A 110,410-nucleotide genomic window follows, 5' to 3' on the forward strand; every position below is an offset into this window, starting at 1 on the left:
GCGTGCGTACAACTAAGAGGGAGATCAACCAGGGAACATGTTGCGTAGAATGAAGACATATGTGGAGAAGGGACTAGTGCGTCCTATTGTAGAACATATTCTGTTCATGTTGCACCTCATTTATAAGCAATCATGCTGTGTCTATTCAGTGGTGTTCGTACCTAATATGCACCAGATAAAAAAACAGAGAGTACTAATTGGCTTAGCGGGAACCTCGGCTTTCTACTGCCCTACTTCACATTGCCCTTTATATTATAAACTAACGAAGCAATCAGTTAAACCCACACGCATGGGTTCGCCGTTTCGTTATGTCGTATTTCCCCAAAAGAGGGAGAGAGAGAAGTCATAAGGGAAAGGCCGGGAGGTTAACCAGGCTGAGCCCGGTAGGCTACGCTGCACTGGGGAAAGGGAAAGGAGATTGAAAGAGGAGAAGTAAGAGAGTAGTTCACACTTTGCACTATTAAGCACACAATTAGCACGTACCGTTGAGTTAGTCACAGGCCGTCATACAGGGTGGTGCATTTCAAGAAACGCCGCAGCGCCTTTGTGGCCTTGCACATAGCGGACGAACGAGGCCACGGTCCCAAGATCTTCTCCTCTGTGAAAGGCCTGTCGTCTAAATGCCCCAAAGCTATCCGAAGGGCACTCCTTTCATCTTGGTATGTGGGACAGTCACACGGGTAACGTTTGGTCGTTTATTCGACATGACATGTGCTGCAATTGGCCCTGTCCGCTATTCCAATTAGGAATGAGTAGGCGTTGGTGAAAGGAAATTCCTACTCGCAAACGACACAGTAACGTTTCTTCCCGTCGTTTAAAACTGGGTATAAGTTGTGATCTCATATGTAGGTCCATGAGAGAGAGAGAGAGAGAGAATCAACTTTTATACTGAGCCCTTAGTAAAGGTTGGTGCGCGCTGGCACCAGATGGGGTGGAACCTTCTTCTCAGGTCCCATATGCGTCCAGCAGTTCCTAGCCCCTAGCCAACAGCGCAAGCTGGGTCGGTAGGTCGGTCCTGACATATAAGGGCAGTTTGGTTAACTCCGATGTATTCCGTTTTCTTAGATAAATAATGTGGGAAAGACCACTCAGGTGCCACGCTGCATCTGTCCTCGACAATGGTATCGAGGTGTTTTCACATTCACCATGTGCCTCACGGGTCGCTTTGTCGACGCTTTCATTGCCAGTAATAGTGCAGTGCCCAGGTAGCCACTAAAATACAATGTCGTGGCCTCTGTCCACCGCTTGATTGCAGGGCTGCCTTAGAGTCACAGAATATATCCCAGTGATTTAGAAATTGTCGCGGTACATAAATCACTGCACTACGGAGAGCGGCAAGTTCAGAACCTGTCGATGTTGTGAAGTAGCTGATCTTGAACTCCTTGCAGATTGACATCGATGGAATGACTACCGAAGTAGAGCTGGCCATAGTCGAAGAGCCATCTTCATAAATGTGAACTCGATTGGAGTAGGGATCATGCAGTAGATGTTAAGCGGCTTTATTCAGGGCACAAGTTCGCAAGTCCAATTTATTTCCAACTCCTAGAATGGAAAGCTCAATTTATGATTGCCGGAGACACCACAAAGGACAAGGTGAACTGTTTGCAGGCGTGAAGTCTGCTGGAAGAGAGGATGGTAGGAGGCTACGGTGCCCAAAAATGTTTCAATGCCGGAAAAAGACTGGAGTCAGGAAAGATGTCGAAGATAATTTCTAAGGGTGTCTATGGCGGCATACGCAATGATGGGATGTTGCCTGGCGATGGCAATTGATGCGGCTGTTGAAGTGTGTCGCGATAGACCAAGACAGATTCTAAGCGCTTGAGCTTGCATACTCTCAAGCACTCTGAGACTTGTCGTCAGGGTGCTTGACAGCACCGGAGTGCTATAACGCAAGAAACGCATAAAGAACGCTTTGTACAGTTGAAGCATAGAACACACCGATGGACCCTATGTTTTTCCAACGACGGCTTTGAAAAGGTGACGGATCGAGGGGAGTATCTTCCTACATAGTGGCTCCAGGAGAGGTCGCGGTCGACAATTATCACTTAAAATCAATGGGTTCTTTTGTACAGGATATGCTGGCCATTAACAGACACCGGGCATCCAGTCATTGATTTTCGCGCGAAGGCGACTAATGCGCATTTTGCTGTTGAGGCGCTGAGGCCTTGTCTCTGAAGATAAGCAGACGTCAGCGTTGCAGCCTCTTATAACCTTGCGCGAATCTGCAGATGAGTTACTCCTTGTTGAGGCGCTGAGGCCTTGTCTCTGAAGATAAGCAGACGTCAGCGTTGCAGCCTCTTATAACCTTGCGCGAATCTGCAGATGAGTTACTCCTAAAGCCCAGATGCAAATGTTATGTGCGTAATTTGACAGACTGACAGACTGTGGCAGGAACTCCCGCAGCCCAATAAGAGCTATGTTGAACAAAACTGGGCCCTAAACGCCACCTTGCGGAACTCCACGGCTGGTGCAGTTGTTGGTTGTTTGACCATCGTCGTCGAATACACACACAAAAAAGTCGCAGTTTCGACCGAAAGGTGAAGCATCGATTGTCAAAGCAAATTAGTGGACAGCTAGCTATGCGAAGTCAGGATAGTATTTCTATCAGCTGTATAAACTTGTAAACAGGCATGGGGCTGAGAGCAACTGTTGAGGGGAAAGCTAGTCAAGCCACCTCGGGCTTTTTCTCTCTCGCGCCATCACTGTCTGGATAGACATAAATTATTATTATTATTATTATCATTATCATTATTATTATTATTATTATTATTATTATTATTATTATTATTATTATTATTATTATTATACTAACTAAATTAACAAGCATGGTATCACGAACGCACAAGTAAACACGAACATATATCACTCGATGGTCCCAGAAACTCGCTCTCAAGAGAGAGAGAGAAAGCTGCAGTGAGGAAACGCGACAGCAGCAGCGAGCGAACTGACCTTCGTGCAGCCGCTCGCATCAACGCGAACTAAGTTGCGAAAATACAGCGCAGCGCGGACTCTGTACCCGTCGCAGATGGCTTTCAATATACAGCGGCCCGACCGGACGCGCGCGGCCGCGTGGGCCATCTGGAGTGTAACGCGCCGCCCTCCCTGCCCTCCCCCAAGCCTTGGGTGCGACGGAAGGCGGCACGCTTCCTCACCGTGTTCCGCCGTTGCGTGCGTGAGATTGAGTCGCGATCGCCGGCTCACCCTCGCACGATTTCAGTCGTACGTACAGCATACGGCACGCGGCGACGATTTCATCGCCTTTGGACTTTATACGATACCTCACGGCGACGGCGACGGCGACGCCGACGGCAGAAATACGCCTGGAGTGCCCATATCAATAAAAAGCTCCTTCGGGTCAGGTAGCTCCGAATCCACTGAAAAGTGCGGCCTCCGATTTCATCAGCCACGCGCGCATCAACGATGGCTTCATGGGAAACATTATCGTAAGCGCACCTCACATCTAAACATAGCGCAACGGAGAGGCGTTTGAATGACTTCTCTTTTTGGATCGAAGACACGAGATCAGTGACGTGAGAGATTAACCCCTGCAAATGGATAGATAAGCCTGCAGTTTTTTCATGGAGAAAAGTTGGTCCATTGCCACATCTTGCACGAAGGAAACATCCTACAATTCCAGATCCCTTAGTAGCACACTGTTACCTCCAACTGTCTCACAAAAGTCTTCTCCAACATCCACTTCTCGACAGCCTTGGTGGAGAGCCAGTGCCTTAAGGGGCTGCGGTTGCTGAGGAGGAGAGCGAAGGTCCTCACGAGTTAGCCATGCGCGAAAGAGTGCTTTACGGGTGTCCAAAGAGTTAAAGAATGATTTCCATCCTTAGTGGTCTAATTTGTCCATGCGACGACGTATTTCCTTCTGCGTGCGCCTGGCCTCCCTAAGGTCAAGAATCGACTTTGTGTGTCGGTATATCTTCTCGGCGCGCCGATGTACTGCACCAAGTCTTTCCACTTCAATCTCTCAGTCCAAGCAAGTAATTGACCATGAGAAGCAGCACGTTGCACTATGCATTGCGTCCGCAATCACAAGCTGCATGCTCCGTGCAAGACCGCATTTGCGTGCGGCGTGCATGGATGCTTGAAATGCGAACCAATCCATTGCAGGGGAGGACGTACTGCTTAGACTTTTGATGGCAACGTAAGTAGGAATATGGACACTCCCATGGGTTTCCAAATCAATAAACCCGTAGATGTTCAAAATATTACCTCAATATAGCACTGTCAGCAAAGTCTTCAGTGATATCCAGTGAGCCTTCGCATTTCACTGTTTAGAAATCAAAGAAAGGAAGCGAGGACTACGATATGGCTTAAGGTCACCTACCCCGAACAATGCAATTACCAGCCTCTCTCAAGGCGGGCACGCTCGCCGTTCCATGGCATCAGAACTATTAGCGCTTTGCATAACCAAGGAATTATCATCAGAACATCCTACGGAATTCAACGGATCTCTGCCGTAGCGATCTCGCAAGAACCAGTATGGCAGGAACGCTCCAGAAAGGCAAAGTAAAATGAAGTAAACGGGCGCCGATGCAAATGCGAACGTCACCTTAGGCTAAGCTGCTACCTTCATTGCGATGCAACCTTCCTTTTGTTAGCCTTCAGAAGCGGCGTCTATTTATGCAATGCACGGATCACAACGCGCATGATAACAGCGTCCACTGCGATGTGTAGACATGAGAAAATGCCACGAGAGACGTATCGCTGGAACTTGAATCGACGGAGGCTAAAAAAAAAAGTAAAGTGGACAAGAACTGGTGACGCAACGAAATTTGCGTCTTTGGGAAAGAAGCTCGAAAATAATAAAATCATAATGAAGGAAAGAGATTAGCAAGCGACGCTCGTACTCGCATGTGTTCTCTGCACGTGCTCAATTGACTGTTTCACACAGTCTTAAGGAAATAAACGAATAAAAGCCCAGTGACCCACTCGATATTGAAGACTATAGAGTGGCAGAGCATGCGGTGCTTGCATAATATCGTTTTTTATTCTTTGTGTGTGTTTTCTTGAAGACTGCATGCTCGTTGCTGCCATGCATAACGGTAATTGCGTATAAAAGCACGCAGCCCGCGTAGTATCCTTGGGAGCTAAAGTAAGCGGCCTCGTCTTGCTTGATTGTGACGTGATTATGCGTGCTGTGCACTCACGCCTTTTTCTTTTGTCTATCTATTTTTGCTTGAAATGCGTGTTGCACTGCGCAGCTATCTTTAGCGTCTGATCGGTTGATCCGAGTGATTGAACGCGATAAGGCAAGGCATGAGCTACTGAGAAGACGCAGTGGAGGCCTCCAGAATAATTTTCACCTACATGGCCTTCAGTTGTTTAACATGCTACAGAATTTACAAATGCACGAACATTTTGTTATTCTGTCCTTACCAGCCGCAGCCGGCTATCAAACCTGCAGCCTCTTATTCTTCAGCGGAATGACATAGCCACGGTCGATTTGTAAATACTACTCGAAAATAGCACAAAAGAAACAGAAAAAAAATCAAGAACATTGGTTATGGTTTTCTTAAAAGAATGACGCCCTACAGTATCTAATTCAAAGCGAAGCGAGTGCTCGGCCTTCTCGCATAACCAAATATGAGATGTATTAAAATAAAAATTTCTTTTTTGAGGTCAGTACTGATGACCACTTCTTAAATCATTTTTGATAGCAGTTTTTAAGAAAACCTATTTAGAAAACGTTGCTGTTTTTAGGCAATGAAAAAACACGGCATATAAGCTGCTCTATATAGGGTGTTTAAAATGCGAATGACATTCTTTGCCTACTTCAACGAGAAGGCAGGGTATTAATCGAGGGGCCCGATTTTTTTATTAGTCATATCATAATAAGCTAACAAACACTGACACCAAGGGCAACATAGGGGAAATTACTTGTGCTTAATAAATGAAATAAAGAAACGATGATAAAATGGAAATCAAAATGAATGAAAAAACAGCTTGCACAAGGTGGGGACTGAACCCACAACCTTCGCGAAATGCGACGGACAAGGTACGGATAAGTGTTAAGTGTTAAGTGTTATTCTAAGGCAGCAGCTCATTTGATAACGTCCTGTACAAAGTATGGATGTTCCTGACTGAGAGTACAGTGCATTTAGACATGTGTCGTATATTCTCATCTGAGGCCGCAGTCTCGCTTTGGTTATAAATATTTCAGATAAAGTTATTCATATATGGGCTGTATCCCATTGTTTCTAAGCGTGTTCTGCGTGGTTCTGCAGCCATATTCTTCCCCGTCTGAAAGCGTTACAGAGGCGTATCATATTTCCTATTCGGTTGGCGCCTTTACGAGAGTAGTTTCCTGGTGCTGTTGGGATTGACCCGTTGCACTTTCTCGCAAATAAATAAAATTAAATTTGCAGTATTATCTAGTGTGTAGCAAATGAGAATAAAATTGCAAGGAGCCCTGGCATTAAAATCTCGCGCATCAGATTTCTTGTCATATATGGTAGCTTTTGATTCCACATTATGGTATAAACGCTACACTTCTGAGGAGCAGCTTGCATAATTACATGATCAATTATTGTGACTAGTTGAAAATGCTATCTAACTTGACGATAGCATGGCTTCAGATGTGAATCAAAAATCAGATGTGATGAATATGACACATCAAAGGCGACATAAGCATAAGTACAGGCAGGGAAGTGCACGAGAAAGACAAAGAAAATACTCATAAATTGGAAAAGGCACCATCCTGTTTTACATGTCCCTTCCATGCCCGTGGATTTTGCATGTGGCTATGCATATACTTGCGCAATGAACCAACTACTTGGAACTAAAGCTTTTTTCCCACTGAAGTGGTTAAGGTACACTAAAGTATGAATAACTATAGCGCTTCACAGAATCTTGTCTTCGTCTCAAAACAAGTATATATGTGTCTCGGAAGACTAATACGGTGCCTCACTGTGCACTCTATCTTAAGTACAGAAATTTACTATGCGCAAAAATGCTTTAATTTTATTTTGCCTCATAAAAGTTATGCCTTCAGAAGCCATCAATCTAAGGGGCTTTGGCTTGATTAACACTATCTGTTCACATCCGCCAATTGGTGAACAAGTGTTCTAAGCAGATGCTCTCAGTTCTTTGCATTGAAGACATCCCTGCCTCCGCCAGCATACTTGGCTGGCTAGTAGATTGAGTCACTCTAATCAAAATCTCAAATACCTACCAGAAGCACACACATGACAATTTCACAGGAGAAGCCACAATTTTACACGTGCCAAATTAATTGTTCAATTGCAAGCGACTCTGTGGCTTCTAATTAACACGTAAGGTGCGCACCACGGTGCACACAGTTAAAGGACTTGCTCCTCGCACCCGCTCCGGGAGCTTGGAGCACCGAGGAACCCCGAGGTGACGGAGCAAGTGGCCATAGCCCTGGCAATGCTGGACGACAATGCTCGACAATATTCAGAGACTCGGGACCGGCCATCAAAGCGTTCGAGAGAGGAGTCATTTCCGACCAGACGTTACGCGTCCTCAGCAGCGCTGATCCGGGCACCCTCAAGCACCACGCCGTCATCTGGTTTCCCGCCCACCTAGGTCGGATCCCATGCGCCCCGCCCTACCTCAACGAGACCCCGGTAACATGCAACGAAATCACCACACACTTTTACCTGGGACGACGTCTCTTTCCACCCCCGCACCCCAAGCTAAGCAGGCCGCACCCCAAGCTAACGCCTCGTTTGTTACAGACACATGCGTATCCCAACCCCACCAGGTTACACATCATCTATCCGGATGTCTATTTCGACGACGCGTGCCCCTCGTGCGGCGGCACGGCGACAATCGCGCATGCGCTCTAGAAGTGTAGGAACACTCCGCCCGACTTTATCAAGGACAAGTGGGAGAAGACCTTACGAAGGCCGCTACTCCAAGACCAGCGATGGGCAGCCAAGCAGGCCCGCGCAGCGGCCTCCAGGTACTCCCTGTCGGATCCTGCGTGGGAGGCGCCCGCTGCGCGCTGACGCGCGCCCTGTCGGACCTTTATTAAAGTTTATTCAATCAAACTTTCCCCCAATGCTCCCTCTTTCTGGAACCTAGGAGGAAGCCATGCTTCTGAAATTAAGCGTAAAAAATATATAAAATTGATGACAGGAAAATTTGTCTGCTTCACGGCAGCTTTTAAAATACAGAAGGACAGTGGTTCATTTGTATTAGCACCCTTGCATTTATGTGCTGTTAAATGATGTCAGCAGCTAACCAAGCATAAGCTGTTGCTTTCTATAGTCAGCAGAGGCGCCGTGTTGATTACAAGTATGTATTATGTCGCTAAGCAAACGTGCAATGTATTGTACCACATTTCTTTTTCTGACATTTCTGTGAGGGGGAGGAGGCAGTAGCTCTCAGACTTATTCAGACCAACACATTCCCAAACCTACATAGATACAGCAAAATGTACCCACATACATATCGCGGCATCTGCCCGTGTTGCGGCGACACACGCCCTACACTCTTTCACATCTCGTGGGAGTGCGGGGGCAAACCTCAACACTTAAAGACGCCTAGCACGTCATTTGAGCGGTGGGAGGTGCAGCTGACCGGCGTTGCCCTGGCGGGACAACAAGCTCTCGTCCAGCAAGTACGTCGAGCAGCCATGGCCAGTGGAGTCCTGGAATGACGGCACTACCCACTCTAACTCAAGCGCAATGACCTCGATGGTCCAAATAAATGTTTTCTCTCTCTTTTGTGGGACCTGGATATATCTGTTGAAAGGCAAGACAAATAGCGATCACTTCTTACAAAGCCCAAATCAGCTTTTCTTAAAGACACATTTACAGCTTTACAATGACAGTTCCTCCTATGCGTGTGTCTCCACAGAGCATACTTAATCTTGACTTTCCCATCAGAGACATTACAAAAAATAATAACCCAAGGTGAAGGCCTAGAGCACGTGAAAATTTTCCTCTTGGTGTGACATACTGCCTTTTGAAAGTTTTGGTCACATTTAGTCAAATGGTACACCTAATATTCCCACATTCTAGTTTTCTCGTCCATTATTGCATGGTAATGTATTTTGATTCTTCGGAGCGCGCGCCTCTGCACCATGTGGAGTCGTGCTGGGTGGCTCTTTGGCATCCTTGTGCCTTTTCAGCTGCTTTGTTGCGTTATATAAAGTGGGTGCTTGAAAAATATTGTGTGCAGAAGTCAACACGAGGACATAGTGCAAAGCAACAAGACAGTGAAGAAATAAGGTCACTGCAGTAAAAGAAAGTCTTAGCTCTTAGTCTTCCTACCGGAATGCATGCGAAACATCCAAACGACTGCAATAGTCAGCTGCTAAACTAACTTCAACTTTTAGATTTAAAGAAAATAAGAAATAACCGACAGTTCATTCTCGTTCAGCACCAATGTTACAATACTCCTACTAATAAATAGAATATTGGTCATTGTCAAGTGTCATAAGTCTGTCATTAGTCTGGCGTGTCACAAACACCACTTGTGACACATCCTAAGCATGTGCCCAGTGTGCCTCCCGCACCATCTCTGCACTCTTAGACGAAGGTATACCCTTTGGGGTGTATGTCTCCCACACAATAATGATCGTCATCTGCCTTGCTTGCGTTTCCTTTCTTGAAAATGGCGCGCCCACTAGTTTCCTGTCGGGAATGCTATGTCACGCTGATAACGCGCACGCCGTTCGTTACTGGGAAGAACCGAGATCGCAACGTTAAAGAAAGGAAATACGGACAAGACAGATGACGATTATCGTTGTATGGCCAGATACGACCCAAAGGGTGTAATTTTGTTTTAGAGCGTGGTTGTGCCATTGTTCAAGCCATAATTTGAGGATCGTATCTTCAAGCATGATGCTCGCTAGGGATGAAAATATGGTCCTCCAGTTCAACGGATATTACTGGGTGTGCCTACAAGAATGAGCAGCATTCTTCTTATGGCAAGCTTACCCAAATGTCAAGGCTAACAAGAAACATTTTACTGCGGCCCGCATCTAGGCTTACTTAAAGGCATCAACTTATTTTCATTTATGAAGTACGCAATGGAGTTCCTTTTTCACAAACTCGACTATTGCTGCAGTTTGAAATCTAGCATTTTACATTCTTTGTGGCATGTAAAAGTTGCTGTCAGACCAGAGTTATTAGTTTATTAGACCAACTCTTTGTTTTGTATATGACAGACGACTGGTAACACAGCATTAAGGCAATGTTTTATTTTGATACTTTATTTCTCCACTGAATATATTAAAGCAATAAACACATTTTGATCTGGCATAGAATAGCAAGATGCACAGATTACCCTTGTAACCCCACCAGGAAGGGTGATTTAACTGTTCATTGAGAAAACACTGCAGCGCCAACTCATATTAGCAAATGCACAGGCATGTCCAAAATCGCCCCTGCAACTGTAATTCCACACAGTAGCCGTTATATTTGATTCCGATGCATAACTCGCCGCTTGACAATTCACCGATTTCGTACACATAAACACCCTTGCACATTCGCACTCAGCTCGAAAACCGCAACACGAGACGTAAAATCACACTTATATTCACACCATTTCAATGCATGAGCAAAAACATCTCAGTCTTATTCAGCCTAAAATATGAATTTCTCATGCGTTATCAGTGAGTTCAAGATAACGCGCCCAACTGACCTCTCGCAGCATGCAGCAGAATGCCTGCGGCAAAGTTTCTAACTAGCACTGGCGCTGCACGTAACTTCAGTGGTCGCAGATTACCTATTGGCGAAAGACACCGTCAAGCGCACGGCTTACTATAACGAAAGCATGCCGCGAGCAAAATGACGCCTTCTGTTATGTAACTCCTTACTTCAACAGCATTCCATACGCAATAGACTGCTCAACTGAATAAATTCAAACACACAAAACGCATGCTAAGCACGTTCCGCATAGGCTCGGAATCATGGGCTGGCAAACAAACCATTCTATGCGTCCCCTGGCCTCAGGTGTAATTGAACGTACCATGGTTCTGGTGGCGTTTGCGATTTTCCAAGCCCTTACGGATAGCGGCAAGCGATAAAACCACATGCAATTATCGCAACGACTGACTTTTTCGATTGACATCGAGAGAGGCAGCGCGCTTGCGTCTCCGATGTCAATCGCGTCGGCTAAACGTCACGACGACTTCCTGGCGACAGCATGTCATATACGCAGAATGTGCACTTAAGTTAGAATTCACTTAGCGTGGAGTATTTGTTGTTATATCCAACGAATGATGAATGACTGCCCTGTATTCGAGGCGGCGCAATATGGCTGACACGCAATCTCCTTTGGATGGCATTCGTTCCTGCCCGTTGGACGGTTCACCTGTCGCTGGTGCTGTGCTGTTCCACGATGTGTGTGTGCGCGGCGGGGCAACTCCGCGTGAAAAAACAGAGCGCTGACTCCGCTTCCCATTGCAATGTGACTCTCTGTCATCTTAGAAGCAAAATGGTGTGCTATTCGCGCAGCGTGCGTAAATGATGCAATGCCATGTTCGGGGCCAGCCTCCTACAGTTGAAGCAGGAGCTTACACTACGTTTTGTTCTCTATTGCCGCAACAGTTGAACGGGCGTACTACTTTCTCTCGAAAGTGCAGAGTGAAAAGAACACTTCCCTCTCTCCTTGCTGACGGAATGAGCAATGCATTTCACTCCACTCGACATTTTGCGAGAGTAAAACAATGCTTTGAAGAGTAAATGGGCTCTGATTTTTTCTCTCCGCTATTCTTTGCCTCTTTCATTTCCACTTACCCTTCCACCAGTGTAGGGTAGCAAACCAGAATTTTTTCTGGTTAAAAGGGACCTTTAACTTTGGCCTAACTCCGATGCCGCCTATTAAAAAAACATACAAAACGCAGAAACGCCTTTCTGAGATAACCTCTAGGCCGATTTTAATGAAATCTGTTGCAATTCAGAAAGAAAGTTAAATTGTAGTGACTGTTATAGGCGAAATTTTGATTTATGGCTTGAATTTTTGTAATTGAAATTTCAGAAATTGGTAGGCTTAGAAAAAGTAGGACGAAGTTTACAAATTCCTAGCTCTGCACCTAGAAGAGCTATCGCAGTTCTATGAACTGCATTCATTGGAGCATCCAAGGCGGACAAATTTGAAATGTCAATTTATATTTTACGTGAATGTGTTACATTTTTACGAGTAATTTGCATATGTTCTACTCACAACATGGTGGTCGTCTTGAAAGCCAGGTATAATACATCAATTTTGTCCGCTTTAAATCTAGTATCAGGTGTCATTTGCGGAATTGCGATATGCTTTCTCATTCCTATGTTACAAAGTTGTAAACTGCATAGTATCGTTGTCTGAAAATTTGCGATTTTTACCAATATCTATTAAAAATTTACGACTAAATAAAAATTTAGCAGCGAACAGACACTAGATTTGAACTTTTTCTTTTAAGTGCAACAAACCTCATCAAAGAAAAACGATTTCTCATTTCCCATGTATTTAGATCAGAAGCCCGGAGCTAAAGCTTCCTCTTGACTTCCCTGCCTTTCCCATCCCTTTTATTTTTTCTCCCTTGAACACATATGCATCTCGTCAGAGACATTGAAAATTAATGTCTAGAAACTGTTGCAGTCCGGAGAATTCGTTCCATGTGGATACACCTTGCGAAGTCACTATCTACAATTCGTAGATTAGGATACGTGCCATAAAATAATCAATTATAATGTTAATTGGAGTAATCATGTTAATTATTTATTTTAGCGTTTTGATGTCTCGTAGAATTAATGGCCGCTCCATCGACTAATTTAGATCAAGGGTTAGAATTGTGCTATCTGCTACAGGCAATCTTTAAAAATTGGTGTAGCTAAAAACACCGTGTATAGGTGTTGTATATCAATAAAATGACCCTAAGCAATGAATAATGGCCTATAACAAAAACAATTTTAAATTAAACATGCTGTATATCACATGATAAATGCGAGTGCAGGGAGAAAACATGCAAATAACGAGAATCTGTATTGTTTGTAAGGTTGGAGTTCCGACCTGCAGGACTGATCTGACTGCTCTGATCACAAAGTAATTTATTGGTTTGTTTTTATTTAGAGCAGATGATGTGAATATCTGAGCTATGCGCTCATCTGACGCAACCTGCAGCGCCAAATTGTACATCTTACGTTTTTATGCTCGACAGATGCACAACAAACAGCGCAAAACTCAGAACTCAGGTTTCCGGTATACGCAATCGAAAGATGCGTACTCTTGAACTGTCGAGTGGTTACAACTTACGAACGCACATTTACCTCAGCGGTCATACAGTGACCTACGCGTGTCCAAGCATTCACAACGTTCGGCTGTGCTAAAGCAGCCACGTCCTATAAATCATTGATAGTCAACCGGTAGCCCTGTCACGACCGACAATTTCAGCCGCACGGAAGCTATTTCCTTGCTATACGAGACGAACAGACTCCGCGCGCACCAGTGACCAACCCTGAAGATAGTTTCCACGTGTTCTGGTCTGCTGTGTCGTTTTACGTGGGAATAAGGCTGACAGAACAGTTTCCCTTGTTTCTGTAATAACAGTATTCGCAACTCTTTCGTCCGATCGCATCTAAAGGCCTTCAAGGGGTGACCGTGGCCGTGATTAAGCCATCTAGGCAATGCAAGCGCTGCCCAAACGCGTTTGCTATTCACTGTAGCGGGTGCGAGGGAAGTATGAGTGTTCATGAAGCTAATGCTCGTGGAGGAAAATGCACGTTGGCGATGACGGTGTAGTACTTGAAGGACGCACTGCAGCAAAATATTGGGATCGCTATTAGGCTAGCGCTGTGTAGAAGGATATGTTTTTGGGCTAGTTGCGGCTTACTCAATGATATAATGTGCACAAAGGCACGAGCCTAAAGAAAACCACACAGATGCACGTCACAGGCACTACTAACTCCCGCTGTGTACAGTTCGCCAGGAATGTCTCAACGGCGGAAAACCTATCGGGTGGCACGTCGTTCACGATAATTGCGAGGTCCATCAAAGCGAATGAACTTTTGGACGGAAGTGTGCCGCCTGGTATAACAATAGCGCAAGATTTATTAATTGAGTTACAGGTATGCCAAAAATCGTGTAACCTTCCACTGGACTCACGGTTGACGGCAGCGCAAGAAACGGAGACGAAGAACGCAAAACTGCCAGCTCGCGCATTTTTAGCGCACGCTTCGTGAGCAGCCCTTAACTGGTGAAGCTAAGTTGACTTGCCGAGCTTTCTCCTTGCGCACTGAGACATAATGCAACCAGCGTTAAGCGCAAAGAGGCTTCTTAGAGCACCATGAGTACTTTTCGAAGCTCGAAGACTGCGTAACACGCAAGCCTTCATTGTACGACAATCACAACCGGCTAAAACAATCTGACCGATTGTTATGAAACCGTGCAAAAAGCGGCTTGCTTTAGTACAAGTTCTGGGCGTATAACTTCACGCTTCCATATTCAGAAATTGGAGGTGTGGACACACGCCCGGCCGTAACACAGTCGCACGGGCGTCTAGCTTCGGCGCCACGCAACTGCATGTGATAGCAGCCCAGAGCACTGCTGCAACGACAAACGTGAATTGGCACCGCTAAATGACATCTACGAAGTAGGAAATACGGCAACGTTGACACCTTCACGGAAAAAGAATTGGCCGTTCTATGGTCACCTTGTGAATATGAAGAAGCTTTAGGTGCGCAACTATGATGATAGGGGAACGCAACACACAAGTTGTGAATACTGCAAATGGGTAGTGCCAAAAAGGTTGTAATACTAGAATTGTGCGTACGCTTTTGAGGAAGGTGATCTTGTGCGGGGGTTCTGGTGCTGCCACTGCCTGATTGCGCAATTTCAGCCATGATTTTCTTTGTGATCCTAGACTTGTGCCAACAGTCGTCTGTAATTTCTTTACGGGCTTGTTGAAACAAGTCTTTTATTCTTTTGCTACCTTTTCGTTGCTTCTTTTTTCTTTCCTGGCTGCTTTTCTTTTTTGGCATATTATGGCATAATCGGCCCCATTGGAGCACACGTTTCCTGCATTTCACAGCTAATAAATAAAGAGATGATGAAGTCCATGTGCGAAAACACGCTCAGAAACTTCCGCCTGCTATTCAATGGTTCATTGTGCAAACGAAACCATGGCACATGCGACATGCTTGGACTGCAAGAATTTGCCTTGTTTCTTCTTTTGAACAGACCATGTAATCAATGGCTCGACCGCCTTTTATTACATGAAAGACCGATCAAACGTAAAGCAGCGGTTAATATATAATCTAAGACTAACTGCGGATTAAATAACACGTGCTCTAATGAAACGGTCTTCGGGTAGTCGACTGGCGGAAGAAAGGAAGAAATACACGATGTTGAGAAGCGAAACAAGAGAAAGTGGTCAAACTTCCATCTCACGTTCACTGCTTAATTCGTTTTCTTCCACGGCTGTAGTAAAATCTTTATCAATGACCTTCGTAGGGCAGGACACATAAGTATGTTTAGTAATTTATAGTCATTTATGTAACACTCCAGGTTCAACGTGCGTTTGACTTTGTCGACCTAAAAATACACAGAAACAGAACCTGTGTACGCGCAACTTGCTGCATCCTTAGGGGCAAAGATCTCCGCACTAAGGTCTCTGAATTATTCAGCGGAGAGCATATCGCATCTGATAAAGAAGGATGTGAGCTCTAGTGGCCATACAAAAACAACTCTGCGAGTTTCTGAGTTTCTGGGCTCCGCGACGTCGCTGTCGATACACATCTCCCGGAAAAGAAGGTGCTCCAAACATTCCCTGTGTTCACCGGTGCCAGGTGTTCTGGCGCACTTCCGATAAGCTAGAGATGTATCAAAGTATACGGGCGTTGCACACTTGGCCTTGCGCTGAGCGTTCCTTCCTCTTTGCAGGGTACCAACAAATGTTAACTATGGATGATTTTCGTGGAACCGTTTGCTCTAGGGGTACGAAATGGCACTTTCGCCGGTTGGCCGCACGTTGCAATGCCTCAGCAAAAGCGCGCGAAACCACTGCCAATTCTGCACTGCTAACTGTACGATCAGCTGTCGGAAATGCAAAGGGGGTTCACTAAGGCACTGTGCTCTATTCACGTTGCGAAATGTGGAACACACCTACATAGAGAGGGAAGACGCGTGCAGTATAGTTGACTGAAAAAAAAATATATATTGACTGACATATTAAGTAATGGAATGAATCTGTGCGGCGAAGTTCACGGAACGCTGCCACATAAGGACTGCCTATGTTACCAGGCCTTCGCGATGCACGGCTTCTTTCGAAGTTAAAAAAATTCACTGATCCACCATTGCTGCATCGCTAACCTCCAAAGAAAAGACGTCAACCTCGGAACTTCGGCAAGAGGGAGTATAGCACTCGTTACACAGTGACAAAGAAAGTAGCGCCGTTTTTTGGCACAGTAAGTTTCTCGCACCTTATCTACACGCACCGGCCCCAACTCAAACGCAAACTACGCCCACTCTATCACCAACGTATAGAGAATAAGTGAATGGACGCACTCTTGAATCAATGCGGCGAAGGATGGGTTACGTGGCGACTACACGGAGCTCATGAATGTTTGACTCTGGACGTTTGAATATTTGAAGCCTTGCGCGCAGAACAAATAAATATGTCGCAACTGAGCACGCCCGCGAGTTATTAGCCAGAAAATAAACAATCAACTAGATGTTGACCGCACCGAGGAGCGTTACTGGTCAGAAACACAGCGAGCTGCTTTTTCATTGTTTGTCAAATAAAGAACGAAGAGTTAAGTATACTCATCTTGATTTAGTTGATAAGCGGAAAGGTCGTACAGCATGGAATAGATTTATATCCCTGCTTCTGTAGCATAAGAATCGTATACGCTACTCGTGCAGTTTACACAAAGCGTAATAAGCTCCGCAAACGCCTACATGTCTTATGAAGCTGTGGCCAAAGCTTCGTGTCGTCACCGTCTATGATATCCGCTGAAACAGCGGTTTTTTGAGCCGCACCGGGTGCCATGCACGTCCATTGTAAACACGGAGGCAATGGAGGCAGCTGAGGCAATGGAGGCAACTGAGGCAAGCAATGGATGCGTCACCACGTAATCAAACATGGTGGCGCCCACGGTATTGCTGAGAAAAGTGTCTATACTCCTAGAATCTTCATAAGCATTGCTGTTTTGCTTTCTTTTCTTTTGGAAGTAGTGAGCTCGAAGTCCATTGAGGTTAGTTTGAACTCGATTCCTCTGCTTTTTCTGCAGTCCTCTGTTTGTCAGCTATGCAGATGATACAAGCTTGTTAATTTAGCTTGGGCGGATTGCTTACGGGAAGGAACACTGCAAGGGTTCCTGCAGCATTAATAGAAAGGCCACCACCAGCTGCTGTGTGTTCACACAGAACATGTGGTTCTCACCTGCCTAAAGTCGGTGCCCCAAACAAATGTCCCGAGCGTATCGAACTTGCTCGTCCTGCAGGGCGCTTCACATACGGATTCAACAGAGATGATTGTCGCACTCGACTCCGTAACGAACGGTCACACAATTAAATTGAATCGTTTCTATCACGTATGTTTGCACCGCGCTGTCAACATCTTCATAGGTATAACATTTCTTGTACGACACGCATGATAGAATGCCCAACTGGGATTATGTATTGACGCACTCGCTCATCCGAACAGCAGCATCGCTTTGCCACTCTCAGAACTTAGAGCGGCGTTTTGGCCCTTCTCTGAGATATCTTTCTCGAGTTTGTCCAATGGTCTGTTGCATAAGTAGGATTGTTTCGAAGTGACGGAGCAGTACGTGTCCTTTGTCGTTAAGTATAAGTACGTCAACTTGTTGAATATGAGGGCTAGGCAAGATGAAAGAGCATAGCGCGGTTCCGATGCCACCTTTGTCTATGCAACAAATCAGGAACGGAAGGTTTCCTCCTATGTTTCCTAGCACCTTTGGCAGAGTAACATGTTAGCTTATGGTCAGCGGGTCCACCGAATGGGGGTGCTACTTAACCTGCCTTTCCTGAAAAGAAATATTCTTCCTCTGTTTCGAATGGTACAAGGTACACTCGAAGCGGTGTTCGAGTTTATGTACGCACGTTCACGCCAAGCTTCCAGGCATAGCGCTGTAAAATTATACAGACAGCCGTGCAACGGCTGTGTAAAGCCGTGCAAGTCAGTGCAACGGCACGTGCGGACGAATGCTCCAAACTATTTAAACATTTTACCAAGAGTCACACGCCCTAGCATTTTTTTTATATCAGAGGACCCCAAGTATATGTGGGAATCGGTTATAAGCGACGCTTACGTTTTTCTTTCTTTACTGATATTTATTCACTTCTCGTCTATGCGGATCAATGGTCATCCCTGAATGCATGGTCTGGTCCCATAATATTCCTTTAACTTCTTTCTCCATAAAGTGCTGCTTCTGTTGCCGACGCCTTCGTTTCTGTGTAACCGTGTTTTCCAATTGTCAATTGCCGACTTCTTGGCTTCCTGCCTCTTTTGCTTCTTGTCTGTTCAGGCTTATACCCAGTGGCGCACACTCATTCCAGGGGATTTTTTTTTCTTTTGCCGATAATGCTCACATACACAGTGCGGCATGCTCAGTTGTACACACCCTGCCCCAAGTTGTTGTATAGTCAACAAAACAGCAGCAGCCAGCACACGCAAAGAGGTGGGGGAGGGGGAAAGAGGGAAAGGAAGCTTTCCTAAAACAAATAGGGTTCGTGCATACATGTCGCTATAACTGTTTTGGTCGGCGTTCTTGTTTTATTGGATAACATGAGTTTACAGGAGAAAATGTATTCTGTTTATCACGTGTTTGTTTGTAGTCACTGCAATTTTTTTTTTTTTTTTTGTAATTTGGAGGAGGCTTTTGGTGCATAGTTCTTTATGTCAGTTTGCCCCAACATGGCCACAGGTCCATGCAAATGAAAACGCAGCCCTAAGTGCTGCGTTTCAAATCAGGCGTATTCTGTGAGGTCACTCTCACCTGCATTGATGGGGAACAGAGGGACAAAGTAGAGTTCTACTTCTCGGCAGGCAGCACAGAATGACGAAGTATGAAAAGTAGATGGATATATAGAGAAAAAAATTAGGAGAAAGGCAGGGAAGAATTGACCAGGCTGAACTTGATTGGCTACTGTGCTTTGTGGAAAGCAGACTAAAAGAAGGAAAGAAAACTGAAGAAAGGGTTTGGGGATTATAAGATGAACCCCAGAAATGGAGGGCAATTTGCTGGAGCCTTTCAAACTCCTGTTGTAAGCATGGAAACATAAAGCCATGCTATTCTTTCTTTTTCAAAATGTCATCTGCATTTCTTTTTTAACTCTGTCAGGTAGGTTTTCTAAAATTATAGCTGCCAGATTGCAGTCAAGCTTTTAAGGCTTGTAGTACAATATACAGTGCGTTCAAAATTAAGCTTTATGGTTTTCTTAAAATTAGGCCCTGCGAGGCGCGCGAAGACCCCCTGTGCAATTAGGTTATGTGGCCAGGGAGATGCAAAGTGAGCTGATAATTATCGCTGTCAGAAGCCCAATTACTAAAGTTGAATAATTAACTTTTTTTGTTGACTGCTGTGAGTGGGTATGTTTGCATTGAAAAGTTAGAGGCATTCGTGTTTCTACACAGTATCAGTTAGAAGAATTCTTCTAGCGTGTCAGTGCTCCAAGATAACCGACTGCAGATTTTAATTGTCGTTCGCATGATTACTCACACGAGAGAGTTAGGATCGGCGCAAATTTCCGCCCTGATGTGGCACGGCTGTTGCGTGCGGCGTTTAGTCTGACAACGGGAATGAACAATTTGAACGTTGGAACTTAGAAAGTGAAATTTTTGCGAGAAGAAAAATGGGCAATCAAAGGAAAACCATGAATTTAAAAAACCTAAAAGAAACTAATAATAGGTAAATAAATAAATAAAAAAAATGTAGTGGGGAGGGGGGACGATCAATATAGCATGGTAATTTATTATTCCACCAGCTGCGTGGTCTTCTTTTTCTTTCCAGTCGTATATTTTGCACCTTTAATTTAGTTTTTGTCTTTGTGATGATCTCAGGTTCATCGCAATCTCAATCCTTTGATGCACTTTTGATTACATCCTGAATGCTTGCTTCATTCTTTTTATTTGCCTATGACTTTAGTGTGGGGTGGTATACACCTGCTTATGTCTCTTCGTTGGTCTGATGGACCAAATGCAACGTAATGCCTTTACAATCACCTTCCTAAGCTTCCGGTTCCTTCTTCATCTATCGTCATTTTAGCCAATTTTCTCGGATATCAGAGCGTAATTTATCGACGATTGCCTGTTTGCGAATTCCTACTTATGTTATTTAACCGTCACATTTAAGTCCGCTATTTACAATCACCAGACTGTGCCTGTCACTTAGATTAAGCAGGGATTTCCCGCTATAGTATTTCTATCCGTCCAGGTCCTCAACGTAGGCATTTATATATACTAGAAGTGTATTGCTGCGTTAGCTCCGAGCTCTTCAATATCTTTTTGGCAATATCTCTAGCATCTTCATGTGGATGCATGAATGGAATTTATGATGAGCATGACCATTGAGATGGAATGGTGGCTTGCGCAAGCAAGCTTTCTTTCGTATTTTGTCGAAAGTCTTACCTATCTAATTTCCTTCCTTCCTTTCTTTTTTTTTTTTTTTTTTGAACATCCGGAAATTTTCAGCATCAAACTTTCTAAACCATAATTAGGAACTTCGTTGTTTGAGGCCTTCCTACTCTTCTGACACTAAACTTCTCGTCGTTTACTAATCTCTATTGCACACATGTTTACTTTCCACCTGCTATGCCTGAGCCAAAGGGCTTCAAGGAAGCTAGCGGAGCGAATCTTCACATTCTAATAAAACATGTTATTATTCTCGTTCTTTGGTGAAATGGCGCAACCCACCATTGGCAGATCGGCAATGAATCTCCTTCGTTTCCCGAGCTTTGCCGCAACAAGAAAATGCTTCTTCTACATTGGTGCACCTTGCTTTGTAACTACGCTTTCAAAGGCATCCTGATCGCGCTTCGAGAAGTAAGAAGCTTCCCTTATAGCTGTCATGCAATGTTCCTCACCTTACTTCGTTTTTGCATCTTAGGTAGTGACTCCTAGCCGGTCTCTTTTCCATTGCTGCCACCGAGGAAATTGTCTCCGCCTCTCGCACTTTGCGTTTAAAATCCTTTGTTGCAATGCTGCTTAATCTACCGATGGTATACTAGCTGGTACGCTACCCAATTTCTTTTCCACCACTTTGAGCCAATATTCTCCTTCTACAAATACTTAGACACTGTCGCAACCCTTTTATGGATGGATGGATGGATGGATGGATGGATGAATGGGTGTTATGAGCGCCCCCTTTGGAACAGGGTGGTGGTTTGCGCCACCAAGCTCTTGCTATGAGATTGCCTAATGTCCTACCTACGTTAAATATGAAAAGAAAATAATAAAAAACGCACGATGAATTTCCATCAGCAAATTTTTTGACACCCTGTTGTGAACTTTGTCTTGTATGTCTCCGTTCTTTGTCGTTTTCGTCCACCAATCTTCCAATCGCCTCTTACTAGTCTCCATTGCGGACATATTTACTTTCCCCCTGCTCTCGCTGAACCCAAGGGTTTCAAGGAGGCCGGTGGTGTCTAAATCGACCGCTGGGCAACGGTCGATTTACTTCTAGCAGCGAAACGCCACCTGGACGTAACAAGCAAAGCTCCTGGGAAAACCATTTTCATTTCCTTACGCAAGATGGCGGCACAAACGCGGTAGTGTTGGCCGTGTCCATGCTGCTGGTGTTTGCTACGGAGCCTACGATAACAGTCGACTCAGCGTTTCCTCTTTTGTTTGTTAGCTGTGTAAGCACTTTTCTTTGATAACATCTTCCACTCTGGCATGTTCTGTGGAATTTTCCTCAGGGAGCCCTGTAATAAGCTACGGCATGGCGTAATTGCAAATGTAGTACTATGCCGCCAAATATAGGATGATCTGGTCATAAGAGTCAAACAACCGTTGAAAACAAAGAATCTCTGCATATTAATTATCTTGTTTATTATAGTTAATTAATTACAGACCTTATAAGACAAAACCCTGTGAGGCATGAAATATTTATTCCTAACACAAACGGATAATCACACAGGCGCAGTAAGAGCTAGGACGTTGATCGCAAATGGCAATAAAACTATTTCCGCGTGGTTTCACCCATTCTCTTCTGTAAAGTTAATTATAATACGGGCCCGTTCCCGTATTGCTTCTTTTAGATTCATTTCACTTTTATTTATTCCGGACACCCACTATAGAAGCTAGGACATATTATTATTATTAGTCAATTACTTTACAAAGTCAAGTAATTTCTTTTTTTCAAAAGCTCATTTTGTTGGAACGCATACCTACGGCCTTCGAACATGGTAAACTGAATTTTAACACGATAGCGTTAGGGCACCGTGTGTCGGCGTCCGGCGCTGGGGATCCCCTGCGCGAATATTCCCGTCAATATTTAGGTATATGTATATGCCATGCCTTGCTATAATAAATCCGGTATAGGTGGGTTATATAGCCCCACCATACTATGTATGACTAAAGTTGCTCATATGTTGTCTTAGATTTGTGACAAAGTAATTCCTCGGAATTTCGAGAATGACAACGCTCAATCAAAGGTAACGAAACAAAATACCTCCAGCCTATGCCTTTTATGTTAGATCTTCTCAGACTGAAATATTAAAAGTGTGAAACAATAACAGAAACGTGAAAACCTTCTCTTTTTTTTTTTGCGTGGCTGTGCAGCACCTCCGGGATCGACATATAGGTCGATCCTCTTGCGTATACGCGTATACGTGGCGGCAGACAGCGTATAAGTGGCCTCTTGCGTATACGCAAGAGGCCACGTTGCTACCAGAAAGCTCGCTTTCGTGCATAGCATTCGCCGCCAGCGTTTCCCGGTAAAAATTAATGTTACATAAGCTGAAATTGCCGGGAAGCGTGAGAAGCAGTCAGGGATCTTCGAACTCTATCCTGTTCCACTCTTAAAGGCGAAACTTAAGCGCCCTCGAAATTTTTGTACCTTGCCTTCAATCAAAAGACGAGGAGGAGATTCCAACTTTCTGTCTTTTCTTGCTCCAAATATTCGGTAAACAGGAAATCGCATGGACATCGCGGGCGAAAGGGAGCAATATGAAATACCAAAAGTTCATTACCATGGTTTATTACCAAAGTACCAAAATGTAGTACTACGAAAGCAGGTCTACTGGCCGATACTGTTAGGAATAAGCAGGTGATGCTGTCGCTTCTGGTGTTATTTAAGTATAGTATAAACAAGTGTAAAGCTTTAGAACAGGAAGTTGAAGTAACATAGAGGTAATAAATGAAACTGTCGATAGACTGACTTAAGAAGCAGCAAATGAAGTGGGAGGTAAGGCCCCAAGCAACCAGTAGGCAAGCTCTTCCAAGTAACAAAGTATCTAATAAAGAAGCGACAAAGCATGAAAGAGATTAGATAAAATTCACTGAACTGTCAAAGCTGGGGAAACAGCAAGAAAATGGCCGTAGCATGAAATAAGTGACAAGGAAAGTTAGCACAGGACAGGGCATGATTAATGCAGTGAAGGATAAGCCGGGTAATATCATCAGTAATTTAGATGATATAGTAAAATAAAAGCAGTAGAAGAAATCTATACTGACCTGTGAAGTACCATGAGCAGCCACGCAAACTTCATTAGAAGTAATGACGAACAGGATACTGAGACTCCTTCTTTAACTAGCTCTGAAGTTAGAGGAGCATCGCAGGACATGTCCCTGGGAAAAACGGCAGGATAAGACAGAACAACAGTCGATTTAATCAAAGATAGATGCATGTGAGCATAATCGCCAGACTTTTCTTGCATCTATTCTAATACAATCAATGCACATAAATACAGCTGTAGTCTATGCATTACTGCGTCACCCCTGCAGTCACCTCGTTAAGAATCTATAAGCACAAAGCCCGTCGCCTTGTCCTAGTTTACCCAACAATCATGAGAGTTCTTTGTATTTCGCGGAGTTCTTTGCTTGCCCGGTGTGTGATCAATATCTTCTATCAGTACGACCAAGCCGTGATTTGCTCAGCAATGCGCGGCCACGTGTTAGCTTGGGAACGAGTTACCACGTGAAGCAACACCAGTACGAGTAGAGCGTCTTGTGGGGCATATCTTAAACATGTGTATGCAAATGCAAATGGCTGCACCAGTTTTTTTCATTTTGACTGTTCTAGGAAACAGCTCTAATAGAAAAACCTTGTGATGTTCTTATTAATATCTTTCTGTACTATGATAAATGTTACCAGGAGTGCAGGGCACTTACTCTTTCAGAGGCCAAATTTATTGCATACTTGCAACGCACACTGCACAGAGCAGGCACTGCATGCGTTCAACATTCTTAGCAAGGTCGGATTGCAATCCATACCGAAAAAAGAGGAAGGGAGAAAAGGGCGCAGGAGCAAAAAAAAAAAAAAATCAGGAAAATTTATGAGAGCCACAGTAAGGTTGTTATTATGCAGAAGTTTACTTTATGTAAGAACTAGTAGTGCATTCACTATATATTTGAAATATACCTTTTTCTTAAATTGCGGTATACACTTTCTCATTTTTTTTTAGCTTTAAAAGAACATGTCCCGCTAAAGTTCCCAACCGTCGAGAACATGACGTATATTGGAGATGGATAGATTAGGCGCCAGCAAGTTGCCTTAAACAGCACTTTTCCGCAACTAAATGAAGCGTACAGGAAAAGTCCATTAAGGTTGTATACGAGGAACCTCGGCAGCGAAACATTTTGAGCCGGTTGAAGCATCCGTTCACCAAAGCAGCAGGCTATCCTAAGCCTGTACATTAAAAGAAGATAACTGTCGGCGACCAGTGGGAGAGAGAGAGAGAGAGAAATGAAGAGGGAAAAGAAGGGATGGTAACGAAGGAGGTGACTGTATGGCTTGAGGACCACTTGGTCACCCTACAAGTGGGGAGGGGTTAAGAGGGAGAGTAAAAAAGAAGGAAATATACGAAAAACAATAAAGAGGTGATCATTTTTGACAAAGTCGCCGAGGAATGTTCGCTAATAGTAACAAGCGTTTGTACAGTCCAGTCGGCGCTTGGATGACAGACCCCTTGCATTCCTTTATGCACGAGGCCACGAGAGACCAGATAAACTACAATAGTGTTTTCCATTCGCACTGCCCAACTGAATCTATCACGAATTATTTATTTTAATTCTGGTACATGTGTGCACCACTATGTATAAGCTAACCGCTCTCGGTGGATCCTCTGACACGTACGTCACTGACAAAAATATTGTTACGCCATTCGTAGAAAGTGTGCAGATGCCATTCCATGCAGTCGATAGTTTGCCTCTGTATAGCTAGTGGTCTTATAGTCATAACATTTCCGTTTGTTTTAATTTAGAAACTTTATAAAAGTAACCAATTTATAACCAGTCCTATCGTAGGAAATAAATGGGCAGGTTAACTTTTGTCTATGGTAAGTGCAGAACATTTTTGTGGAAGAAGAGGATACATTTAGGGTACGCAAAACAGTCAATGCAGTCTAAGCAGTCTATGGAAGGTCTAGATTCATTTTAAATAGTTTACGTGCGTTTACCCGAGTCAAGAAGCAGATGTGCGCGCTTCAATTTGCTCCTGCAGCTTTTCAGTCTTATAGCTAAAAGTGCAGTTGCTTTCGTTAAAGAACCATCGCAAACTTATCAATCTAAAGGCTATAAGAGTCTGATTTAGGCAACATGGTGAATATACTATTTGATGCATTTCACTTAATATGCGAGGTATTTGAGTGAAAATATTAAGCAACACATAACAGCGCAGTAGGCACAGAGGGATTATATATTCTGCGACACTTTATTCACCAGCAGACTTCACGAAAAATGCGTTAATTGCTTCATCATATATTTATTATGTGGCTATCGACATTTTATAAGTAGTTACACATTTCGTTTGCGGAATTCAAGTCAGTCATTTTTCAAGCCACGCCCACTCTACAAGTGAGCACGTAATCGGACAACGGTGTCACCTTTGAAACATCATTCCATAAAATTTTCTACGAAATGCGTGACGCTTCCCTTGCTATTTTTCCAGAAAGGCTCCCTTACACACTACTGGGAGAAGCCACCTGGATAACGTATGTATTTTGCGACAGATAAGGATGATAATTATGCCAGAGACGGTAGTGTCGGAAATCCTTCTAAATGTACATGCGTGCTCAGCGATTAAAACGCGATATTCGGAGGACGTGGTGCCACTAGAGAGAGGTAACTGCTGTAGGACCAAACGCGGTATCAATGCGTCAAAAGGCTCTCGCTTTCATCGTACATACGCTCCGTGAATCGCGTTTCAATTCATAAGTAACATGTATATCTCAAATTAAATCACTTAAAAGTTCGCTAGTTAGCCATAGTTAATAAACCTTCTATTAGTGGCTATCACATCATTTTTTCACTTCTGCTAGCGGGAATAATATGCACCCAAAATGCTGGTGTGACACTATGTATGTTGTCGACGGAATAATTGATGCAAGACGACAAGAAATGTCAGTTTTACAAATCACATTGCTTACTATAGTTAACAAAAGACTCACAGTTTAGACCGAAGGGCTAAGCACTGAAAGCGATATCGGCGTCGGTGCGAAAGCAAGTTTTATTCCCGTGTTCATAAATTCGCCTTAATTTGGATCCCATGCTTGACCTGGGTTTGGGTGCATTCTGTAAGTGTCCACTAAGTGGACTGTCCATTTCAGCGCGGTGCACGAATAGAGCTTGAGAGCCGGCGGTGATGATTGGTGCATGCCTTACCAGCTCCAAACTCTATCCAATCAGTGCGCGTTGAAATGGACAGTCCGCTCGATGGACCCTCTCAGAATACCCGCTCTCGTTTATATGATTTCTGGCGTGAACGTGTCAAAGACGCCTCATTGCGTTTCCTTCGTCGCCTTTACGTGAGGCGTCATCCAGATCAAGTCAAGCATGAGCTTCACATTAAGGCGCGTTTATGAGTACGGGGGCTAATGTTGTCCTGATGTGCATCGGGCGTTGTTCCAACAAAAGATGGGGCTGACACGTTTACGCGACGAAGCACGCCAGGCAGCTCCTTCTGATGATCAATATTATTACTTATTGACACCCTCTTTGAAAAGGGGTGGTGACAAATGGTCACCTAGCCGGCTTGAGTTGCTCAGATATGCTATACATCTTTTTCATTCTAGCATTTTTGTAACATCTGGTTCATTTTTGCCTTGCTCAAAACTTCTCCATTTACCTTGTACCGCTACCTATGCTTGTAACGGATCCAGTCGTATCAATCTCTTTCCTGCTCTTTTCCCACCAGTACTCTAAACGTTTTCTGCTTATCTCGACTGCTGGCCGGTTGATGCTTCCGTCCACTTTAAATCCAAGCCCTTCTGGAAGGTGTACGCTACCTACGGGTCTCACTGGGTGAATCCCTTCTCATTCCATTAGGATGGGGTGAGTGGTCTCCGGATTTTCGCTGCAGCATACACATGCCTCAACTTGTTGCGAGTATTTTCTCCGGTAAGTTTTTGTCCTTAGGCAACCAGCTCGAGTCTCAAATAGCAAGGCCCTTCCCTTCGTGTTATCGGGGAGATTCTCCCTTATAATTTCTTTTTTCTCCTTCTTGTAAATCGCCATGGTCTTTTTTGTTTCAATTATTTGCATCCAAGTGACTGCCTCTGTTTCTCGCATTTTCTTTTATGATGCAGAAACAGCGCCCTCCTGCAGCTACCAGGCATCTCAGAACGCTGGTGCGATAAGGAGTGCCGCCAGCGGTGTTGCAGACACAGCTACTCGGTGGTGTACAAGATGAGACCGAAGGAATAACCATCAACGTTTGTAGCTTGAAGTTTACTGACAGTTCTGCTCGGATCGCCTCTTCTTCCCTTTCTCCTTCTTTTTCTCTTATCCGCATGTCTTTGGAATGACGTCAATGCCTCTTGCCAGCTTTCGACGTCAAACTTTGCACTCGCTTCATCGCACTCCTACTTTTATCGGTGCGAGACGTGAGGCGACGAAATTACGCGTAGGAGGTACCCAAAGAAATGTTATCGCATTTCATAAACATTGCAGCAGAGACGGAGCTCATAACATCGTAACATAAATTGCTGCGTCGGTGTACTTATAGAGTGGAGCAAGCGCATGCTTTGTGGCTGCAGTCTTAGTCGACAGCGCCAAGCATAAGTGTATAGCGTATTACGACAGACAGCAGCGACCACTTCGAATCAAAAGCTCATAAATGGCATCACCCTAAAAGCTCCCATACGCTGTTTCCGTAATCGCTTTTGCAAGTCCCTTGCGCAATCTCAGTCTTATGCGATCTAGCGATTGCTGTGCTTTTGTTCTTGTTTTTCAACGCGGAGAATAGCAAAATTTGGAGCATACGCAACACGTGATAAGGCATGGCATGACTATGATACGTCGCAACGATAAGCTGATGCGCGCAAAGCGAACAGAACGGACAATCTCGTAAACCGGCCACAAACATTTGTAACAGCAAATACGGAATCATGCACGTCGTTTTCCCACTGAGGACTTCGGCTTCGTAGATGGTTTACGATATAAGTTATGTCTGATTTCATATTAAAATGTATGCAATTTGTTCTTGCATTATAGTTCTCTTTCCCCAGCACAGGGTAGCCAACCGCCAGTTACACTGGCTAACCTCCCTGTCTTTCCTCCCCTTTTGTCTCTCTCTCTCTCTCTACAGTGCTATGACATTTACCCTTAACGACAGTCCTTTTCGTTCTCGCAAAAGGCGAAAGCTTTTCATTGAATGTCGTAAACTTGAATAAATTATTGTATAACTTCCGAAATCAGGATGTTCTAAATAAGTTCGTTGTATGAATAATGCCCGGGGATCCTATACATTGCGTTTATTGTGTTCTTCATTTTTCTGCATTATTTTAACTTTTACGGCTTCAAACTTACAGGTACGGATGCCAATTTATTTCTTTTTTGTGAAGAGTGAGACGCGTGGGGGTCAGAGTTTTTTCAGGCTCCACATGATGATTCCGCCCTGTAGCGAGAGTAGGGATGAACTAGATGCGTAAATAGAAAGGTTTGAGAGGGTGGCCACTAGGCAAGGACAGGACAAGCGTACCTTGTCACTAGGTTCATGTCTCACGGTAGAAACATTAAATCTTCGTGGTGCAGTGCTCCAGTATCACAAGGATGACACTCTGGGCACAAAGCTGCTTTCTACGGCCTGAAAACTGCCCTGCGTCCGTGTGTCAGTCATATAATTCGGCATTGTGCACACCTATGACAGAACAACACCGACGTTTGTTTGAAGACAATGATTCAGGTTCCATAAACCCGGCTTGCTTTCATCCGTCTAAAACAAGCATTATACTAACAGAAATAATGCACTAATGTTACAAACACACTCATAAGGTAACCCATTGGTTTGAGTACATCAGTAATACAGAAATTCACATAAATGAAAAGGGAACATATATAACATTGATTAGTAAAGCTCGTCACAATAGTAATTACCAAACTTTTTCAAATAGGTAACGTTGCATAACCAATATCCCCTTTGAGATCTGTTCAACAGAAGTATTATTGTAATTATGAAGCTTACGTGAGATTCCGGAACCACGATGTTAGAACCATTGAGATAATGCTATATTGTGCCATCCCTCTATCGCGTATAAATCGAGAGAGATTTTAGACATGCATAGATCTCCTGGGCCAGAGTTCTCCGAGATAAGGTGGCCTCACTGCTTACAGTATTATCTGACTGAGCTATCTCGGTTGCTCGGTTACTAAAGTTAGAAGTTCGAATCCTTGGTCCTTCTTTCTTTTAAATCTGAAGGTGGTAAGCTCGAATTCACCTGCTCCAGTACACTACATCTCCAGGCTTGGAGTGGCGTCTGACACCGGCAAAAGATACCGGGAGCCAGTGGGGCTATACTAATCCAGGTACAACCAAATTAGGAAGACGCAATAAGCTTCAGCAAAAGACACTCCCTCATCAGAACAGGAATTGGCCTCCCTGAGTCAGTATTCGGCCATTTTCTCACAGATCACTAATTCAATCAACCAGTGGCCTTCAGACCCCAGCAGCAGACACGGCGTTCAGACCTGTAACGCAGCAAAGGGTGTTGAGAATCTCTGGACCCGGACAGGCCACCAATGGAAACTAACCCTCACAACGTATAACACCCGAGCCCTCTCGCGTGAAGCTAGCTTAGCAGGATTCCTTGAGGCATTGTTTGGGATATCATTGGCCTTAGTGAGATTAGAAGAACTTGTGAGGGTGCTAACGACCACGTTCTCTTCTATAGAGGACTCCCGGATAACTCTAGGACTCCCAGCTGCTGCTGCTGCTGATGATGATTACGAATATTATACCTGGCAATACGTACGATGGCGGTTGTTTGAGACATGAGGTGCGAAAAAAGGTTGACACAATCGAACAGCACCGGACATTAGCAGGTATGGTACGGTTTAGATGTGAACAGATGTGTGAACACATGTGAACAGATGTGTAGATAGGTCTTCACTACCTAGAACTGCGCTACAACGCCTAAATAAGAAAAAAAGAACACACTTCTACACCTAAAAACACCTTCTACGCCTTTGTGTATTCCATGGTTCCTTTGTCATCGTAACACGCCAATGATTTGTTACAAATCTAATCTATACTGCACTGTAACCACTCCGGCATGGCGGCAAAACGGTTGCCGGCAGTATTGAATAAATGAAAATCAAATAAAAAAGAAAAAGAAATACTGCATTTGTACATCTAAAGAAAGGTCGCTTGTAGGGATATAGCGCTGTGACTTTGAGGATATGAAAAATACTGAAATCTTGAGTGTGTTTGTACCATGGTACATCCATGAATATACTCGCTCGTTTTTGAGCAACAAGCACTTTTAGTTCATTTTTATTGCTTGTGTTGTCCCGTATAGTAAAACAGTACAAAATATTTGTTTGTGTACAAGCGTTGCATAACAGGATCTTGAGGAAGCAGGTATTTATGGCGATTTACTATATAGACTAGATATTCTATTTGTTGTGAATCATATATTATCGGCATGCGCATTCCAACTGAGTCATTCAGTAAGAACAGCGGCTTGAATTTTTAAAGCTGGCACAATCTCAACTTTACTGTCGTCTAAAATGAGAGATCAGTGTTAGAGCGAGCGGTTTTGTTTCCGGCCTAAATAAAATGACGTTAGTTTTATTTAAATCGATACTTGATATTTTATTGTCTATGCATACATTGCTCGGTCATTATGTTGTCTTAATATTTTATTTCCCGTCAAGCAGGAAAGAGAGAGGGAGAGAGAACCCTTTAATGAAAGGCAGATATTTTAACCGGCGTATGGACATCGCTGACGAGCAGTTGCATGTCTTGTTAATGACTGCCGTAACATCCCTTACAAATTTTTTTTATAGAAAGCCTATAGACAATCTATCGACGTCTATAGACTGTCTATAGACTTTATATAAAAAATTTGTAAGGGATGGCTTGCTGCTTATTTTAAAGATCGTGTTGATTAGCGAAAAACTTTTTTCTAATTAAGTCCTAGTACCTTAGGTTTGCCGTGCTAGCTGCCGTTTCTCTTTGAATAATTCAGAATTGTGCAATAAGGGACGGAGAGCACAGAACAAGCGCTTTGTTACAAATCCATTTCCTAGGATGCGCACTAGCGTAACGCTAGAAGAATGTTCTGTCTTTACTGCGTGTTTTTCAAGAATGCTCTTTCAGAAAGTCAAATACCAATTAGGGGAAAGTGTCTCCACGCAATTTTCCCGTGAGAAAGACTGCCAGAAACTGCGCTGTTTCAACGTGTCTTGCAAAAGACTGCTCGTACAGCCGTATCGGTGACCGTATCCGGATCTTTTACTCGCTAGATTTTCTTAAATATCTTTTTTTTGTCGGGCGCAACTTCGTAACCTTTTACCGAATAACAGCTATCGTCCTAGATTTTCAAGTGCCACTACACGGTTAGCACACGATACTTACAATCGGTTTGGTAAGAGCAAGTCGCCTGGACGCGTTTGGCGCTGTGTTATTCCACTGAAATGGTGTCACCGCATGTAATAATGCGTTAAGGTTACTTTAAAAGGCCATTAGGACAAAGTGTGCGGTTATTCGTTAGATGACGCCTCCTACCCATCCCTTACGATCAATACCTATATCGTTCTAACAAAAACAGAGGTTCGGCATGCCGAAAAAGAAAGCATAAATGCGAGAGAAGCGTGGCGCCACTGTCGTCATATTTTTGAAATAGCTCCAAGCGACGTCAAAGGTTATGAAATCGCCTGACTAATTTGACTGAAGGCTCTGTTACGTACAAAAGTAATTGTCAAAAGTTTGAAAGCCATTGCTGCCGCATGCTACTGCAGGGCTTCTTAAGCCCACCTATAGCACAGCGAAAGTCGTGAGGGTGCGAGACGCTGTACCTGCCACTCTTAGGGGCTTTAGAGCTACGAAACATATATAGGGCCCCAGTAAACTACAGGACTACATGTTTGGTTAGGCACGCAGTTGCTCATATTTTTTTAGAAAGCCCGTACTATCTGACGCTCTTAGGTTCCGCTATATTAACATACTCACTCCATACGCATCTACAGTGGTCAATGCGTTTGTTCTCAACGTTTTTAAAAGACATGCGCCCTAGCAGTAAGCCCCGGTCGTATGGGCATCCTGCAAGTCTAGCAGAAGGTAAACGGTATACGCCGACCACACCTTTAACGTGGCCTTTAACCCTCCCTGACTGCCTATAAGAAAAGCAATGTGGTGGGATTTGTCAATAGCGACGTTTGCCAAATGCCCCCCACATGCTGACCGCTAAGCATTCATCATTCAGTAAACCAATAACAGCGCTGCATCCGAAAATAAAAAAAAAAAAACTGATCGTGACAAGTTACGCAGCCTCTTTCTATGCACCAAAATAGCCCAGTTCCACGAAAGTTCCGCGAGACTTGCGAAGTCACAGGAGAGAGAGAGAGAGAGAGAGAATAATGCAGAGAAAGGCAGGGAGGTTAACCAGAGGTAGTTCCGGTTGGCTACCCTGCGCAGGGGGAAGGGTTAAGATGGATAAAAAGAGGAACAGAGTGGAAGGGGGAGATAGAAAGAAAGGGAGACAAGCACGAACAAAGCGCGTACACTACAGAGCGGTATAGGGGGCGTCATTCTTAGAGTCTGTCGTGAAGCCCCGTAGACCGCAAGAACCTTAATAGCGCGAGTAAGGCCTTCAGCGCGGATGTTCTTAAGTAAGGCATTCAGCGCGGAAGTCACAAGACGTGGTCATTCCATAGGCATGAATTTGGGTGCGACATTCGAGCAGGTTCCGCCGTCATTTATACTGGTGGTAAGTTGTATTTTAGAGTCAAATAAACACCGACGAAGAAGGAAAGGTAAATTTAGAAGTTCAACTTAAGTGTTTTGCAGGGAGATATGGCTCAGATCCGGGGCTTCGTGGCATATGTGAGCAGAAATTACGATCTTCAGCAATGGCTCGAGCGTCGTCGTCTTCATCGTTGGCGCCCGTCGGCGCAACCGTGTGTCACTGCTCTCGCGTTCGTCGTTGTCATCTTCTTCCACAGCTGCCTACGTTGTGCAAAAAACTATCATCATCACCAATAGCTCTTCCAAGTGCGGCTGACCTAATGGCTGTATAGAAGTGAACGACGTAACTGATCTCAGTTTTGTTCTACCGGTGCAATGGTTCGGCCGCGCGTCGTCAGGACTGCAGAACAGCGCGCGTATGAAGAGCGGCGGAGGGAACAGCGAAGCGAGTTTGATCGTCGGCGGCGTGCGGACACTAATGCGGCGGCCGACGAGCGTGCCCGCGAGACGGCACGTAAGCGACTAGCGAGAACCGACGAAGCATACCGTTAGTCAGAGAATGGCGCGAAGCGCCTTCGGCGTCGAGGGGTCAACGTGGATGAATTCAAGGGTGCGAACGCGAGGTTCCAAAGAGACTTCCTTGACCGTCACCTGCAACGTCTGCGACAGACTATAGTTCGTTAACGACCGTCGTCGTAATGGGGAAGCCGCGTTTACGGAGGTATGAGCCATTGCTTAAGGGGCCATGAGCCATTGATTGTCTTACGCGACGGACACATTTAATAACAGAGGGGTACGCAAATGTGTGCGCATACCTATATCATCACGATGGCCACAGATGAGGACAATAAATATGTTCATACCTTTGTTCCGAATTCTATGTCTCCTCTGTGTCGTGCGCTAAACAGCTACGCAGTTGATCCCTTCACAGAGTGGAATGGCTCATGAAATGTTTCCCTAGCCGTTCTTAAAATAAGCTGACGTTTTCAGCACAGCATAGTGTCCGTTAACAGAAAGCACAATAAACTATAGGTTTATACCCAGTCGTGGGATTCAAAGGGTCAGTCAAGTGCATACCGTGCGGATTAACAAGAAAGACAGTCGTAGCATAAGGCACTGTTAGCGCAAAAATGTTGTCTGTCGACTGCTCTCTCTGAGTTTACCGAAAGACAAGAAAGTGAAAATTAAGTTGAGCTGTAGTAGTAAATTACCTTTCTAGAATAGAAAAACGAACCACAGAAGACACAAAATGACATAGGGATGGCGACGCCGCCTTGAAATTTGCGCACCAGCCAGCTGTTGTGACGTCATTGATTTTGATTACGTCCGCGCGCCACTAATTAAGTTTCTCTCGGTAAATGACATCCATGTATTCTAAACGAGCCAAATTACTGAAAGTTAGCAAGTTTGTACAACTCTTGCATGGTCACAGTTTTCCAAATACGAAAAGATACTTTTAGCAAGAGAGAGAGACAGAGGAAAGGGGAAAGGCAGGGAGGTTAACCAGAAGGGAAGATCCGGTTTGCTACCCTACGCTGGGGAAATAGGGGAGGGGGAGGTAAAGTGATAACAAAGTAGAGATAAACAAAGAAAGGAGCATAGACACACAATCACAGTCGGTCACTGTCACGGCATACTGTCACCGCACATCACAGTAACACTTGCAGCACTATAAACATGTGTTCAGGCTAAAGCCACTTGTCCAATTCTGTTGCCCTTAAGAACTGCAACAGTGCCCTCGTCGCCCTCTGCTGCGATGGCTTGTGATGACGTGACACTCAGATACAGAGGCGCTGAGGTTACGGTGCGAAATTCACTAAGGTGAAGTTTGTACTTCATTCTCTGTTCTTATATACACCCTCATATCGCAAAATTAACGTAAACAGAATTATTTTATAACAATAATGAACCAGTTTGAATGGATTTAGTGTCTCATTTAAGTGCCCCTCAAACAAAGTCTACCGAAACAAAACTTCAGCCCGCGCCTGACAACCCCAAAACAGCCGCCCTTTTTAAGTAATGGCAAAACTAGTCGGTAAATTTAAAAAAAAAAATATGAATTTCCGGGCACAAGTCGACAATTACGTGCGCATCGTCCGCGGGCTGAAGTGGTCCGAGATGGCCGCAGGCGCACGTGGCTGCACTAGCCCCATGGTACACTTTTGTTATGTGCTTCCTCACGCACTTATCGGGCAAATGCGCTGATATTGGCACGTAACGCTTAATCAGGCCCGGGCGGTACTTGGCTTACCTTTATCTATGAGAGGTCGGCGAATGCGATGTTGTTGAAAGTCGTTGAAGGGCGCAAACCACGCTGCGCTTTCTTGCTCCACTCGCAGTTCTCTTACGTGTTTTGTAGTGCCAGCACCGTCCGTCGGGCAACCCTTGGGCCATCCGCCATGCAGCAAGCACAGCAAAGTATGATTTTCGTCCGCGTTTCTTGTCCTAATCTGACGAAACGAGTTTGAGCACCATGCCTTATTGTATTCTGCATCGCTATTCTTAGGGTTTTACGTGCCAAAGCTGCGATCTAATTATGAGCCACCACAGGAGGGTGCTGCTGCAGCTTAATTTAGATTGACAACGTTTGCACACCTTCTATAAAAGTTATCCGTTGAAGTAAATACCACTTTTATAATGTTGTTGTTGTTTCCGGACATAAATTACTTTGTGGTTTCAAGCAGCGCATTTTATTTTTCGAAGGTCATAGTCTTGTCGACAGTTCAGCAGGATGCCACCAGGTCATGTTGAGGGGGGATAAATAAGCTTTGAGCAGTCAAATACCGAACATGTTTAATTAATGGTAGGGTTTTAGGCGCCAAAAAGCAATGTGGCTATGAGCCACTCTTTAGTTGGGGGTGAGGCGGCGGGGGGTTCCGGATTAATTATGACCAACTGTGGTTCTATAACGTGCACCAATTCACAGTACATGACCATTCATGTATTCTGCGCCCGTCGGAATGCTGCCGCCGCGGCTGGGATCGAACACGCGACCTGACGCTTAGCAGCGCAACGCCATGGCCACCGACATATCATGGAGGCTAAACGAAAGTGTTCAATTGAAAGGATCACAGTAAACCTGTTGTTACTCATTCTTATTATTTCTGTTTCTGGTTGATTTAGCATAAACGTAGGGAATCGTGCAATGAGCAGTTACCCTCGGATATGATATCTGTACACGTCACGATATGTAATTGGGTTTGCATCTCATATTCACTAAAGACGCGTTTCAGGACAAGAAACGCCGCACCTGTTACATCCTGTAAGCTCTGTAGACGAGACTGCATATACTACAAAAAATGAAAGTGCAAATGTAGGTTGCTTTAACAGTAAGGCTGTAACTTCTTGAAATGCACGCTCAAGAGTACTGGCGCATGTTTGAAGTGGTGCGCTTTTTTCTTTTGAAACTACTTTACCCCGTTACCTCTCTAATACTTGCGAATAGTTGAGGGGTACAAATCTATCCGTCTGAGCTCTTCAGTACTGGCCGGATATTGGCGCCGTACGTTCTGTTCTGTGATACTTGCTGGAGCTGCATTTCTTTGGAAGTGTGTATAATATTTTGCACAAATATAGGGTGACCGAGCGATACGTATCTGTTACGCCTACGGCTGCTGTCCCGATTTTAGTGAATTCGAATGTATACGCTACACAATCACGATTTTCGACATAACGTTCGGATGCCGCCGTGTAAAGTACTTGATGAAACGTTCAGGCGCAGCCATGTAATGCACACGTGATACGGCAGCGTCTAAACGTGTCGTGTAATGTATTTGACTTAACGTTCCGGCGCTACCATGTACAGTGTACTTTACACGGCAGCGTTCGAACATCACGTCAAAAATGGTGATGGATACATTTCAGTGCAGTAAAATGGGAACAGCATACCGAAGCTACAACAAACACGTATATCGTTCGATCACGCTGTATTTTGTGGCAGGCGCCCGAAAGTGTGCCTGCCACGTAGAATCTGGAGAACTTAGTAAAAATTTCACAGAACACTTTCTCAAATGATAAATCCGCGTAGTAGATAAGAAGCTCAAATAGTACCTTTCTTGAAGTTTCGCCTCATTGTCATTCAGTGGAGCTCTACTACGGACAGCTCTATAAATGCGTAAAATTAATTACAAGGATGGAATAGCAGCCGCGATGACGGACACATGAAAACAGCTGCTTTCCCTCAAGCTAGGTTAAACCAAGTGTTATGGTCGCACCTCAATCAACGCGAGTCGTGTGATGTTGCTACAAGGGCGGATGAGAAAGTCGTTGCCCCTAATTTCTTTAGCCAAGTTACTGCTGTAAATGCAAAGTCAACATATATATTCGCAGCGGTGGACCTCTCATGGACCATCCCGAACTTATTTGCCGGTAGCTCCGCGGCACGGCGCTGCAGTCAGTTGTTGAAGATGGCGGTTGTACTTCACGCGTCTACAGCGTACGAGCCACAAAGTGCGATTCGTTTTCTATGGAGAAAGGGACGAGCACCCGTCGAAATCCACAGGGGAATGCAGCCACGCGTATGGAGAAAGGTGTCTCGCTTTGAGAAGTGTGAGGTGGTGGTGTTGTCAGTTCGTAAAAGGCCGCGAATACTTGCATGACAATGAGCGTTCGGGGAGGCCGCGTGTGTCGCAATCAGAACCGCCGACAAGCTCCCGTCACTACGCTGGGAATTTATGCACCATCCAACACGCAGTCCGGATATTACCCCTAGTGATTTCCACATTTCGGGTCCGCCGAAGAAGGTCCTGGCAGGACAGTGGTTCACGTGCAACTATGAAGCCAAGACAGCAGTCTGACGGTGCTTCCACAGTCAGCCGGACGAATTCTATCACAGGGGCATCTCAAATTTAGTGCTGCGATGGGACAAATGTCTGAACCGATGTGGGGACTACGTGGCAAAATAGTGGAAGGTACGTATATTTGTAATTACCTGCATGTAAAAAAAGATAGGGGCAACGACTTATTGATTCGCCCTCGTATTTTTTTTTCTTGTGCCTTTATTAACTGAGGTTCTAGATGTGACTTCCAGTAATTGAGTTAGAGAGGCGATTTTCTCAGTGTTATACTGTACATCGTGACTTCCCTTTAGAACTATGAAGCTTTCTATGTACAATTCGTGCGAGCTTCTCGTATAACGAGAGTCACATACTTACGTGTGGATATAGGAAAAGTCAGAAAAGCCACTTTCTCGTAACTAGGCAAGCTTTCCTGGCGAGTATTAGCTTCTAAATGTTATTTTTAAATAGAAAAAGTTAATCAGTATTTGGATATTACACTTTTGAGCAACAAATGGACCAGTTTCATTGCCAATAGAGCAATGGCAACAAACAGGGCAAGGACAAAAACATATACGACCGGCGACGCTATCTTAATATCCCCGCGGTAGTTCCCAATGAGTCATACATTTCGGCAGCGTCTTCTCCGAGTAGTTCACTGCCTTTGAATAAATAAATATCTAAATAATTTGAATACTGTATTTTTAAACACGCCATTACTCAAAGTGGCATCCTTCGAGGACTTCTCCCACTCCAAAATAGCCAAAGATGAGTAAAACTGCAGTTCAACTATCCATTTCGCGTTGACGTCACCTGCGCCGCTGTATGGACGTTACCTTCAAGACAAATTTGACCTTCATCTTCTGCTACTAATAACTAACCTTTCACCGCCACGAAAACACAAGCACCACTTGAGAACATGTTCAACTAGTTTCAGGCTACTACTTGCGTGCTCTTTAAAGAGAGCTGTGCCAATGGTGTTAGAAGTGTGTCCGTGCTCAACCACTAACGCGGAGTTTATCACAGAACCAGGCAATCCTCAGCAACCATAGCGTTTAGGTGGCAGAAAGAGCGACGAGGCGTCTTTCGAAATCTGTCTGCGCTTGAGTGTGCGTGTTTGCTGACTGCTCCACCGATATCTGTAGGAGAGGCGCTGAAGCAACGTCCGAGTTTGTATTGAGGCCGGGACCTCTCGTTTGAAGGCGCCGTGCTTTGTCAACGTGGCTCCTTGCACTGAACATATTGTGAGAGCGCCTTCCCGTGTTTACGTGCAAGACTGGAGCACACTGTCCCCCTCCGACGTTTGAAAATATACTGTGAACCCATGTCAGCGATGCTACAGCGCCTGGCTCCTGCTATGTATATTTGTTGATTCAACACCGTTCCTCGTAACAACGCTTCAGAAATGAAGCAATGCGCCATTTACATTGTGCGTAATAGTCAAGCTTACCAGATACATTATAGTACAACTTTGGGTACCCATGAACCATGAAGGAACGTTAAATAAATAACAACACACATACAGAACAGATTACCAACTAAGTTACTATACACGATATGCACATCATTAACGATTATTGGAATATTTATAGCTTTAGCTTCGGGGATTACATCTAGTATCGGTGAGCATCTATGTATTCGGATAAATAATCAAAGTTATGTACTTAAACTTCTATAGCGATTTCTCTGCACATTAAAATGGCAAACTGGGCGAGTTGGTGAGCGTTTGTATGTCTGCACACATGTGCGCGGCGACGTACGTAGCATATAAATGTTGATCGAACATAGTGACAGAAACTATACCTTATCTACATTTTGCATAAAACCGTCACATTGCGTAATAAATGAGGTAGTAGACTTTACTAACTTATCCGCCATTCACCTACATGAAGCACTTATGCTACTAAATAGGTAGTAAAAAGTTATTCAAAGTCCGTCGGAAGTAGTAACTGCCGTGGTTACCAACCTTTCACTACCTTTTTTCTTCAAAGAGTGTACGTGCGATAAGATTTCCCTTAAAGCCAACAGGGTTTTTTGACTTACTGATTTCTTTAAGACATGCGTGGCCACAGTTTCGCGACAATATTGGCACTGATTCCTCGGACACACCCAGTGGCGAACTATAGGTACTGAGACCCACCACAGGTGGGGCTTACCTGATTACCCACAAGCAACAAATTTTCGTCTGCAACACGTCAGACACAAGTTAACCCAAAAAATTACAATGGAATAGACCTAAATGGTCCCGCAGATTACCTTTTCTTACATGACCTTGTGTGTAGGAAAATATAGATGCTGATTGTATACCGATGGCTTTATCTGCTGGAAAAAGAAAAAGACGTTCTGAAATAGTACGCCTGTACTCTCCCTGCGTGAGCTAGGAACAGCGCCATTTGTTGTTTCCCTGGGGTTGTAAGGCTAAACAAAACTTCAAACCTACTTACGCCTACAAAAAGATAAACGAACAGTGCGCAAAGGTGCTGGATCACTGAAAACAATTTCGCATTTGAACACTTCTGTGAACAAAATAGTTCGGATGGATAACGCAGAGTCCGTAGCCAACAATAGGTACTTCAACACGTCAACTGAGCGAAGCGAAATTTCATGTCGATCGATTTTCGCTATGGACCTACGACCTTTTTCTGCGATGGCTGTGAATTACTCGATTTTGGAAATGGTTTAACACATACATATCCGTACGTCGGCACTGCGTTCAATTGGTCATTCTGTCTCGTGCATTGTGGTTGGAGAGTCATTTCATACAGTGCAATAAATAGTTTTAAAAAATGGGCAGCATGTTACACTCCTGTAACACGTGAAGGCGAAATCCTGCTGCACACGTGGTAATGTATTAGGTTATCCGAACGGCGGGGTTCAGACTTCTTGCAAGAAATAACGACCTGCACGGTGAAGTAAACGTATTGTGCTGTAGGTCGATCTCCTCAACGACACATTCAAGTACCTAATGCACTACCTAAAGGTTCTTTCCTTCTTCGCTTGTTCTTTCGTTCGTTTTTTCTTTCCTTCCTTCATTCTTTTTTTTTCTTTCGTGTCTTCATTCATATTCAGCCATTGCATCTTTGGTTGCTTACAGGGGTGTGAGCCATACCAGATTATGCAATTTTTTTGTGGGAGCCATCGCCGGTGATCATACCATGAGCCATTGCTGATGATGATATTTTTTGGACCGCTCGACTAGGCACCGCTTCTTTCGGGTATGAGCCATTGCAACGAGCCACTTAAGGCTTTGGCCTTAATAAACTCCTGCTTAAGCTTTAATTGACACACCGTTTAGCAGTTACGGTGCGTAGCATTTATGTGGCCACATTCTCACTCAGGGCTTAAAGTCTCCCTTCAGTGGAGAGTGGGGCATCATAGGGCGGCGTCCAGTGTAGCGCACGCACACTTACAGACGCTCATATACATAAAATAAGGGACGTTTATAAGACTAAGGGACGATGACGGATAGAGCGGTTCGCCGAGAACAGTCTGGAAGCTCGAGCGTCACTTTTGTTAGCAATGCTGCTGCCTACGTCCAGGCGTTTTTCTTCATTACAATGACCTAATCGGAATAAAGAGCCATCCTGTGACTTAGCCTGAATATGCTTTGAATATGCGACCGCAGAATCATGATGCGGCTTAAGCCGCTGCACATGGATGACTTCGCGGTTACGACGCAGTGTTCGACGGCTGTGTAACTGATCCTATAAAGTAGTTGACGGAAGAAGTTCGCTCCAGAACGTGGTGTGGTCTATCGTATTTAAATGAAGTTTTGAAGCGAGCCCTTGTGTGCGGTTCGGAACGGACAGCTGAACGAGAGTTCCCAGGAGAAAAGTTGGATTCGAGTTGCCGGTACTGTGTTTTGATTTTTGGCGGTTCTGGTCGTCCGAAGTGAAGCGGTGGATCAACTGACGACATTCTTCTGCTTGTGTGGCAGTATTCAAGACTGGCAGGCATTTTGGTGGGTCTGGGTAGTAGGGCTCAATGACATCAATTGTATGAGATGGATCACGGCCGTACAGAAAATAGAAAGCGAAGGAACCGGTAGTCGCCTGCGTTGCGGTATTGTAGGCGTAGGTGAAGAATGGAAGAACAAGTCCCAAAGTGGTCGGATGCGATGTAAATAGCGACCATGTAACCAAAGGCGCGATTAAAGCATTCCGCGGTGCCAGTGGTATGCGGCGATAGACGGTGCATGTGCGATGAACAATATCGGATTTAGCAAGCCCTTTTTAAACGACTCTAGGCACGAAAGCACAGCCTCGGTCGCTTAGGAGGTCTTGAAATTCTACATGACGAAGTACAATATGTTGCAGTACTATAAAGGTAGTGATTTCCTGCGCTGTAGCAGCTGGGAGGGCAGCAGTCTCTGCATAGCGTGTTAAGTGGTCGACGGCAACTATACTGCACCGGTTGCCGGATATATTCAAGGGAAGTGGCCAATATAGATCGACACTGACATAAAAAAAGGGATTCAGATGGCCATGGCAGGGTTTGGAGTTCACCGGCTGAGAGGTGCGGCGAAGATTTGGTACGCTGACATTCACGGTAAGAGCGGACGAAGTTCCGAACGAAGGTGTACGTCCCATGCCAGTAGTAGCGGTGCCGATGTTACTCGTACGTCCTGAAACGCCGGCGTGGTCGCACAGGAGGGTCCGAGTGGAAACAGAAGCAGATTTCGTGTGACCTCGAAGAATATTTACTGAAATGACAGCTCGAGTCCTCTCGCATCACCATGGATCTGGCGTCTCTCGGTGGTGTAATCTTCCTTTGTGTAACTATCTTATACTTCTCTATCACTAATATTACCTCTTTTTCTGGCGAAACTGCAACCTCTCTTTTTTTTTCTATGAGTCCGAGGATAAGCGCTGCTGCGCATGACAGCTTTTGATTCTGATTTCGAGTGAACCCGACTTGGCCTCATTTCCGTTACTGAGTGAATTATATATATTTATGACATATATATTATGACAAGAGTTTTCTTTTTTATGAGTCGTCAGCATTGCTTACTGGAATGAGAAGCATTACTGACACACATATCATTCACGTGCATTTGACACACCCTTGACAAAAGACTCTGCCGAAGGGGTCACGGAAGTCCGCAGGCTTTTTAAGAGCGCAGCCCTTAGGCATCCGTCTCTGCGTTGAGCGTCGGCAACCCTCGGCGTCCTCGGCGTAACCGAGCGAGCGAGCACAGTGAACCATGAAAGAGTGAACGTGGATTGCAGCGGGGAATGAAAGACGGTGATAGCGAAAAGAGCGCGAGGAGGATAGCGGAGGAGGAGGGTATAGCAAGAGCGTGAGAAGACAAGTGTAGTGCCGCGCAAGATGGCCTCTGCGACGACGACCGCTGCGGGATGGCGCCAGAATAGTACGCCGTGATCGGTTCACCGATGACGCCACGGATAAGGCATGTGGCAAACGCGTCCACCGATACCATGTATGGAAACAAATCGCTGCATGCGTGGATGTCCGTCTGCGGCGGTTGTGAATCGCTCCCACACGTCACCAACGCACGGCTTCTCGCGATCTCCCGACTAGCGAGGCAGTCGCTGCACACTTCGCTGCGTTTTCAATGAGCCGCACGAGAAAGTTTGTCCGCGCCAGCCTCGCTACTCGCAGCGTTCTGTTCCTAATATTAACCGTGTACCTATATAATCATAATACAAAATGTTCACACGCGAAATGAAAACGTGTATAGAGCTGCGGTGAAATTTCGCGTTATATAGTATCGCAATCATCGGGGAATTTTCGCAGCGTCAAAAAAAAAAAAAAAAATACAACACGCAAAGCAATTTGAAACGAGTTGCAGATACAGCAACGCATTTATTCTCTAGGCATAGGCTATCCATACCATTAGAAATAATTCTTAGCTGGCTACCTCCTCCTCTTTAGAAAATATAATAAACTTTATCCTGTATATATATTTTAACAAACTTAACCGAACAGATTCGCCCACAGGACTGCTTAAGGAAGCTGTATCACTAACCATTAGAAATCGGGCGAAATTGGCGCGCTTAAAGGTAATGTACCAACTATTACACAACCACATACATATGGACATGTCCCGTTATATTAAGCAATCCACACCAAGAACTACCCGCCAGAAACATTGCCATACCCCTGCGTCTTACAAATTCCATACAAATGCCCTCAAATTCTCGTTTTCCCCCCTGGCGATCAGAGAATGAATTAACCTGACCACCTCCATTGCCACGAGCACATCTTTAGCTGGTTTCTCAAAACTAATTGAAAGCGATTTGCTAGCCTCGCAATTTTGAAACAGTGTTATGTTTTCGCCTTTTTTCTCATATAGGCCAAGTGCCAATGCCATTTTGGCTGGACAATTTACTTTTGTAGATTTTGTTCTATGCCTTACAGCCATCAATTGCGCGATATTTTGCTGTATAATACTTTCTTTTGCTTTGCACTAAAATCCCTCTCTTTTTTGCCCTCCTGTTATAATCCCTATTGGGATTGACAGTGTGTATAAATAAATAAATAAATAAATAAATAAATAAATAAATAAATAAATAAATAAGCAAATAAATAAATAAATAAATAAATATGTTGTGTCTGCGCACGGTGTGTACAGTGGAAATTTTAAAAAAAATATATGTTGAAGTGAGAAAATACGGAGGTAGCCGCCGTTGATGCTTCTAATGCGCTTGTCCTTGTACTGTCAGGAATTGCAGAAATAAAGCGAAAGTATCAATAGCCGTGCACGTCTACGCCAAAAATTATGCAGTAAGCATAGGTGAAACGGTAGAGGCAACTCAAAAGACACCTCAAATGATGTGGGTGTCAGAACTTAAGCAATGACACTATGAGGGGTGGAGGCTCTGCAACCCCCCTCATTGGCCGCCTCATTGAGAAATTTAGACCAACGGTTAGTATAGTGCTATCTGCCACAGTAAATTAAAAAAAAAATAAATTTGATGCAGCTAAAAAATAGACCTTGTCTTATAGTATAAGAAAGTGTATAAATAGTATATATAAGTATACATTACTGTAATATATAAAAGTAAAAAAAGAAGGAAGCGCATACGCGCTGTGAAGGCTGTGGAATGACGCTCCTTGTGATATTGGGTTTGATGTGTGTCGCACTAGGGCCTTCCTACATGACCAAATATGGTTCTACATTACACTCGGTTTCGCCACAGATCTCAGAGGCCGCAGAAGGTTTGTCTGGGGCTTTCACTTTTTGTTTGCGTTATTCGCGCTGAAAAGGCGAATTTCAAGCAGTGTAGTGAAGCGAGCTTTTTGTAGAATGGAGCAAATGTTTATGTGTGTTCTGCAAATAAATATATTATTATGCGCGTATTTCGGGTACTTATTTCATGGACCAATTTGATCCAGCACTTATATAATATCAGCAATTTGGAAACGTCTTTTTTTTAATACCTCGGCAGGTAAAGGCTTAAAGATATGTGAACTCAGAGCAAGTAAGTCTAACTGCAACACAGATCTTTAGTTGGCTTACTGCATTGAAAGCCTGAGGCAGTGCAACAATATATTTTTATGGTTTCTCATCTACTTACCCATAAAAGTGGACAAAATTCATACGTCTTTGGTATAACAGAGCACTCATTACGCCCAACTAAATGTATGAAGATAGCTCGTATCCTAAGGAAACTAAGGGGAACCTTCACTAATTCACGAGCAGTTATCTTCACGTTCAGGTGGCTCAGGAAACACTGTGCTCTTACAACAATCTAGTCACCCGCCGTGGTTGCTCAGTGGCTATGGTGTTGGGCTGCTGAGCACGAGGTCGCGGGATCGAATCCCGGCCACGGCGGCCGCATTTCGATGGGGGTGAAATGCGAAAACACCCGTGTGTTTAGATTTAGGTGCACGTTAAGGAACCCCAGGTGGTCGAAATTTCCGGAGTCCCCCACTACGGCGTGCCTCATAATCAGAAAGTGGTTTTGGCACGTAAAAACCCATAATTAAAAAAAAAACAATCTAGTCGAACAAAACTGGTGACAGTCATGTGCAGTGCCTCGAGAACATGCACAGAGCAGCACAACAATACCTGCTTTCCTGTGTTTGCTCATGCCACATCAACCTAGTAATCACGGTTGAAACAATATTTGAAAAATTAGGAAGTTAGAATTGCCTCGCACAAGGCAAGGTTATAAGGTCACCTCCAGCACTTGTCGAATAGGTGCCTCAGTGCTACAATTGACCTGTGGGGAGGGGGGAGGGGGAAGGAGAGCCCCTCCTTAAAAATTGGAGGGGGTCCGCCCCTGACTTTAAGCACTGCTGGCACTAATAGGTGGAGCAGCTAGAATATTTGTTTATAAGATAAACAAAGAAAGCTAAATGCAGGAGTTGCAGGAAAGCTAAATGCAGAAGTACGCTTGCCTTCTAACAACGAAACGATACAACATTTACAGCGGGCCTTGCTGGCGTACAACCACCGGCACAGCCTTTGTAGATGCTGTGCAAGTTACTTCTTTAGTGTGCCACTTATCGACGGTTATCGACACCAGTCAGCCAAATGGAAGAGATATGTTATTGACGAAAAGGCACAGAGGTCGGCCTCAGCTAGTGCACCTAGCCTGCTGCTCTGCACGTGGGGAAGGCAAATGGGGTCACTGAACATGCACCCGCACCTACAATAGAGCAGAAGATGATAGAATTATTCCAGAACTACAGATGTCAGCAATATAGATAAAACAAATGCGAATAGGTGGTACTCTAGTTCAGATTGAGATGGAAAAGATAGGGGGCCACTTAAGCTGCGCCTTTGAGGGTATGACGCAATAGCTTAATTGTTCGCTTCAGTGGTTTTTATTCTTACACAGTCACTGTTGTTTGTTCTCATTCATTCGTTTATAACGTTTTTCACAGCCAGGTTCTGTTTTGTTGCATTGTTGCGAGCGAACTGTTGCACTGTGCAGTTTACGCACATAGCGCTGTTTGTATATGCACACACATTTATTAGTACGCAGTGCACTGCACACAATGGAATGTGTTTGAGGCCCGCCTTGTCGTGAGGAATGTATTGGCTTGGCTTAACCTCCGCCTCTCGCTCTCGCAGTGCAGGATCTTCTTGACGCCTCGGTCGCCTCCGCTTGACGCGCCAGACGCGCCTGGCGTGCGCTACCGAGCTCCTGTCGGTCGCGATTCAAATACGTGATTTGCGATACGACGCTTCGCTTCTGGCGTTTCGCCGCAGCTTCCCGCGCACGCAATTCGGCGTCTGCGCGTCGCCTACAACGCTGGCGTTCTGTGCGATCAGCATTGGTATGGGCTTTCTCCGCACCTGTCTTCCGCGGTCTCCCTGGACGCCGAAGCGGTGGTACAGGTGGGCCAGCGCACGGTTCAGAAGACGGCCCAACATGAGGTACAGACGACGGCCCAGCACACGACGCCAAAGACGAACCGGGTACATTATCCATTGCAGAACTGACTGCAGTACGCTGGACGCTGAAGACAGAAATGAGGAACCAAGCTTGCATGAGCTCGCGCACCATCTGTTGGACACCGGTGTAATTAGTGCGCGTGGGGGGAGGGGGGGCGGCAGCAGCTGCATGGTGGCATTCAACAGCCGTCGAATAGAGCTTTACGTTGGGGAACAGCAGATCGCTGTTGTTGTTTTTGTTTTTTATATGGCGACAACATGCCGAGACCATGCCGACACTCCAAGCTAACAATCGTCAAATACTGCTTCATTTGAAATACCGCACGGCATACATATAAACCCGCTTATATTCGCACCTTGCGAGCTTGCCTGTGTGGCGGAGCGGTAGCGTGTCCGACTAGCGAGTCCGACACCCAACCCGGCGGACCCAGTTAGAATCCTGGAGTGTGTACATTTTTTCTTTGAAGCTAAACTTGTTTACTTTAGAAACGTAGATAATTGTGAGCCATCACGTGACTGTGACATGGGTTTCTGGACACGCCGTGGACGCCGCCGCCTTTTCCACTGAACGGGAGCCTTAATACTATCGCGTTAAAGTGGAGTTCTTTAGGCGATGTGATTCATTCAACAAACAAGCCGCGGTTTATTGCAGCGTAGACAATATTTGGAGGATGCTTAGGCTTTGCCTTTAAGAGTGGAGCGCGATAGCATTCAAATACCCTGACTATGCTTCCCGGCAACTGCAGCTTATGTAACCGTAACGTTTACCGGGAAGCGCTGGCGGCGAACGCTATGCACGAAGGCAAGCTTTTTGGTAGAAACGCGGCTCTTGCGTGGGTTGATCTTCTGTTACTGTTTCGCGCTTTTAATATTTCAGTCTGAGAAGTGCTAACATAAAAGATATGCGCTGTCGGTGTTCTTTCTTTTTTCATTACATTTGGCTGTGGGCTGCCGTTCTCAAAATTCCGAGACATAACTTTGTAAAGAATGAAAGACAAGGTATGAGTAACTTAAGTGGTAGAAGAGTGGTTGGCTATGCGTGGTTCAGAATTTGGTTGGAAATTACTTTTGCCGACGCGACGTCCAGCGCTGGATTTTCTTCGACGCGGGGCCCTTAACACTGTCGCGTTACAATAGTTGCCAAAGGAAGCGCAACGTATTTAAGGGTAGCAGAAAATAAACCGATCAGTTTATGAAAATTACAGACATAGAGTATTCGAGAGATGCAAGCCGTGCTTTATTGGATACCCCTGACAGTGAATTCTTGCTGTAGTACGGTGCCGCTGAAGGGAAGTGGGGCTTGTCCTATCCACAGCAGCTGCGTTATAAAAGCTGATTTATAAAAATTGAACATTTCACGATAGCCCAATGACTATAGAGCGATTCTATCATTCCCTTAAACGTTTCGCAGCTTCCCCTGATCATGCGTAGATCTTCTTTGGCTCAAATTGCAGTAGAATTCATACCCTTCAAAAAAGTCGAAGGGCAGAAATTTTGTGCATGGAACAATACTGCACTCAGCCACGGGTGGGAGATTTTAAACGAAGGGGAGTTCTGGATAGTTTGACGTGACATTGCTTCACAGATGCTTGGAAGTAAGCCGTAAGTAGTAGCCGACGAAGTGTAAAAATGGGGCTGAATATTATTATGCAGAAAATAAACTTAATGTCCAATAGCCGGCCAAGGAAATGATAATTCACGAGTGGCAGTCGGCCACTACAATCTGTGAAAGAGCACGTTGTCTTAGCAAATTACTTACAAGGGTCCCTGGTCTTAATAAGTAAACTTAAGGAAGAATAAAAATGGGTTGGAGCATATACGACAGGCATTGCCAACACTACCGGCAGCTAACCGCTATCTCCGAAAATAAAAAGTATACAATCATTGCATTCTACATTTGGTGCAGAAACTTAGACGTTAACAAAGAAGCTCTAGAAGAAGTTCAAGACTGCACAACGAGTGAGGGAAGAAACAAATGTTAGGCGTAACGTTAGGAGATATGAAAGCAGCGGTGTGGATAAGGGAAAAAATGGGGGTAGCCGTTATTCTAGTTGACAATATAAGAGAAAAAATTGAGCTCTACAACACATGTAAAGCGCAGGGCAGACAACATAAATAGGCTGATGATTACGAAACTGAGAGGAAGCGTTAAAGACGAGTTTTCGAAGCCTTTTTCCCAAGCTTACGGTGCGGCAATCAGTCACTGGCTTGCTCTCCCAGGCACCCAGCGCGGACGCCTGTAATTATAGGGTTCACGGCTTGCGCTAGCGTCACGCCCTGACAGCGCCAGCAGATATTCAGAAGGAAACCCTAGAAGGTGTAACTGAGTAAGAAAATCATGAAGTATTACAGTATATATTAACCTACATGTTTGAAGCTGTAGTTTAAAAGAGAGAGAGCAAATGATAAATGAAAGGTAGGGAGGTTAACCAGGACTGAGCCCGGTTGGCTACCCTACACTGGGGAAAGGGCTGTAGTTTAAACTGTCGCTAAAACTGTAGCTGTAGAGTTATAATGGGCTATGAGGCGAAGTTTAAATAAATAATTTGTTATTGAAAGATTTGCAGCCAAAAAAAGAAAAAGGAGAAACAGAATAGAGTACGCCAGCCAAAATGTTCCCACTTCAGACCTACGAGCTCTCGCATCGACAACCAAAATCGGAAACAGCGCTGGTATATCGTACAATATTTGCCATTTGCGTTAGATGCGATAAAGTTATAGCCTATGCATCATCGTTTGTTCCTTATGAACTACAATGAAATTCAAACTGTCACACATGACGAAATCAACGGCGGCACAGCTGGCTGCCCTGCGTGCTGCTGTCAAATGGCTCCTGCAAGAGGCACCTCAGAAATGGGTCACCTTTTGCGACTCTATGGGAGCAAGCTCTTCAAAGTCTGCATTTTGCCCTATATCATAGAACTTATGAGCAGCTTACATATGATATAAGAGAAGACCACCATCAAGCTATCGTTAAAGTGCACGAAATTATATTCCAGTGGCTACCTGGACATACCGGCATTGCTGATAATGACCTCACTGACGAACCCGCCCGGTCTGCCCATCTGGAAGCCCGAGCAGTTACAATCTACGACCGGCGCTGCGAGAAAGCTTCATATCGTGGCTAACACTATGACACACAAATACTCGTCTTCTCCCAACCTCCCGAAGTGTCATCTTCATAGACTTGATCCATCCCTAAAGCTACAAGTGCCATTAAATGTCTCCCGCTTTGAGGCGACAGTATTGTGCCACCTCTGGCTCGGGGTGGAATTTACGAAGGCCTAGTCGTCCCGCATTGAAATGGAGAATACGCCCATGTGCGACTCTTGTGGAATTAAAGATACGATTGAACACATCCTATAGGTCTCTGTCCTCAGTATGGTGCCGAGCATGAAGCTCTCCGGACAGCATTAAACCGACTGCACTCTAGACCATATTCGGAAATGAAGATCTTTGTAACATGGCCGTACGCGCTAATGGCGCAGAAAGCCACGAAAGCGTTGTTGCAGTACCTCAAGTCGCAGATCTTGACGACCGTGTGTAGACTGAGTGCGAACCTTCAAATGTGCGTGAAACTATGCTCTCTCTCCTCTCTTTCTCGCTTTTCCCCCATATTCACCTTCCCCGAGTGCAGGGTAGCAAACCGGACGTGCGTCTGAATAACTTCCCTGCATTTCCTCTTCTCTCTCTCTCTCTCTCTTTCTCTTTTTCTCTCTCTCTCTCTCTATGAACATTACGAGTTGCTCGGTGTCACATTTGGTACCACGTCGATTCAATAGGTGCCGCCATGTTTGCTGTAGCAATGTTTGAAAGGACCACGAGACGGTCGTTTGACTATTATCAGTTTATCATTGTAGAGAGCTCAATATGGTTATCTACACAAAGAAACTGCGCTTTCATTGCTCATTTTAAGTGAAAATTTGAATGCTAAATCACTGCCTCCCATCGACAGCGATCGCCATTTTCTCACTGTGTGACGTGAGGAAATGGAGGGCTACTCGTTCTGGCACTCAATGGTGCAGCAGAGGCGTCGCCATTGAATTGTGTCCGCGGTTCCTTCACTCGCACGACAAAAAGTAGCAGCAGACCACCGAGACGCATATGTCAAAACAAAACGACGCATGGAGGCCATGACATATTTCTAGCTCCTGCAATCGCTTCCGGTGCTTGCAGTACTCAAACGCATTGTCTTTGAACTCGACTTCCGTTACTCCGAGGGAGCCGTTTCCGGGGATGCGATTTCATTTCGTCGCATGTTATTGTTGCCAGGCGGTTCAACTGTGATGTAAAAAAAGAAAAAAATCAAATGCACATTTTCTAGCGCACCGAATGAGTGCAAGTTTTTCCAGCTTGCTATCGGACGCGTACGATTTAACATGCAATACATAATTCAAGCTCGAATGGCTCGTCATGGCCGCTTTAAGGGCACCCATGCTATATTTGGAATTGTTTTTTAAGGGCTAGCGCAAACCCAAACCCCAGGTAGTGGTTTCCGTTCAGCGTACGCACAGTGGAGAGGCGCTATTCGCCAGGCGCATAGTAGGCTTGGGTACCCCTATATTCTAAAGCTACGTATTGAGGGAACCGGTCTTTAGCTATAGGGTTCGTCGTGAGAGCCGGGAAAGTGAGGCTTCCACCGGGGACGTATTCGCAGACTGCGGTGGACAACTGCCATTCTTTCATTCTTTTTCACACACCATTTCGAGCAGAACGTCATATCTTTCTGCAAACGTTCGCATTCTCGATGAGCGCAGCCAACCTACTCACACAACGAGGCCATAGCGGCTGGGAAATGTAAGCGAAAATGCCGAAAGTGCATTGAGTATATCCACCCAACTGTCCGAATGGTCAACAGTCATGACATGCTGGAAATTAAGTCGAATGGGGGGTTGATACGGTCATGTGTGGATCATGCTACAAGTTTCAATAATCTGTGTTCTCGGAAATTATATAAGTATCGCTTCTTGATAGTGTCAGTCACATGAAGGTTCTAAAAAGCTAACTCTGGCCGAGATAGTGTACTAAAGTGAAATTTCGTTCGAAATGAGGATGTACTTTGAAGAATAGGGTGGGCGAAAACTTTCGAAGCTTTAGGAAAAGGTAAACGAGCACGGCACGAAAGATAATGACACAGAAAGAGAGAGGCAGACCACGCTGAAATTTCGTGACTCCCTCTGGCGCTTTCAGTGTCAGTCGATCCCGCGCTGTGCTGGTTTATTCGTGAATTACCAACTTGCCCGAGCTTCTACCCTTACCAATAGGAAGTACGTCGAAGGCGAAACGTGCCATGAAATAACTGTCCAGTTGAAAACAAGTAGCAACGGAGAGCGCACGGGGAAGAAGAATCTGACTCGATAATATCGAGGACGGGCTGCGATTAGGAGAGTCGTGATAAAGGACCAAAATGACGCTGAAGTTGGATAAGGATGTGAAGCTTAAACTTGGCACATATATAGTTTATACCATCACTCATTCAAGTGCACGTTGAATATTTCTTTATGTATTTGGAAACATTAACTTCCGAGCGTTATGTACAAATAGGCACATTCTTTAGGCCCCGAAAAAAGGTCATGTGACTCGCCAAAGTCGGAAAATCTGAGGTAGCGCGCGGCAGCGATATCGTTGCAGAATGTGACGCCAACGGACGGAAAAGTACGCAAACGAACATAGAGTTTCCTACGAAAATGACAACCGGAAATTTGGGAGCTGGTGACTGCGGGAACTGAAAGTATATAGCAGTTGATCCATCATGGTAATAATGGACATTGCAGGGATCTGCCTAAACGTCCTACTAGTCGCATGACACGGCTTTGTGACTTTGCAAATCTATCTTTGCACTGAATGAGGCTAGCCACACTAACATCTTCCCTAAAAATATGATTGTGATTCCACAAAGCCGCAAGAATGTACCATGGTCTTGTTGAGTATTGTTACGATGCCAGCCAGCGTAGTGAAGGGCATATAAATCCCGCAAATTTGGGAACTCGTGAGGGCTTCTAAAGAAATCTCATCCTTTTAACCGGCACCTCAGAAATATCTTATAAACTATACAATTATCCGGAAGGCTCCGATCCGCAGAGGTAAAGAGGTATGTTTGTATACATTTAGCGAGCAAGCATTTAACGAGATTAACTTTCTGATGTCATATATGTGCTTTAGGCTTCTCAGATGAAATACTTATGAAAAAAAAAACTACCCAAAGTAAGCATTTATGAATATACTGGGTGTTAGTGCTGTGAAATAAAGATTCGGCACTGAATTAATCTGTGGGTGTCGGGGCACACGTGCAGTCCTAGCCAGCAGGCCTTAATCCTGACCAGCAGCGTACAGCCCACGGCTCGCACCACTGCTCGCGCGGTTCTCGTCCTCCTCTGCTTTCGCCAGTAGCGGCGATGTCGCTGAACACGGAGGAAGTTCCCACAAATCATAAAGAAAGAAATGCCTACTTATCAACTTCAGTAAACGAATGCAATATTATAATTGAGTCTCTTGTTATGTCCCTGCGTCTGAGAACAGCCGGCGAAGCATTTTTGATGCTAGTGTTACTCCGGACGGGTGTGTTAGCGATACGCGAGTCCAATTTAAGCCTGCAGGAATTTGTAGAATTTGTAGTACTCATCACGAATGCGGCAGTGAGGCGTTTAGAAAATGCGTAATTTCAAAGGTATTCAATCAATTCCGCACGGATGTTCTACATGAAAGAAATGAGGAAGGAAAAAAAAAAGAAATCTTCAGAGGTGCTGATAAGTTACACCATCTAAGTACTTGCGTGCGATTTCTTCATACCTTCCAATCTAAAAAGAGGGGCCATATTTCCACAGCTGCCACGCGAAGAAAAGACATATTGTACCGTCGAAGCCTTATCAGCGACTACCTGCTCCCCATAAAGTTCTCTTGAACACAATGCCGTCATGGGGATGAGACACCCCACACGCGCATGTAATCGCATAAGTCAACTTCTTGTGGGCGCCTAGTGTTGTATGCTGACACTTATCACAGGAAACGCCGCCACCTCGGCCTCATTTTTGAGTGCGGAGGCAGGCGCTTACAGGAGGTCGCCCCCTTACCTTCTTTCTTTTTATTTACGTTTAGCCCCTTTCGTAACGAAGACTCTGTAGTTCAGGAAAAGATACACGGCCAAGTTTCAAGTTGCAAGAATTACGAGCACTCATGTCACCGCGCGCACCTGACACTTTCTTCTCGTTCTGCTGAAAAAATGAATGACACCTCCGTGCGACGTTCTGTTACGGTGTCTCGCAAGATCACTGGTTCAACTGGGCTCGCGTTACTGAATGACGTCAGTGTACCCCCTATCCAATAAGAAGAGCCAATTTTGTGTCTCGTTTCACACAGCTGGTGTCACCTACATACAGTACGGCCTGCACGTTAGGCGAGATCCCACGCTGTGTACTTACGGCTGGAGCTCAGGGGAAGTACCCAATTACGTAGAAAGAAAAAACGAAGGAAAAAAAAAGGAAACGCTTCATCGTAAACATTTTCGCTTCCCTCCGCCTGTTCCCGAGTCTCGGTCTCTCGGTAAATGTAGCGCAAATCTATAGGAAAATGTTCGCGGTGCTATATCGTTATGGCGAGTCTCAGCGGCGGCATGCCTCGCCATTCATCAAGTCTGGCGGTGACGGCGGGCGGCGCCGTTGTTTTGGTTCCGACGTCAGCGCTTCCAGCGCAAGCGCGACTCCGGCTGCCGAAAGGCTTGTCACGCGAGTCGGAACAATCTCTGCCGGACCGCAACACACTCCTCCGGCAACCACTGTCATCTCAGATTGACCAAAGGGTAAGGAACGAGCCGCTTCGTTTTCATTCTTGTGCCGCCGGGGGATCGTTTTTGTTGTGGCCATCGGCCGGAGGCGATGCCGAGCACCACTCTATTTGTCTAATCCGCGTGGGAGATGCGGGATGCGAGCTCGCACGCGCGCGCTCGCACGCTTTCGCCTCGCGTCGCGAGCTGCGCTCGGCCGCCCTCCTTTCTCGCTTCGCTTGGCGCGCGAAGAGATGAGCGCGTGGTTCCGCGCGCCCCACGGGGAAAGCGCGTCGTCAGTTGCGATCGGCGACGCGTCGAACGAAGCCAGCGCGCGCACTCGGGCACGCCTTCGGCAGTGGGACGCCTCGGCGGTCAAGGCAGCTGACGCGCGTCTTCTCATCGGCGCACTGCCCTTCACACCCTCTCCGCCTCGGGGTGTCTCGGGAGGCAACTCTTCCCCACGCCGACAGGGAGCTTCGACGCCGGGCTTGCTTGTTCCGCTCGTTCGGCCGAGCCCATTGCCGAGTCAGTCGCGGAGGGCAGCGGCGTTCGGTCAGTCGGAGGTGCTTCGACGCGGGTCCCCACTCCCCCAGCTAGCGCTTCCAAGTCATCATCCGCTAACACCTGCGACATAGCACTACCACAGCGGTGAGTGGTCTGGCAGATTGCATTCCCGTGATGACAAAAACTGCAGGTAGCTCAGTGTGTAGTATAACAGTACGTCCGTTGTAATTTGAAACGAATCACGTACGACATTGACTTCGGATATGCAGTAGCGTTCTGTTCGCTATCGAACTACACATGTATATCGCTCTGCATTTCGAGTCTCTTGCTCTTCTGCGCTCTCTCACCGCTCTCTACGTTGATGCTATGTTTATACGTTTTATGCACATCCTGTCCTCGTGTCGGCCCTGAAAACTATACCGCTTCTGCTGAAACACCCGTTCGTGGTGAACCACTTTGTCGATTTCCTTCTCGGCAAAGCGTGCCACAAGCGCGTTACTGTGCGACCTCGATGTACTGCTAGGCGCTCCTGGATACGGTTCTTGGAACAAATCCGCTGGTTTGCAGATCCACGGATGAAGGATGAACGAAAAGAGCAAAAGGCTATGGCAAGTGAATACGAATATCCGAGCATACATTTTCACGGGCGTCTTAACTGGCCCTGTATTTGCGAACGTGAAGCTCCCTTCGCGTGACACTAGAAGAAAAGTCGGCGTCGCCTTTCCACATGTTTGCCGCTTCAGTCACGCCCACTTTTCGCTTCTCTTTTGAGGCCGCTTGGCGCAGCTGGCCCTTTTGTGCGAAGTTGGTCGTCGCCCGCTCTCTCCACTTAGAAGAGCGCAAACTTTTTTTGTTCCTTCGCTCGTTGATCGCGTATATTATGTGGTCATACGATTGCTTGTACACGATTATGCATTGAACACTGCGCCTCTAGAATGCTCGTTCTATAGAATAATGCATGGGACTTACAAATGAAGGGTCGCTTGCAGCTAATTTACGGGAGCTCGTTCGTAGCGTTCTTGTTTTGTTTTTTCTTGCTCCATCAAAGCGACAATTTTTAATTAGCTAGCGACGAATGGTATGTAATTGTCGCTAGGAGCGTTAATGATGACACAGGTAGAGGCTGCATTTTCCTAAAGGAAGGCGTCATCGCTCGCTAACACTCTTTAAGAGTTGCAGCTGTAACTGGTGCAGGTTCATTGTGAAGGTGATGTTTAATAAAATTGGCAAAATATTGTCTCAACTCTGTCTATCCTCCGCAAAAAAAAAAAAAATATTTTTGTTGTGTATGCGACTGAAAGACCTATGCTCTTCGTTACATTACTGACGGCATGTTTTCTTTAATATATGGAACATCTTGCACAAACACATGAACAACGTCATATATATTAGTTATCAGTTTTTACGTGCCAGAACCCCGACCTGTTTATGAGACACGCTGTAGTGGGGAACTGCGGAAATTTGGACCATTTGGGGTTCTTTAACGTTAGCCTAAACCTTTTTAGCATTTTGCATAGATAGCATTTTGCCCCAATCGAAATGCGGCCATTGTGGCCGGGATTCTATCCCGCGACCTCGCGCTCAGCAGCCCAACACTATAGCCACTGAGCAACCACGGCGAGTACATAAACAACAGTTCGCGAGGAGATAAGATAGCCATGCAGCTACTTAGAACTGTGAGGCTCGCTGTTGTTCAAGTCAGCTGCTTAACTGCGAAATACCGACCGACACATACTCAGAAATGAGCAAACATCAGCCAGACGACATGCTGGAAATATGCCATTACTTAAGACGGCGTTCCAATTGCACGGCAAACAACACTTATACTAACGAAAAGCTTCCCAAATTCGGCTCTGCTGATCTTTCCAACAGTAATGGTGGAACCACGCATCAGGTGAACAAGTGTGATAGCTAAATTTTTAAGTATTTGGAGTGAAATGTCCACACTCGGAAGGCGTTGACTCCGGACGACGACGTGAAGGGGGCCAAAAGTGTAAGACTGAGCTAGAGCATGCAAGCATCACGAACCTAAGATTAAAAGAGAAATGAGAGCAAAGTCTTTTGCATGATTGAACTCTCTTAATGGTCAATATTGGGACTTAGAAAAACAGCTTTTTACGACATGCTTATTACGTCGGAAGAATGCTACAGACTTTCCGACAACAATGCTTTTTCCTGCTCACATTGGAAAAACAGAAATAAACCACTTAGGTTCTTCGGTGGTTGAACTTTCTTTCGCGTAATTTATTTGATCCTTTCAAGAAATAATTTACATAGCGGACTCGTCGATACACAGGCAACTTTTCTCGAAGTTGGTTTGTGCTCGTTCATAGATACTGACTCAAAGTGTGAAAAGTTGCATTATACCATTTTCTGAGCAATAAAATTTACAGCTTTGTGTCCTCTCTGATAGCCAATTTTCAAGCTAATTTCTAAATTGAAAAGTTTCCCAAAGATCCCTACAATCTTCTGTCATGGTTCCGTCGAGTGGGGCTCTCTACACGCATCGAAATATAGCAGATCACTCGCCAATACGAGCTAAAACGGCCAGATAAAAAAAAAAAAATGAATGCACGAAATAATAGCAGCGCAGGAGAACTTATCCACGACAATATGTTGCCCCAGCTGAAATTCTCTTACTGCAAGGGTATGAGCGCGCAGAAAATTCGGCATATAATCACATCTGCGTGTTCACATTCTTTTTTTGTGTGTGTGTCATTGTTAGTGGACATTGAAACCTGCGCTATGCATGTCCACTTAATTACTCCATGTTTCCAAGTTGATTCAATGCCGCCATATGAACACGCAGACCTACCGACCTTAAAACAAGTAAAATTTGGGGGAAAGTACTAGAAATTGTTTTTTTTACGCGAGACGTACACTGCATATTAAAAATACATTAGCAGACTTTATTCTCTTGAAACGCTGTAAAACCGAACGCTGCTCTATATTCACAGCAAAAAAAAAAAGTATCTGCATCACAGAAAAACATAAATGTTCATTGTAGTTATTAGTCAAATGTTCGTGTAATGGTAGGCAAGATTTCCCCGGCCGCTTAACTGGCGGCACTACGGCCAGTAGGTCCGAATAATGGAGCAGGTGCCAAAAGTCAGGCTTTAAAAAATTACTTGAAGGCTCTATTTGCATTCAGTTGAAATCAGTGTAGCACTAAATAGACCACAAATAAAAAGAAAGCTTAAAATTAATGGCGTTAGTAGGACAATCGTGAGCGACCTCTAGAAATCAGGCATTTTTACGATGAAATCGTAAAAGTTGGCCGGTGCGAATATGGTACACGATAAGAAGTTTCTTGCCCACAAGAAAGCCTTTGAACGCGGCCGTCTACCTCTAAGTACGCCTACCCCCACCGGAAATTGATCGGCGCAACACGGCGTCGGCAGGAGCGTCCCTGTGTCGCAAGCGACGCTCTTCGTCAGCAGAGAAGCTCAGAGAAAGATGACTCGAGGTGAATAGGTGCAGGCGTACCGCGTGCCACTTCAGATAATGCTAACCTGGTTGCGATATCGTCCTCAGAACGAGATGAAGTCTCCATTTGAATAAAAAAGAACAGACAGAAATAAAACGAATAGAGTGAGTAAGCTCGAGTGCAAAGCCCGAAGCTACGGCATGCTCGTATTTACAATCAATCCATCAGTAGTTGTTATTAAAAAATAATGCAATAGTGCATCGTGAATGACATCTGTGTAAAATAAAAATTACCTATACGCCGTGCAGCTGAGCGCAGAAGCAGCATATTCAGATGCTCTGATAGATTTGGCAATTATTGAATATTCGTTTGACACTGAATGTTAAATGACTTCCAAATGCAACATCATGCAAAGTTGATTTGTTATCAATCAATCAATCAATCAATCAATCAATCAATCAATCAATCAATCAATCAATCAATCAATCAATCAATGTTTATTTCACCAGAAAATTTTGGATGGTCTTCAGGGGTAAAAGCTGCTCCAGGCAGCTTGACTGAGTCCCTGAAGACCCTTACATCGGCAGCATACGTCCTTCACAGCATATATGCATATCGAAACATAACTATGACATATGTGAGTAATACTGCAATACTGTAATACTGTAATACTGTTTACATAAGGATCACTTGAAATTACCATACAGAGTTACAGTAGGATTACTATTATTTAAGGCTATATCATCAGAATATGCAGGCTGTCCCAGCTAACTTTAGCCAGAGGTTAAAAATACGCAAATACCATGTAGATTGACAGAACCAAGGTAATGTTGTTTGCCGTCGCTTGGAGATACTCAGATCAATTTTCTGACTCTACCTAATTAGATAATTAGTCTCAATTAATTAGCAAGCATCTCAAATAGTTTATTTACATGAAAATCGTCAGTGGAAAAATTGTAGAGCGACATGAAAAACTCGCGGTACGGCTTTCTGTTGCTCAATACGTGCTACATAAAAGTCTTTTTCCGAGCGTGAAAGAAGCCCGCGAATACACGCAAAATGCCTCGAGTAGCCCGTCGCGCGGCAATTTTGCGCGCATTTGCGGGCTTCTTTCACACTTGAAAAAACACATTTATTTAGCATGTATTGAGCAACAGCAAGCCATACCGGGAGTTTTTCATGTCGCTCTACAATTTTCCCATTGACGATTTTCATCTATGTAAAATATTTGAGATGTTGGTTAATTAATTGAGACTAATCGTCTAATTAGGTGGAGTGAAAAAAGGGATCTGACTATCTCCAAGAGACGGCAAGCAACGTCCAGCTATGTGGCACCTGCATGTTTTTAAACTCTGGCTAAAGTTAGCTGGGACACCCTGTATATCTGGCTGTGCCATAGGACGCATTAAAATATAATTTTCTTGTTAGCTGTTTTCGAAAACCATAATCTGATTATATCATAAGAAGCCAACAAAGACACCAAGGACAACAGACTGGAAATTACTTGTACTTACTCATTGAATTAAAGAAATGATAAATTAATGGAATTGAAAGTGGATGAATAAACAACTTGCCGCAGGTGGGGAACGATCACGCGTCTTCACATTACGCTTGCGATGCTCTACGAATTGAGCTACCGCGGCGCCGTTTTCCCGTCCACTTTCTGGGGTAATTATGTGTTACCACTAGAACTAACCCTGAGAGTGCATGTTAGCCAGCGCCGCCACTCACAAACCTTGGCGGTGGATGTGGAATATCCTTTCTGTCACAGGCTTCACGAGTGCGTGATCTTTTTGGGTGCAGGCTACTGTTGAACAAACCCACGCGTGCTACTTAAATGCATCAAATGTTGTCGGATTCGAGACCCTCGTTTTGCAATGAACGAGAAGAAAGGGGGTTAACCGAGGGACCCCTCGATTAACCCCCTTTCTTCACGTTCAACGTGATTATGAGCCACATGACGACGAGACAGTGGGAGACTCCGCATTATTATTGACCCCCTGGGTTTAATTACCATGTACATAAATCCAAGTATGCGAGTGCTTTTGCCTTCCAGCCCCATCAGAATGCGGCCGCCACGACAGAACCCACGGCCTTGAGCTAAGCAGCAAAACGCCATAGTCACCAAGATGGCACGGCGGGTCTAGCAGGAGCAACCACGGTTGCATTGTCTGAACATGAGATTCGAAATACAGCCTGGAAGCCTGATTTATTTGTATCGAGGATTTCACCACGGATAACACTGCCATTGAACCAGCAGCGAATTGCGGACGATGGTCGCAATCCCATTGGCGGTAAACGCGAGGCAAGCTAGCTAAGCAATCAAGTCACATTCAAAAGAAGGTTTCGTTGGCGTTGCTGTAAGGGGGATACGGCATATACTGTTGGCGGTGGCGTTCATAAAGTTGAGACTGCCGCTACAGATTGGAAGATTAAGAATTACTGAATATATACCACCGCGTCACACGCACTAAAAGCATTCTATTACGCGAATGCACACATCAAAGTTCAGTGTTTTATTTTTCACTGCGTAAAATACTGACAGCGTGTTCTAAAAAGCTCCAAAAGTCATATATAAAATCTGGCTTTCTGAAGTTGGGACATTCCTTAAGTTATCCAAATGTTCAAAAATGTATCTAAGGCACATACATATAACTGGTATCTGTACAGTATGGTGCAACAGAATTCTTTGTTCAAGACGCTGGCTGCATGAAGTGCGCGTACCACTTCCTGTAAGCACAGGTCTGTGACCTCCATATCGAAGTCGATCACACAAAGCTGCGAACTACCACTTTGCATTTACAAGCACCCACAGCGTCGAAGCAGTGCGATACGATGCTGACCCATTTGTGTATCTTCTTCGAGCACTCAAGCGAGACCATCAAGCGAGATCGGTAAAGTCCATAAGCGCGACAGCATTGTTGTGGAATAATTCTGAGCAAGTCGGGCTCGTGTGCGTGCCTGGCTGATAAAGGTGATAAAATATCCCGCGTGTCTGGAGAGGCGACGTTCGCGATTGTACGTCGGCCATCATTTTTTATCGCCAGGAGTTTACTAGGCCTCGGATCTTTCCAGTAGGCGCGAATGACTTTGTTATGGCCGACTGGGGCAGAAAACCAAATAGTTACGCCCCTATTATCCAAGAAGCCCATAGCGATGTTTACAGACTAACCCCTGTTACGAGGTGCTACTTCGCGATTATATATATATCGATGCTTAAGCGGGAGTAACAAAAATGCTAGTCTAACACCCTTAGGGGTGTTAAAATGCTTACTGCGTTGTGCCTATAGCGCAGCGACTTCCGTCGTCCTTGGGAGGATGTGTGAGGATGCCTGAGTGAATGAGGCGGTTTGCGGGCGCGCGCCTGCGCCCGTTGCGTGACCGTTGCCGTCACCCTACGTGACTGAAGGCCACGCAGTGGTGCTGTAACTTTTCGTTCATGTTCAGCTACGATATACAGCGTTATATGGGATCCCATCTCAGCCCTCGCTTCACGCAATTGTTTCGGAAGCCTTCTAAACACATTTCTGCTTCCTGAAACCGCCTCCTTGCGCCAATGTCGGGTATAGTCTTGGTGCTCCAATAGCACACAGTGTTAAATCATCTCATATGAATAGGTGTTCAAGTTGTAGATCAAAAAATTGACTTTCTTTCATTTCGTTCTTCTTCCTTCTTTTTTATTTGAGTACACTTTTGCACGACTTAACGCGTCCCCGCTGCGTTGTTCCACACTAGAACCTTGGCAACGCAAAAGCTTCGCGTAAGCTTATTGCATGCAAGGTACGCGTTCTTTTTTTTTCTTTTCTTTTTTTTTTCTGTGTACATAGTGAGCACATTATATTTTTCGTCCCAAAGAGAGCACCCTTTGACTTTCTTGACCGCACTTTGAACAGGCATTAATCGCGAGTCTCATTCGGCCTGTTTATAAAGGATTAACTTTACAACTTACGACATTGCAAACGTGGGAAAATATGCCAAAATTCTCGTGACTTATTTTGTCCCTGAAATGTCTTTTAGTGAACCAAGCTAAACGATAATAATAATAAGCTGCAAGAGAGAGAGAGAGACAGCTTCATGTAGTCGCCTGCAGAACGACACCATGACTAAATGACGCCGTGACGCGGGCCCTGACGTCTTCTCAGCGGGTGGTCTCTACTCAACTCCAGCGCGTGTTACTCCCAACTTTATTTGAATTCATGAGAAGAAAGTTGTGTTTACGGAACTGAAAATTAGGGAAGGTAACAAAGCGAAATAACAGAGGCCTGATACTTAGCCTTGCAAATCAAGTTTCCTTTTTTTATCCTTTGATAATTTCAGTAGAAACTTCAGTTAAATGGGTAGATAGGACTTCAATCGTATACGCGACAAAGAAAATCTTCAACGGAGTCTGGTGCGCACTCTTGGATTACACGTGCACGTACACTCTTCCTGGATAGGAAGGTCGACTGCATGCATAATTAAGAGTGATATGCAGCGAGTCAAATGAGCATAAGAGAAAAAAACAAGTAAACAACTTTCGCGCTCGTAAAACCGGTGTTCTGGCGACGCTCGCGGAAGCGGAGGCATTCCGCCTCTCAAGCTACCCGCGGTGCGAGTCACTGCGTCCCGACAAACTGTAGCATATTCCCTACGGCGACACTTCAGCCATCAATCACGCCATTTAAGTCGAGAGAATACGGCCCGAAAGTGTTCCGTGAATCGGCGCCGAAATTACGTCAGTGGTACGGCTTCTCGTTCAGGTGTTCATTTTTTTCTGCCTTGTGTACACGGTCGTTGTTCCACTTCGCTTGGAGCTGTGCATGTTCTCCAAGCACTCACTTTCGGGGCAGCCGAGTGCACGAGTTACCTCGCCCTCAGCCTCGTTCCTTTCTATGTGGTTCGTTCTCTTCTTTTTTTTTTTTCGCTTATTCTTTCGTTGTCTTTTTGGCGACACTCTGGCATCGCTCCCTCCGCATCGAAAGACCGGTCGCCCAGCCGCTCTCGTTACCTGAGCTCACTCGCCGAAGAAAGCAAAGAAGGGAGCAGGAAAAGAAAAGAAAAAGGAGGAGAAAGGCTAAGGAATAAAAAAAAAGATAGAACCAATCCGCTCAGAGCCTTTGCCTCTGGGGTGGGTCGCAGCGCGCAAAGCTAACCTTTCGGCTTCAGCCAGTCGCGCGAAACAAGGTCACTAGACTTGGCGTGTGGCGAAGGCAGGCAGGCAGGCAGGCCGGCAGGCAGGTAGGTAGGAACGACGATGCCGCCGCAACGTTACATGCGCCGAGAAACGTGTTCGGCGCTACGCCGACGCTTCGCAGCTGCTCCTGCGTAACTGCCAACGACGCTGACGCCAAGAGTGGAATTTGAAGAGCCTTGCCCCGCGCGCGGGCCTGTCACCTGCTACCATCTCAGTGCTGCGTTCCTTCAACGTTTTTCTGCTTTAAATTGTTTGGTTTGTTTTATTCGAGCTCCCCTTCTGGGTGTTGTCGCTGTCGTCTTCCGGAAGTGGGAAGACCCGTGTGTGTGTGTGTGTGTGTTTCGCGGTCATGCGCTTGCGTGTGCGCCGTCGTTCGCCTGTTAGATTGCTTTGAAGTCCTCAGCAAAAAAAAAGGCAACGCCGAGTGTCGAGTGTTTGAAAGTTCCAAGCTTGCCGATTGGTTGACGTAAGTACACCAAGGAATTTTTACGTGTTGACGTGCCGCTGCGCTTTGTTTCCAATTGGGTGGCTAGTTTCTGTGATTTGTTGTCACTAGCTGTCGGACTTCAATGAAACGTGATCAACGCAGTAGCATACTTAGCTTACTCCTTGCTAAATCAAGTAATTCAGTACAAATTTCCTGACATGCTGGACTAGAAGGCCGCGGTTGACGAAGTCCTTTTTTGTTTTTGTCCAGCTTCTGGTGCTGGGCTTACACCCAACCATTCTACGTCGCTCGTCACTTAAATTGCTTTTGGCAATAATCGGCTCAATTTGATAAAGTGTGCCCTATTTTATATTTCATCGGCCCAGTGCAGAAACTTCTGCGGTGATGACCGTTTGTATTGCTGCAGTAAACATTTCATTCCGCATATGGAGAAAATGAATTTTCGTACAGACTCAACTTCTGTGCCGAGTGATTGTTGGTGTTGTGTAGTCGCATGTATGTCTTTACCCGTGGGAAAACTTTCAGTCGAATGTAGGTAGTCTCGACAAAAGCTCTTTGTTGGAGGAAAGGGTCCTGGGACACTGGCCGGGACCGTCCTCAGCACAGAAGGCTTTGAAAGCGTTGTTGTGCTTCTTGCGGAGAACTGGCCTTAGAGACAAGCTTTAAGCAGTGCCGTATTCTCCTTTCCTTTTTGCTTTTCTTTCCTTTTGTTTATGCCATCTCTTTTCTATTATATTTTATTCCCCTAACCCGCTTCCACAGCACATGGTAGCCAGCCTGTCTAAGAACTGGCCAACCTCCCTGTTTTTACGTCTTTTCCTGCTTCTTCCTTCCTGTTCAGTTGGATGCACATTTACGCATGCGTTTGTGTATGTCTCACTGCTTTCTCATCGCTGTCGTAAATCATCCTTCCGACTTACAGCCTGTTCAATTGTAGTACAGCATGGTTATTTTTATAAGCTTAAGGCAACATTTTATGACTTTCCTTATTCGTTTTCATAATTGAAGATTTATTTCTAAAGTTTCAAATGTGAAAGTAATACGTAATGTAAAAGAAGTATGCAGATCCCATGCACTGGGGGAATCGATGTAAGTGCAGCTTTGTCTGCTGTTTGCGTTCATTGACTTTATTTGACGGTGATATATTGACGGCATACGACAGCCATGAGGTGATGGCAAATGTTACCTTGCCTGCACCATTCGTGTTCGTTGTTCTTGCTCCGCTCGACGCTTTTGCGAGTCTGCGTCTCCTCGGCACTAAGTGCGCGCTTCGGCGCCATTCTAAGTTGTAGCTCACAGAACTGCCCTCTCGCTCTCTCTCTTTCTCTCTCTGACATCCTTCCCACCTCCTCCCTTTACTGTCGTTGCTGTTGCGGATGAGCACAGGGACAAGAGCGGCAGCTCCTGCACTGCATTTGTGGGTGGTCACGCTTAATGACGGCACTCCAGAGGGCATTGTGCGCATGCGATGCGGCGTAAATGTTGACACGAGCTTCTCGCGTCGTCTTTTCTTTGTGCCACACTCCTGTCATGCATTACCGCGATAGCATTAAGGTCCCCGTGTCGCGGAAATTCCGCGGAAATCATTCTGAACCACATTCAGGCAGGCCCTACACCTGACTCACACCTTGCCTTACATTCTTTACAAAGGTATGCCTCAGAATTTTGAGATTGACACCTCATAAACAAATATCATGAAACAAAACACCGACAGCGCATGCCTTTTATGTATATGTGATATGGCCACGTCTCAACCAAGTCCCGACGCGGCCGGCATTAGGGGCGTGCGGGGCAGCATCAGCGGGAAAGTCGAAGAAAGAGGCAAAGAAAGCTTCGCTTTAATACAGCTGGAAGAGGCGCCAGGAATTCCACATTGCGAAGCTGTACTCACGGGACTAATTAAAATATACGAGTTTGATGTTTAGGCAGGTGGGTGGGCATATCCAGCCGAAGAGAAATGAGAAAGGAACGAACATGGAAAGGCTGTGGCGTGCGAGTCTAAGGTAGATAGCGAACTATACATGCTGCTACTTATAGTGCACTTATTGAGCATTGCTTACCATTTTTCGCGCTTTCCCTCTCAGCAAAGTGACAACCAAGCAAACTATGGCGTTTTTTGTTTACATCACCACATTTATTTATTTATTTATTTATTTATTTATTTATTTATTTATTTATTTATTTATTTATTTATTTATTTATTTATTTATTTATTTATTTTTACTGAAGCTCATTGTCCATTATGCAAATAATTTTCTATCATCTTTCCCTGTCTCTTCCTTCACCCATCAACCCGACCCCTACTGCTGTCCGCTGTTCAGGTTTCAGCAGATGTAGCTATAGACAGCTATAGTGTAGTCAGCATTTTTTTTTTTTACTCACTTTCATCCTTCGCATTATGTTTAAAATCAAGAACCAATTTCTACGACTACTCTCGATGTAGGACCGTCCCTTCACCCTCTGAACTAGTTTATCTTTCTCTCTCTCTCTCTCTCTATATATATATATATATATATATATATATATATATATATATTAGCTTTTCTGTCAGCTTCCCGACTGACGTAGGCCATGTGACAGCTGCGGACTGCGTTTCGAAGCGCCGTTCGTTCCGAACGCCCGCGTGATGACTGCCATCCCAGCCGGTCGGTGTTCTCGCTAAGCGCAAACGAACTCGCAGAAGTAGAACGGTTGGCGCGATGCAGTGCGCTACAGGACGCCCCTGTATCAAGCTGTGTTTAAAGCGGTCTGCGGCGGAATCACGTCGATCTTCCGTGTGATGCGCTATGAGAATTCACTACGTATCGAAAGAAGCAGGCGCCAGGCTCAAGGTACGATGCTGTTGCGTGCATTTCTTACCCTGTGTCAACGTGACTGCTCATTTGCGCAGGCATTGTTTGCAAAACTCAAAGCTGCTCGTTCAAATATAACTAAATTATGCGTTTAACATTCCGAAACGGCACAACGGGGTTATGGGGGACGTCGTAAAGTATCCGGATTCATTCTGGCCACCTATTAACCCCACAAAGCAAGAGCACCATTCAACAAGAAGAAAAATTAGAGAAAGTTGTTCACCTTTATTATAGAGGTTCCTTAAGTAAACGGTTAGTTAATACTGTAATTTATAAGCAATTGCTTTTCTGAGCTACCCATAGCTAAACACTTGTTCCAGAATGTTGAAAAACACTACTACACGCTTTCCGTAAAGTTTCCCACGCTTAAATGAGTTGGTAGAAGTTGGGCGATGCGAGCGTATCAAAAATATTACATTGAGCGATGATATATGGTTAACGTGCTCCCAAGGCACGGCAGGCGAGCATTATATTTTTATTTTTTACAGCGAAAGCTGTATATGACTAACCTTCCGTAATTTCTTTCTGCGTCCGGCAACAAAAACAGACTTAGCGATTTCTAACAAACCCATACTGGTGCAGTGAGGCGGCGCAGATGTCAAAATGCAGAACCTGCAGGTTAGAACGCTCGCTGTGAACAATAGCGTGACGCCAAGGTTATCGCAGTATATAAGCAGGAGAGGTATTGGCGCTAAAAACAGCTGCGTTATCGATGGGGCGGACATGTATAGTTCGTATACCCGAAGAACAACATGCGTACGAGGAGCGCCGGAGGGAACAGCAACGAGAATGTAAAAGGCGCCGGCGCGAAACGACCACTGACGAAGAACATTTCCCGCGATGCTAAATAAAAACGACAATTCCGAGCCCGGGCACCTCCGAAGGAGCAACGACGCCAGACTCGCAACGCAAAAAGTGACAACCATTCCACTCTGTGAAGATGGAATGGCAGCGAAAGTACTTTGCTTTTCGTTTGAGAGTTTTGACTTTCGTAAGCTTTCGCTGCCATTCCATCTTCACAGAGTGGAATGGTTGTCAATTTCTTTTGCATTCCGCCACCATCGAATTGCAGCATCTGCGGCCAAGAATCGAATTCACGACATGCCACTTCACGTATACTCCTCAGCACATTACCCGAATCATCAGAGAAAAATGACGCAACTATTTTCATCGTCGTTCGCGTGAAACTTCGCAGTCGGCGCTTTCCTAAAAGAATGCGCGGAAACCTCCGCGAAGGCAATGATTACAAAACATGGCACTAGGGGGAGAAATAAAATGAAGAAGGATATAGTAAGGTTGGAAACTGGAGGCACGCGCCTAATTAACGAAAACATGTCTCTCTCTTTTCTTGCAGACGGCCAAAATCCGGGCGAAGAGAGTGCGCCGTTGATGATGAAGCCCGTCCACAAAGATGGTGCCGCACTGCCCGTGGCATCTCCTCCAAAAATCAAGAAACATCGGAAAGGAGAAAAATTCTTCGGTGAGTATTCTCCTTCCTCTTCACAGCCTTTGTCTTCAATGATTTCACGCAATATAATGAAAAAAAGTTGAGGATGATAGTAAAAATGTACTAAAAAACGCTAATGCGCCTTCGCCAGTTTGGCAATCTCTTTCTATAATGATTTAATTTTCTGTCATTCCGGTTAGGAAACCTGTAAACTTGATTTTGAGTTCTCTTGCCGCATTTATTTGTGTATCGAAGTCACAAATGCTGAATTTCATACAAAAGCTGCGGCACACTTTTTGTGGATACGTAACTTCAGTACTGGAAGATTGCGCGGTAACTAATTCATATAGTTGTCGACGTTTCATAACTGCCAACAAAGGATACTTTTATTACATTTTCTTGTTTTTTATTATTCTATTCCTAATGAACATCTTTATGAGTTAAAAGAATTATATTAAACGAAATTATATTAAAAAAAGGAAATATTATTAAATTGCCGCTCTCACTGTTCACCCTAAACAAAACACACACACACATATAGACATATATATATATATATATATATATATATATATATATATATATATATATATATATATATATATATATAATTATGACTACATAAGGTCAACAGACGATGACGCCAAGCCTGTTCGTTTTTTTTATGGTCATGATAAACAAATTTCTAGTACCTCTGTTTCCCTGCTTCCCTTCTACATACACACAAAGGAATGGCCTACTCGCTTTTCACCACAAATACAGCGAAAACCGCACATTGCTAATGTCGAACATTTGTTTGCGACCATTGTGAAACACTTGCCTTCAGCGCATGAGCAGTGGCGCACATTTACACGCACTTTCTACGAAGCTGCGCACTATGTGACCGTTCGCGATCATAATCTTGCCAGCTTCTTTCGTTGGCCGCTCCAGCAAGCGGAAAAGCAAAATAGAACACTTCAAGCTGCGGCAGCTATATGCAGCTGCCCTGAACAGCACTTATGCGCAGTGTGAAAAGGGTTCTTAATGGGATGCGCATAAAGATTAACAAATAATGCTCAACCATTTAAAAGTGGCCTGCATACTATACAGACTACTGGTAAATAAGAAATAGCTTATCGCAGCTCTCCAGCTCCAGATCATAAATTCCACGCCTTCGAGGGAAATTCAAAGCAGGATAGGTCTCCAAGTTCGGTTCGCGTAAGCGCAACATGTGTCAAATATAGCGAATTGTCCTATAACTAGCAGTTTCTGCGGATAAAAGGGTGGTTAACAGCTCAGAACACGACCTAAAAACTACTACATTTCATTCAAGGCAAATGACATAAATACATATGCAGAATAAGAATTGATGGAAAGGCACAATAGAGAGTATACATGGCTGCCTATACGTACATATATATATATATATTCGCGAGCACTACTTCAAGTCGTCAACGCGTGGCGTCCTCAAAAGAGAGCTACATTGCGTGTAGTCTCCCATCAGTCACCCGGATGGTGGAAATGTGGCAGGGATATTAAGAGAACCCTACTACGAAAGCTAGGGTTTAATTTTTGGCAGTGATTAATGTATGTAACAAAATTCCTTCCGGTTTGGCCAACAGACGGCCAATAGCCTTCATTTTACCCGGGAGACAGAGACTGCGCGAGAATAGGTGTAGGCCTCTAAATAACTAAAATGCTGGTAGGTCGGTAATTGCGTTCATTGATGACTTTATTAACATCTGAGACAGTGAAAGCCGTGAGGTGAATTTGACTTTCTATTGAATATGGAAATAAAAAATGAGAGATTTAGACACCTATGATGGTGATGGCGAGTTCTTTTCACGCAATAGTAACAAGAGGAAGAAAAGTATTGTAGCATAATAGGTATGATCGCATGTCGGGAAAATCTAGAGGGAAGTTAGATAAGATGGTAAATAAAGTCCACATATATTTGTCTTGTCGAGTTTTCTCATTAAGGTTTAGAAGTACGGCTCCTGACCACATACATCATGGGGTGTGAAGGACGTTTCAAAAACTGCGTGTGGGCCAACTTGTCAGAAGACCGAATCAGACTTTAGAGGAGTACGTATATACGAAACTTTCGAATAACAAATTAAAAAAGATGAATTTTTGGATTTTTGCGCGTGAGAACCATGATATGATTATGAGGCACGCTGCAGTGGTTGACTCCGTAGTAATCTTGACCACCTGAGGTTCTCTAAAGTGCCCCAATGCACGGTATACATACAGGCGTTTTAGCATGGTGATATAAGCATGGTGATGGTGATATAAGAAGACTAATGCATTTCTTTCCTCAAGCAGAATACTTGTATTTTGTCGTCTTGATTAAAAAATATCTGGCCAGTGTTTTTCCATTAGCCAACGAAAGCACGTGTTGCATCATCACACGAGGCTGGTGAGCCCGATATAGGATAGCGAACACATAGTGGCCACATGTAGAGTTACGATGTCTTCCATTCTGTCCTATTGGTGGCGTTATCTTTCATTTGTGTACGCGCTCGATTCCAGACCACCGCGGCCGTCTTCGTGCTAGGGCGGAACTAAAAAAAAGAAAAGCAAGAAAGAAAAATGCTCGTGTGCATAGATTGAGGTGCAGGTGATAGTCCGGGGTGATCGAAATTACTCGAAAGCACCCCCTGTATAAGGTGTCCCTTATATATAGCCCCGTGTGTCGTTTCGGGACGTTGAACACTGCGATTTGATTTCGATTTAATTTGCGTTTGTGTTACCACCGATCTGGAAAAAATAAATTTCGTTGATCAAGTATTAGACAGGTATCCTTCGTACTCAAGAAGGCACGCGTTAGGACACGTATATAATATAATTCGCCGGTGTAATTCTTGTCACCTGAATGCCATTTCTATGCTATTACTATTGGACACCTCCAAATAAGCTTTTGGCAAACACAGCTGGAGTAAATAGCATGGATAGTTCATTTCAATAACATTGAGATTTCGTATTTGTGACATTACATTACGCTCTATAAACAGTGAATAAATATACTTGTATTTTATCATGAGAGCTAACACGTTATTCGGCCGTCCATCAGGGTAACTTTGATACACCTTTTCATATGCTTTACAAGGCTTTTGAATAAATTTAGAAATGTGCGTCTTGAAATGTACCAAACAGGATTTTTTTTTTTGCGTAACTTTCATAATTACAACATTAAGAGGAAGCTTTAGCTCGAGGGCTCCTATCTAAATACATGTAAAAGGAGAATTCGTTTTTTCTCGGCAACCACTGCACCAAATTTGACGAGGTTTGTTGCATTTAAAAGACAAACTTAATATCTAGTGACTGTTGGTTTCGAATTTTTGAGTTAGTTCGTCAATTTTTTATTAAAAATTGGCAAAAATCAAAAATTTTCAAAAAACGAAACTATCAGGTTTACAACTCTGTAACTCAACCACGAAAAATTATAATACAATTCTGTGAATTGCATCTAATAGTACATCTAAAGCGGACAAAATTGATATCTTACACATGAATATAAAAAAATTTAATCATAGGGAAATACAACTTTTGCAAAACCGTTGTAAGCAACCTAACAAATTCACGTAAGATGTAGAATGACATATTGAATTTGTCCGCTTTGAATGATCTAATGGATGCCGTTTACAGAACCGCGATATCAGTTCTTTAAGCAGAGCTATGAATTTGTAAACTTCGTGCTTCTATTTTTTTCAAACGGTCAAATATTTGAAAATCGTTTTAAGAAAATTCAAGCCCTAAATCGAAATTCCGCTTCCAACCGTCACTAGAATTTAACTTTCTCTTTCAAATGCAACAAATTTCATCAAAATCGGTCCAGGGGTTATCTCATAAAAACGTTTTTGCGTTTTACATCTATTTGAATAGGCCGCGTCGGAGTTGGGCCCGAGCTAAAGCTTCCTCTTAAGGCGGTTTGTATGAAATAAGAAACATCAGATTTATATGTTTAGGTAGTCACATTACAAAGTAGGTGCATCTCTTCGTGTATTGAAAGCAGCACTATACCACAGGGGGCGGGAATGTACAGAAGAGCAAACCCACTGTTCAGAGGGCATTCGGCACATGCCCTAACGTCAGGCAGCTAGACCGACGTCATAATCCGCCCGAAAGCAACTCATCAAGGAGCATTTGCCAGCAGCATTTTAACGCCAGGTCCGCCTGCAGCAAGCAACACTCCTTTTCCTCCTTCTCCTCCTCTGAGTTCAAGGTGTCATGTGCGCCTGTGCCCAAGTATTCGTGGGTATGTATGGAAATGTAATAAGAAAAAAATGTGACATGCGCACATTTAAAGAGCCTTCGACTGAGTCAGTGTAACGCACGCGAAATATCTGTAAGCTGTAAACGCGTAGATCGGTGAAAAAAAAATCAATAAGAAGTATTTAAAAGAGCCTCCACCCCCAACCCCTCCGTCTCTCCATTTTGTTTAGGTGATATATTTTTTTTTAGAGCTTGTGGATTTCCTTTCGAGCTAAACCTGCTATTGTTTAAAAAATGTTCATCGTGTTCAAAAATGGCTATGCTCCGTCTCGCGGGGACACGCTCTCGGTTACCTTATAGATACCGCGTCAACGCTCTTTAGTTTAAGCTGTTTACTTGCATGAAAACTAATAAATACTAAAATAGCTAAACGATACGTCGTTGTCTCGCAATAGCGAGCAAGGACAGAGCACGCTTTTCGCTTTTAGAATGCATATTCTATCGAAGGTGCTCACACTCTCGGTAAAAGCAATTAGGCTGGTCTTGCTCTTCCCGAAGTGTTTGCACTCTCGCTGGAAACTGGTGAATTGCGGAAGGATGTAGTCATGCATGTAGAGATCTAACCTTCTTTTGTTTTGCACTGATATATGCCTGTTTCCGAACATGGTCATTGTATAGTCAGTATAATTCGTTAAACCTACCGCGTGCTATTGCAGCCATGTTGATGCTGAGGCGTTAGTGTTGTACTTGAAAAAAAAAAGCAGGTGTGAACAAAAAGAAATTATGATAAGGCAGATATTTTATCTGTGCCTACATATACAGCGATACTAGCGGGAAATCTGGCGCCGGTCCGTTCACCTCTGTATAAGCGTGAACGTGAAACGGGAACACACGTTTTGAATACGTATACACGCACTTCATTTTATTCTTTTTCCCTGGATAAAAAGAAAAACCGCGCGGATTCTTACCGAGTTTACTTCGCGTACTTGTGAGGAAGAGGCGGTAGCTGCAGGGCAGATCTCGAGTATTTTCCTGGAGTAGTCTGGCAATTTTCCTTGTTCGAGTTACAAAGGCGGGTTAATACAAAAACCGCGGGTAGCGGTTTGCCATGCCAATAGCCTTACCCGATAAGAAAAAAAAAACTTCTCTTCGTGCTACGCCGCGTATCTATAGATTGAAACTCGGTGATCGCAGAGAGTCCCTTATGCTTCGTCAAGTTCAGGGATGAACACTAGAGAGAAAAAAAATTTCCTTTGCCATCAAACAGGCGTGCATTGGAAACGAGGTCGCCGCAAGTGGAGCGGCGCCGTCGGCCGGTTAACGAGTTTGCGCTGAGAACATCTCGAAAATGGAAAGCCTGATTTCTCATCTTGTGCCACGCCTTCTTCGGTGGCTGCCACGAAGTTAACCTCCTTTCCGAGTTACTGCGACGATTGTCAGACAGAATTCTTTTTTTTTTTCAGGTAAAAAAAAATAATATTCGAGCTATAAATAATATGGCTTCCAGAGACGTATACGCACGCAGTCGTCATTCCCGCACCTTAATTGCCTTTCTTGAGCATTACGCTGTTCAATCTGCTGCCGTGCACATAAGCGCTGCCTGCTCTTCGGAATGCCTGCAAAGAACCCTCTTGCCGGTGTCGGCTTATCAGTGTTTGCGCAGCTTTCTTTCGTGGCGGATATTTATAAATTCCAGAATATGGAACGTGTTTCATGTTATCCAAAGGAACTTTCCACAATCTGATAGTCTTGTCCAAGCTTCTTTTGTTATTGCTGTGAGCGAAGACAAGTGATCATCTTAAAGAAATAAATTCTGTACTTTTATATTCCAAAAACACGATCCAGTTATGAAGCAAGCCTTAGTTAAGAATTAATTTTAACCACCGTGAATTTTTAAACGTGCATCCAAACCTAATTACACGAGCGTTTATTTATTTATTTATTTATTTATTTATTTATTTGCATTACGCGCCCATCTGAATGTGTCGTCACGGACGGAATCGAACCCGCCACCTCGAGCTCAGCTTCGGCGGACGCGGCGCGATCCACTCTTCCGAAGCGCAGTCCTAGGCCACGTGGCGTCGGCGCGCGACCCCCAAACCGTGGCATTCACACCGAAAGGCGCGCCGTAAACGAGAGACACTGTGAAGGAACTGCGCCTTTCAATCTCTGCGCGGCAAGTCGACAGAGTGATCTACCGAATAATCTTATCGCCACAGTGCTATGACCTTTTTTTCAAGGGCGCTGCTGTATTGCGCAGGCAGTGGCGCCATCTATGAACGGGCTTATTTCACTGCAGTGCTGGCTTGGGCGAATGTGTTGCTGTTCTGTGCCAGACGTGCGCTCGGCAGCATTTTTTCTTCCCCTTTAATTATTGAAATGATTAATGGGCGAGGGGGGCGCCTTCGTGGCGCCACCGGTTACTCCTTGTCACTTAGCAAAAAAAAAAAAAAAACATACGCAAAGAGAGTGAATAATGTCAGGAAATATGGCACTCAGTAGAATACCGGATCTATAAACACAATGTAGTCCAACAGTATATGAATCTCATAGTTCTGTGCGTAAGACCAGTGCTCGTGTGCACATATAAAGTCAAATATTTTGCATGGCCAAAACAAAGAACAGGAGTACTTACACTGCAAAACACAGTAATTACTGGTGATTGTTTTCGTGCTGGCAGGGTCTACTTAGGGCGACATGATGCATTCTACATTGGAAACGATTCTGCGAGACGTACTTAAGTGATTTAACTCGACGTGGCCCGAGTTTCTGCTGCCGGTCAGGTGGACGCGTAGAACCCATCGTGATGCGTGCGTGCGCGCTTGAACCTTCGTGGACCCTTGGAGATCAGTACTGTATTTATAAACATCAGTTTCACGGATGTACCCTTACTGCAACAATCGCCATGAAATTCGCCTTGGCTGGGGTTTATAACCAATGAGCAGTTAAGAAACATACGTGACGATCGTAACAGCGTGGCTGCCGTTCTGCTACGGACTAAGTTCTGCTGTTTACTTTGAAGAACCTTTAAACTTCTTTTTACATGCACTGGGCTACTTCCTCATTAGTTAGCGCGGTTCGTGCCTACGAATGAAATAGTTTTGGTAAGTAATAACAGTATACCGTACAAACCGCAAGAAAGTGAAGACTTTTTTACCGTCGTGCTTGGCCCGTTCTCGGACGCACACACCCGTTATCCGGTAATTGCGTCCTCTCAAATAGCTGCTACATGATGTTTATGCGATTTCTGCTGGATATCACCCCCTTGCAGGACAAAGAAGTTGTGCTGAAGCGCAAAGCTTATGTATGACGTTGGTTTACCAACCGCAGTGATCTCTGTGTTGATCGGCGTCATCAGTCTCACACAGGAGGCCCAACGTAGACATAGCATAGTAGATTCGAAATCAGTCAGAACGTTACTGGTGTCTGACGCAAATATTCCAACGTTTGGGGCTTATATGTTTTGGGGTTGCACTGGGTTGAGCGTGCACGAGCACTCTTATGTCTTGGTCCCCGCGCCAAGTGATGAGATAGTGAGAAGACTTTTAAATGAGGTTGGCAATCCCCAGACACCGCTGCTCTTCATCGAGTGTGAACCGGTGTAGGCAAAATAGTTCACAACACATTCACCGCGACTGGTGACGCACGTCGCGTGCTTGCGCAGCCAAGGACTTTCGCTTGCTGTAGTTATTGCTGCTCCCAAGGAAGGAAGGAAGGAAGGAGAAAGTGGACAAGGAGAGGCAGGGAGGTTGACTAGTTTAGCTCAACCGGTTTGCTACCCTACACACGGGAGCGGGATGGGGGGATGAAAGATGGGGAGGAAAGAGAGCACATAGCACGGCACACACATCGTCGGTTACAGTCCGTCACTCTTGCGTGGTAGGTGAATCACTGTCACAGCAGCTTGTCCAAGCAGGTCTCTAAAAATTACACAATGCTTTCTGGACTACTTTGTATGCGCTGACACTACGCAACTATATTTAGCAGCACAAGCTAAAGCATCTCCAAATGGTTTTGTACCACGTGATAACGACACATATTTAGCAGCACTGCGCAATGGCTCGCACAAGCCAGAAAGGAGGAAATTCTCGCCGCGCGCCGCATGGTTGCTACACCTTTCCCCCTCACCCGATGAAAAACGTCTACACACGTGGGATGAACGTGAACGAGGCTAAGGTAACGAAGGAAGCGAGAAAACCTCGACTACCGTGCCGCAGGAACGGCACGTGGACTCTGAAGACCGGGGAATTATAGTGGAAGACGCAGGGCCAATCTGGATCGACTGGGGTTTTTCGACGTTCAATTCAGCTCCCATCCAAACGAAGCCGCCGAGGGCCGAAATCTAACCGACAACCCTCTGGCGGACTCAATGGCCTCTGCGCCATTGCAGTGGATTTACATATGGTAATCTTGAACAAATAAGATGCCATTCTTCGCTATTGTATAAGTGTAAGCGCTTGCGCAAGTAAGTAAGGTGACGACGTTTCACTCGAGTCTTTCAACTCCGGCAAACTCACTGCGAAAGTCGACGTCTCAATCGAAACGAAAGCTGCGACAGAAAAAAAAAACAACTAAATGATCATACTTCCTTGCAGTCACTGATAAACAACTTAATTGAAAGTATGGCTACCGTTTGCCTTGAACCAGTATCTTCCCTGCCATTTTCTTTTTTAGTCGTTTATGAGAGACAAAGAAAAAGAACCAAGAAGAGTCAAGAAGTGTAACCGGGACTGCTGTTAGTTTGCTACGCCTAAATAAAGGAAGAGGGCACATAACAGACGAGATGAGGGCAACACAGCCCTGTGAATGTGCTGACACAAGCATCAGTGGTTATTGCTTCGTGTTTAGAGAATGTGACCGAGTACAATGTGTAGCGAGATAGGTGTCGTATTTCTTAGCGCACACGTCTGTCGTCACAAGAATCGACAAGCATAATCTACGTAGAACATCTTGAAGGGGCAGCGCAATATGAAGAAGACAGAAGGCAGGAACACACAGGACAGCGCTGATCCCGTGTATTCAGCGTTGTCCTGTGTGTTCCTGCCTTCTGTCTTCGTCCTATTGCGCTGCCCCTTCAAGATGTTCAACCAGTGCCAACTCGCCCAATTGTCGATCCTTCTACATAATCTACGTCACCTATGTCATCACGACATTGCTGCGTAGACGCCTTACACTGTGTGTTACGCCTGATTTGGTGTTTTCATTTCGACATAGCTTGTGGGCAATGCAGTGCCTGAACATAAAAGTTTGCACGAGATTCAAGTTGTTACCTTTTGCTGTCGTTAAGGGCAAACATTGCATGAGGTTGCACACTGCATAGGATGAAAGTAAGCACAAGTGTATGCATCGCCGCTAGTTTTATTGAAATTAATAAGCCTCGCTTGACAAAACTTCGCTTCACCTAGATTCTGTCACGTATGTTCAATCTGTCAATGGTTAACCCGGTGCCTTTCCTCCTTCGTCTCCATCTCTCTATCTCGCTCCTTTTCTTTTTCTTTTTATGGTATGACCGGTCGGCAACCTTTACAAGCGCTATTGTGATTAAAAGAATGTGGTGTGATTGAGCAGTTTTCCACTTTACACAGGGACGCAATCACGAAGCCAGCCTGACACATGCATCTTATTCTTTTTTTACATACTTTGAAGTAATATAAGCGCGACTCACTTTACGAGTGCCTGCAGGTGAATTATAACTTATGCAGCGTGCATTTTTTCGTTTTTTCTTCCCAGTTCTCTGGAGAAGCCCACCAAGTTTTAAACACCAGGCAAATTAGTTCTCCGGATGCACGCAAGAGTTAGGAATTCGACGCATAAGTTTCCACATTGTCTCGGTGGCTTTATTAATAGATATCAGTAAGCTTACTTAAACGAAGCCTACTTCCTGCGTGCATTACTTGTTTAGTTCCTTCGTTTTAATTATATGTGTCTCAGGACTTTTCATTGCGTGTTGTGAACGATATGCCCTGTTTTCCCCTGCAGTTCTCCCTTCTTGTTATTTATTTTCATTGTTTATGTAATTTTCTTGTCAAACACTTAAGTGTTCAAAATTTCAATCCAGTTTCTTTAATTTTTTTTCAAAGGTTCATATTTGATACGATCAGAAGACTGCACTATTCTAACTATGCCACTTTATTTTTTCTACGACTTTCCAGATTTCATTCCATGCCGACATGTTTTCGTTCTTATGGGATTTCTCGGTCTGCTGAACGTGTATTCCTTACGTGTCAACCTCAGCGTCGCTCTCGTGGCCATGGTGAAAAGTGTCGACTCGGGAGACAAGTATCACAACCACTCGGAATGCCACTACAGTTACGCTAACGCGACTGACGTGTACTCGAACGAGACGGAAGACCAGAAGCCGGTAAGTTTGGGGGACCTTTGGAAAGGACATCAATTTCTGTGAATATATATATATATATATATATATATATATATATATATATATATATATATATATATATATATATATATATTGCATACGAGCTGAGGACTCGTGCTACAAAATACATTCAACTCCACTAGGCCTGTGAAATCGTGGGCATTACTGCATTTTATCTGCATTATTGCACTTTTTCGGTCACGGTCAACTTTCCTTTTACTATCATACATTCAGAAACTCGTATATAAATAATACATGTAGATGGGTGCTGCGAGCAATTCATAGTATTCAGAACAGGTATTCTGTTTCATAGACTGGTATAATATACAATAGAAGCCGTACCTGTACCGTAGTGACTGAATTAGCATACAATGTGCACAGAAATATTAGCCGAGTACACAAGAGCTAGGAAATCTGTAAATTTTCTCCCCCGGTGAATTTCGAAGCCGACACTTGATGCAGCTTCTGTCTCCGACCGAGAGCATCGTTTGTCTCGCAGGAGACGGGCGAGTTCGAGTGGGACAGCTACACGCAGGGCATCATCCTCGGTTCCTTCTTCTACGGCTACGTGATCACGCAACTGCCCGGAGGCCGCATCGCCGAGGTTCTGGGCGCCAGGTGGATGTTCGGGCTGGGCGTGTTCTTCACCGCGGTGCTCACGCTCGCCATCCCCGTCGCGTCGAGGGCCCACTACGGCGCCCTCATTGCCATCCGCGTTCTCCAGGGACTCGGAGAAGTGAGTGGCCGTCCGTTCACGCAGCGTCATCGATTTTTGTTCCCCTGTTCGGCCGAGATTCGGAGGTAGTATAGAGAAGGCTGCGGCCGCGTGCCGTTACCATTGGCGGCACTGATGACGGGCTCGTCTCGAGACTTGCCCGCGGAGAGATAGAGCTGGCGCCCGGCGACGCTGACTTTTGCAGCATTGCTTGGAGTGCCGTGATGGTGTCTTTGGGACAAGAAGGAACGACTCTGAGAAGGCGCGGGAACAGCGCAGGGAACGAGAAAGCGGACAAGGGAAACCCTGTATGACGAAAGCTCGAGGAGTGTCTTTCTTGCCCCCTGTCCTCGCTTTTCTTTAGCAACTTTTACGCGCCTTTTAATATGAACCAACTAGCCCAACGTCACACGCTTTTGCAAAACAAAGTCCCATAAATGACGAAAGGCGCGGAGGCTCGGAACAGCGGCGTCGTGCCAGTGGTCTCAGGCTTCCATTTCGGAACGAGCGGTGAAGGCAGCGCGAACGTCATCAGCGTGGCGCTGCTCACATGACTTTGAGTGAATGGGCTGTCAGACCATTAGTGCTGTGTCGCCGATTTATTTTACCTAGGAGGCGTTGCGCGAAGCAGCGTAAGCGATGACCATAAATAGTACACGTGGAACTTACTCCCCGCCCCAGCCTTCACTTCGCCTGCTGAGTTTGTACGGATATCCGTCATTTAAAGCAGCACTTTCCTCTTCCGTAGCATGCTATATGGGAAACAGAGATGTTGATTTTAAAGGGACCAGGAAAGTGAAAAACATTATTTGAGCTTAGCAAATTACCCTTCCGCAATACCAAAAACGCCACTCTTACCGGGAGAAGACGCCCGGCAAACCAGAAAAGACGCAAGAACGAAAGACGAGTGATGACGGAGTCTTGAAGTTCCCGCAGCAGTGCGCCATGACGCCACGGATTCTGACGCCGTCTGCTCGAGCCTTGTTAAATATTTATTGGTAAAAATGGACAACATTGTATTTTAAAACAACCATGGAATGAACTTAGGAAGTTTCAAGAACATTTACTGAACCATAACGGCCGAAGTGCGAAAAAAGAAAACGAATAGGTTGCAATCCGTCACGTCACGCTGATGTACCGGCCATGGGGTTGTAGCGCGAAATTCAAAACCGTCACTGTGACCGTAATTTTTTTGTTCCAATATTCTACCTAATACCGCGATATCTGCAGAATTAGAGTTCGTCAAGAATACTTTATCATTCTTAAATGACCCAGTGTTTACATTTAGTGTCTCTTAAATGAAAAGCTGGCGATATTCGCCTGGCTAATCGCGTGTCGTAAAACTATTGGGTGAAAATGACGGTATGTACTGCAATCACACAGACAGTACGTACACTCGCAGACACGCATGGCACATCTTGGTGCTCAGCACAAGGCTGGAACACAACATCTAGTGGCGTTACTGGCGACGAAGCCAACCGCAGCATATTGTCGCTAATTCCTTGAACAGTCGCCGATTTTCACGTTGGCGTGGCCGCTAAATTCGTGCTATAGCACCTAGACTGTCATAAGCAAACGGCGAAAGCCAAGTGATGAAGAACCACTGCGCAAGCTATCAATTTTCCGCATCAAGCGAACGCAAACAGAGCAATGAATGTTGTAGTCACCACAAATAAAGCCGGCGTGTACTCAATCTTTAAAGGCGACAACGGCCCAATAAATTGGCAGAACACGTCCGCGTCCCGTTCGACAGCACATTGCTGCAGCGCAAGGGGGAGGCCGTGTAGGCCCATTAAGATGTCGCGCTATATTGTTACGTAGGAAGACGCAGACGAAAAGCTATGTACAAATATATTTACAAGGAAAATACGCTGCGCTTGGCCAAGAGGCAACAGCCCGCGCTAGCTTCTAATCGTCGTCGTCGTCTTCACACTGCTGGCCTTTCGTGATCGCGCATATTGTGCCGTAGCACTACCCCCGGCTGCAAAAGCGCCGTCCCGGAGCGACTAAAGATCGGACTCGGAAGCAGTGTAGTAGGCCTTGAGCCTACTGACGTGTACGACATCACTAGATGCCACAGGAGAGGACGAGGTTGAGGCCACAGGAGCAATTTCGTAAGTCACAGGCGTCACCTGGCGCAGCACGCGGTAGGGCCCTGTGTATCGCGAAAGGAGCTTCTCTGAAAGTCCGACGTGACGAGAGGGCGACCACAGGAGCACGAGCGCACCAGGTGAAAACTGTACGTCACGATGGCGGGCGTTGTACTGACACTGCTGAGTGGTCTGTGAGGCCGTCAGTCGAGCACGGGCAAGCTGGCGTGCATGGTCAGCGAGGGCGATGGCGTCGCGCGCATACTCGCTTGTTGAGACCGCAGCAGGAGGAAGTGCCGTGTCTAGGGGCAAGGTAGGTTCGCGACCGTACAGTAGATAAAAGGGAGAAAATCCGGCGGTGTCGTGCCGGGAAGAATTGTACGCAAATGTTACGTAAGGAAGGGCAATGTCCCAGTCGTGGTGGTCCTTGGAAACGTACTTGGCCAGCATATCGGTAAGAGTACGGTTTAACCGCTCTGTCAGGCCATTGGTTTGAGGATGGTATGAAGTAGTCAGTTTGTGTTGAATGGAGCAGGAACGCACAATGTCAGCGATAACTTTCGAGAGGAAGTTTCGACCACGGTCAGTAAGCAGCTGTCGCGGGGCGCCATGAAGCAAGATAATGTCACGCAAGAGAAAGTCCGCGACGTCAGTGGCGCAGCACACGGCCGGAAAGCGCCTTCTGCGCGGCAAGTTGTTGACCGTAGGGGTTGCCGAACAAGTCTCGAAGCTGTGTCTTAAGTGAATCCCAACTGGTGAGCTCATCTTCGTGCGTGCGATACCAAACTCGAGGTGTGCCACCGAGGTAAAAGACTACGTTGGCGAGCATAATAGTAGGGTCCCACCGGTTATTGCGGCTGACGTGTTCATACAGGCTGATCCAGTCATCGACGTCTTCCCCATCTTGGCCCGAGAATACGCCAGGATCACGGGGAGCGGGGAGAGTGATGTAGGTCGTCGAAGTGGCAGCAGGTGTCGGAGCCGGCGGAGTCGGGTTGTCGTCGCCGGGAGCCATGAAGGAAGGCTCGACGTACCGTCCACTGCGAAGCTCCGTGACGAGGTACAAGGAACGTCCACCTCCACCAGATATGTTACGTAGGAAGACGCAGACGAAAAGCTATGTACAAATATATTTACAAGGAAAATACGCTGCGCTTGGCCAAGAGGCAACAGCCCGCGCTAGCTTCTAATCGTCGTCGTCGTCTTCACACTGCTGGCCTTTCGTGATCGCGCATATTGTGCCGTAGCAATATTAACGAGAAAGCGTTAAGGAGCTCGTGTCGCAGAAAAGCTGGTGTCGTCGGCGTCGGTGGCGTTGGCAGTGAGCGAAAAATCCCAGAAGGCAATTTCATAAATAAAGCAACTTGTAAGGTGGGAATCGTACCAGGGTCTCCGGAGTGCGAGACGGAGATGCTACCACTCAATCATAAGTTCGATGGTTCTAATCTGGACACTAGCACCTCTAGTGAATGCTGTGTTGCCTTAGAAACGTGCCGTAGAAAGTTATAGTGTGGTGTATATCGGCAATTATGAGCACGTAAATTACAGAAGTCGCAGTTAAACGAGTAGCGAAGTAAGTTTCCGCTACATTTCTTCTGCGCTTGGCACACACGCATAGCCATCTTGCGGCAAACACAGAAGACCCCCTCCTCGCACTGTACGGCGCTGCCCCGACAGGTGGCGCGCCACTCGCCCACTTCTCCCCTTCGTCTCGTTTGAGCGCATTGGGGCCGTGCGGCGAACGGTGCGAGGATTAAAATTAAATTATGGGGTTTAACGTGCCAAAACCACTTTCTGATTATGAGGCACGCCGTAGTGGAGGACTCCGGAAATTTCGACCACCTGGGGATCTTTAACGTGCACCTAAATCTAAGCACACGGGTGTTTTCGCCCCCATCGAAATGCGGCCGCCGTGGCCGGGATTCGATCCCGCGACCTCGTGCTCAGCAGCCCAACACCATACCCACTGAGCAACCACCTCAATACCCTTGCGTTTAATAAGTTTTCTCGCTCTCTCCCCTTCCAACTTCCAGCATGCGTCACTTGAACCCTCGTGTTTAGGCGACGTGGCTACTCTTTCCGCTCACAGCCCGAATCCTAGATGCAGCGTCCGATGCGGGACGCCTCTGACGTGATCGCTGCGCAGTAGCGCGTCGGGTAAGAAAGCGTCCCCTGCGATGTGTGCCGTGCTGTTGGCGAGTAGTCATGCGTCTGCGTGGTGCTCCCAAGTGAGATAGAGGACGGTCCCATCGAGGCGTCAGCCCCATGATCGCGTCCGCCTTCATGGCGCGTCGCGGCCCGACTGTCCGTGCCGATCACGACGTTTGGCTCGCGTAGATCGTTATGTCTTTGCGTGACTCAAGAGCAAGCCGAGCGAATGAGGGGGGCGGTGTGAACGGGGTGCGATAACGCTATCGCGTTCCACTCTTGAAGGCGAAGCTTATAAGCGTCCTGCAATTTTATTTTAAACGAGCAAAAAAGACATACGCAAAAGATACGTCGGTGCCGTCAAGTGGAACTCGTATTTCCAAGCATAAAAACAAATAAAGCTCGTATTAACGCATTGGCCGTAAGCAGAATCGCTAAAATCGAATTAATCATTATCATTTCATTAACTCAGGAGAACGCAAAAAATGCTCGTCATCTTTTTCTTTAAGTGGCGGCTTACAGTATCTGGTTTCAACCTTTTAATTTTATCCGCTTAGATGGCAACTCTTTATTCATTTAATTTGGTCATGTTAGCCAGAATACTTCGTATGTAGATATATACAGGGTGTCCCACATAACTTGAGCCAATATTTAAATATGAAAGGCGCGTCGAAAGCGCATTGAACCAACCGCATACTATTCGCAATAGCCCACAGTAACTGAGGCAATTCTTGTTTTCCTCATAACTAATTAATTAAGTGTAGTTACCCAACTATAATTATTGGCTGAGGACCCCAAGTATGATACTCAGATTTGTAGAACACCTTCAGAAACCACCGATCGAGTTGTGTCCTTTACAATACGGCTCACGCAGTCCTTTTTTCCGCGTTGCAAAGAAAGCCCTCGAAATATGAAAAAAGCCACGTGACGGAGCGCTTGTGAAGTGGTATCGTGCTGCTCTCAAGCGTGCGTTCGGTAACAAAGTTGGCTCCCGTCGGATGACGGAGAAAATGCATGCTGCTTGCCGAGCGCTGCCGATGAGATAAAGAACGCCGTGCGGCTTCCTCGTCGCCAGTCACGATGCAGCCGACCTTGATCACCGAACGCGCGCTTTAAAGCAGCACTATACCACTGCGCAAACGCTCCGTCACGTGGCTTTTTTCATATTTCGCGGGCTTTCTTTGCAACGCGGAAAAAAGGACTACGTGAGACGTAGCGTAAAGGAAGCAACTCGACCGGTGGTTTCTGAAGGTGCTCTTCAAATCTGCAATCATACTTGCGGTCCTCAGCCAATAATTAAAAAGTTGGGTTATGGGGAAAACAAAGAAGTTGTCTGAGTTACTATACGCTATTGCGAATAGTATGCGTTCGGTTCTATTCGCTTCCAACGCACCTTTCATTTTTTAAATTCTTGGCTCAAGTTATATGGGACACCCTGTAGTTGGTCTGAGACAGAAGCATGTAAGTCGCAGCCCGGCCCAGCCTCGCACGCGTGGGGTGAAATTATTCTTTGCGGAACGGTTTCCCACCTCACAACGGCTATGATATCATAGTGCACTCGAGGGTGCGTGCCGACGTTATCGTGTTACTTTTTGTTGCCGTCTGTACATGACATGACGCTTCATACGGGTACTCTCTGTTTGCGTTATTCTTGCTCTGCAGGAAACTTTCCTCATTGCATGCATGACTTTGGCACGACAGGTGCACACGCACGCACAACCACGCATGCGCGAACACGCGGATAGGTAGGAATGTTCACGAGCAGATGTTCACAGGTCAAGAGCAGTACATCCAAGGTTTTACCTGGCTTGTCACTTTTTGTTTCGATAGCAATTATTTGGGCACACGAGGTGCATTTATGCCGTCGTCATGATGTTCCCTGTAAAGTCCAAGGGCGATAAAGTCATTGCCGCGCGCCGTATGCTTCATGTGCGAGTGAAAGCGTGCGAGGGTGAGCCTGCTATCACGGCTCCGTATGGTGCACGCAAGTCAGGAAAGCGGGGAGAGAGCGCACCGTCTTCCGTCGCGCGCAACGCTCCGGGTGAGGGTAGGGCAGTAGGGTAGGCGGACGCGTTCTACTCCGGGCGGCCCGGGGGCCTACCCGCGCCCGCCTGAGTCGCTGCTTGTTAAAAGCCACCTGCGACGGGGACAGGGTCCGCCGTGCGCTGTATTTTCGCGGCTTAGCTCGCGTTGATGCGAAACGCAGCTCGGAGGTGAATTCGCTCGCTGCTGCAGCCGCACTTTCTCGCAGCGTTCTGACAGCGAGCTTCCGCGGTCATCGAGCGAGACGTGTTAACTTTTACTTGAACGCGCGTGACAACATTCTTGTTAATTCAGTTAGCATGTCTATCTTGCAAGTTTGCACGGCCGCTAAATCTACTATCCTTACTTACTATAGCTGTCCACTAATTTGCTATCGCAATCGATGGTTCACCTTTGGGGTGAAAGCGCAGCTTCTTTCTTTTCTTTTTCTAAATATAGCGCATTTCGCATGCCATCATTGCTCTCGTCAACTAGCCTACCAAGTGGTACCTTCATATGTGTAATTGGAAGCACGGACAAGCAAGAAAACGTGGTGTGTACACTGAACAGCGGCAATCTCAATAATGGTAGGAGGTAGTCGAACGCGTTATGTTCCAGGCCCAGTTTTATATGAATAGTTATCGTAGTTTGTATCGAACTTTCTTTTCGTACAGCCACAGCAGCGTCTGTATGGTCCCGAGAGGCTTGTGGCCAGGTCATTTTACTGGTACAGCAATTCGCCGATTTAAAATATTGTGGCATTCCTTGTTATGTTCATGAAATTTTGAATGGTTGGGTTAAATTACCTAATTATGCATTTAGTCTTGTAATGAAATCGCAAGGTGTTATGTAAACGAATAAGCACTTGCGCTGAAAGCATCCATGCATGCACACACACACAGACATACAGGCATTTCACATACGCTTACTGCTATATAGAATGAGACATACTCTGATTGCGTGCATGTATATAGAGATGGCTCGGTTACTGCAAACAGCTCGTCCGGTGTGGTGGTCATATCATCGATATCGGCGTCGATTAGAATCAAGTTCGCTCGCTTAACAGCGTTAACGAGATCGGAACTTGCAGATCTCAGAGCCACTGTTGACGACTTATATATATATATATATATATATATATATATATATATATATATATATATATATATATATATATATATATATATATATATATATATATATATACTACGGAAGAAAGCTACCCGTATACAGGAAAACCATGACACACACACACACTATATATATATATAAATATATATATATATATATATATATATATATATATATATATATACGTTTGGCTTGCTCGTCGGTATGGGCCGGCTTGACTGCATTGGTTTTAGCCGCATTGAAAAATAAACAATATAGACGTTGGATTCTCGGCGGTAATATTAACAAAGAAGCTGTTGGTAGAATTCATTCTTTGAAGTCTAAGAAAAATAGGTGCAAACGCTGGCATACCGGTGCAAAACATGAGAGTCGCTGTCCCCGGTTTTTTTTTTTTTTTGTGTGTCCTTGTGCATGGGTTATTATTATTATTATTATTATTATTATTATTATTATTATTATTATTATTATTTGCTTTGAAAACATATCTACGCATGGCATGAACGGGAAAGCGAGGAGCAGGCTGGCAACTGCCACAGAAAGGGGCATAGTGCCCGCCTACTCTTCAGCAAGGAGGAGACAGAAGCTTCAGAAACTCGAAATAATGCAGCAGCTACCGTTCGAAGAGGTGCACAAATTCTTCGGGTGTCCCGCAGGTAATATGTCAGCGACTTCGTAAAAAGCTGCCACTCAACCCTGTAATTCGACGAGCCATAATTCTAACAATGCGGCCGGGGCTTCATGTGCCGCTCTCGTGAAAACAGCCTTCTTGCTTATTTTTTCTTTCTTTTTCTCTTTCAAATATAGAACTGTCGTGAAACAGCCGGCACATATCCGGTTTCGCGTAGCACACTTTTCTCAGTGTGACCTCGATACGGCCACTGTCTGCCACTAATATCCAGTATCGGCTCTTTATGTCAGCATGAACTCCAGCAAGCCACATAGGTAGTATTTCAGCCAGCCGTTCTCTGCTGCGTTCTCAATTGCTGTAACAAAGCGGGCCTGGGGACTTCCACTCGTGCATTGACCTATATTTGTCTTTTCACTTGCTGCTGCATCCGCTGCTGCAACTGGCCCGGATGTCGACTCTTCTGCAATGCGTCCCCGGCCATCATGTTGAAATGGCTAAATGTGAAAAATGTGACAGTACGTATTTAATTACAGGACTGCGTGAGAGGGATTAGATTAAGCAATGTATACTCGTGTGTTGCTTGGTAAGCAAATCGCCAGAATTCCATCCGTTGCAGTTGCAACTATAGGCGGGTGTGCGCTGTAGCCTGTGTCTTGCGCTAGAAGTATATTTTCGACACATAGCATTGAGGAGGGGCTAGAATTAATTTATCGTTTATGCGCGTAACATTGTTACCGAAAACATTTATTTCACTAGTCGGTTTAGCTTTTATTGACTGCGCGCATTTTGAGCGCACGTTTTACAAGTCGTTAACTCTGACCTTCCATTTGCTATTACGTCACCGTATTTTGTGGGCTAACATTTTGTAATACCTAATACCCTCCTTTGTCGTTCAAGAGCTACACAGAGGGTTGTTGTAACCATTGGGTCCATGATGAAAATAAAGAGAGGTATTCTTTAATGACTGCTGGTGGCGTTTGACTGGTCATAAACGTTTAGCATGCAGCTCAAATAACAAGAGTAATGAATGAAATGAGTCGCCACTCGTGCGTGGTACACGACCTGCGCAAGCAAGTACAGCAGCAGGCGATTGCAATGTCTCGTAGAGGCCAGCTGCCAGGAGCGATACTAAAAGCTCCTGCATTGCATGCGATGCACATGTAAGCCTTGCTCTAACATCTTCTAAGGTTCTATAACAGTCGTAGAGGCATCGCCATGATAATCTCCTCCGTCGTAACCTTCGCATCTCTTTCACGTTGGTGTTCGACATGGGTCTTCCCTCAGCGATGAGCGGCATGTCAGTGCCTAACACGCCGGGCCAATCACCCTGCTATTCATACGAATATCCGGCTCCTTTCTACCCATAGATTCTAATTACTTGAAAGTGCTTTCCACTTTGTTTACGCATAGCCATTATTCCTTGTCTCTCACTGAGCATTGTACAAACACTTAACAAGCTTCAATTTGAGTACGTCATCTATTGCAACAAACGGGATCAAAAAGAAAGAAGTGTGATCTACATTGACCCTTACGCATACTGTGACTTATTTTGTTTCGCCAACAGCGGCTTCTTTCTTTATTTGATTAACTTCTTTATTTAGGTCCGTCCATTACACCTCTGGCCAACCAAATTTCTTTTTGTTTCTCCAGGGCGTTACATACCCAGCGATGCACTCGATGCTGGCGCAATGGTCTCCCAAGTTCGAGCGCTCCACAGCCACTGCCCTGGTTCACGCTGGAGCCCACGTTGGTGCCATGGCCGCACTCACCTTCTCGGGGTTCCTTGCAGCGTCGACGTTTCTCGGCGGCTGGCCAGCTGTATTCTACGTTTTCGGTAATGCTGCGCGCGTCTCCACGCACGTTCCACTCACATTGAAACCATCCTTGTACATTACGAAATCACTGTGAGACAGCAAGCAACACCCTTCAAATTAGTGAACACTCATCGTGAATGCAGAACGTGAAAACTACCGCATTTCTCTCTTACTCCTTCTGTATCAATGAAACCGGTTTTTTTCTATAGAAGTGGTGTAGATGGTGATCAAAAAGATGACGAAAAAAGAAACTAAGGACAGTGCATTGAGCAATTTAATTGATATATAATATATGCGACATTAAGGGACGGGAAGACGGCGGCATGGATGAGAGCAAATCGTGTGTATGTGATATTTTAGTTGAGAAACAAGTAGGCTTGGTCGCATCGATCAATGCGAATAGCAGATAACCGATAGTCTATTAAAATGACCGAATGGGTGCCAAGGAGAGAGAAACGCAGATGAAGATGCCAGACGAAAAATTTACATGACGAACATACGAATAGTTTGCATATAAAGACGATAGACTCAAGAAAGGCGTAATCGAATGTTACTTGGAGAAGTCCTCGTCCTGCAGCGAACATATGATGAGGAAGACGATGAAGTGTGAAGATAAGTGGAAATATCAGAACTATGATAAGTGAGAGAAAGGGGCACAGTTCATCTGTGTCTATGTTTGTTAGTGGAGCCTGGTCAAGCAAATTAGTTCGGCGGAAATCAACTCGGTTGCGAAATGTTTCCATTTTCCAGGAGACTGGAAACAGTGAATTGGGTTCTTTTACACACGTAACTGCCAGATGGTGCAACGGTTGGCCCCTGGGATGATGTATGCGGGTGGCATAGTGCTACTAGCGGACGATGCAGGAAATTACAGAAACTTTCGAATACGTGTGGCAATGAAGCGACATATATAGGCCTCAATTTTAGCACAGTAAACTTAGGAATTATTATCTTCAAAGCAAAGCCGAGTAATTACGTGGTATCAATTCAGCAGCAAGTCATTATGCATAAGCGAAGGAAAGGCCTACTCAAGCGTCCACCAAAATAACCTGAGGATGAAGGGGAAGCAAAATGCAGCTGTAATAAAACATAGAGCCCTTTGGGGCAACAATAAATATGACGTGGTGAAAGAAATTTGGAAAGGTGTAATGGTGCCATCGCTAACGTTAGCAAACGCTTAAAATCTGAGATTTTCACGGGGTTGGAAGTCAGCCAAAGGTCGCTTGGCATTGAAGAACCACCGTAAAAGGTAAAATGAAACTTGGCAGGGTGACAAAGGTTGCGCCTCTCTACGACTAAGAGATGCGATGAGCAATAAAGACGCAGGAAGATGGATAAAAAAAAATCTGAGTGACTAAAGCGCGCAAATATGTGTACTTCAATAACATGGACACAGAATTGAGGAAGAGATCAAGAAAGTTGGCAACCAAGTATAGGATAATCGAAAGTTCAAACAGACAAGCGCGGCGGTTTAATCTAGCGCGTAAACCAACGTCAACTGCAACAGAACTTGTTGCTATCCGGGAGGCACTTCGATTTCTCTCCGAGTGGCCTCCTAGAGCATGAACGATATTCTGCGATTCCGAGCCAGCTCTTCAAACCATTGACTGTGTCCTCAGACGTGGCCCGTATTATTCAATGGCTATAGAAATTACAGAGCATCTCGACCACGCAAATAGAAATGGCCATAATATCACCTTTCGGTGGATACCTTCACGCTTTCATGTGATAGGAGACGAACAGCCCGACGCTTAAGCGAAAACTGCGTTAGATAATAGATAGTTTTAGTACTGCGTACGTAGCGTACGCAACGGCGTTGCGTACGTAATATCGCTACGTTCTACAAAGTGCGCATGTGCAAAACGCAACACGAACGGTACGTGATGCGTACGCGGCCACTGCGTACGCACGCATCCGGTTCTTGCGTGCGTACGTAGGGAGCCTTGCGTGCTACTCTCGGGGTTCTCGTTTGTTCGGGAGAGCTCGAGACAAAAGAGTTTCCCAAAATGGCAGCGTCAAAGTCGGCCAGCGGAAGGCTGCACTTTTCAATGGCCTACGATTTGGCTTTGCTGCGTGAAGTGAACGCGCGGAAGTCATTCCCGGATCCTGCAAGGTGGGAATGCATAGCGAAAATAGGAACTTTGTTCTTGAGGAAGTGTTCAGTGTGTGCTGTTTGCGTGAAAGTCTCGGCCTGCTTTTGGCGTAGTTCGTCGCATATGACCGTGCCAGCCTCGGAAAGCAAGTACTCGGTTTTTATTTTTCTCGATATGATTCGTGTATTTCATCCGTATTGAAAGTAGAGTCTCTTAAAGGCCTAAATATAGTTGGACGAAGCGGGAACGCACCCGCACGTTACATCACGTTAGCGAGATCAACAGCCTTTATTTCGACCGACGGTTCGACGTACTGGCGGACGCGGCCAACGTGCTCCGACGCGCCCGGCGCCTAAAACGCTCACCCGCTAACCTAATACGCAGGCATTTCGCAGTACTAAAAGCCCTAATGCGACACGCGGTCCCACGTTCCGCAAATCATTTGCGTGCTGCGTACGTATCGTCATGGCGCAGTACTAAAACTGTCTAATGCTTCTGAGATACGCATTCTCTTCTCACTAACGGACAGACATGCCCTACTTCGTTGCGTAGTACGCAACCATGCGTTGGAGCACTGGACCCAACCAGATCGACGACAGAAGTGAGTGCATAAATGGGACCCAGAAATGAACTTTCAAGTGCCTCACAAACTGAAAAGAAACCAAACAAGCGCGGTGCACCAGATTGGCCTTGGTGTCGCATTGACCTAGCGTTGTAGGCATTGGATAGGTTGCAGTGATACTAGCCTAAATTGTTAATACTGTCGGCTACCAGAAACAATTGATCATATAATTTGAGTTTCTCGCGCTTGCGCGCAAGAACGACGGAAACTGGTCTCTACCATTGCAAACGTCGATAAAAGGCCCCTGTCACACGAGCTTATTTTAGATCCTTGGCCTAATGCAAACAGCGCAGCCCTGATAACAAGTGCCACTATAGCCTTTCTCCAGCCATGTTATATAGAGAAAGGCTGGAGATACCACAACGCTGTGAACTTGTATATACGGACCTCCTCATATCGTTATCATCATTCATCAGCTATTTTCCTCCCGTCCCTATTCCCCAGAGTAGAGCAGCAGGCCAGATCAAGTTATAGCTCAGGCCAACCTCTCTGGCTTTCTATAAATATATTTATCTCTCTCCATCTCTCTCAAATAGACAAGCCGGAGTCATCAAAACAAGTGAGAGAAACAAACACGGCAAATTGAATGCTAAGGATTTAAAAAAATACATAGAAATTTACAAATACCGCAAGCAAGAAATCAAGAGAGAAAGTCTTTCATCATCATCATCAGCCTATTTAAAGTCAACTGGATGGACGAGGGCCTCTCCCAGCGATCTCCAATTACCCCTCTGACGCTAGCCCATTCCAACTTGCGGCTGCGAATTTTTAAATTTTATCACCCCACCTAATTTTCCGCCGTCCTCGACTGCTTTTCCTTTCCCTTGGCCCCCATTCTGTAGCTTTAAGGGTACACCGGCTATCCGCCGTATGCCTTTTAATGTCCACCAGAATATTGGGAATACCAGTTCACTCTCTGATCCACACCGCTCTCTTCTCGTCTCTTAACCTTACGCATAACATTTTTCGTTCCATCACTCTTTGCGCAGTTCTTAACTTGTTCTCGAGCTTGTTTGCTAACCTCTAAGTTTCTGTCCAATATGTTAGCACCGCTAGAATCCAATGATTGTACACTTTTCAACGGCAGTGGTAAGCTCCCTGTCAGAGTTCGGTAACGCCGGCTGTGTGCATTCCAACCCATATTTATTCTTTTTTAAGTTTCCTTCTCACGGTCAAGGTCCCGTGTGAGTAATTGACCTAGAAAAACGTACGCCTCTGCACAGACTCTATTAGCCAACTGGCGATCATGAGCGCTTGTCCTTTGCCAGACTATTGAACATTAACTTTGTCTGCTGCATGTTAATAAAAGAATGAGGAGAGAAAATTTTTGCGATAACGCAAAGAGCAGTGCCTTGCTATTTCAAGCTGCTGCTGACTGCCTGAGAACAAGAACGTATCGCGGGAAATATTCTCTCAGAATGAGGCACGCGCCTGTTGCAGCCAGATTCCGAAGACGACTCAGAACATTGTAATGTCATAACAATGAAGATATTCGTCCAGCCATAACAATAGGCAACGTCCACCTTGCCGAACCGCTGGGGTTTAAAGCTGACAGGAGCGTTAACTGGTCAGCAGTTGAAATAAGCGAGATACTTTTAAAGTATTGGTGACAAAACAAAAACAATATGGAAGAGCTCGATAGGGCCGAAGTTGTACTACAGTACTAAAGGAAGCTATACTAGAGCACCTCAAGGGCCGAATTTATTGGCCCGGGCCCACCGCAGAAACTTAGTCTGTACATGCCTTACCACTGTCATTGCACAGGTGGTGTGTTCTAAGACATTACAATAAAACTGCAAGCAGTGATAATAAAACATTGCGAAAAAATTTTCCCGACTAAGCATGTGTCAGCTAACATGAAAAGGCTGACAGAAGCAAAACCTCGGTTAAAAGCTTTTCTCAAGGCATTTCATTTAGAGCTGGTGTGTACACCTTATGTTGTAAACCAGAAGTACTATACCCACTTGTAAAAAAAGAAGAAAGAAAACGTGACACTTTCGCCCGAAGGTGAAGCATTGACAGCGATAACGAGGCTCGGCATCGCGCTCTAAGTAGTCGCGCGGTGTTTTATGACAATGTGCGGAGGCGACATGGCACGATGAGGCAAGCGAGACAGCCGCTGCGGCGCATCAAGAACAGCACCATGGCATATGGTCGCCGTATCACTACGCTAGTGCGTCAGGGATGTGGCAATGGCGTTACTAGACGTCGCACCTGGATGGTGCACGAGATGAGAGCGACGTGAAAACTGGGAAAAACCTGTTGGCACTTGGCAGCGCTAGATATAGCTTGACGTTCTTTCCGCCCAGGCGAGTGTATGGCACCACGGTGCGGTGGGCGCACAGCTGCTAAGTATGCAGGAGCGCCTATGCGTGTGCGCGCAGCACTCGTGCCAGCAGAGCATGAGCAGATTGCATGAGCGAAGCAATCGTCTTGTTACGCAGCGCGGAACAAGCTGGATCGACCAGCCAGCCTAGTCTCATACCCGACGTGAGGGTGACTTCGCTTCGACACTTGTTTTTCAGCTAAGCGCGCTCCGCGTCTCTGTATGCGCCATCCGCGAGCGAGCCACGCATGCGCGTCGATATGGCGACAGCACGAAGGTGGCGGTGCGAGCGCCCCTTCAGTGTCCTAATTCCTATCGCTATAATATGGCTCTTGTAAAGGGTTCCTAGTGCAAAAAAAAAGGGGGGGGGGAGCTTAAGCTTATATTAGGTACCAGGTCCGCTGCATGTTCAAACGCGCGTTTTAACTTGGGCAGGAAAACAAAAGGTGGGAAGTGTACTGCTATACTAAAGCCCTGCTGACCCTGCGACGAAACAATCCTCGTGTATAAATTTAAGGCCCGTGAATAACATACTGAATGTTGCTGGGGTGGAGGCCAGCTATATCTACGACGTGCAGTAAGAATGGTCACACCCTTAAGGGTGTTTTCTTGTCGCACATTATAATTTCACTGTCGGATATTTCTGTGCGCTCAAGGCTGTCTGAATGATTACATAGTTTTCAAATAAGTCTTTTCTCATCACACGTCTAGTTACAGCTTCGTTGTCGTCCTCTCTCAATATTTTGTAAGGCCCTAAAGGTAAGAATGTTACCAGTGCGACAAAGCACCCTAAATGGTGTAAACATTTTTACAGTGCTGCAGCGACCAGAAAGCAATCTTCAAAGCGGAGCAATAAATAAAGAACACGGTAAAGCGGCGCAATTTCAATAATGTAATTGTATCGAGAGTGTTCAAATATGCAGAACATTCACATCGTACAAAGACAGGTTTGCAATATAATTTTTTTTCTTTCACAAAGAGAAAACTTGCTTTTGTAGCAACAAAAGAGTCGCAATACTTTTAATCAGAACAAAGTATCGCCCTACGTGGCCGAGCCGGGCCTGTGCAGCGTTATAAGCGTCACGATGTAGAGATATAGGTTTTAATGGAGAGAGAAAAGACCAAGTAGAGGTAGACATAAAGCTAGAGTGAAATCGATGTAGCAAAACCTGGTTACCTCTAGCAGGCTAAGGTCACTAATTCTCGCCGCCACATTTGAGAAGGGTTGCCAATAGGGATAATAATAATAATAATAATAATAATAATAATAATAATAATAATAATAATAATAATAATAATAATAATAATAATAATAATAATAATAATAATAATAATAATAATAATAATAATCGTCATCAACGTACTCTGGTATAATATGGTTGCTGTTGAGAGATTGGTGTAGAATATACCTCGGCTACTCTATTTGTCTGTATTTTATAAAGTATCACGAGCGGCCTACTCATTACGGATACATTGCCATATGTAACGCGAAGGAAAAACTCGGGTCAAAGTATGAAGTAACAAACACAGGGGCTGTTTACATCCGCAGATTATTGCCGAGCAAACACGCAGTTTATGGGAAACCAGCCTCCTCTGTTTGGCTAATGAAAAAATACAGAAAGCATTAAAGACACGCGAAAATTTGGTGAATGACACACAACAGTGCGGCGGCAGTTGAAAGTAGCGTCCGTGTTCGTCACTTTCTTCTCCTGACAGTGTTCTTTAGTCGCGCTAGATACAGCCATATGCCTGCAGTCCTGCGCGCACCATTGTTCAATGTGTTTCTTCTTTCCGGTTAAGGCAACGAGCTAGATTTATTGCATTGATGTAAGAAATAAAGCTAACGTGTATTCTGTGTCCTTTGAATTTTCAGGCTTCCTAGGCTGCGTATGGTTCGTATTTTGGATGTTCCTAGTCTATGATAGCCCCGAAGATCATCCACGAATCACTCAGGAGGAATACGACTACATTTTGATCAACCAAGGTGAAGAAAAAGTACAAAAGGTACAGTTAAACCTCTTTACATAACTGGGGCAATCTGTTGACCTGTACTTTTTAGTCGTGTTACGCGCGGTAAGATGGCTAGGTTTAACTGCGTCAAATTTCGTGTGAATATAAAAGATAAACAATGCATCATGAAGGCCTTCTTCCGCTGTGCGAACGTAAACGGGTTTGTCTGGCTTCCAGAACCTGAAGATACCATGGAAGCCCATTGCCATGTCGAAAGGACTCTGGGCGCTCTCTCTGGCACACTTTGGATCAAATTGGATATACTACACATTCCTTACCATCATTCCCTCGTATTTGTCTACAATCCTTCTCTACGACATCAAAAAGGTGTGTAAACCATAAATAAAGTGTCACTCCCCAGTCATGTCTTCAAATAATGTTGTAATAGTGAAGCGAACAGTAATTTCGTTGCTTTCATAAGAGATTCATCTTGCACGGCAGTAAATACAGCACTTCTCGTGGTGTTCTCAATTTCAAGTTCTTTCAATCCCTAACTGCTCAAAAGCTTTTTGGTTATGCTATTACAATCGAAGGTTTTTCTTTTTTTTTTTCTGAGCGCAGCAGCCCTTATAATTTCCTAGCAACCTGAAGTGCAGCAGTACATTGTAGCAGGCGAGCAGTTCCTGGAACAATATTGAACACGCCTGACAAAAACGCGCGCGTTGCATTAACGGGAAAAGTGCAGTTGAACCCGCCGAGGTTGCTTAGTGGTTATGGTATTCGGCTGCTAAGCCCGAGGTCGCGGGATCGAATCCCGGCCACGGCGGCCACATTTCGATGGGGGCGAAATGCGAAAGCATCCGTGTACTTAGCTTTAGGTGCACGTTAAAGAACCCCAGGTGGTCGAAATTTCCGGAGTCCCCCACTACAGCGTGCCTCATAAATCAGAAAGTGGTTTTGGCACATAAGACCCCATAATTTAAATGTGCATTTGAGTAACGAAAGGAAACTTTAAACACTCAAGCTTCCTGCACATGCACCGCCTTTTCATTTTTCAGAATGGTCTCATCTCTTCGCTCCCGTATCTCCTCACCACGATCACCAGCTGTTTGGCGAGCGTTTACGCTGACGTGCTGCGAAAGAAGGGCATCATGAGCACCACAGCCATCCGGAAGTTTTTCAACACTTCCGGTGTGTTTTCTTAGTCATCCTCACGAGCTGCTGCTGATCAGGTGACGCCCGAGTACCTTGAAAACACGTGTCATCCGGACCCGGCCCGCACAGTTACTTGAACGATGTACTACGAAGTCAGCTACGAGTGTCGAAGGAAAACACTCCCGCTGTTTCTCGTTATCGCGTGCGAAAAGTTTAAAACGGAACCGAACTAATTCCCCCCCAAAATAAGATTTCTGTCACCAAGGTCGCGGCAGATATTTATGCGAAAACCGCATTTGTTACTTAGCACGTGAAAGTGAACGCACAAGGAGAAACATCAAAGCTAAGCACAAATTTGAACCTCCGTTAAATCTACTACTCGTTTGATAAACGAAGTTGAATTCACATGCGCTTTCCTTAGCTTCAGTACTTGCCGGTCTCGAAGTTATTCAACCGGCATTTTTCTTTTAAATATACAATGATCGATAAGCGCATCCAGTTGAGACACGGTGCTAGTCGACGCATGATTTATTTTCTCGCTAATTTAGTCAGTGGAGTTTGTCGCTAGCAATGTTAAATGAAGAAATGCTGTTAATAATGAAAAGCTGGAGACGTTTGCCTGGGCCATGGCCTGGCATGCTAGTCCAGGTGTAGGGCGAAAAATATATGCACAGCCAACCTAGGTTGCTAGTCTGGCTCAAAGAAAATGGAACACAGGAAACGGCGGACTAGGACATTAAGCAAGCAGTTTATTTTCAGGTAAATGTCGGTGGGTCGGTATTTTGCGGATCTTTTTCACCTAAGAGTAATGTTCGCCTTGTAAATTACGATCGTAATCGCATTTCCAGATTACACTCTGTAGTGAGAAATAGGTCACGTCGTGGAAGTTATCGCGTGCAACGCACACGCTACACCTGTATATAAGCGCATTCCGCGACAAAGAAAAACATTTAAGGGATGCTCGTGAGGCATGCAGAGCGATCGATGAGGGCGGCGGTGCTTGACGCATTGTGTATAGCTGCAAACACAAGCTAGCTGGTTTCACGTTGAGCTGATTGAAACCAGAAACATACCGTTTCTAAGTGGTTCTAAAAAAACGTCAGGTCAACGTTTGTACTGGGATGCAAAGCTCGCACAACAAGCCTCATAACTTGTGTTGTACTTCACGGGTTTAGTATGTGCTGCATGTAACTGTGAACGTTTCTAGTGTTACTGTGCATGAAGCAGTTTGGCAGCAAAACTTGTGATACTCAGGGCGCAATTTCCTGTTATGCTACCAACCGATAATTACATTAAAGCAGAATTTTATCAACAGAAAGACAAATTCTAATTTGGGTTTCACCATTGGACGAAGTAGTGTAGAATTAGTTCAAAGAAATTAAGAAAACCTTAACATATTGTTGTGTACAGAACGCAATGGTAACGTAGATCTTGCGTAATTTTCGATCGTGCGCCCTAATGAAATTGTTGAAATTTCCGTAACCTCATTTGACCAACTCATTCGCTCTTCGCTTCATGGCTAACAAAGTAAACAAAAACTCTGCTTAAGCTAAATTACCACTGTTTTCAGAGAAAACACAATTCGCATTCTTGATCCCTTCTCCAGTAGTTCATTGCTTTTATGCTTTCAAAGTCAGAAGAGCCGGATTTTTGTTTACAAAATTTTTTTCTTGATTACAAAGCCTTTCTAATGGCGTCCTATAGCGAGGCTTTGTTAGATAACAAGACTGAGCTGAAGGCCTCGTAATCATTACGCCGAGACTCCCCGACAAAGCTTCCTTCATTACATGCACAAAGCACAGTGAGCAAGGGCTTCGGCCAACGAGGCTAACAGCACTATCAGTATAGGACGTGCGGAATGGATTGGTTTGGTGACGGTGGCGGTCTCTTTATTGCGAGACCCCCTCCCGTGGCGACGCTTATTTATAACGTGGCGAATGCACCGAGTGAAACCGTAGTCGGGCTAACCAGGCCCGGCCCCATTACGAGATGTTCTGCGGCTCCGACTCCTCTTGCAGTGTACGAGAAACGGGACCGTCTCAGACTAATAGCGCCCTGACCTTCGCCTTCGCAGCCGCCGTGGTGCCCGCACTTCTGCTGATCGGGATGCCGTTGGCCGGATGCGACAGAGTTTGGTCCGTGGTGCTCCTCAGCCTGGCCGGGGCGGCGCTCGGCGTCCGAGAAGTGGGATTCATGGTCACCCACATCGACATGTCGCCCGATTTCGCCGGTAGGCCTTGAATGCACTCCGCCATAACGCGCGTACAACAAAGAAAGACACCACGTGCACACACACGCGCGCCGACTTGAGGAGACAGAGAGAGAGAGAGAGAGAGAGAGAGAAGAGAACGGGATGTACAGGCGAGGTGTTTTTCTCTTCTTTTTAATGCCGCACCGAATCAGCAGAATTCTTGTCTGTGTCTGTGACACGAGGAAAGAACATGGCTTGCAGAGGTGCAGTGCCACCTCGGCAGCCCTCGATACAGGATACGCGCTGTTATTGTTTTGTCTTTTTTGTGAGCGGCTGTTATACGGGGAGAACGGGCGAAGTTCATTCGGCCTCCTTCGCACTGTCGCTCGATTGCTTTGATCAGTGAGTGACAGGACGTAACGCCTCTCTAGTCGTGGCAGTACATAGGGCTCTCTTTAACTCGCTATAAAGACTACCACATGAGAAGGGAGGTCGGCTCACTTATGCGCTAACCGGTATGACATTGCCGTGCAGAGCGGTTACCATGCGGAGTTAGAGAGAACCATTATTTATGAACTACTCTCAACCCGAGTCGCCACTGTCGGAATCGGAGCTGTCCGGACCCATAGATGTGTTTTATGTGGACAACCAGCCGTGACCACAGTTTAGGGAATTAAGTTCTCCGGAGTGTAGTGAAGGGAATGGGGGGGGGGGGGGGGATGTTATAACAAGTTCACTTGGGTGGGGAGGGGAGTGTTCTGGGTAGGATAGAAAGAAAGTAGTTATAGCAAACTGACGGCAAATATCATCGAAGCAAACCGCCAACCACTAAACCGTGAGCGGCTCCATCGCTTGCACTTGGCGATCCATCACCGTTTTCTGTCTTCTCATCAGTTTCAATCGTCGTCGTTTTCTATCCTTTATGGTACGCTTTTATTGCTTCGCAAAGGTGAGCGCTCGTTTTCTGACATAAATTTCACTTCATTTCATTTTATTACCTTAAATGCCCCAATAAATGGGGCGTTACATAAGGGGTGGCAAGAATAAAAATACATAGTCACAAATACAGGAAGTTTTTTACCTTTTCAACGAATTGCGATAGGCGCATGATGAGAGCAACGCCGTTAGGAATGCCGTTCCAGTCGGCTGCTGTGCGAGCGAAAAAAAAAAAAGAATTTGAAAACAGGGCAACCTGTAGCTGATGGCTGGTGCAGTGAGATATGCGTGTAAGGGGAAGGATATAAGGTGCGATGCGCATAGGGCTATGAAAGAATTTGTGAAGTAAAGATAAGCTGGCAATGTGACGACGGAGCGATAAAGGGGATAATGCGGATGCAGTTTTTAGGGAGGAAACGCTGGTAAACGCTGAATATGACGAGTGAATGAAACGAGCGGCGCGATTTTGTACAGATTCGATGTCATTAATAAGGTATGCTTGATGAGGATTCCAAATAGGCAATGCAAATTTTAGTTTTGACCTGACAAATGATTTGTAGGCTAATAATTTTACGTGTTGAGGAGCATGATATAGATGGCGTTTTAAAAATCCTAACGTTCTATTCGCGGATGATATAATGTCAGTAACATGATAATTAAAATATGAAAATAACATGTAGCTTCCCACCATTGTTTGGTTGCAAATAGGCCGGATAGGTTTAAAATGAAAAGTTGAAGCTAAAACATCAAATAACTTCTGTTTGGCCATCCGTATTCTCTTCTACCGAACCGCAGTAAAGTTGAACTACTTATGAAACCAGTACTGGAAGAGTGCATTCTGCGAAACGTTCAAATGTGACAAAAGCTTAACAAGTGACAAGTCACAATATCTTAATGTTGCAACAGCATTCACCGTGCTACACGGATGACGAAGTGGTGCTTCGCACAATACATGCGACAGCACAGCATCGCCTTGTCCGACCATGGAAAGCAGTGCTTAAGAATTTCTAAAGTGACGAAACCTTCATTTTCTTACTGATAATAGTCACCAGAAAAAATAAAATTTCGAGTTCGACCCGTGTTTCCGCACATATATTTTGCATACCCCACTAGATACTGGCGACCCCAGCATATTACTGTTGCATTTTGAAGTGGTTTGAGTGAATATGCGCATTTCCGTCTGTTGCTCCAATAGCTACTATTTGCAGGCAGCATACTTTAATCGTGAAATACGTTAACTTTTTCCAACTGTCGTCATTCCCACAACATGTGTTGGCAAGTGTGCCACCAAGAGAGTTCAATAAAGTGACAAGGCGCAGTTGGCCCTTCTCCAACGTCCTTCAGTTGTTGCTGCTTTGGTTTTCCTCGCACAGAAACAACTTAGCCCGGAATGCGTGCATGGAAAATCTCAGTCACATGACAGTGTGCAACAATGAAACCCCCTAAAGGGACGACAACCGAGCTATAGGTTTATCTATATAGGTTAGGTTTATCTATATAGTTATCTATATAGGTTTATCTAAAGGTTATCTGTCACTTTCCCAGTGACAGCGCAGGCTTTAACAATCTAGACGTCAGACTATACAAGCAGTGCTCCGAGGATATAGCTACGAACGCATAACTTTTGCTCCATATCCGGATAAAATATGGACCCTTAAGAAAGTCAGTGTTGAAGCAGGCTAGGGAGCACGGGGCACAGTAAACACAACGGCTGCGCAAACACTAAACAATCGTTACCTGCCGCTCTCTACTGCCTTGGCCAACCCTCTTCTTTGTTCTCGCTCAGCGATCAACACCATTTACAACACCCCTTTTATTCCGCTTGATGACTTTTTCTTTGTTTTTCATTCTTTCTTTCGTACCTTCTTTCTTTTGATGAACGGAAAACTTGCGAAAGCGATAAGGATGCAATAACTGAGGCATCATGAACGCCTGGAGCGCTTGCTTGCCGTGCTGTCCGCGGTGCGTTTCGGAAATGTTCCAAACGACGTGCCGCGAGACTTGCTTTTGTACTCCATTCTTTACCGAGGCCTTTGTTATGCTTCTTCTGCTATTTCAACGCGCCGAATGCAGAACGCCTCTGCGACAGCTTCGGCGGATGCCGCCTTATCTCGGGACCACCCAGAGGCAAACAAAGACCGCTTCTAATTTCCGCCAGCTCCTGGAAATGAGGCCTCGCTCGCGTCCACGTTCGAGTGAAACACGAGCTTCTGCACGTGACACTGGGCGGTGACTGCTTGCCTTGGGGAGAATTGTCTCCCAACTGCGTCGAATCGCAACGTATGATCAAGAGCGTTCGAATACCGCCATTTGTTCTTCATGTAACGCCCTAAAGCGTTCTTCGACGATATTCCTTAAAAAGAAAAATAAAAGAAGAAAAGAACAAGCAGCTAAGTTCACGCAATGTGATGGTAGAACGAAGGACAATTTAAACAGATTTTATGAAACAGCTAAATCACTGACACTCGCTCTCTTTACTTAGCGACTTAACCGGTTAAGTTATTCTGCAACAACATACTGTCTCTCAGCTGTCAGGTCAACAGACTGTCAACAACAGTCAAGCGGGGACATCGCATTTCTGTCACATGTCTTTCAATAGGAGTTTTCGTGTGTGCCTCAATGACATGAGTAGAAGCAAAGTAAACGTAATGAACAACGAGGGAAGGCAGCAAATATTTGCTCGCGCACCAATAAAGCCTCGGAAACTTTGAGACAGGCTTCTCCTGAGATTGGCGGAAGCGCATGTACACGTTAGATTAAATTCTGATGCGGCGTTCTTTGAGCCATCAATCGTTCTTTCTTTTGTTCTGCGCAGGAACACTTCTTGGAGTCACAAACACTATCGGAAATCTCCCTGGATTTCTCATGCCATACGTCGCTGGAGTGCTAACCAGTGAAGAAGTGAGTTTTATTCCACTTATCGCATTAAGCTGGGTTTAGAGGGAACCAAGGACATAACACAAGCAGCAAAAGAAGAAGAAACAGCTCTGTTCACTTCCTTTTTATTGTCTAGCGCCGCAGCTCATTTTCGAGAAGCACTAGAACCCACTCGCCGCGAAGTTTCCGTTGTTGTGCGGAGGTTACATATAGAAGCAGTAACGGCGCTAGTGACGTGATCTGTCCAACGAAGAAACGAGGATGTAGTGTTCTTCAGTCAATGTTATTTTACCTGCGCATTGCCTGGGCGCCTGTCTGTACGGGTGAGTTAACTGGTGAGTTAGAGGTTGAGCGACCGTTAGGGGAGACGACGGTACCGAAAATATAGTGAGTTTTCGCAGTTGCTCACCTTGTTCTGGGCTCAGCGACAGGCTGCGCAGTTAGTAGTTCTTCGCTGACGAAGAATAGCGCGACACACTAGGGATAAGAAAGAATCCCGACACTGCACTCGTGTCGTGATTCTTTCTTTGCCCTTGTATGTGGTGCTATTCATCGTCAGTACGGAATACCGACTCCCCCAGAGTTTTACACTTTGAAATTAGTTCCAAGAAATGAGAAACAATAAAACAAAGAACGAGCAGCTTGACGCCTTTGTTCTCTGTTCTCACGCCCTGACAGATTTCAACAAGGCCTGCATTATCAGACTTCTCTTGCGTGAGAGCATTGCCTCATTGGCAGGCGTTTGGGCATCGAACACTGGTAATAGCGATCGGCATGATATAGAGAATCGCCGCGACGATGGCAAGTCATAAAGGGCAGTAACCTAACAGAAATTTCGCAAATCCAGGCCTAACCCTTTCACTGATAATGCGAAAAGGACAGTACAGGACACAAGTTTCTTGAATTAGTAATTGACGGCGCAAACTGCGCACCTAGTTAGAAATATCTTTAATCGCATTTCAGTTATGATTAGAGTTAAGCTAAATTCGTTTAATATATTCTTGTCTTCCCAAGCTGTTAAATAATATTGACTGCTAATTTAGCCATAACACAGTCTAGCGAATATATTATAGACCCCCCCCCCCCCCAAAAAAAAAAAAAAGATAAGTTGACGCTGTCGCAATATGCGTACATAAAAAAAAAACATGACAAGTATTTCCTGCAATCACAACGTAACGTAACGTGAGAATGCCCTATGAGCAAGTTAGAATGTGAATACAGTTATTTCTATCCGTTCAAGACAAAGTAGTAAATACAGTGGGCTTAAACTGCTTAAACTTCAAACATACGTAACGCAACTTTACAAAAAAAATTATTTGAACAGCTACCTGATAAATGCACATTTATTGGGGTATATAATTCTCACTGATCACCAATTCGTTCGAATAGTGGACGCTTGTTCCACTCGACCGGTTTTCGAGAAGTTGAGCTTGGCCTAGTTGATGTTTACTATGTTTTGCTTAAGTCGGCTAAAGTAGATTAATGAGATAGTTAGATTTTAACGCCCGTGCCGTTGTTAGTGTTTGTTTGTTTTCAAGGAAATTAGATAAAATTTAATTGTTTGTTTCGCTGTCTTCGTATTTGTTTAGCGGTAAAGATGTCACTCGATGTTCAATACAAGTTCACATCAAGTTAATGAAGTTAGTGTGTGCGCACTTTACTGCTTCTAATACAACGCACATAAATATATAGTAATCTGCTTGTACATATGCATGCATAAGGTTACTGCATAGCGCTATGTAAAGGCTGCATATGCATGCATTACACCAACAAGCCGAGGCGCGTATAGCACGAACAAATGCGGCGCGTATGTGTGTTCAAATTCGAGGAACCCCGACCCTGTTTAAAGTTCTTGCTATCTCGCACGGTTTCGGCTTTTCTTTTTGTTACTTTTCCGTCTTTCTTTATTTTTTTTTTTGCTCTCAGAATAAATTGTTGTGTGCTGCTTATTATCGCAAGAGAGAGACAAAGCCCACACCAACTTTGCTGCTGCAATATGTGTCGGATGTTTTTACTTGTCAGCAACCCCTGACAGACGTTGATGCACCGACTGAAATTGTTAGGCATCAAAGCCGAGATAACCGCGCAGTTGTGAAACTCAATTTCATTCATTTATGGTCCGGCCCATTAACATACGCCAGTTTCAGATGACGAGATTATGAAACACGAGTTTCTTCAGCAGAAAGTGTTTGTTTCATTACTGTGCTTTAATGCCGCCAGGTTTTCTAAATACCTTGTGGTTCGTTATTTTTACAGCTAGTGAGAAACAAAAATAAATGACGCACAAAATGCACGCAAGCGTATCAATCGAACGTCGTTTTTTTTTTCCCTTCAGAACTCGATCCGGACGTGGAGCTACTTCTACTACATCGCCGCGGCTGTGGGCATCGCCTGCGCAGCCGCTTTCCTGTTCTTCGGCACCGCCGAACTTCAGCCTTGGGGCAAGGGCACCGCAGCACAGGAACCGGCTTTCATGGACGAGAAAGAGAAACCGGCCAAGGAGGAGACCAAGACGGAAAGCTCGAGACTCTAGGTGTTCGTCGCGTTATTCTATAACGGGACACTGCGAGCACGTACGTCGCCTGGCGGGCAGGAAAGCGATTCCACCATTTGCTACATCAAGACATGTTCTCCCGGCCGCTGCTTCCGGGGCAGCAGTGGGGCCAGAACACCGAGACAGCTGCTTGTTTGTTTGTTTATTTGGTCAGACTTGAACACTGGTTCAGCTTACAAGTATAGGGTCATCAAATGTGTTTTGCGGCAAGAAAGGGGAAGAGGGTAGAAGGGTAAAGCATAGGTTTGGGGGTACTGTCCCTTGCGCAACATCTCATACTTGTGTACGTGTTCGGGCGTCAACTCGATTTCGATTCGTGAAATAGAGCTGTTGCGCAACTATCCATCAGAACTACACGCGATGCGTGCGCCCAAATGAAGAAAGATAAAAAAAAAGAGGCGAAGTGTGTTCTGAGAAGGAAATGTGGACCATTGTCATTTAACATCCACCGTGACAAACTTTAACGATACATTTGCAAGCAAAAAGTAAAGCAACAACGTAGTCAAAACTATAACATTCACAGTAGTTAAGATGCCTGCGAAAATACTTCCCTTCGCTTGCTTCGTTCAGTAAACCAAGTCAGCAGAGCGTCCTCAAGGAAAAGGGTAAAGTTCCGTACAGGGGCCTGTGCTCGCTTAGCAGTGTTAAGGAATTATATTTTGCGATAGCTAAAACACGCCTTTCCAAACTGGGTTTGCCGTTTCATCGCACCGTCGAACATCTCTTCGACCTAAGAGGAAGCATGTCAGACTGCTGGCTGACTGCCATGTCACGTTTCTGAACGTACTCGCATCAGCTGCTGCATGGTGACGTTCTTGTGGAGTTTGGTGCGTTTTCGCGTAGTCAATGTCCGCCTGCGCCGAAAAAAAGAAAGGAGATGGGGGGTGGGGTTGTAGTTTTGGAGGAGGTTTAACATGGCCGTGGCTCCTGCCGCTTCTATCACGTGCCGGTATCGGTGCGCAGGTCCGTACAATGCAGATTCAATTAGCTGCAAGGGGCTCCACGGCCAAGCTTTCTAAGCTTATAGTATACTTGCTTAGCGACGCGTAAAAGAAACATTTGCGGGTGGGTTGGCGCATTTTATAATCAGCCGTGACATCTTTACGCACAAAATATACCTTTGCGAATGCGCTTTGTTTACTGGAAGTGCCACATGCTTTGGCTGAATCCATATGAAGTCAAGCGTTGTCCATGGTTGTTGGCAAGTCTTCAACCACATAAAACTCGTTCCATGTGGTGCATACTTAAAGGCAAGTCAAAGAAGGTTGTTCATTATAAAACAAGATTTATTAGAAAATGATAACGGAAGAAATAATTTAACCTGCCAATGCGCCTGGATTTTCCTGTTGAAGTATGGCCTAAATTTAGCAAACTTGGACGGTCACGCAATTGCACCATCACTTCCTGAGTTCCGGCACGGTGACAAGTTAGGAATAAAAATCGAAGCTGAATGACTGATTAGTGAACTTGAAGGTGCCAAAACAACACTGAGACTATCAAAGACACCGTATTGGAGGGTACCTCCATATTACTTTGGGCAAGTTAAAGATTTTTTTTAAGGTTAACCTATATTCATCGTAGCAAATCTAAGTATAAACTTCATCCGACATCGAAATGCGACCGCTGCGGTCAGCTATCGAACCCGCTACCTCGTGCTCAGCGGTAGAACACGGCGGCAACTGAGCCACGGTGGCGGTTAATAATTCGAATTTGTCTCGCAGTCATTCGCCATTGACGCGTGAGGTTTCTTCGGCCGATGGAACAATGAGACTGTTCCAAAATGGCAGCCTAACGGCCTCACCCTTATTATAGCCTCACTTTAATGGCCATTTAATGAGACAACGCATGTAGCCTTATACTTCAGCTGACAGTAGGTCTTGATTTATTAGCTGGCCATGCCGTCTAGAAGGGCAAATTCGTAAGCCCTTGAATGTAGCTGTGGAAAATAGCAATCGTTCTCTCTTTGTATCGGGTAGTCTATCTGCTCAGGTGTGCCAAAGAATACATGAACTTAAGAACTCGTCATGCTGCCTTTTCAGCAGGTACATAAAGTTATTTTAGCCATTCACTGGACCAGGGTGACGAAATATTAGACAGTTTTATACCATATATATTTTTTATGACGTTGGGTGACAGAAAGCTTATAAAAAATAGCCAACACCAAGTTCGCTTGTACATATTTATCTACTCATGTTTGTGTTAGTGAGAAAGAAGATGCATATATATATGTATATTGTTGAGACACACATGATGTTTTGTGCACTTGTTGTATTTTGTGCTCAGAGTTGACAACCACGATGATATTTAATAAACAAGTAAATTTATATGTTGAAAAAAGAACCGCTTAGTTTGTTTGTTCCTCATGTAAATCAGCGTTGCAATATGTCGGCCATTATTTTTCGTTGTTAATGTTCATGTTTTTCGAAGTAATGCTAACGTTATCTATAATGCTGAATTTCACTGGCTTACGTAGTCTTACGCTGGCGTTACACAGATGATATACTACGCTAAAGAACCTGATAATTACCACTTCATTTTTCTCCAATTTCATTTCCCGTTCCCTCTATTATTTTGTACGTTTCAATTTCAGCCACAGCTCATTTCGCCGATGCTTTCCTTGGCTTCATTATCTGGTGGCTTTATATGGGCGTTATTAACAAAATTAGAGCCCCTCTGTTTTCCTTCTGCTCTCTCGCTCACTCATAAGGAGGGTCTTAAATCTGGCAGCTTGATGTCATTAGGTAGCATACGAGGGTCTTTTAGCCCTGTACCTTCTCCCCTCACTTCGCCTGTAACGTGACGCCATCGGGCAAAAAAGAATGTTCCATCTCCGTATGGCTCTATGTGGCGCTGGCTAACACTCCTGAGGCTGGCTCTAGTAAACATATATACTCAAGTCAGTGGACGGATCGATAACCATGGCCCTAGCACAATTGGTAGTGCAACGCACGCGTAATGCAGAAGTTGTGGGTTCCGTTCCCACCGGCGGCAAGTTACCTTTTCGTCCACTTTCACTTCCCTTTCCCTCCCCGTCCCCTTATTACATTATACATTTCAATTTTGACTACAGCTAATTTCCCTGATACTTTCCATGGCTTCATTGTCTCTTGGCTTTACAGTAAAGTAAAACCTCGTTAATACGTAGTTGGTGGGGAACGTCAATCAAGTATGCACTAAGCGATGTACTAATTAACCGATAATGGCAGACGAGCGTCTACAGACTTACCGACCAGAAAAGAACTACGTCTAAGTTCTCGCCCAAACACACACGCAAACGAGTTTAATTTGCGAGCAGGCAGCGAAACATCTGCGATTTTCACTTGCCGCCAGGGTGGCTTTGCAGCATCTGCGGCATCCTCAAACTCGGCAAGTCCGCGACCCAGTTTCTCCATCAGGCCCCACTTCCGGGCGGACACCCTCATTGCGGTCAACGCAGGCACCCCGTGTGATACAGAAGCGCCACCATCCACCAGCATGTCGTCGTCGTAGTCGTGCACAACGTGAAAGCGCCAGAAGCTATTGGTGCAAATAAACACGTCGTGGCCACTATGTTTT

General features: G+C 45.1%; 1 protein-coding gene across 2 annotated transcripts; it reads left to right on the forward strand.

Annotated features, from left to right (window-relative positions):
• Positions 1 to 35,578: 35,578 nt before the first annotated feature.
• Positions 35,579 to 109,195, forward strand: LOC129386218 (sialin-like). 2 transcript variants are annotated; one of them, XM_055073883.1, is made up of 11 exons: positions 35,579 to 35,690; positions 68,938 to 69,063; positions 79,377 to 79,585; positions 80,103 to 80,339; positions 89,988 to 90,171; positions 97,066 to 97,196; positions 97,380 to 97,529; positions 98,201 to 98,333; positions 100,372 to 100,527; positions 104,240 to 104,325; positions 106,637 to 109,195. In XM_055073883.1, the coding sequence occupies exons 1-11, from the start codon at positions 35,672 to 35,674 to the stop codon at positions 106,832 to 106,834; spliced, it is 1,629 nt and encodes a 542-aa protein (XP_054929858.1). In that variant the 5' UTR covers positions 35,579 to 35,671; the 3' UTR covers positions 106,835 to 109,195. The 2 variants fall into 2 exon arrangements, with proteins under 2 accessions (XP_054929858.1, XP_054929859.1); XM_055073884.2 differs by lacking the exon at positions 35,579 to 35,690 and adding an exon at positions 55,622 to 55,827.
• The last annotated feature ends 1,215 nt before the right edge of the window (positions 109,196 to 110,410 follow it).

Source organism: Dermacentor andersoni, chromosome 4 (genome assembly GCF_023375885.2).
Source record: "Dermacentor andersoni chromosome 4, qqDerAnde1_hic_scaffold, whole genome shotgun sequence".
In the NCBI taxonomy this organism is placed as follows: domain Eukaryota; kingdom Metazoa; phylum Arthropoda; class Arachnida; order Ixodida; family Ixodidae; genus Dermacentor; species Dermacentor andersoni.

Bases quoted from the DNA above. Each gene is read 5' to 3' on its own strand.
- LOC129386218 (XM_055073883.1), top strand. The intron at 100,528-104,239 runs GTAGGCCTTGAA...TGTTCTGCGCAG, and splicing joins CATGTCGCCCGATTTCGCCG to GAACACTTCTTGGAGTCACA. The intron at 104,326-106,636 runs GTGAGTTTTATT...TTTTCCCTTCAG, and splicing joins GAGTGCTAACCAGTGAAGAA to AACTCGATCCGGACGTGGAG.